Consider the following 142221-nt stretch of genomic DNA (forward strand, 5'->3'; position numbering starts at 1 on the left):
CAAGAATTCAGGATGGAAGATGGGAATTTCGCTGCAGAGACGCCAGTACTTACTTCCTCCTTTCTAAAGTCTCAGCAGTGTCTTCGCCTTTTACGGAATCCTAGCAAAAGAGCAGCCAAGATGCCCACCCCAGAGAACTTTCTGTTCTGAGAAATGCATTCTGGAATCACCCAATCACCACCTCCGACCTCTCTGACACTCCCACCTCCGCCCAACATGCACACACACGCACACACTCACGCACAGGGTATAGTGGTCAGGGTAGGCCTAACTCCTGTAACAAACATTCCCAACATCCCAGTGGATTGACATGCTGAAGGCTTGCATCTCACACGTAATGCCTGATGCTCTTATCAGAGATTGCCTTGATCATAAGTTTTTTCTAATTAAATCTCTTGCCTTCTAGGTCATAATTCCTTGAGGGAGTATGACTTATACATTTTTATGTAACTGAGATGCCCCTCTTTATCGTTTGCAGTAAAAATAGCATACCTCGACCGCATCCCATAGTTGGTAGTAGCTCCAGATCCAGTTTATGTTATCCAAAGCCCCAGCAGCTTTGCCTTCGTCTACCCAAAAATATCCGAGTTCTTATTAGTATGTAGGTAGGGCATTGGAGGAGAAATTGCGAAGGAAATGAGAAGTCTTGTGGAGGGATCAAATGGTCTTTAGTCCTCGCTAGCTGTGCCAACAGCAGCGGCGGGCCGAAGGCTGGAGAAGATTCTCACTTGCCTGGGTATGGAGTCGCAATCAGCAGCCCTTCCTAGAAACCACACAACAAAAATCCCTCTGGACTGTGCCCAGTCAAGAAAACTATACCAGGGATCCCTGGGTGGCGCAGCGGTTTGGCGCCTGCCTTTGGCCCAGGGCGCGATCCTGGAGACCCGGGATCGAATCCCACGTCGGGTTCCCGGTGCATGGAGCCTGCTTCTCCTTCTGCCTATGTCTCTGCCTCTCTCTCTCTCTCTCTGTGTGTGTGACTATCATAAATAATAAATAAAAAATTAAAAAAAAAAAAAGAAAACTATACCAGTGGGGAGGGGAGTGGGAGGAAGGTGGTCAAAAGATACAAAACTCCAGCTATCAGATACATAAGTACCATGGATATGACGCAGGACGTGATGACCACAGCTAACCCTACTGTGTGACGTATCAGAACAGTAGATGCTCAGAGTTCTCATTGCGAAGAGAACTTCGGTGGATATTGGCCGAAGCTCTCGTGGTCAGCATTTCACAAATGTAAACCAAACCATCACTCTGTACACCTTAAACTTCTACGGTGTCAATTATTTCTCAATAAAACTGAAAAAAAAAAAAAAAAGGAAAGCTATATTGAAGGTCTGAGGCCGCCCCACCACTACCACTACCACCACCAAAGTTTCCTTCAGCTGCTTCCTCAGGTGAGACAGCCCCAGGAGAACTGGATCAGGATGGGCTCCAGCAGAACCACTACCCCCTTCTCTCCCACATCAGTCAGATGGATATATCAATCCATCTATCTGTCTATCTGTCTATCATCATCATCATCATCTACCTATCTTGAACTCCCTGGTAACTTCTGTCTGGGGGGATTCTGTTTGGCAGTTCCTTTTGCTGAAGAAGAAAAAAAATCATAACCTTTCAAAACACCATGCGACCACCTATATTTCCCCCACAGCAGCTTGTAGCAGTGGACACCAGTGAGTGTTTGTCACGTGAAGGCAACTGGAACAATTCTAAAAGGAACTAGTAGCATCGTGAGTATAGTTCGAAAACCTAAGGGATGGATGGGAACACCTAGAATTTGTTTCAGCTAAATCTATACACATGCTATGTCTCTGTTTTAGCTAACCACACACACACACACACACACACACACACACACACACACACTCACATGCATATACTCTAGAAGCAAAGGGTGTAACTGGCTATTTTCAATCTGAGAAATACAAAGACCCCAGGCTGGACGAAGTCCAACAAAAATACAGTCTCCTCTCTCTGGCCTCCCCGGGCAAGGCACCTGCATCTAGAATGGAGAGCATGCAGTCGCGTGGGCTGTAGAGAAGCCAGGCAGCCCAACTGACTGCATTTCAGATGTTGTGGGGACGTGGACACCCGGCTCCAGAGGCTTTGCCCATGTAGCCTGAGCTTAAGGGTGTTTCCACCAGATGGGAGATCTGACCCATTTTGTTCAACTGGCCCATCAGTTCGTGACCTCACATTCACTCCCCCAAATAATTGCTCCGGCTGGCAGAGCTGGTAACAACTGGATGTGGAGGCCTTACATTGACACACGAGCTCAATTACCCTAATGTTCCTTTTACTCCAAGCACAGTGGACCTCTGCGTGGCAGGAGGGTGTCCCGGCCTGGCCCGGCACAAGTGTGCACGTACTACTGAGTCATTTATGTTGGCACCTCTTAAGGGCTGGAGATTTTTCTGCGTTACAGGCTGGCGCTTCATAATCACAGCTGTGTTTCTGTTGTCATACCCAATTACCTCACTTACAGCCTTCAAATAGAACCCAGCCTAAAGGTGCTGGCTGTACAGACAAGGAGGGAGGCTTCCCCGGACTCAGAACCTGGGTGCTGAGCCGGGGAGGGTGGGGGGCAGGGCTTGAAGCCAGACACAAAAGCCCTAACCATGAATACCTATGTCACCTCTCCTTTGTCCCCATGATGGAAACAGAGCAGTGCCGTGAAATTGTCTGTTCCCAAACTAGAATCGAGAATCATCTTGGAGTCCTAACTCTGTCGTGCTCCCATTCATCTACTTACTTACTAGATATGAACTACTCCCCTTGCCTTCCGCGTCACTCTCTTCCCTGTTGGTCACTCGGCCTTGTACCTCAGAGACTGACATGCACCCTTTCCTACAGACCACATCACCCTGCTCCCTTGCCCTCTGGCTGCCAGCTGGGCTAGACTAATGGGAGCAGAAGATGGAAATTTGAAAGTGGGAGAGGAGAGAAGTCAAGGCATCCGCTCCCCTGTTCCGCGCTAGGCCGTGGTCTACAGCAGTTGCATCCTTCTACCTGGCCCACAGCTCCTGGCAGGTGGCCTCTCTCACAGTTCATTGCAAACAGTGTATTTCCTCCCCTTGTCCCTGAAGCCTCTGAGGGATGTATCAGTGTCCCAGAGCTGCTGTAACAAAACGTCCCAAATTGGACAGTTGGACAAGTGTATCGTCTCCCAGTTCTGGAGGCTAGAAGTCTGAAATCAAGGTGTTAGCAAGGCCGCGCTCCCTCTGGAACATGTCAGGGAGGCCAGGTAGGGCTTCCGAGGGAGAGGGACACTGAGCCAGAATGCAAAGGATGTAATATGGAGTCAACAGCAGCACAGTAGAGAGGGTACAGCAGGAAGTGAGCGCCTAGAAACTAAGGAACACAGGCCCAGAAGGCAGGCTCAGCACTTCCACACTGAAATCACAGTGTCCCGGAAGCCAGCACCACCTCCTTCTGTGCTCAGAGTCTCAGCTGGGGACACCCCAGAACTTCTTATCTGCCTCCTCTCTCCCTCTCTCAGCTCTTGCTCTGAGGAATCACTGTGTGTTCCCGATTTTACCTCTTCAGTCTTTCTCAAATCATGCCCTTCTCTCCTTCACCACTAGCCCCTGCCCTGATTCAGGTCCTTAGCATCTTTCCCTTGAACTTTGCATCTGCTCCTTCCTCGACTGGTCTCTACCCTATCAAATCCACCCTCAGCAGCCTAGCCACCTCACTCCTTGGTGGTGGCCTCCAGGACTCCCTGTTCCTGGCAGAGTACCATCCAGGTGTGACGCAAAAGGTTCTCCGAGATTGGGCCCTGCCTCCCTACCAGCCTGCCTCCTGCTGCTGCCTGGTTCACCCTTGGTCTTTCAACAAGACCACCACTTTTAGTTCCACATTCACATCAAGTTGTTTCTCCCCTCTGTGCCATTTTTCAGGTTGCCCCACTCCCCACTGTCGCTTCTCCCACAACCTAAGTAAATCAAACCCATACTATTTCAGGTGTCAGCTCCTCCAAGAAGCCTTCCCAGATAACCCTCCCCTCTCATTTACTACCATAGGATCGTCCCTCATTAACTCTAACATCGCATGTTCTAAATACCTATGGGGTGTCTATTTCCCTGATTAGAATAAAGATCCTTGATGCCAGGGACCATGTCTCCTTTGGTTTGGTATGCCTACTGCCTGGCATGGAGTTGATGTTCAAAGACTACACAAATGGGACAGCTGGGTGGCTCAGTGGTTGGGCATCTGCTTTTGGCTCAGGGTGTGATCCTTCCACGTCAGGTTCCCCTCAGGGAGCCTGCTTCTCCTTCTGCCCGTGTCTCTGCCTCTCTCTGTGTGTCTCTCATGAACAAATAAATAAAATCTTTAAAAAAAAAAAAAAGACTACACAGACTACACAGATGAAGGAGTGAACAACAAAACAAATGGGTGTTGACCGTGTCGCTTCTGTGCTGGAGCCCTCAAAATGAACAGAATCCTCCCCACCCATTACTCCATATTACCTGGGCCCAGCCCAGCAGTCCCTCGGCCACAACATGCTTCCAACGTGTAGAAGCTGCTTTACTGGTGCCATGTTTTTATCTCAGCCCCTGCTAGGTAGGCTATGGGAGTACTCACCACTTCATAGTTGTGTGACCCTAGCTCTTTATCTTTTCTAGATTTCTATTTGTCATATGTAAAATGGGTTCTATTTTAATAATAGTCTCCACTGAACAGAATTGCTATAAAAGCTGAATGAAATAAAATGTGTGATCAGAATTCAGTAAATGGTCAGGGTAACTAAGCTGTAAAGCATCTGGTGCTGACAAGAGGTACACAGGTTACATGCACCGGGAGTTCAGAGGCAAGAATGTCCTTGAAAACTGTTACCTTAAGTAGCACATCCTCCCCAACCCCTAAGTGTTCTTTACATAAGCAGTAACTCCGTGAAGCTCCATTGTTGTGGGTTTACTGTATTGTCACATAAGGCAATGTTTCCATTTGCTTGCCAGTCCTACCTGGCATGTGCAGAATTGCAGCATGAACAAGAAAAATCAGGAGAGCGGGGGAGGGGGGGAATCAGTGCATTAGGCCAGGGTTTTCCTGGCCAGGCTTCAATGAGGCTCCCAAAGAAATGAAGCATTTCCCTCCTGCTGCCAAGTTGTAGCAGTGGGAGAGAAGGCCTAGTTCATCATCGTATGAACTGAAATTAGTTACAAATACATTCATTCCCAACCCAAATCCAAAAGCCAATCCTCAATCCAGTTTAGGAATTAGTAGGTAACAGTTTGGTGATTTGAGCCTACAAATGAAAAAGTCTAGGACCAGAAGCCAAGAGTATCATTTCTGGCCCTGGTTTCCATGTGGCCAGGCAGTCATGTCCATCTTCCCTCCCCAGTACTGTCTCACTCGTGGAAGTGTTGGCAAGAGAACAGGGGGAGCTGGAGCTTTCTCTGTTTCCTCATCAGTCAACAAATATTCCATGGGAAGCTAGAGTGCCCAGTCCCGTGCTAGGTCCTTTGGGCTATCTTTGTAGATTTAAAAAGGAAGTACATTGAATAGCAAAGGAAACCAAAGCAAAATTAAAAGACAACCTACAGAATGGGAGAAATTACTTGCCAATCATATATCTGATAAGGGATTAGTATCCAATACATATAAAGAACTCATACCCCCCAAAAAAAGAACTCATACAACCCAACAGCAAAAAAACAAACAATCTGATTTAAAAAACAGGCAGAGGAACTGAACATTTTTCTGAAGAAGACATACCAACACGTATACGAAAAGGCCCTCAACTACACTCATTACTTTCTCTGAAATTATAGATTTCAGAGAAGGTGAAGAAGTGATACGAGACAAAAACCACGGTGTCTGTCTATGGCAGTACTTTAAAAATGATCAAGGACATCCAGTGTTCTCGTCACAAGAAAGAAACGACAATCATGTGACATGATAGAGGTGTTAGCTAACGCTACAGTGGTCATCATATTGCAGTATGTAAGTGCGCCAAATCGAATCACCACATTGTACACAATGTTACATGTCACCACCAAATCAAAACCACAATAAGACATCACCTCACCTGTTAGGCTGGCTATCAGCAAAATGACGAGCAGTTACAAGTGCGGGTGAGGATGTGGGGAAAAGGGAACCCTTGAGCGCTGTGGGTGAGAATGTAAACTGGTGCAGCCACTGTAGGAAATAGTATAGGGGGTTCTCAAAAAATTTATAATAGAATTATCATATGACCCAATGATGCCATTTCTGGGTGTATATAGGAAATGAAATCCCTATCTAAAGCTGACATCTGCATCCCATGTGCATTGCAGCATTATTTACAATAGTCAAGACATGGAAACAACCTAGTGTCCACCGCAGATGAATGGAAAAGAAGATGTGGTTTGTGTATACACAAACACAAACACACACACACACACACACACCGGAATATTTTCAGCCATAGGAAAGAAGGAAATCACACCATTTGCAACAATATGGATGGAACTTGAGGGCACTATGCCAAATGAAATAAGCCAGATAGAGAAAGACAAATACCATATGGTCTCATTTATATGTGGAATCTAAAAAAAAAACAAACTTAAAGAAACGGAGAGCAGACTGGTGGTTGCCAGAGGTAGAAGAAATGGGTGGAGGTGAGTCAAAGGTACAAACTTCCAGTTATAAGATAAATGTGTCCTGGGGATGTGATGTACATCACGGTTAGTACGACTAATAGAACTTGATTGTACATGTGACAGTTCTAAGACAATAAATCTTTTATGAGGTAATAAATGCTAATTAAATTTATTGTGTTGATCTGGCTCCAGAACCTGCCCTCTTGCCTTCTAGCTTTGCTCTGACCAGTAGCCGCTGGTCACATGTGGCTGTTGACTACTTAAAATGTGGCTGGTCTGAACCAACATGTGCTGTGGGGAATACACATTGGATTTCAAAGACTTGGTTTGAAAGAAAATATCCTGTTGATATTTATATTGATGACATATATGAGCTTATATTTTAGATATATTGGGTCAAATAAAATGTATTGTTATGATGGTTGCAATACTGTTTCTTTTTCCTTTTTTTAACCGGCCTACCAGAAAATGTTAAATTACATTTGGGACTCACATTATATGTCTACAGGACAGGAGTGCAGTCCTGTATTGTCCTCATAGCTTGCTGCCAGCATTAAATCAATCAAGATAAGGAGAGGACCTAGCACAGTGCCTGAAACAAATTAAGCACCAAAGGCTATTGTTAATATTAGTAAGATCAGGGGTTTTCACATCTTATAGCCAAGTTTGTTTTTCAGGCAACTTTTTATAACAAATTTTAAAAAGGAGCTCTGCGGGTGCCTGGGTGGTTCAGTTGGTTGAGAGTCTGCCTTTGGCTCAGTCATGATCCTAGGGTCCTGGGATCAAGCCCCATATGGGGTTCCCTGCTCGGAGGGGAGTTTGCTTCTTCCTCCACACTGCTCGTGCTCTTTCTCTGTTTCTCAAATAAATAAAATCTTAAAACATAAATGATGTTCTGATCAAAGCAGAGAGACCTTGAGGTCTCCCCCAAGGACCCATTCACACCGGACACCTCCTCCCCAGGTTGGAAACCCACATGGCCAAGTCATCCAGAAATGTCCTTGAAGCTCTAGCATTACACATCTAGAATTTCAGAGAAGGTGAAGAAGTGGCATGAGACAAAAAACCACGATGTCTGTCTGTCTATGGCAGTACTTTAAAAATGACCATGGAGCTCCAATATTCTCGCCACAAAAAAGAAATAATAATCAGGTGACACGAGAGAGGCGTTAGCTAACACTACAGTGGTCATCATATTGCAATATGTAAGTGCGCCAAATTGAACACCGTACACAGTGTTACATGTCAATTATACCTCAATAAAAGTTAATTAATTAAGTACCCCCCCCAAAAAAAAAAGATCATGGAAAAACTCTACCATTTTGCTTGGGGGAATCAAAGGGGTTGGTCCTGGACCCAGCTAGACACAGTCCAAAAATCGGGCTGTCATGGATGTGTCATGGATCACTGTAGGTCCCTGGGTCATTGGCTGCATACACCATACCTGGGCGCCACAGCCCTGCTCTGCTTCTACTCCTCACCACTGCTGACTCCCCATCCAGCCACCAGCTGGGTGGGGAAGGCTCCCGGAGCTGACCCGAGGCACCAACTCCACGGAAGAGCCACAAGTGACGCTCAGCCCAGACACCACAATGACTCTGCTGTCCTGAAGGCAACTCTGGCCCGGCAGCCCCAGTGTCTGTCAACCAAGCCTCCCAGCTCTTCCTGCAGCCCTCGCCCCTGGCTCTGCTGTGTGTGTGTGTGTGTGTGTGTGTGTGTGTGTGTGTGGACGGGGACAGCAGCCAGCTCTCTGCCGGGCTCTCTAACAAGTTCCACGAGTCTGTTTGTTAAAGAAAAATTCCAGTGGGTCCATCCAACACATGGAACTCAAGTACAGAAATTATATTTATCCACCCCACTGCCAAGGAGATCACATGCCCCGTGAGTCACTCCAGATGTGCTCAAAAACAGCGTCTCTCTGTGGAAGCCCAGTCCCCAATCCCGGAGAGAGTCGAATTAGCAGAGGTCCCAATTCCTGTCCCAACCCCCCGACCCCCCCTTGTTTGATGTTCATTATTCTCCCACCCTTCTGGGGCAGGAGAGGGCATCTGTGCACCTCTGCAGAGGGAAGGGGGTAAGAACTGTATCCTCACACTGGGAGGACCAGTAGGGGCATACCTGTAGCTCCGGAAGTCCCATTGGGTTTGCGGACAGTTTTTCACCTTTTTGGACGAAAAGATGTGTTGGAAGACGTTGCTGCTTCTGCTGTTGTGTTACGATGCCCAGGCCACTGTGTCCCACAGGTGGAGCAGGGGTAAGTGGCTTTGTGTTTGTTTGTTTGTTTGATGTTCATTATTCTTTTCTTAAATACAATTGGGAATTTGAGGGGGAAAGAGTAAGTTGGCAAAAGGAAATTAGAAGCCCTGCACTCCTCCTCCCTTTTATCCCCCCTCTGCCAATTGCTTTATGCTTCCTGATGTGTTAGAAGGTGCTAGAAGCTGATGAGGATGGATGGGACACTGCAAAATATCAAAGCCACTGAGGGCACCTGGTCGAGGTGAAGAAAGCAGAGGGCATCCCCTTCTGACCTCTTTGCCTCAAAGAAGATTGAGCAGACTCCCTCGAGCCCCCGCGCCCCTCACCCAGCAGCTGCAGCCAGGCAGGGCATATCAAGGGCAGGTACCTGATGCTGGCATCGAGGGACTCTGGGTGCTGCAGTGCAAAAGGCCTGCTACCCGGGGGACCCCAACAAGGGACGCTGGGCATTGGCTGTCCACATGGAGGTCTCCATGCTGCTTCCGAGCTGGGGTGGACGACACCCTTCCAGCTGGGGAGAGCTGGCCCAGGGGCAGGAGAGGAAGAGTAACCCTTTGGCGTTGACGTGCATACCGGACTGCTACTGCCACCCACCGGCCCCTGGGTCCACCTGGAAAGGAGGGAGCCCGGCGAGGCTGTTCCCTCATGGACAACTTCCTTTCCCTTGGGACCATGTGGCATCTTTTTCCTATGCCCCGGACTGGCTCCAGTTGGAATACAGGCTCCAGTTAGCACGTCCAGCCAATTAGACTTGATCACTGCTGGGGACTGAGGGAGCAGGAGTGTGGACCTCTCTGTGCAGAGCTCACCAACCCTCCCCACTGCCTAAAGTCAACTGAGGTCTCTCTCCTCAAAAGCACCCGAAAAAGAAGTCAGGCTCCTAGGTGTTTCTAGAAATCCAAAACAGGATGAGGACTGGCCTGGCGGGAGGGGTGGGGGTGGGGGGCTGAGGCTCCACGTTCTCCAGGAGAGTGTTGGGGAAGGAAGGAGCAGCCAGTGCGGAACTGGAACCGAGCAGCACAGAGCAAACGGATCTGACACGGGTGGGGAGCAAACGGCGCTGCATTGATTCGGATTCTATTCCCTCATTTTTAGGCTTGAGATCAGGGACTTGCCAATTCTCTTAGCTGAGCTGTGAAATGATTGCTACTTAGAGGCAAATCATTAATGGAGCATTTTCCTTTTTTTCTGGTCATATCACCCACACATCCCTTCTCTGCTCCTGATGTGCACAGACTTTAGAGGCAACACTTGGGAAAGCAACGAGACCTTGGCATTACCTTAGGCCACTTACCCTGTGTGCTACTGGGGCCCTTTCCTATTCTGTCTATTAGAAAAAGAGGATAATATCCCCCCCGCCCCCCAATGCAGAGGCCGTTAGAAAGCCAAATGAGATAATTCGCTTTATAACAAGGCTTGCAAATACCAAAGCCACGTCATGGGCAATCCTGCAAGGAACTCAGATTTAAGCCCTGCCTCTAATTAGCTGTGTGATGTCTGGCAAGTCTCTTAACCTCTCTGAGCTTTGATTCACTAACAGGTCACATATTAACCTATCAAAGCTTATCTTCGCTGCGCATGGTGAAGGTCATATCCAAAATGTGAATAACACGCTTTGCAAGTGGTGAAGCAGCTGATAAATGTGAGTGATCACCTACCACATAAACCAATGGCAAGTTTTCCTTGAAGAAAGTTTGAGGCTCTCCTTCAACAGAAGGTTCTATCAGCAACGTCCTGGGAGCCAGTGCTGTACCCGCCCCCCTCCCCGGGGAAGGTCTGCTCCTAAATAATAATATCAAATCTATCTAGAGACAGGAAGCCTGCACAGCTGGACCAGAGGCCATGAGGGGGCAGCTTTGTTAAGCGCTGGATTAGCGGTTCCCGCAGGGCTTGGAGTCAACAAGTGATAGAGTCCCTCCAACCATCATCAGAAGTCTTCCACGTAGTTGACTTTTTTTTTCATTTTTGACATTTTTTCCTAATTATAAAAGGAATACCCAACTGCCGTTTTTGAAAGATGGAATGGGAGTCACACCCAAGTAAAAAAACAACTTTTCCAAATGTACTTAACTGTTCCTTTCGCCTTCATCCTTACCCCCACCCCCACCCCAGCGCCAGGCCTAATTTAGCGGAATTCCCTGTCCATACAGCCTGAGGACGACCTCTCCCTGCGAGGTCCTCCTCCTCTTCCTACAACACCTCCCCCTCTCCCCCCGCCCTGGACCCCTCTCCGGCACCACCACCACCACCCACCCCATCCCTGCACCAGCAATCAGGCCTCCACCCTCTCCCACCCCCTGCCCCAAGTGGAAATGTAGAAATAACCCCAAAAGGAACACACCCTGCTGTCAGGACAGCCTCTCCCTACAAGTGCTCTCTAGGATTCCGCCCTGGGAGGCAGCTTTCCATGCCAGCCCCACCAGCTGGACCGAGACCCAGATGACTCACCTGTGGTTAGTGAGGCCAGCCCGGAAGCTGGACACATCTGGCCCAAGCCCCCAGGTCCTGCCAGCGTGCCCTTTGGGGGGCTGATGGGAACTAACCAGTCTGAAAGAAAGAAAGAATGAAAGAAAGAAAGAAAGAAAGAAAGAAAGAAAGAAAGAAAGAAAGAAAGAAGGAAAGAGAAAGAAAAAAGAAAGATATGTATTAAATACTATAAATAAGCGTTTTTATTAAACACATGTAAATTGTTCTTTTTAAAAGCAGGTTCATAGGGAAGAATGGCCCTTCAGTTAGCAGGTGGATTGTCTTTGTCAGGAGTCCCTTTTAGTGCTGTGTGTGTTTCCAGTCATGAACACTCCACGAGGGGCAGGGCCTGTGATTGGTGGATCTGTATTCAACAGGTATTGACTGACTAACAGGACGTAGCTGAGCGCACCCCCGCCCCCCTCCACGGCCGCGGTGCCTCCATGGGGCAGGCGCTCCTCTGAGCATCCGCAGGTAGGAAGGTAGAGGATGGGCAAGCAATCCATGAGCCCAGATCACTCAACTCGAAGGCGACAGATGGATTTTTGGCAGCCAACCCATGTCTGGGGCATCAGGGTCTGGCTGCCCTCCCTCACCACCCTGGAGAGGGTGGGCATCCCCACCCAAGATCTTTCATAAAGGAAGTTTTTCCTTTCCACGCCCATTGCCATTTCCATTGAGTCGCTTCAAGGGATTCGTTGAAAATATCATTGGGTTTGGGCTGATACGGTGTGCAGCCTGAATCCCTTCCAGCAAGCTCTTTGGTACAAATGCTGTGTACAGTTACGTGGGAGCCATGGTTAGGCTTAATGCCATTCTGTTCTATTAGACATATTTGGAGGATTTGGGGGAGGAAGATTTTTATCCCCAGATTACAGAAAGTCGACAAGAAGGTCAGGCTGCAAAGCAAAGATAGGCCCTTCCACTTAGGGAGACTTTTGTCCATATGTCTGGGCAAGAAGACTTGGATGGCTAAAGTGTAGGGGAGACAGCTGCCGGCCTTTGATTGAGATCATTAAAAGTAGCTTCTCGGGGTACCTGGGTGGCTCAGCAGTTGAGCGTCTGCCTTTGGCCCAGGGGTGTGGGATCGAGTCCCACATGGGGCTCCCTGCATGGAGCCTGCCTCTCCCTCTGCCTGTGTCTCTGCCTCTTTCCCTGTGTCTCTCATGAATAAATAGATAAATAAAATCTTCTAAAAAAAAAAAAAAAAGTAGTTTCTCCTAGGGAGGAATACAGGCTCCTGGGAGATAAAGGGAGGGGATGGCAGAGACAGACCTTATCTATATTTTGATAATTAGCCAGCACTTGGAACTGCAAATAAGTTCTAGAATCAACTTGTTAGATAGAGAAGAATTGAGGGGCGTCTGGGTGGCCCAGTCAGTTAAGCCCCCAACTCTTGATCTCAGCTCAGGTCTTGATCTCAGGGTTGCGAATTCAAGCCCCATATAGGGCTCCACACCCAGCTTTTAAAAAAAGGGAGGGAGCCCCCCCCCCCACCCCGGAGAGAAGGATTTAGTAAAGCACTCTGTTTGAAAAGGGTGGAGTTTAGTGACAAGGGTAGTTAATGTGTTTCTATGGGATCATCTAATCCTTCAATAGTCATGGGCAGGATGCTATGTGCCGGGAATACAGTATCGAGCAAAACAGACAGGATCCTGGGATCCCTGGGTGGCTCACCGGTTTGGCTCCTGCCTTCGGCCCGGGGTTTGATCCTGGGTCCCAGGGTCGAGTCCTGCGTCAGGCTCCATGCGTGGAGCCTGCTTCTTCCTCTGCCTGTGTCTCTGTGTGTCTCTCATGAATAAATAAATAAAATCTTTAAGAAAAAAACAAAAAAACAGACAGGATCCCATGACCTCAGGGAGCTGACATCCTAGTAAGGGAAACTGACATAAACACGTATATAAGTAAGACCTCTGGTGTGCTGGATGACACTATATGAGAGACAGAGTATGCAGGATTATATTTTCAAATAGAGAAGTCAGGGAGGGTGTCCCTGAGGGCGTGACTGATGGCCTGGAGGAGACATGGAGTAAGCGACTGCTGGAGAAAGTAGTCCAGGCAGGAGAAACAGAGGTGCAAAGGCCCTGCAGCAGAAGCATGCCTGGTAATGCTCAAGGAAGCGGCCTGTGGCTAGGGTGGCAGGAGCCGGTGGGGAATAACAGGCTCGGAGAGGTAGTAAGAAGTCAAGTCACATAGCACCTGGTAGCCATTTGAAGATCTTTGGCTTTCACACTGAGTGAGATGGAAAGCCATTGAAGGTTCTGGACAATGAGTGAAGCATCTGACCTATGTTTTCACAGAATCACTTTAGTTGTATTAAGAATAGGATGATTGGGGATCCCCAGGTGGCCCTGTGGTTAAGTGTCTGCCTTCGGTCCAGGGCATGATTCCGGAGTCCCGGGATCGAGTCCCATGTCGGGCTCCCTGCATGGAGCCTGCTTCTCCCTCTGCCTGTGTCTCTGCCTCTGTGTTTGTGTGTGTGTGTGTGTGTGTGTGTGTCTCATGAATACATAAATAAAATATTAAAAAAAAAAGAATAGAATGATGGGGCGCCTGGGTGGCTCAGTTGGTTAAGCATTCGACTCTTGATTGCAGCTCAGGTCGAGATCTCAGGGTCGTGAGGTCGAGCCCTGCATTGGGCTCCATGCTCAGCAGGGAGTCTGCTTGAGGACTGCCCCTGCCCCTGCCCTGCCCCTCCCTGCGCTCACACACACTCTTTCACTCAAAAAAAAAAAAATCACATGTGATTCATTTCAGAATATGTTTTATACCAAATGCCTTCATCCATAATGAACTACATTATCTTCCCTGAGCCCAGTCTTCAGGCGCCACACCTGCGGGAAGATAGCATTGTCCTCCGTCCCTATCAGGGAGATAGGCTTTGGGAGCCTACAGGTCTCGATTTAATCTCAGAGCTACAGCAAACAAATCGGGTGGCCTAGGGCCAGTTTCTTAACCTCCACGTTTCTTCATCTATGAAAAGGCACGTTAGTACCCACCTGACAGCACGCTGTGCAGCTAGGAGTGGGCTCACGAGCTGCCATGGCAGCTGAGCTTCCCATTGTGACCACTTCGGCCTGCGGTCCGAATGCATGTCCCAGCAGAAGAGCTGGACACGACCTGCCATAACAGAGGACCCTGCAATCTCTGGATCCGGTTCCCGGACTATCTCAGTGCATGTGCATGACTTTTAGCAAGTGGGTCCCTCTCCAGCCTCTGGCCTCGCACACTGCGCCCCACTACCCCCCTTCTCTCAGAGAAGCTGCGTGGCTAATGGCCATCCGTGGGGAGCACTCAAGACTCCCTGCCATCAGCCTGCTGAAGATCATGCTGCCCGGAGCAGGTCACTGATCGCCCACAGTGCACAGGCAGCAGGACTTGCAGGGACCCCCGCAGAGAGCAGGCCAGGGGAAAGCTCAGCAAAGCCTGAAGGGTCTCCGTGGCTGGTTTGGCTTTCTTTAGGCTTTTTAGAAGTCCCTGGCTTTGAAATCCTTTAAAACCACCCCCACCCATACACTGAGCCTTCCCTTGGAGCCCAGCCTCGTGCAGACTTCGAGGTCAAGGAGGGGAAGCATAGACGTCCCCCCTTGCTCCCAGGAGCGGGCCACCCCAAGGAACGTTTTCGGGGGGCCAGATGGCAAGATGTGAAATGGGGGGCCTGGCCGCAGAGGGCAGAGGGGGCCGCAGCGGCGGCGGGGTTGCAGGGAAGGGCCCCCCGGGGGAGCGGGGCTGGTTCCAGTCTGCACGGCTCTGCTCCCGGGAGCTGCTCAGCTCCCGCCTGGGCCGTTCGCATGTCTGGGAGTCCAGCCTCCGCTGTCGGAGACGAGAACATCTGGAGGGACTGTGTATTTAACCTCTCACCCACATGTTTCACTGTGGCCCGGACATGCCTTGTGTCCACCCCTGCCTCCAGCATCTCCGCAAAGGGGAACTTACACTCTCCGGGCCTCCCCCTGTTCACAGAAAGTCAGACCCGGGCCTCTCCGACGTTGGGCCCAGGGCCGGCTGCACTTGCACACCCAGCGCCGTCCGAAAGCATCTGCCTGCCCCACTGTCCCAGCAGCCCCAGCATGGGGACGAGTTCCGGCAGAAGGTGGTGGAAGCAGGTGGAGCCGGAGAACCAGGAGGGAGGGATCCATCCGTCAGCTTTCTGTGCTTCCCTGCACACACTTTCTGGGGCAACGATCTGCCTCCTGGTCTAGAGGCTGACACCTACGATCGTCCCCAAACTGTGTTACCAGTTTTCAAAGAATCAGAATAAGGGCGCTTGGGAACAACAGCATTTTCATTATCCAGCTGAGCTTTGAATCCACATCCATTTTCCTCCCCATTCTTTGAGGAGTCAGGGTCCACTTGGTGGCGGGGAGGCGGGGTGTTAAAGGAGTGTTGGTGTTCACAGGGAGACAATTTCACCATGAAGAACTTCCCAGAAGGCGGCCATCCCAGAAAGGGCTCCATGCACAGGCCATTCATCCCCTCCTAGCCTCTTCACCTGCTGGGGTGTGGATTTTTTTTTTTTTTAAAGGAACAATACTTGTAATTTCACAGTAAGAATGGAATCCCAGGAGAAGAATTAAAGAAGTAAAGTTGCTCTCAGATCCTATCCCGAGAATGAGATTTCATCCACCCTCTCATGGTAAGAAGAAAAGAAGGGCATGCAGAAAGAAGCAGGCCACGTGTTGGTCTAGGACCAGGTCTGGTCCTGGTGTCCTCTCCCACCAAGGAGAAAGTGGAGTCAAAGTACCTACCTTATTTGTGCCTCTATTCATTTGTCTCCAAGAACATGATGGCCCTGGTCTCCTTAGATGACCCCTGCAGATGGGTGTGGGGTGTGCCTCGTGGCATGACCCTGGATCTGGATAACCCAGTGGCTGCCCACTGCAAGGACCTGGGAGCTGTAAAAAGTCCTGCTGCCTACACCCACCCCAGAGATGCCCATGCATTGGTCTGGGAGCTGGCCTTCGGCCTTCAGGATTCTCCAAGCTCCCGGGTCAATATTGAGAACCGCTGGGTTAACTTCCAAGCGGCATCCGGCCAGGGCAGCTCCTTCTGCACGACGTCAGGTCAAGCACCCTCCGATTCTCAACCCTGGCTGCCCCTAGAAGCCACCGTTAGAAGTCTAGGAAACTTCAAAAAAAAAAATCTTCCAGTCGCATTTGCACTCTGGTTCCATTAAACCCAAACCTCTGCGGCTGGGACCCAGGCTTCATCCCTTTGGGTGATTCTAATGTGCGATCTAGGTTGCAAATCAGGGAGCAGGAGAGGCCTCCTTCCTCCACCTGCCACCATAGGGAGAGGCAATGAGCGAACAGAAACGAAGGCCTTCTCAAGCCCTAAAATCGATGGTTCTATGGGAAGTTGGCACTTTTCTGGCAAAGAAAACAAATTTTGCTAAACTGCTGGGCTAGGAAATATTGCTCTGCGATTCATTGGCTCCTTGCCCCGAAGGGCTCTGGGGGAGCAGAGCTGGTTACCCCACCGCTCCCTGGCTGTTGGTCGCCAACACCTGCACACTACCCCGGAAGCCTGCGGGGCTCTGCTGGGGGTGCAGAAACACGAAACCATCTGTATCCTCGCCCATGAGGAGCCCGCGGTGTAGATAATAAATGACTTACACAGTAAACAGTATTACAGCAGTACGACGCCTTGCTGACCAGTTTTTTCCAGGAGGTGGGAGATGCCTACCAGTGAGCTTTTCAGGAAATGCCCTTTACATCGAAGATGTTGCATTTTTATCACTTGCAATAGAAAACCCCAAATACTTGAGCAGTGCCCTGCCTTCTTTAACTGCAGTATGCTGGACCACACTGGACTCTTTCTAGATGGTTCCAAGGGCACCATCATCGAGAAGGAGAACTGTCACATAGGATTGCACAGCTTGTGCTTCACACACCTTTGGGGGGCGCTACTTACCTCCAGGTCTCTCGTGGATTTTTACAGCTAGCTGTCCAGGCTTCTGGTAGATCCCAATCAAGTGTCTTGAAGAAGATCCACGTTTTTTTGTTTTGTTTTTGTTTTTTTTTAAATCAGCTGGCAGCAAGATCACCAGTCACTTCTGCGCAGTGCCCTGGTACGAGGTGGGGCCATGGGGTACATGGGGTTGTAGGCTCCCACCCAACACGATCCTAGAGGACTGCCATTTCTCATGATCATTCCCATACTCTGTAACAGTTTGTCTTCTCCTTCACCTGTCCCGCGTCACCCGCACCCCCTGGCCCCGGCCTCCAGGGGCTCATCCATCTTCCTCCAGCTACAACTTCTAAATGCAGTCACCAAGGAATAACACTGGCAAGTCCTTGACTTCATAGCAAGTGCATCTCTAAGTCCGCCGGCCCTTGGGGGAAGCCCTGAGTTTAGCTCCACACACCCCGAGGGCCAAGTGTCAGGGTCTGGTGGCCGCTCTCTTCCTGAACGTTGTCACCTGTATTCAGATTCCTGGCAGCTCTTGCAGATGCCTGGGGAAGAGCCGCAAGTCTGCTCCTCTGATTAAAAGGGTTGTCCATAAACACGAACCGGCCCTTCACACTGATCAGCGGGACCGTATTAGAGAACTCCTTTGTTAAATTAGGGAGGGCAAGGGGTTGTCGGTTTGCTCACTTCTGTTTTAGTTTGCTTTACATAAATGCCTTAGGGGATACATATCCTATTTTTCAAGGCTTTCTGGGACGCTTCTGATGAGGAGCCAGGTTTGAAGTCACTGGTCTGAGCTAGTAACATCTGACACGCCTGGGAGCCCTCAGGGACACACCAGAGCTGTCACCTCTCCCCGCTTCACAGCCGCCACCACCTGGAGTCAGTCGCTCCCCAGGCCGGCTGGGAGCAAGGAAGCCGTGTGCACGCAGTGGCCCCCCAGAGCTGACTCTTGTTTCTTGCAGCCGTGCTCTTCCCTGCCGCCCACCGGCCAAAGAGATCCTCATCGATGCCGTTGAACCCCGTCCTGCAGAGCTCCCTGGACGACGTAGAACTGCTCTACGAGGTAGGCAGATGGGACAGTGGTCAAGTCCCGCCAAAGGCATTGCACCCTCTCTGTGGTCTCTTGGAGAAGGAGCCTAAGTGTGAGAGGATGAGCAGCCTCTTGCCATAGGGCCTGGTCTAAATGAATTGGTAAAAAAATTAAAAAATTAAAAAAAAAATAAACGATTTGGTGGGCTCATCCCATCCTGTCCATCCCAGAATGAGGTCGTCCTCACACCTCCTTCCCATGACAGGGTCACTCATGGTGGCATCAGGAGTTCAGTGGAGGCAAAATTAGAGATTTCCATGTGGCCCAGAGGTGCCACTACAGGCACCCAAGGAACAGAGCAGGGCAACATTCCCAAGCACAGGCCTTGAGGCAGGACCCGTCGGGGGGGCGGGGGTCAGGAGATGCCACACCACCATCTGAGGAGAGCCGTGTCCCTGTCCCCAATAACTGCATGCAAAGACCCCACCCCGCCTGCAGACCACGGGGGAGCTCCCCAGAGCTGCTCGGACTGGTTCACGATAAGGCTTCAGGTTCAGGATCCGAGCTGTAGCCCTGGCCCCCATCGGCTGTGTGACCTTGCGTAAGCTACCATCGCTCTCTGGGCCTGAATCTCCTCAACTGTTAACTGGGGAGCTATGGCCATCTCCGAAATTCCCCTCTGGCCTCTCACATCCCCCACGGACCAGGACTGTCTGGCTCAGAAAGAGACAGCCTACTGCGGCCGAGCGGTGAGCTAGGGGGAGGAGGGGAGATTTCAGATCCTGCCATGGGGAACCAACTTTGTCAAGTCTTGAACTTGGGAGTCACATGAACAGAGCTGTTCTAGAAAGATAACAGACAGTAGCATGGAGGATGGATTAGTGCCAGGAGGAGTCAGAGACAGGGAGGAAAGTTAGAACTCGGAATCCAAGAGGCATTTATTAAGTTCCTGGTATGAGTCTGGTACAGAGTGGGGGACCCATGTGGCAGGCTCTGTGCTGCTCTTCAAGAACAGGTGAAAAATGTGGCCAGATCTCTGAATCCCACTTCATTCCTAGCACCATTCTCTGCATCCTTCGAATTCAACTTCTGATCTTGGATTACCCAAAATAGTCAGTTCATGCTTTAGGAGATCTTTGGTGGATGTGAGGGAGGGAGGCAGGGAAGCAGGGGCTGGCGCGGTGGTCCAGACCACTGGTGACAATGAGCAGTCACTGAAACAGTGGCTTTGTGCCTGGCACGGTACTAGACGTCGTCCGTACTTGTCTTACTTCTCTCAATATCCCAGGGAAGTATGGTCACTAATCATTTCACAGAGGAGGAAAATGAGGCTCAGAGAAGTTGAGTAACTCGTCCGGGGGGTGACACAGCCAGTGGAAAGGTCAGAACTGGAACCTTTTAGGCAGCAGCCGCCCTAAATGAACATCTGTGATAACGATCGCAGTGATGCCCTCGACGATGCCCGAATGCTTCATGTCTTTCTCCGTCCCGTGTCTCTCTCTCCAGTTCCTGCTAGCTGAACTTGACATCAGCCCTGACCTGAAGATCGCCATCAAGGACGAGGAGCTGGCCTCCTTGAGGAAGGCCGCTGACTTCCATATCATCTGCAATGACGTGATCCCCAAGCACATCCCGGATATCCGCCGGCTGAGCGCCAGCCTCTCCAGCCACCCTGGCATCCTCAAGAAGGAGGACTTTGAAAGGACAGCGCTGACCCTGGCCTACACGGCCTACCGCACAGCCCTGTCCCAAGGGCATCAGAAGGACATCTGGGCCCAGTCCCTCCTTAGCCTCTTCCAGGCCTTGCGGCATGACTTGATGCGGTCCTCGGGCCCCAGAGGGTCTCCCTGAGAGACCGGCCCACACCCGACCACGGGACAGGGACCAGCACACACAGTAATCCAAATACTCTTCCTTCTCTACTCCGTTTACAGAGCCCAGCAACAAAGCACATGCCACCAACTCAGAGTAGCGGAGGTAAAACAAGTGGCGCCACGTTCTTTGCCCTTTGTAGATCCCTGACAAGCACGTTTACCCATGTCACCATGTGACCTGCACTGGAAGAAAGGGCAAGGGTGGGAATTCGAGATTCCTCCAAAGGCCAAATGATTTGCTGAGTGTCATGTGGAAGTCTAGGATATGCCTCAACACTGACTGCCGCAAATACCCTAGGGCAAGGCCAGAGCTAGAGGATCCAGCACAGAGGTTTGGGCACAGCGGGAAGATGGAGGACAGACCTCTGGGGTGTGAGTTGATTAAACATCTTTCCAAAGATTCTATGGTAAAATATTAAAAAAAAAAAAAAAAAAGCCAACCTAGAACTATAGCCAGATAAATACGTTGTTGGTCAAAGATAGGCTTCTCAACTTTTCCAAAAGTCACCAAGAAGAATCAGTTAGAAAAGCAGTAATTTAATGACCTATATGTCTTGATTCTTCTTCTCTGAAAGCTGAGCTAACACAGAGGAGAAACAGGAAGGGGGCTGCCTTCCTGGGGAGAAGCAGAAAGCCAACAGTCATGCCCTGGCTCTTGTCTTCTCAACAGAGAAAGCAAGCTAGTGCACAGAGGGTCCCCCTAATGAGGAGGTGGCACCAACGGCCATGCCTAGCCAAACGCTTGAAATTATTTAGCACCATCAGAAAATGAGATGCTCCAAATAAAGATATTTCGGATGATGGAATTTCCCCTCTCAAATGCCAAAACTTTCCTTCTAGCAATATTGACCTGGTACCTTTTTAAACTACACATACGAAACACCTTAAGCTTTTATTTAGTTATCTTGAAGAATCCTGATGGAGTTGGATAAAACACCTCTAAGAGGGCTCTGCTTCTGAAATGTCCATGATCACTGAGGGAACCGTGAGCTATTACAGAGAGGAAAGCAGGACCGAGGGGTCTGTTGGACTGTCCCAACCAGCCCTGGAAGGCCCCAGGCTTTGCTAACTCTGCGTGTATGGGAGCTCCTCTGTCACCTTCTTCACTGTGAGACTGTAAGAGTGCACTTTTTCTTTCTTGCCTACATAGCCTGCCCTTTGCAATTTGTTCTTTTGTAGAAGAACAGGATGGCTAGGCTTGTTACAACCCGATGTCAAATAAGTGTTAGTAGATGAAGGTCTCTGCTCGCAGTGAAGCACTGGGCTCTCATACAGATTCCTCACCAGCTCAGAGATCTTTCTGGCTCCCCTAGGTTGATGGCTGGGTTTGGGAGGCTAACACCGAAAGAGGTCTAACCTTTGAATGAATGAGACCTTATCAGGCTAAATTTGATTCCGAAATGGGTATTTAACAACTGTCACTTGGTGATGCCTAAAGCTGCTCTGGACTTCTTAAAAACTTCGACTACATGATTGCCAAGCAGCCCAAGCTGCATGATCGCTTTGGAGAAATAACATCCTGATGTTCTTGGGCTCAGTATATTAATAACTTCAAATTTAGTCTCTGATACATGCTTTCTGTTCAATTTCTCTCTAATAGTATGTGTTCTCTTTGACACACGGTCACTAAGCTGGTCTCTTTTTGTTTTACTTGATGTCTCTTCTGCTCTTTCTTGGGGCCCATTGCTGATTATCTTTGGATCCACCTCTTCGAGGCATCTCCCAGTCTCTGTTGGTTGACTTTTGCTCACTCGAACTCTGCCTGCCTGCACTCTGACACCCATTGTCTTTCCACCCCCTTTAGGTATCACTGTGTAACTCAAACAAAGGTCAATGTACAGGGTCAGGATTTCCCAAGAGGCAGATTAGCCTCATGGCCTGCCTTCACTATTTGCACTTTCCCTAGATGTGGGATGGGGAGGAGGTAGGTGAGCAGAGGCCACAACCCTTCGACATTGTGCAATAACCTGACATCAGAGCCTTGTATCCCACCCCAGGGCCCCACCCCCATCAGGATAGATCTGAGCGCTTTCTTCCAGTCACTGGGTGGGAAGACCACCCTGTAGTCCCTGGCTACCATGTTATGATATACATGGCTGCTTTGACAGGTAGGAGATCCATGAATGGGAGGATGGTCCCTAGGACCAGTGATCAAATGGTAGTTCATTCACCCAGCAGCAAAAAATTAAAGGCACTTGTGTAGTCATAAATTGGGGCCCATATTTACGTGGCAGTCAATGATTGAAAAAAAAAAAAGAAACAAGAAGGGCATGACCTTTTGAAAGGCAAATGAAAATTTCATTTTCAGTAACTGGATGACACTATTAATTACTATTTTAGGCTGATCACAAAGTGATCGTTTACCCACAAGAAATTTTATAACAATAACTTTATTTGAGTGCAAAATCAAATATATCGCTCGCCACGACCACCCCACGACCCGACCTTTTGCTCAAGGAACAGTGAAGTAATAGACCAGACAGAAACGGACTGTCCCATTTTTGCCTCATTAATACCACACTGTAAACACCATGATCACAACCAGGTCACGTTTTGCCCTATGTACTCATAGACCGAATAATTGGGGGTGTGGTGTCTGTGGCGGGCATTGCCATTTCTATACCACCGGGGACTTTTAGGATCTAAAAATTCTGAAACTTCTTCCAGGGTTGGAATCCTCATGGCCACCTCTGGTGTCACTCAAGAGACATTGAAAAACATCAATGTTTTTCTGAAACTTCCATTGCTCTGTCATCTATCATCTTGAGTCTAAAAGAGAATCACTTCAGTGATAAATCAGCCAGAATATGTTTCTACAGGTGAACTGGTCTCAAATGAAATGCTTGTCAAATGTCTACATGGCGTCCCTTAGTCTCCTAACCCCTTTTTAATGTCTTACGTGTTTTTAGTTGTGGTCACCAACACAACGCGCGATTTTCCATCCGAATGTCTACGTGTGAGGTATGGAAACACTCGGACAGATCTCTAGAACTTTTCATCTTGCAAAAAAAAAAAAGAAAAATAATACTTCTGGAACCATCCCCCCTTCCCCTCTGCCCCGCAGTGCCTGGCAACTGCCTTTCTCCTTTCTGTTTCTAAGAGTTTGACTACTTTAGATACCTCATCTAAGTGGAACCTGCCTTGTATTTCTCAAGCACAGTATTCTGGAAAATGTTTTCTTCATCTGAAAAATGGATAAAGTCCTGAGGGAGAACTACTGGTCTTAACTGTGTTGCTCACCTTACCTAATTTTATTTAACAATTAATCACTTTTGGTGTAATAAAAATGTCATGATTGACTTTACTAGGCTCAGTGGAATCTTTGTCATGTCAGATTATCTCACCAAGGAATTTGAAGTGGTCTGGGGGTTTAGTGGTGGATGTTGATTTCCTCCGCTGTTTATTATTTTTCAACCTCTTTACTATTTGCCACCCAGACATCACACAGTGTGGTCTGGTTCATTCTGAGTTTCAAAATCATCACGAGAATGAGGCCCGAATGGAGCGGGTCTCCACTGGGGCGGGTCTTTAAGACGTGTTTAGAGAGATGGGTCGCTGTCGCCCATCCTACAATGGCAAGATAACCTCAAGGGAACCTGGACTGTCCATAATTGCACCTGCCTTGGGAGTCAAGAAGAACTGGTTTTCTGGAGTCACTTCTCCAGTCACTTTGCTTTTAGCCTGGGGATCATTTCTGACTGGTATAGCTGCACACCTGGGGGTGCCATTCTAGCATTTTGCGAATTCAAGAAAACAAAGGTAACCTCAGCCATGTGTCCCTTCTGGGGAAAAAAAAAAAAAAAAAAAAAAGAGGCTAACAGCTTCTCCTGATCTCGAAGCAGCAGAAATTCCAGAGTGCAACAGCTGCTAGGGCCCTGACCCTGAACTCTTCAGCTTCTTCTCTGCCCTCCCACGTCCTTCCTCCTTGCATACCAGCAAAAGGAAGCTTTCTGCTTCTTTTTTTGTAAAGAGCCTCAGAGGGGAGCACTTGAGCCCCTACCCCAGTCAAGAAAGACCACTGATGTCTGGGCTCCAGGGGTCTTGAGTTGAGACTGGCATCTAGACTTTTCGAGAGAGGTAGCTATCCTTCCCAATGTCCCTAAAAAAGGTCTGTGGTCTTTTCTTACAGGCTAACACTCTCTGCTGACCCAGATGCTTTGTATTTACTCAGACACTGAAGCAAACGGTCTTTGTCATCAGCGAAGTCTGAAGGGCTTAATACTGTACACACCGGGGGGGCAAATTTCTCCAGAATTATGATTTCATTTTCTCCCTGCCACCAAACACATGGTCCTAAGGACTGCATTAGGAAGTGGCTCTCCCAGGGAAAGCTCTGCGTGAGTGGGATTATGCTTACGGTGATGATCATCACTCCAGCCCCTAGGATGTTTGAGAAACAAAAATAAGCTCTGCAAGTTGCCTGGGTTCTGCAGACTCAGCAAGCCCCTGCTGGGACCAACCAAGGAGTGCAGTTGGAAGAGATACGGCCCGGATCTTTCCAACCTACCGATTGGCTCTGAGGCCTGGGCGGGGCTGCTGCTCCCTCCGGCTTCCCATAGGTGAAGGAAAGTTAAGGTGGACCTCCCGCAAGATTTTGTCCCTTTGTCCCGTGACAGCAAGGAAAGTCTTGGGGATTTTTTTTTTTTTTTTCTGCTTTGGAGGCCCAGGCTCCAGGCAAATTATAAGTGGGAAACCAGTTTGAAGGAAAGAAATTGGAACCGAGTGCAGGTGCCAGATCCTGGGGAGAGAAGACCAGCCCTGTTTGAGGCTGCACCTGCCGCCACCAAACTTAGGGGCCCGTGTTAAGGGAAGGGGGTGCAGCAAGCAGAGGTAGAGGAGAAATTGGTACTGCCCCAAACGGGCCATCAGACAGAGGAAAACTGATGGAGGGTACTTATCACATGTGCTCGGTAGTCTTCAGTTTCTAAAGCCTGTCGGTGATTTCTTCAAGGCTCAACAGCAGCAGCAGAGGTGCGACTTTGATTGGTTAGGGGGGCTTTTGCCTGAGCCCTAGGATGAAGTTTCTGTACTGCTAACCGAGCCAAGGGGGACCCCACTATGCCTCCATCCATCACCCTCCCCCGGTGCCTTTCTGCTGGGCCGAGAACGATGCTCAGCAACCCCACCTAAACCCGAGGCCCGGCGTCCAGGCTTCCGTGCACAAGAGAGGAGCTGTCACTGTCCTCCCCTTCTGCCCCCAAGACAGGAGAGGACGCTTGGAAGCCCAGAGGGGTTGAAGAAGTCTTTCTGGACTGAGCCGAGGTGGTGAGTGGCGGAGGGAGGGCGCGCAGGGTCACCATGGGCCTGCTCAGGGGCCTCCTCGGCGCCAGGAACCTGTTGCTCGTCATCTTCGTGCCGCTGTTGCTGCTGCCACTGCCCGTGCTCCACCCCAGCAGCGTGAGTACCGCCGGGCCGCGCAGGGAGGGCAGGTGCCGGTGCAGGTGCAGGGCCGGGGGGAGCCCTGGATGGGGTCTTTCGCGGGGGAGGCCTGGGTGCTTCCCTCCCCCCATTCCCAGGGCCCGGACCGCTTGTCCCAGCCAGGGGTGAGGGGTGGCGGGTGGCTGAACCGGCTCATGGGTGCTATGCCGTCATGGGGCCACCTGCACAGTGTGGGGGGGCCACACACTGTGCCCCAGGACTGGCCCGTGGCCAGGTCACTCTGTGACCGTGGCTCTGTGAGGGAGCAAGGAGGCCTCCCAGTAAGGGGGGGGTACCGGGGAAGGGGTCACCCTGCAGGACTGGAGGGTCGTGGGGGCGTTGCCCGGAGGCCCCTCTGCACCCAGCGGGCTCCGGGGGCAGGCCATGCTGGGTGCTGAGAGCTACACTTTAAAATGCAATGGCCTAGGACGCTTGGGTGGCTCAGCAGTTGAACATCTGACTTTGGTTAAAGGAGTGATCCTTGAGTCCCAGGATCAAGTCCTGTGTCGGGCTCCCTGCATGGAGCCTGCTTCTCCCTCTGCCTGTGTCTGTGCCTCTCTCCCTCTCTCTCTCTCTCTCTCTCTGTGTGTGTGTGTGTGCGCGCGCGTGTGCATGTATCTCTCATGAATAAATAAATAAAATCTTAAAAAAAAAAAATAAAATGCAATGGCCCAAGTCACCCTGAACCTTACATTGGGAGCAGAGCCTGGCATCGTGCCCCAGTCCCATGCACATGTCCCCTCTGATCCTTTGTAGCCTCTGTGGTTTCTCCTCTGTGCTCTTGAAGGAGAGACATGCAATGACACAATAAAAAAAGAAATAAGAGCCCCCAACTCTAGACCACGGCCTAATTTTTGACTGGGTCCTTGTGAGCAGAGATGCCAAAGCTTTGGCTCTGCCTTGCGCTTGCTTCTCAGACCACCCTTCTCCTCCCCCTTCCCTTCCTGTCTCCCTCCTCCTCCTCCCCCTCCTCCCCCTTCCTCCCCCTCCTCCTCCTCCTCATCCCTCTCCTCTCCTCTTCCCCCTCCTCCTCCTCTTCCCTTCTCCCCCTCTCCTCCCCCTCCTCCCCCCTCTCCTCCCCCTCCTCCTCCCTTCTTCAGGGGCTTTACCCCTAGTCCCGCTGGCACTACCCTTGAGACTTCAGGAAAAACAAGCTGAGAGAAGTTAATCATGTTTGTGAGCGGAGAAGAGATTTTCCAGGCAGCTCCCTGAGTAACTTGGTAACCAGCACTGAGTTATAAAGTTAAATAGAGGGGATTAGAATGGCTCGTCTTGAAAACAAACTGGCTTAAATCTTTACTAGAATAAATACCCCGGAGTGCCAGGGAGATGCTGATTAACAGCAGGCTGGGATTAGCAGACAGTGTTTGCTGCTGACAGTTTTCCTGGCCTCACGCTAGTCAATTCTCTGCTTTAGCTGAATGGGCTGATTTCCTCTTTTTCTTTCTTCCTTGTTTCATGGTGTGTTGTTGTTGTTGTTACTCAGTGCCTGACGCATTTAAGAGAATGTTCTCCAGACACGTGGGCCTCTTCTGCACAGTGGGATCAGGAACCTCTGTGTCCCCCGAAGCCAGCCCCATCTCTGGGGACCATGACTCTAGGCTATGGTGTTGTCTACCTTTCACCCTGGGGCCCTGGCTTTGAGCTTCTCGGGTCACCAGTGACCGAAGTATCCACAAGAAGAAAAAAAGTAAAGTCACAAGTTATTGAAGTAGGCAAAATTATCTATAAATTCGATGGAAGACAGGTGTTATAAAAAAAAAAAAAAAGAGGAGAAAAAAAATCTTAAAACAAGAGGAGAGAAAAGTGGTGAGTCTCTGCTCTGTTTGGATCTATCGATGACCCTTGAACAGATTTTGTCGGCTGGGCTTACTGAGACCAAGAGCCTACGTCCTCTCTTGGCCTAACTTTCTCTGTCAGGCTCAGCTTCAACCTTCAAACGTGGTGTTTCAACAGCCACAGCAGTGGCATTCGGGGCCACATAACTCTTTGTTGTGGGGAGGGCTGTCCTTTGCCTTGTAGGATGTTTGCAGCATCCCTGGTCTTCACCCATTAGATGCCAGTAGCACACAGTGTCCCCCCGCCCCCAACTAGGACCGTCAAAATGCTTCCAGAGATTACCAAATGTCCCCTGGGCCGGCAAAGGGACGGCAAAGGGGGGTGCAGAATCACCCCTGCTAAGAACAAGTGCCCTTTTAGGAAAATCGACATAACACTATGCCAGAGCTTCCCAGCTGGTGCGCATGGGTGGGTATCTGGACGCCCATAGCCCTGGGGGCAGCTAGATGGAGCCTGGGGTGGCCAGTGCCTTCAGAGCTGGATGCAGCTAGCTTGCCACTTACCTGGTGTGCCCTGCAAAGATGATTCCTCTGCGTGCCACAGTGCCAGCAAGAGTTCTGCTCACCCTGTACGGTGCCATACAATCACCTTGCGGTCACCAGCACCCACAGTAAGCGCAAACCAACACGTAGAACATCTCTTGCCCATTCTTACTCCCGGGCCTGGGACTTTTCGAGTCTGATATTTAATCCCCAAGATTCCTAAATGGACCTGTTTGCTCTGGGCTGGCACTGAGAGATGTGACCTGGACAGACGTGACTCCCAGGCTGCTGTTCCGATGGGTTCTTCAATAAGATAGTCCATAGCGACATTTTAGGAAGGATTAGAATGACCTTTCCCCTTTTCCTGCCCAACTCTCTAAAACCAGGGGCCCAGACTTGGTTTAGCATGTTAAAGAAGAGGAGGGTACAAGAGGGCGGCCTCCATAATTGAGCCCTGCTTTGGTATCTCTGGTGGGATAAAAGTTCTACCCACAGCCCCAAGCTAAATTTCGGAAAGGCCTCACATTCACTTATGACAGCAAATAAACAGACCCTCAAGCCCTTTCCAGTGAACTTTGAATGGAACATAATGGAGGTGACCAGACAGCACGGGAAAGAACAGACACAAACATCAGTAGGTAGCGGGGTCAGGAAACATCCCATATGGAGGGAGGCCCCCTTTGAGCTCCCTCTTTTATTTGTAAACAGAAACAAAAAGAGAAGTGACAAGAAGTGACAATCCTTTAAAGGCACTGCCTGAACCCTCATCAACCCCTAGGCACCTGCTGACTAGTGGCGGTGGTAAAGGGTCTAGGGCTCCCAGAATATTCTCTCCAATAGATGCATAAGGGAAACCTGATAGCCAGCCGAGGAACCCAGTCCAGTTCCATCATCATTCACCCACCAGACACTGGCCAGACATGGGGCCGCAGGACGCCTGCACTCAAACCTCACCAAGGTTTTGGGGGGTTATCTAGATATAAGCTTACCTATTGAATTTTGAGAAGGTTCAGAAGGAACAAAAAGATGTGTACATAAATTCCATGGGTGGACTGGGGGGGAACTATGCAAAGGCCCTTGGAGGGGGTCTCTTGGCCATTCTTCTGCTCTAAGGAAAGTCCAGATAAACACGATGGTGGTAGTTTGTCCTATTCTTAATGATGCTGGATGAAAGTGGCTTGCTGACTTCTTCCAAGCCAACCTATTCTAATTCATAACAATAATTACAGTCAGAAGGTGTGCCTTGGCTTACCCAGATCCTCCTCGTTCCCACTAAGATGGTACCTGGTAGAAAGTTGGTTCTCTCTCTCTCTCTCTCTCTCTCAGTCTGTCTCCCCTTCCATTCTCTCTTAATTCGTGGCCCTGTAATGACAAGAAAGGCTAAAGGTTCTCAGGAAGGAATAAAGGCTCCCAGTGAGGGCCAGATATCCTGGCCCCTTTGTCTCCAGCTGGAGTTAAGACCCGCATTCTGTTTCCCAGGGAAGAGATAGGAATAAGTGGGCTGAAGGTGGCCAAGGCCTTTGAACTTCTTTAAGTAGTTTTATTTCTGCAACAAAGGGGGCATGTCTCTAAATTGCATTATTTTCCAATGGAGCCTTTGTTCCCCCCACCCCCATCCCCCACCCCTGACTGACTCTGTTATCTTATCAGCAACCTCCAAAAGTTTTAACTTCTTTCTCATCTTTGGGCCCCAGAGGAAATCTCAGTGGGAGCTACAGTCAACAACTGTTGGGCCCCGTTCCCATTTCTCAAACCCCAAGGCGGTGATCCATGCATATCAGGAGGGAGCAAGGGCCCATCCAGCCAAGCTGGGTTAATCACTCCTGACGCCCCTCACTGGTCCTGGCGACCTTTTGTAACTTTCCTGCAAGAGTTTGAGGACGCTTGTTCTGAACCCAAGGGAGAGATAAACAGAACAAGATTGGTCAGGTTCCTTGATCACCAGCCAGCCTCGGGGCAGGTCAGACCTGAGCCCAGATGGCTTAGAACGATGTATAAATTGAGGGACCCATAGCCAGCTCGGGCCTTCTATACAGTGGCTCTCCAAGTCCACTGTGAAGGCCCTTGGACAGTGACCCTCACTGACAGCAAGCCAGTGACCTTTCTCAGCACCGTTAATCAGCATGACTCCCAGCAATCAGCATTGCTAGGGACTGAGGTTAGGGAGGGCTGGCTGTTGATAACAGGGTTGTGCTCTTTCACTGTGTACACACCAAGGTTGCACAGCCAGCACAGTGAGGGTGTTGGGGGGAACTCTGGTAAATCTCCAGGCCTTTCCTTGCAGGTGGATAGCACTCTTTACTTCCTTCATCAGAAGGGCGCGTCTAGGTGCCTGGGTGGCTGGCTCAGGGGTCGAGTGTATGCCTTTGGCTCAGTTCCTGATCCCGGGACCTGCTTCTTCCTCTGCCTGTGTCTCTGCCTCTCTCTCTCTCTCTCTCTTTCATGATTAAATAAATAAAATCTTAAATAATAAAAAAAAAAAGATGTTTTCATGTGCATCAGGCCAGTGAAATGGAGTCCCAGAGCAGTGAGAACCAGATGCTGATAAGGGCATGGGTTCTCAACCAGGGACAAATTCTCCCCCACCCAGGGACATTTAGCAATGCCTAAAGACATTCGTGATGGTCACAATTGGGAGGTGCTACTGACATCTAGTGGGTAGAGGCCGGGGATGCTGCTAAACATCTTGCACAGGACAGCCTCCCACAGGTGGAATGACCCAGCCCCCAAATGGGCCAACCTCACCCGTGAATGAGTTGCATGAACTAATCCCAGCTTCCAACCACCCCAAGAACAACTAGTGGCCAATCAACTCAACACCAAAACATTCTGCTGCACGCTGAAGCTGGGAATTCCATCTTTGGAGACCATGATCTGGAGTCTGGACCCTGAGCTGATTTCAGTCCCCATCCTGCGCAGTTTCAAGCGCCAGCAGAGCGGCGCTATCCTAAGTCTGGTGGCGAGGCCCGGCTGCAGACCACATGCCAGGCACGGCCCACGCGAGGAGCAGCCATCACTTCGCACACCCAAGTATAGGCCCCTCCAAGTAGCCACCACATTCCCCTGCCAAGGCCAGCCTTGCACCTCCCGGGGCCGGCCGTGCCTTGGTGCCCACATTCGAGTGTGGGTGCCTGCTGCCTCCACCCTGGGTCTCGCGCGGGTTCTCAGTGGCAGTGGCTGCCCTGTAGCTAACGGCCCCCCTTCCCCCCCTTCCAGGAGGCTGCATGCGCTTACGTGCTGATCGTGACCGCCGTGTACTGGGTGTCCGAGGCCGTGCCTCTCGGAGCGGCAGCCCTGGTGCCCGCCTTCCTCTACCCGTTCTTCGGAGTCCTCCGATCCAGCGAGGTGAGACCACGTGTGGCCCAGGCCCCCGCTCGGGTCACTGCTGGGCCAGTGAAAGAGGGCTTGAGCTGAAGGGAGAGTCACCAAGCACTTGAGGAGGGGGCTCTCTTCACCCTCTGGAACAGCCTCTTAGCACTAAGCCTTTGCACCTGCTGTTCCAGACCCTGAGTTCCTCTCCCATGACCCTCATCTCCCTCAAACTGCCTCTTTCAGGAAGCTTATTTGACTGGTCACAGCCAGTCTCTCCTTCAGTCTGAAACCCTCTAGGAACGGTGTGATTGGCACATACAGGCAATGGCTGTTGACCTTTCTTAGCCATTTATATGTCCACTTAAACTACAAGGCAGGAATCTGAGGCAGGAATCGGGTTTCCCAGGTCTTTGGAATCTCATTATAAACCTGAGCCCGTATACAGTAAGTAGGTGCTGTGTGTAGGATCAGTGTGACTCTGGGACCATGGCTTTTGTCCCTCACGTTAACGCATTGGGCATTCGGAAAAGCATCTTCTGAGTTCTGTCTCTACCATGTGCCATGTGGGATGTTCCAGGTACCCTGAGGGTGACAAAAATGAAACACACAATCTCTGCCCTCTGGAGTCTCACAGCTGATGCTCTGGAGTCGCCCACTGCCAGCTTGGACGTATGCGTACAAATGGTTAATGTTTGTGGTGTGGCGATGACGCGACGGTCAGCAGGTGTTAAGAGTTTGTTGCATGCAGAGCTTAGACTTCCTTCTCTGTGTCTTGCTGCAAAGAGATACAAAATGATAGAAATGCCTCCTGACCTTGAGAAGCTTCTATTCCAAAAGAGAGAAGGCACAAACCAAATGGGAAAACACAGAAGACCCATGTGGTAATGCCTCGTTTTCTGCCACTGCAGAGGATTCACACAATTCCCCTAGAGGGAATGTTCTAGATAAATGAAACTTACCCCACCAAGCATCCAAACTTTGCGTTGATTGCGTTTTGATCGACGCCTTTCTAGAAGGCTTTATAATTTCCCTAGCCTTTTTAAACAGAAGTTGTTGAATACAAATTAACTTTTTCTTTGGAGCCTTCAAAATTTCCAGAGGGGAAAAAAATTCTCAATCAAAGGAGCCAGTGTGGGCTGGATGATAGTGCAGCTGAGCAACTTGAGTGCTGGCTGAGCAGCTGAACCTAAAGAATCTTGAGTAACATATTGACAGTAGACTAGAGAGAGAGCCCAAATGAAAATATAAAATGGCACGTTATCAGATCTGCAGATGACTCCAAGCTGGATGGACCAACTAATGTCTGATGACGGAATCAATGCTGACAGGATGAGACAATGGCCTGGAACTGACAAAATGAAGTTTAATAGGGATGAATGTTAACAGTTTGTGTGACCAAGACCCTTGGCTTTTAATTGAGTACGGATTCTAGTATGAATCATCCATCAGCCCAATGTGGCTGCCAAAATCTGGAGCATTTACCATATGCCAGGCACCCTGGGAGGTCCTCTACATGATCTTCATCACTTAATCCTCTGGAAAGTAGTTATTCTATCTTTACAGAGGAGTTCAGAAATTCAAGTCCAGAGAGGTTAAGGAACTTACTAAGGGGTGGAGCTTGGACTTGAACCCAGGAGTGTGTGATTCCAGAACTTGTGCCCTTAACCACTGGCCAATATGTACCGAAGTCTACTGAGTTAATAAATGTATGTGTCCAGAGCCTCAAACTCTAGGTAAGGAGCTCATGCAGTGGTGGGTGGCCAAGATGTCAAAAATCAAGAATGTGAGTCACATGGGGAATGAAGGGAAAACTCAGAGGGACGTGATTTCTGGCTTCTGTAGCTCAACACATGAGGCTCAGAGGGTCAAACCAGAACCAGAGTCCAAGCGCCATAAGAGACACCCTCTCTATGTGAGGGAAGATGCTGGAATGGGCTGCCGTGCTAGAAGGGGCTGCCATGGGGGGTCTGGGTATTCTTCTCCCTGGGAATGCAAGCCAGGTGACCATGTCAGGGACATTAGAGGTAGATTTTGTGCCCTGAGAGAGGGGATGGATTCAAGGGGCCCTTTGACTTTGATATTCTATGATCTCCTTGTTAGCATCCTGCCACTACTTTCCCTCCACTGGTATCCAGAGCTCAGGCCTGGATGTTAGGTTTGTTCTTTATTTGGTCTCCAGCATGACGCTCATTGCTATCATTATATCTGCCTCAGAAGCCCTCTATGCCCTTCTAAGGTGCTGCCGAGCCAGGGACAGTACCGGTGTCCATGAAGTTAGCTCAGATTTACTGTTTCTAGGAGGGCCGGAGCGAGAGTGCTGTCCGGGGCAATAAAAGGCATGGTTTGAAGGATAGGGCTTGGGAATAGTCTCTGGGGTGTCCAAAGTCAGGAACCACTTCCAGCAGAGATGACACCTGCTTCTATGTCTCCCCTTCCCAACACACACTCACACGCACACACTCCCCCTCTGCTGTCTCCATGACCCTGCACTGCAGGCCCCTGGCAAGTCTCCTTCACATTCTAGCCCCTGCCAGGGCAGGAAAGACAGCAAGACAGCTCCAGCTGGGGTAACAAAACGGCCTCTGCAGCCGCAGGACACATGAATCTGCCTCCCTGTTGGTACCGATCTTTCTGACCTGCCAGATTCCTGACCATCACCTAGACCCTGACTTTCTCTGTTTCTTTAAACCTGGGAGCATTTTGTATACCACTCACTGCTCTGCCTTTCTGGCCTCTGCTCCCCACAGAGGCTGACCCCCCTGCGTACAGGCCTGTGGGGAGGTAGGCTGAGCAGCAGGACACGGCCACCTGCCTGAACCCACCCAGATGCAGCCCAGAGCCGAGCTTCACAGCCTTTTGAGGGAGGAACCTACAGATGTTGTAGCCTTTTGAGGCCAAGTTAACATTTCTGGGGTAAGAGCTTCTCCCTGCATAGGAGCCAGCCCCTTTGCCTCTGGACTCAGAGCCCAGCCCCCTGCTTTAGTTTCCTCCACTGGGGGCAGTTCGTAAGGTCCCAGAGAAGAAACGGGGGTTGCTTTATGGGTCAGCATCCCCAGGAGCTAAGTCGACTTCTGGGCCAGGTCAGCACTCATCTGAGTCTCTCTGCTTTAGACCTCTCTAGGGTACGGTTGGCAAAGAATGCTGTTGCAGCAACAAAACCTTTTCTTTAAACCACATCGATACATAAAAAAGATGGAAGAGGAAGTCCTACTCAAACTGGGCATGGAAGCACAGTGCCCCCACTGCCTGGGCCCTCCCCACAGGCCTCCTGAAATTTCTGAGGCAGTGAGGGTGGTTCACAAACCTCTGGCCTTGGGGAGTGCAGTTAGGTGATTAGGAGGGTGTTGGAGCCTGCACAGATTTATCTAGCAGGAACAGCATTCCTCTCCCCAGGGAAAGGCCTAGAGTCAGCCACACTGGATTTGGCTGCCTTGCTGGGGCACCGGCTGGAATGAAGTAGTGTGAGCTCCAGTTCTGGCTGGGGGCTTAGCTTCAGGCTGAGGGGGATCCAATCCAGGTGTCCCCTCCTGGGGTCTAGAGGACCTCACTGCAAAATTGTCAGATGTCCAAAACCGCCTCAAAATGTCCAAAATGGCCAGAGGCGCCCACTGGTATCCTGAGGGGCCACCACATTCCCACCACTTGTAGGGGCTCCCACAGCTGACCTGCAGAGTGCTGACTGCCTACCTTTCTGGGGCACCCACCCAGGGCCGCCAGATGTCCGCAGCAGGACACCGCCCGATCCACCACACATCATGGGGTCTCTGGCTGCTGCCACCATGAGCCAGTAAACTGGCAGCGTGGAAAGGGTCAGGACCCAAGCTGGGAGTAGGGTAGAACTGAGTTTGGATCCAGTTTTGTCACTAACTAGTTTTGAGCAAGTTGTATAATCTCTGCAAACTGCCATTTACTCATCTGAAAAGTGAGGACGTAGAAATAGCAACCTCCCAGGGGGCTGTGAAGCTTTTCCGTTCTGGTGAGCATGTGGCGGCAGGCAGGACCGGTCGGTCCAGGAGCCTCCTCCACCGGGATGCCCCCAGGGAGGCTGACTTACACTCCTCCTGAGAAGAGCACCGAGCTGAGCCTGCTTCCAGCGCCTAGAAAGAGAGCCACAACCTTAATAAAAGCTGTTTTAAATATTTAAAACCTAACGAATCTTGAGATCAATAAATAATTCCACCTTCAGAGAAAGTAATGTCTTAAAAGCTCATCAACTAATGGAGGTCGCCTGCAGTTCACTAACTGCGAACCCTCTGTCCTCAGGCCTCTCTATCCAGCCTGGAGCACTACGCTCTTCCCGTGTGCTCACACTTGGCCAAGAAACCTTGGAGGAACCTCTGGTTTTTAGGTCCGCCTTGCTCCTCCTTATTTCATTTCTTTCTCTTATTCCCTCCTTGGGTCATGCTGATCTACCTGGCATCACTCTCAATCTCATCGTGAAGCTTTTTATTTTTTTTTAAACTTCTTTAATAACATGGACACTTATTGAGCACTTCCTGTATGCCAGGCACCATTGTAAGACCCCGCCTGCCTAGCTTGCCAAGAGCCTCCAGCCCACCTACAGGGAAGCAACGACCCTTCACTCCCAGCTAGTCCTAGGCCCAGGACCCATGCGATTGCCCTTCTGGGCCCCCCCTTTCCAAGCAGCCTCCTTGAATGCATCTCTTCTAGAACACAGTCCAGGAACCCCTCCGCTCTCTAGGCTCAGGGGTCTGGCAATGGAGAAAAGCTGCAGAGCAGAAAAGCCACCACCCCAAAACCACCACCACCAACAGGGCAGAAAGTGAGGACTCTCCCCAGGGGAGGAGCCCTTCTGTGGGGACCCTACTTCTCCTTGCCAGTAATTCCAACAAGTGTCGTTGCCTGGGTTCCTAACTCAGAGAATATTAGTCTGAGAAATGAGGGAGTGGGGAAAGGAGGGCCCCCAACAAGCAGGAGCAAGCAACGCATTTTAGAAAACAATGAATGAAAATAAACCTCAAGAATCCTGGAAGCCTGGTGTTCCCTGGGAGGTTCTGAATAATCGAGGTTTTCTTGTAAAACAACAACAACAACAGTGGGCTGGATAACTAACAAGCACCGCCATTGGATAGAATTTTAATGTATAAATGTGGCAGGGCGGCTTTGTGCCGGGACGGCTCTGGGTACGAAAGGCCTCAGCAGGTCAGCCTTCGTGCGGAGCGCAGAGTGACAGGGGGAGCTGCCCACAGTCCCGGCTGCCGAGCTGGCGGGCCCTGCTAGCTGATTTGCCTCCGTCGCTTGCTCTCCGACAACAGCTTTACAAAAGGTGGGAACTCACATAATCTTTTTTTTTTCTTCTTCTTCCTTAAATTTTAGATGTATAAATGAAGCCCAGAGAGGTTGAATAGCTTGCCTGGGATCACACAGCTGAGTCCTGGCTGACTCTGGAGGCCTTGCTCTGCCCCGCTTGGCTGTGCTGCCTCCCAATCACAACCTCCACCCAGGCTGGCTGGCCCAAGCCCCTGGCACGGCTTCCCAGGGGGCAGGGAGGACACCCCAATAGACCTAGGCCCACCAGACACCAAGTATGAAAACAGCCCAGAGCCAGTACCCCTGGAAAGCTGGGCCTCGGGCTTACAGTGGCCCAGGCCCGCCTCTGCAGGACCAGTGTCAGGACTGTGACCATGAATGGAGACAGATGTGTGTCAGGGAGACCTAGAAGACCCCTCCCCACCCCGCCAGAGCTGCATTAGCTGCATGGTTTCCCAGGGGCCCACCCTGAGGATGTGTGGTGCAGCAGCTTCGGATTCAGATGCTCCACCCCGCACCCTCAGACCTTGAGGACTTCCTGAACCCCTCTGGGTCCTTCCTCACCTGCAAGGTGAGGTGCTAACATTCCCTGACTCCTAGACTGTTGGGGCGCTCCAACGAGAAAGTGAATGTGAGATGCAAAACTCCTGGCACAGAGAAGGCACCCTGCAGGTGGGTTCCTTTCTCCTTCCCCTTGAGAGGAATCCCGAGAATGTGGCCCCACTGTCCTGTAGGCTCTGGGCTCCTCAAATGCCACCACCACCCGGCATTCTATTCTGCTACATGCTAAAGAGGCAGAAAATGAAAATGTTGCCAGCCAGTCCCCTGGGAAAGTAACCCCGAGACTTTGTAAAGGCTTTTTGCAGTTGGGGTGGGGGGCCCTTGGGTGGCTCAGCAGTTGAGCATCTGCCTTTGGCTCAGGTCATGATCTCAGGGTCCTGCGACCGAGTCCCACATCGGGCTCCCCAAAGGGAGCCTATTTCTCCCTCTGCCTGTGTCTCTGCTTCTCTCTGTGTCTCTCTCTTTTTTTATATGTGTATTTTTTTACTGGAGTTCGATTTGCCAACATATAGTATAATACCCAGTGTATCTCTCATTTAAAAAAAAAAAAAAGGCTTTGCAGGGGTCTGGAGTCATGGGAGTCATGGGGCCAGTAAAGGGACCACTCCCTCTACTCATGTCTCCCATAGGTTTCCTTCCTCAGTAGATAGAGGAAAAGAAAACACCGAGTCCGCCCCAGAGCTGCCCACCCCAGACTTCCAGGAAAGTTCGGGTGCAGTAAGACAGGTCTCGGATGCCCTGAGGCATCCCCGCAGTGCCCCCCCTCCCACCAGGGCACCGTCTTCCCTGATGCTCCCGCAGCCCAGAGGCCTCCCGGCCGCTCCCAGAGGGGACTGTGCCCTAGAGTCACCAGCCCTCAGAGCCAGGGAGTCTTCCCTGCCCGGCAGGAAGCACCAGTGACAGTGCCAGCTGACGACTGGGTTGGGGGACAAGAACTAGATTAAGCAGAAGCAGAGGGCTCTTCCAGGAAATGGTCACGGGGAGGGCAGGTGACCCTTCTTGTCCTACATAGAGCTCATCCAGGAAACACAAGGACCTCTCCATGGGACATGAAGGGGACGGGAGGGAGAAACGGAGCGTGCTGCTTTGTCGTGGCTTCTAGGCTGTCAAAGGGTCAGCCGTGTTTAAAAAATCAAATAATACTGAACCACAACGCAAAACCAGCAGCTGCCTTCCCCACCCCTCGCCCTCTGCACCCCCACCGAGCCCCCCACCCCCACCCAGGGCCACTAATTTTCTTCTTCGTTAACTGATTCTTCTGGAATTAAACACCATATAGATTTTCTTTCTTTTTTTTTTTAAGATTTTATTTTTAATAATCTCTATACCCATGTGGGGCTGGGACTCACCACCCAGAGATCAAGAGTGGCGTGCTCTACCTACTGAGCCAGCCGGGCTCCCCTCTTACTTGATATTCTTATATTAATTCTTGGGTTATCACTTGTAGACACTCTCAGTTGACTTGTGAGGACAGCAGACGAGGATTTTGTCCTCTTACATCCCCCGCTTCTCCTCCTGGTAAAGGTACACCATGGTTTCTGTGAATTCAATAATCAAAGTTTACCAGTAGGATTATGTCGCTTTTGCTTATTTCCAACACCACATAGTTTACTATATTTACGTTTCCTCCAATTTTCAGCTTTCCTGCAATGAGAAATGTTCTTGTTTTCCCCCTTTACAGAGGGTCTCTACATTAGAAGTTCAACGCCTCTGTATCTTTTCCTGTCCGTTTCTGTCATGGTTCCCTCGTTGGGAACAACTCCGGGTGTGAGAAATATTTATTGAGCATCTACTTTTGCATCTTGGACTCCTAGAGGTTAAGAGATACTCAAAGAAGCATGGCCCTTGGCCTGTTGGCAGCCTAAAATTAAGTTGAGAGAGACGAGAGAGGTACACATAAAAAAAAAAAACAAAAACAAAAACAGTGTAAGCATGAAGCAACATAGTCAAGCATCGCCCTGGCTGCTCTGTGAGGGGTGGAATTATGGTGCCCACAGGAAATGTTCTAGAGTCAGAGGCCAGAGTCATAGGAGTTTTCTTCTTTCACGAGGAAGGCCTCAACTGGGATTTGAAATCTGATTATAAAACAGAGAAGAGGGCAGCCCTGGTGGCTCAGTGGTTTAGCGCCGCCTCTGGCCCAGGGTGTGATCCTGGAGCCCCAGGATTGAGTCCCACATCCGGTTCCTTGCATGGAGCCTGCTTCTCCCTCTGCCTGTGTCTCTGCCTCTCTCTCTCTGTGTCTCTCATGAAGAAATAAATAAAATCTTTTAAAAAAAATAAAAATAAAACAGAGAAGAGAATGTTCCAAGTGGAGAAATCAATGCAGGGTTGATCTGCAGACCTCAAACACAGAAGCATCTAAACAGCCCCAGCTTTAACTTCCTTGTCGTTAAGGGGCAGGAAGGAGTTAATTACTGGTGCTTGGTTGTGGAAGAGAAAATTATTGTTCGTAGAAAACAGTCACTGAAGTGTTTTCGGGAAAAAAATTATTGTTCATAGAAAACAGTCACTGAAGTGTTTTCGGGAAAAAGCTAAAACATACATAACTTACCCTCAAACAGTTCAGGGGAAAAAAAAATATAGACAGTGTATGGGCATTCCTTATACTGTTATCACTTTGGAACTCTGCAACTTGGGAATTATTTGGAGTTATTTATTTATTTTTAAGATTTTATTTATTGGAGAGAGAGAGCACGTGGGCATAAGCAGGGGCAGGGAGCATCAGAGGCAGAGGGAGAAGCTGACTCCCCCCTGAGCAGGGAGCCTGATGTGCGGGACTCGATCCCAGGACCCTGAGATCATGACCTGAGCCGAAGGCAGACACCTAACTGACTGAGCCACCCAGGTGCCCTTATTTGCAGTTATTTAAATTTTTAAGAGGTTTTAAGGATTTAAAGCAAGCTACAAAGATACCCTCAAGGAAATAATCACATTTATATAAAGTTGATGATTTAAACAGATTCTTTGTTCCATTTGTAGTCTTAAAAAAAGGAATCAGCCTAAACATTCAATGAAAGGAAAATGAGCCAAATTCTGTGATATGTTATGCCTCTATTAACATGAATTTTTCCAAAACAGTGAAGTCAAATAAGAAAATGATCAGGGTCTGATGTTAAGGTGGGAGGAGCAGAATATAAAACTACATACTGTATAAATCTGATTATGTGCCCATGTAGACATAAAGTAGAAATATACCAAAGTAAGGACAGTGGTAGGATTAAGGGTAGTTTCACCTTTAAACTTTTCTATGAAGTTTTCCATAATGAGCATGTATTAATTTTCTAATAAAAAAAATGAACATAACTTTCTAAAAAGCTAAAGGAAAAGATGAGATTTGGGGATGAACCCAGAGTTATTTTACGCTTTAAATTTTTAGTGGGGGGATGCCTGGGTGGCTCAGTGGTTGGGCATCTGCCTTCGGCCCAGGGCGTGATCCAGGATCCAGGATCCAGGATGGAGTCCCCCATCGGGCTCTCTGCGTGTGTCTCAGGAATAAGTAGGTGAGATCTTGAGAGAGAGAGAGGATGGGCTGTGTTGGGCTGGGCTGCGCCCCGGCCGGCGGGAGGGCTGAGCCGCCGTGTCCCCGCAGGTGGCCGCTGAGTACTTCAAGAACACCACGCTGCTGCTGGTGGGCGTCATCTGCGTGGCGGCTGCCGTGGAGAAGTGGAACCTGCACAAGCGCATCGCTCTGCGCATGGTCCTGATGGCCGGAGCCAAGCCGGGCATGTGAGTAGCTCCCGGGGTGCCCAGCGCAGCGCCTCCGCAGCTCCCCGGGGCCACCTGGCCAGGCTCCCAGGCCACAGGGTGACATCCCGGTTGTTTCCCTACTAACGGGGATGGAATGACATCAGGGCTGCTGGGCTCCTGCCTGTCCCCTCCACCAGAGGCCCCCGATCTGAGACTTGAGTGTGTGACTCTGGTGTCATTTATGATCATACTCTAAATACCTTATCTGAGCAACCTAGACTTCACGGGCAGCAAGTCACAAAACCCGGGGTAGGTCACAACCTACCTCGTTGGGTAAAACGAGGCAGATGACCACAAACTGTTTCTCAACCTTTGCGGGTGTAACAGGGACCCGGCCAGACAAGGAAGTGGGTGTCTTCTCCTCTGTCGCTTAAGGAGCCGTGGAGGAGTCCTCCCCTCCACCCTGAGCTCTCGCTGTCCCCGCCCAGACATGTGGCCACTGATCGGGCGTCGGAGATGCGCTGCAGCGCGCGCTGGGCCCTGGCCTCTTGTCTGTCGGCGGCCAGGAGCGCCAGTGGAGACATTCCCAACCTCGGGGAACGTGTGGGCAAGTCAGGATTGAGGCTTCTGTGTTAACCTCACCTCTACTGCAATCGAACAACACTGCTCCTCTCTTCCCTTTGGAACACAGGTCTTACCTCCTGCTGTTTACGGCTTCCCTGCGACATTTTATATAAGCTGCCCTGACTCCTTTGGGAGTCCAATAGAGTATAAATAAATGATACGGTACCAGTTTTCAACAGTAGTCACTTTGATGGACACAGGTCCATGCCTCAAAGGAGATTCCTATCTCCCATTTAACTACAGCTTAATTTGGTGTTAACTTGTCCCCTTGCTCAGTAATAAACGTGCACCCCACACTCCACCTACTAGGCACACAGTGGCATCTACACATGGCGTTGGGACTCCACAGCTCTTTGAAACCTCTGTGTACTCAAGCTCAGAGTCCAACTCAAGAATGCTTACCCCATTGCATCCCCACTCTTTCTCATTTAACCATCCCCCAGCATGTTTCCACCACACACACCCCACACACCGCGGTGCTCTCTGTCTGCTGTTGGGGGGCCAGGCCAGGCAAGCTCAGGTCACCGTCAACCTAAACAGAAACATCACCAGGACGTGGGCCTGCCTAACATAATCCACACGATAGATGCGCTGTCCCCACATTGCGTGAAGCCAGCGACCCCATCCCAAGTCATAAATGTGGATAAGTCTTTACGTTGGCTTGTCTTATAGATGTGAGAATCATGTCTGCTCCGACACATTGTATGTCCTCAAAGGCAAAGCAAAATAACCTGAAAGTTATTTTTGTTAGTGTTTTCCTCCAAGTGTTGACTCCTCAAGATCTGCTGGAAAAGTGCACACAGTGATATGGGACACTTGTGTGGCTTGGTGGGGGCTGTGCTTTCAGCAAGCTGGCAGTGGGGCAGGGGGTGGGCGAAACTGTGAACTCCATACGTTAGTCTCTATTTGGTCACTAGTAACTCCGGCCACGTGGCTGCGAAGCAAGGACTGTAATTGTGCCTGAAGAATGGCTGGCTGCAGGGCAAAAGAAGAATTCCATTATACATAAAACACACATCTTTACCAAGTTAAAGTCTGCAGAGTCGAGCAATCAGTAGGTCTCTGCCCTGTGCACCCACGAGCAAAGCTAGTCTTCGCTTAAGGAAGGGCTTTCTCTAGCTGAGGCCATGAGCCCGTGAAGTGTGATTTATCCATTCAACAAACATTAATTTAATGTTTACTCTGTGCCAAGTCCTGGGAGTACAAAGCTGAATGCACCACATAAGACCCCGATCTTCTGGATACACACCTGCACCCCACCCTTCTCTAGGCCGGCTCCATCGGGTTTGTTAGGAGGCCCCAAAGTAGCCCTGTGAAGTGAGCGGGGTGGCCCCTGGGAGATGGCCATGCCGTGGAACCATGCCCCAGCGCCGCTGCCTTGCAGGCTGCTGCTCTGCTTCATGTGCTGCACCACAATGCTCTCCATGTGGCTCTCCAACACGTCCACCACCGCCATGGTGATGCCCATCGTGGAGGCCGTGCTGCAGGAGCTGGTCAGTGCCGAGGAGGAGCAGCTCGTGGCTGGCAACTCCAGCGCCGAAGAGGCCGAGCCCATCAGTACAGTTTGCTGGAGTTCACCTCCCCTTTGCCCCTGGCCCCTCCTCTTGTGACACTGCCCAGCTCAGACCCCTCACCTATGCCCCTCTCCTCCCCTCCGTTCCAGACCAGCCCTTGAACCTCAAGCTCCCTTGTAACCCTGCATTCCTGGCCTTTCCTTTCTCCCCTCTCACAGCAGCCACCACTGCTCCTTTCCATGCACCCCTCACCCCAACACTCAAGGGTTCTGACAACACCCTGGGCTGCCTGTGTGTCTGCAAGCCCTGCCATGCTTTCAGAGCAGAGGGAAGGGGAGTTGCCATGCATGCCTCCAGCAAGATATGCCCTCCCCATTCAGCCCCAGCCCTGAGCCCAGGCCTTACACAGTTTGCTCCGCCTCCACGTCTCACGTCTGCTTTCCTTTGCTACTGCAGGTCTTGATGTAAACAACAGCCAACCCTCTCTGGAACTCATCTTTGTCAATGAAGAGTGAGTATGACTGCCCTCCTCTCAGACAGAATCTCGCCAGGCCTATCCCAGAGGTCAGGAAAGCTGGTACCTGAGCTCCTAGAGAGCTCTTTCATTTTTTTTTTTTTTAAGATTTCATTTATTTATTCATGAGAGACACACAGAGAGAGGCAGAGACACGCTGCGGGACTCAATCCCGGGACTCCAGGATCATGCCCTGGGCCGAAGGCAGACGCCCCACCATTGAGCCCCCCAGGCGTCCTTAGAGAGCTCTTTTAGGTGTAAGGGCCAAGCTCACATCTTGCAACACCATCACTTTCCTCTGCCTCAATTTCCTCTCTGTACCTGGGAACCACCTGCCAAGATCCAGAGGGCAACTCCTCAACCACAGGGTGTTGCAGTCATGCGGGAAGAGACAGGCGGGCTCAATCTGATTGTCCGCACATCTGCCAAGTAGAATCTCATCAGAACTGCATCCTTAGGAAAATCATACATTTAATTAATGGAAAAAGCATAATAAATGTCACCGGAGACGCTCGGAGAATCACAAAGTATCTTTTAGATACTAGATGTGGTCTTATTAGATTGGGCCTTGCCAGATACGACAGGGAAAGATGAGGTGACAGGCAGTGGAGCTGAGGACAGTTGATGAAAGAGCTGTGTGGGGGCCGAGAGAAGCTAAAACAGGAGAAACACACCCCCAAACATTCGTGGGAACCAGATCCATTAACAGCTCACTTCTTCCAGAAATTGTATATCAACATGTGGCCTTCAAGGGGTACTGTGAGGAATAGTGCCTGGAAAAGCTGGGTGTGCAGCAGAGCTGAGTTCTGCAGTCTGGTGTCTTCATGGGCAACGAGAGCTGCCCCGAGCGGAACTGGGAGAGCCCCAAGGGTGGGGACGAGCTCGGCTCCTCCCCCGCACCGCTGCCTTCCGTCACGGCCACCCCGTCCCAGTCCACGGCCCTGATGAAATCTCAGGCAAACCTCGCTTCTCTCTGGTTCCTTTCGGTGTTGGAACACAATGAGCTCCTTCGCAGATAGTCCACAGTCTGGTCCCCACTCATCAAAACTTTGGCCTCTCGGCTGCAGCACCTGCTGCCTATCCCCCAGGCCTGCAGGGTCAGAGGTCAGAGTGCATGGGGACAGACTCCTCTCTCAGCTTCCCTCCTCCCAACCTCTGGGCCCTGCTCTCCCTCTGCTGCTTCTGACCTCTGCGGGCATCCTCCCCTCTCTGAGACCCCCTGGCCCTCTCACTTGCAGGGGCCCCCCTTCAGCGTCCCTGGAGCATCCTCCGGGTGAGCTTCTGCATGGCGCCGGGCTGATGGCGGTGGTGAGGCCCTCCCGGATCTGCCACCACACCCCCCCCGAGCCTCTTCTTTCTGGGGTTGCCTCTGCCTCTGGGGTAGGGACTCTTCATGCAGCTCTGGCTCTGCCACCGTCCTTGTGCGCCACCTGAGATGACACCCAGCGTCATGCCCTGCTTTCGTTCTTCTGCGGACCTAAACATGTGTCCCCAGACTCCAAAGCTAAAGCTCAAGTAGCCCCTCGAAATCCCTAGCGGGGTGCTGGTGGGAGCCAGGCTGTGAGCCGGGTGAGGACACCAGGGTCCCCGGGGGGCCAGCCCCCAGGTTGTCTGAGGGGCTCCGGGCTGGCCTTCTCCCCCGCTTCGGGAAGGAGGGACAGGAAACATCGGCCCACTCTACGCCTTCCAGGCTACCAACCCTCTTCAAAGAACGCCTCCCCCCAAACCCCATCAGCTCCTGACCCTCCCCAAAGGTAGCCCTGACGCTGACGGCCCTGCACACCCGGCCACCGCCTGTCCTCACGGCACCACTGTCCCCGAGCCAAGACAAACTGAAGCGTGCACCTAGCACCAAGCAGCGTTGCAGTCCAGGGCCACCCCCCTGTCTGGGGTGGGGGGACCCGTGGGGCGGGCGCAGGAGCGGAGGCCACCAGTCGTGCGGTGCAGCAGCGATCGGACGCTATCCCAGCCCCTTGCTCTCATCTGTCCCTCTCCACACACAGCCCAGGCCCCCCCGCCCCTCCAGCCTCAGATAAGCATTCTGGGGATCCCTGGGTGGCGCAGCGGTTTGGCACCTGCCTTTGGCCCAGGGCGCGATCCTGGAGACCCGGGATCGAATCCCACGTCGGGCTCCCGGTGCATGGAGCCTGCTTCTCCCTCTGCCTGTGTCTCTGCCTCTCTCTCTCTCACTGTGTGCCTATCATAAATAAATAAAAATTAAAAAAAAAAAGATAAGCATTCTGCAGGTGTCCCTTAGAGTCAGTGACCTTTGCCGAGTCAGCTGTGAGAACGTGCTCAGGGGCCCCGGGGCTCCAGGCAGACAGACAGACAGACAGCAGCTCCTCTCTGGGCCCACTGTCTACGTGGGAAACACATGTAGTTATGGGGGCGCCTGGGTGATTCAGATGGTTAAGCACCTGCCTTCAGCTCAAATCCTGATCCCAGGGTCCTGAGATTGAGGCCCATGTCGGGGAGTCTGCTTCTTCCTCTCCTTCTGTCTCCCCCACCTCTTCATGCTCTCCTCTCTCTGAAATGAATAAAATCTTTTTTTAATAAATATTTTATTTATTTATTCATGAGAGAGACACAGAGAGAGAGGTAGAGACCCAGGCAGAGGGAAAAACAGGCTTCCTGTAGGAGCCCGATGTGAGGTCATGCCCCAGGCCGAAGGTGGTGCTAAACCACTCAGCCACCGGGCTGCACTGAAATGAATAAAATCTTAAAAAAAAAAAAAATGCAGGCAATGGTACCTGTGCCATCCGTCTGTTATGAGGATAGCACTGTCGTGAGAACTAAAGTCCATATGTAAGTGGACTTGGCCCCTAAAAAGCACTCCATCTTAGTTACTAGGAGGGTCAGCGCTGCTTCCGAGGAAATGCTGACAGCATCTCTGTAAGGCCAGGAAGACCCATGTGAGATTAGTCTTCTGGGTAGCCAAGGAAACCAGACCCTACAGAGGTCACTTACACCAAACACCACTGTTGGCTGAGGGACAGCATTCCTATCTCGTGAACTCTGGTCCTATGTCGTTGTCCCATTTTCTTTGCTTTCTTCCAGCCCGTCGACTGCAGACTTCGCCTCTCTGATGCAGAACAAGGTAAGGCTTTGGGTTTCTTCGGTGCTTTAAGATCACTTGGAGGCCCCTCAAGATAACTCAGGGACAGAGGTGGCCGGCAGCTGGTCCTGGGGCTCAGCGGCAGCCACTGGTGTGGGAGCAGAGAGGTGCTCCCAAGAGCCTGGACAGGAGAAGGGCTGGATGGGCTCTGGGTGAGGGGTTGCCTGCCTCCGAATCCCGGCCCTGAGAGGGCTTAGGTTATAAGCCCTCTCATAAAGTGCAGGTTAGACATTTGCATGGAAACCCAATACTCAATTCTATATGTTGGCAAATTGAACACCAATAAAAAATAAATTTATTTTAAAAAAAGAAAAAGAAAAGAAACCCAATACTCAGCCATCCAGATTTCCAAGAGTCACAGGTTCACCCTTGGGATTCCTTGTGGTGGGGATGCCATACAAAAACTGTAGTATAAAAAGGGCCATATTTAAAGATGTATTTATTTTAGAGAAAGAGAACACACATGTGCTGGGCTCCTGCTGAGCATGGAGCCTGATGCAAGGATCATGGATCATGAGATCATGACCTGAGCTGAACCCTACAGTCGGATGCTTAACCGATTGAGCCACTCAGCTGCCCCCCAAAGGGTTGTATTTATAGAGGAAAACACAGTCTATGGCCTCGCCCCTTCCCCCAGAACTGGTTCTACCTCTTCTGACATCAGCCCAAATTCTGATCACCAAACTCTGGACTTTGTTATGGTGAGATTTTTTTTCTTCATTTTCTTCGTGTTAAAGAAAAATGAAGGATTCTTCATTAGCTAATGAAGTTCCAGAAAGTCAAGCTCTTCTACAAGGACAGAGCCATGTTCTACCAAGTTTTGAAAGCCTCTGCAAGTGGGCAGCTTGGCACCACCTGGATGGGAATCTGTGTCTCGGAGGCACAGTGGGGTGGCTCCCCACTGCATGCTCTCCCTGGCTTCTGGTCTCCAATGGCCACAGTGCTGAGGCATGGGATGCCGTGGGGTGATTATGTGACACCTCTGGAGGCCCAGCACATCCCCTTCCTGACAGAGGGATGGTCTTTGTCCTCACAGAACCTGAATGGTGTGCCCACAGTCACCAACCCAGTCAAAACAGCAAATCCCCAGGGCAAGAAGCAGCACCGATCCCAGGTAATGGAACTCACCCCCTGACCCTGTTTCCTACATGGAATTCCTCTCGAGCTTCCCAAGGGGCACTGACCTTGAGGTTATGAGGGTGGCAGGCTAGTGTGCTGTCACCAGGCACTCCATCCGCATACATGTCTGGCCTGCGTGCGCCATGGAGATAAAACACCTAACTCACCGTTGATTTTGGCAAGTCATTGTACCATCTAAGGCCCTATTTTTTCCTTCAACTATAAAAGCTGGGGGTTGGACTAGATCATAGGTATTCACATTTTTTTCCCAAGGGTGCTTCGGGGACAATGCAAATTATATTTGAGTATTCTAAGATTGCAAGAAAACTACCTTTTTTGTGTGAATGAGTATTTTCCTGCTACTTACTATCCCACTGAAACAACATACAGAAACAAAATGGATATTGAAGCTGGCATGAACTTGCGGTTATCACTGACAATCCTTGATTTCAAATTTTTGTGTCCATCCAAATAATCTCAATTCTTTTTTTTTTAAATCTCAATTCTTTAACATCCACCATCAACATCAGTAACTGCCACCATTTATGAAACACCGATTATGTACCAAGTGCAGTGTGCTGAGCGTTTTCTCCCTAGTTTTGGCTGGGGGAGGTAGCAAGTCTTGAACTCCATTTCTGCAGATGAAATGGAAGGAGGTGACATCGCGTGTCCAAGACCTCAGAGTCAGTAATTTGAGGAATATCTCGATTCAAATCCACGTCTCCCTCACCACACGTGTCTACTTTCAGTTATAAAACAGATGTATGCTTAGTAAATGCTACATTATGCTTTATATATTGGAGGTCCATGAAAATTTTCATGGAAAATTTAGAAAACCACCAGACCAGAGAATCTGAATTCTCTTACAGCTCGAATAATGAATCTATCGGGAAGGCTTGCAAGGTCCAGACCAACTCAGGCCCTCCTGGGAGGTGGGGCACTAGTTAAAGGCTTTGAGAAAGGAGGCAAGGCGGCCTCTTTCCCAGGGCTTTCCCAGGATTTGGCCTCCTGATGTTTGCATCAGGCGGCTCTGGGTCTTACGAAGACTCAGTTGGCAGGACACCAGGCCTGGAGGGGCAGAGGGTACTTGCTGCTGCTTCTTTTCTTTTTCTTTCTTTTTTTAAGATTTATTTATTTATTATTTGAGAGAAAGAGAGTGCACTGAGGAGAAGCAAAGGGAGAGGGAGAGAGAGTCATAAGCTGGCTCCATGCCAAGCATGGAGTCCAATGCGCGGCTCCATCCATCCCAGGATGCTGAGACCACGACCTAATCTGAAACAAGAGTTAGACACTTAACTGACTGAGCCAGCCAAGTGCCCCACTTGCTTCTTTATCTACACTTAAGGCCAGAGGTCAGCAACCTCTGACCCTGAAAGGCCACACCATCAGGCTAAGCAGGGCCTTGTAGGAGCACAGAAGGCCAGCCTCATATGCAAGGGAAGGGAGAGAGTGGGGATTCAAAACCAAGAGGCTAGAAGGAGAAAAGGGTGAGGAGAGAATCACACATTGGACTCCCTCCGCCTCCCAAGGCGTATTTCTCAGTCCTCTCCCAGGCAGGACTTTTACTCCAAATCCAGAGAGAGAACCACCAGCTCCCATGTGTCACTGACACACAAAGCGGAGAGCGACCAGGTCTGCTGGAGTTCAGGTGAAAATAGAACATGCTGTTACTAACAACAAAAGTAATTATCGCTTACCATTTGTTAAATGCCAGGAAGTATTCTCAGTGCTTTCCATATATTACCTCAATTACTCTTCACAACAATCTGGTGGAGAAAATAGGCTTTTCTTCATTTTGCAGAAGAATAGGTGACTCAGAGGAGCTGCCCAAATTGGTAAATGATAGAGCTAGGATGGGGATTTATCCTTCTGACCCCCAAGCATCAAACCTTCCAGGGCACCGTGGTGCCCCTGCTTTCATGCTTTGTGTGCTGGACAGCCCACACTGGGTTGGAAAGATTCACTAATTTTTCTCTGATAGGAAAAGCCACTAGTCCTGATCCCCGGCCCCAGGAACCAGGAGCTCAACAGAAAGTACAAGTCCCAGCATGACCAGATGATCTGCAAGTGCCTGTCTCTGAGCATATCTTATGCTGCTACCATTGGGGGCCTGACCACCATCATTGGCACGTCTACCAGCCTCATTTTCTTGGAACACTTCAACAAGTAAGGAACTCACCAGATCCACAAATATCTACCAACCACCCAGTACATGTCGGGAGCAGAATGAGATGATAAGGATAGGGCAGAAAATGGAACTGGAACCGTTTCCATACCCAGAGGGAAAAGAGACTATGGAGCATGATAGCTCGGTGTGACTGGAGGGGGGGTGGTTCTTCTGGGAGAGCCCACGGGGGCCGCCCAGTCTACAGGGAGGACACAGCTCCCCAAGGACACAGCTACAGAAACAATACTGGAAGCACAGTGGGCATACCCTGGAGAAAAGGAGGTTTTCCAGACCAACACAACAGTGAGTGGAAGGACTCAGTGGCCAGTGAGCAGAGCACATAGGAGAGAACGGTAGAGGGTAAAGGGAGGCCAGAGGTAGACACAGAGATCGCAAAGGGCCTCCTGTGGCCCACTCAGGAACTTGGACTTCATCTGGAAGGCTGTGAGTAGCCTTTGAGGAATTATAGGCAGGGAGCAAGGTGATCAGATTTATAGTTTTGAAAACTGATTCAGGATTGAAAACATGGAAGAGAGAAAGTAGGCAGCAGGTGGACAACTTTGGACACCACTGCAGATGCCCAGGAGAGAGCTGGTGGTGGCCTGCAAACCCAGGCAGCAGTGAGGAGAAGTGGTCAGATTTGAGAGAAAGGCAGAGGTAGGCTTGACCAGCCTCAATAGGATTAGAAAGAGCCTGAGGGAGGGAAGGGCCAAGTCTGATTGTCAGACTCATGGTCTCCGCAGCTGGGAGAACAGAGTTGCCCTTGACCTAAAGGAGCAGAAAAATAAGGAGATGTTGATGTAGAGGTTGAGATGGCCAGAGGGATACACAGCTCTGAATCTCCTAAACATTTTTAAGTGAAAGGCATAGATTTAAAGTCAGCGGCCTGCAGAGCTGTCTTCCTGAGCACATGACCTGTACGGTCCCACTGGACCACGATGCTGAGAAGGACCCCACACTTAGCTTGATGGTCCACTGTCACCATCTGGGAATTCTTAATCATTTTTGAACAAGCAGCCCCACATTTGCATTTTGTACTGGGGCCCACTAATTAGATGGTAGTGGGTCCTGGTGGGAGGCATGTGGCAAGTGAAGCCAAGAAAGTGAAGGAGATCCATCACTCTGGGAGAATATATGGAGTAAGTAGAGCAGGGGCCATAAATATTAAGCTCAAATTTTTAAAGTAGACTATAAATGAGAGGACAATAGGGTATCACACAGGGAAGAGGAAAATCTGGTGTCATTCTATCCAAGGGAAGAAAGCGTTCAAGGAGGAAGGCATGAGCCATACTGTCTAAAGTGGCTGAATGACTAAGCAAAAGGACAAAAAGATTCAATTCCATGACATGAAGGTCACTGGTGACCTAGGCAAGAGCAATTCGGTCAAGTGACTGAAAAGTGAAGCCAAATTTCCATGAGTTGAGGAGTAAGCTGGGGGTGAGTGGACAAAGTTGTCTGTGATGAGAAGGAGAGGTATGGGATAATGATAACGGAAGAGTCAAGTGGGGTCAAGAGGGACTTTTAAGATGGAGGACATTTGAATGTAGATAGGGACATCCAGGTGAGAGGAAGATGAAAGATTTGGGAGAGAGGGGACGACTGATAGCCTGATGTCCCTGAGAACGCAGGAAGGGTTCTAGAGCAGACAGGAGAGAAAGAGATCAGACAAGAGCAGAAGCACTCCTTTCACTTTGGCAGGAAAAGGAAGGAAGGAAGCAAGGAAGGAGAGGGAGGGGGGAAGAGACGGGAGGAGGAAGGGCCAATGAAATGTTAAGACCCAAGTCCCCAGGATCTGAGCTGTGAGAATCCTCACATCATATTACTCTGTCCAGACTCTGAGTCTCTGCTCTTTAATTCCTGATTCACCCTGTGGTCGGGCCAATTCATATTCTCTTAGCCTCCTTCCTGGGCTGTCATGGTACCTTTAGTCACAACCGTGGCTTACGTGGACGATAGGGATCCTGTGAAAGGACGGTGGGCTCTCTGGATCTCCACTGTCTGAAAGTGCCGCCACACTGTTTCTCTTGGCGTTGGTGAACAGACCACCCCCTGGGTTCAGCCTGGCCGTGTTGCAAAAATCTACAAGTTAGTTGCTACACTTTCTAAAGTGCCGTAAATGGTAGTAGGCCCTCATATTCACCCACAAAAGTTTATTTAATCTATTCTAAAAGCCCATTCCTTTTTCCTGAGTCCAGGAGCAGGGCCTAGATTTCTATGTACAGAGAAGATGACGCAACAGACCTTAGGCCGGTTAGCCTGCGCAGGCCAGAGTGAGTCACCCAGTGATTTACGCCCTCTGGTATCCTTCTAGCTCCAAAAGTCCTTCTTCCCGCCACCCGCTATCAGTGAGCCACTCTGGCCCTTAGGGGAGGCACAAGCTGTCACAATTTCCCAAGAAGCAGGTGGATGGTAAAGGTAAGTCCCTGACCAGACCACGGTGCAAAAAAGTGGATGTCCCTGGGATGACGTTGCATTCTCCATTGCATTCTCTCTTGGGGGGAGAGGAGAATCTGCTCTTGGTCTCTTTTTCCACGCAGTGCCTAGTGTGAAAAGAGGGGCAATCTCCTCCCACCTTAGAGGTAGCAATCCCAGAGGAAAGGAACACAGACGTTGTTTTGGCTAAAGTCATGGCTCACCTGTGGCCCATCCCAGCTCCCCAGGAAAACAACATCAGGGCTGGAGGCCACAGCCCTTCCTGAGGAATGAAGAGTCCTCTGGGTAACCTCCCTGAGCCCCTAGGATAGCAGTGGATGTTGATCAAATATTTGGGGATTCCAAGCCACGGTTCCCTATGGGCACAGTTAATACCTGGAACCTTCGTGATGCTCTAGAGTCCAACTTCTCCAGAATCAGTGCCTTGCATCCCCTAATCAAAGCTCACATTCCTTTGGTTTCCTTATAAACAAAGTATACCAGACTGCTCTTTCCATTCTCTGTTGACCTAAAAACCAGATGAGTAACTTTCCAGGATCTTTCCATAAATGAAGAGCAAACAGATCCTGAGTGGTTCTCCTGAGTGCAAAATATATACACTTCAGTGATTTATCAAGTTTGGTTGCTTAGGTGTCCTTTTTGGCTTACTTCATCATTCTTGGCTGGGTCCTGTACAGTTACAACTGTCAAATACGTGAGTTCTAGATAATGTTTCACTGTATCATTACCGTCCTCTCTACCATTAGCTGTGATGTATGTGTTCTTAAGGAGCGTTTAGCTTATCACCCCCCAGAAACCACGTGAGAATCCATTTCCAGTCGCTGACTTGGTTCTTTCCCCTCCAGCCAGTATCCAGCTGCAGAGGTGGTCAACTTTGGCACCTGGTTCCTCTTCAGCTTTCCCATCTCCCTCATCATGCTGGTGGTCAGCTGGTTCTGGATGCACTGGCTGTTCCTGGGCTGCAAGTGAGTCCCAGGGCCCTGCCAGTGAGGTAGCGAGGCTCTCCCATCCCTCCAGAGTCATGGCGGGAGCCCTGGGGAGCACTATCCAAGGGGGAGCTGCCAAGTGACCACGGAGGATGTGCGAGGAGAAGGCGCTGGACTAGACGGGGAGTCAGGCATCACCGGTTCTAGGAACTAAATATACATGGCCTTGGCACTTCACTATAAGCTCTACAATGGAATGTTCTTAACACCAGCTAACTGGTAACCCCCACTCCAAACCCCCCCCCCCCCCACCAACTACCTGGTTAAAGGAAGTATCAGATTTATAAAAAGTCTGAATGGGACTGTGGTCAATGTAGTTTCATCTCTTTCAAAGCAGACAGAGTAATTTGAACTAACTTCTAAAGAAATGTGACTCCAAGTAGAAGAATTCCTTAGGCTTCGATAGATTCCTATCGAATCTTCTAGACATGAGTGATTCATGCATAGTAGTTACATGAAATATTCACATATCTCTCCAAATCACAAGTTAGATATTCCTCTTGCAATATTATTTCTGATATTAATCTGCTTAGCAAGCTTTTCTTCATAACCATATTTTGATGATCCTCAAACACATAAAGGGAAGATAAATAGGATGTCTTGGTTCACGGGATCCAAGACTCCCATTGGATTTTTTTTTTTTTCAAGAACTCAGAGGCAACTATCAAATATCAGTGACAGCTGTATACTTCTGTATGTAAAAACTACCCCCCATCCATACACTCACACAAGTCTGTCAAACATGATCCTTCACATCGATACACCAGAGATACACCCAGATGGATAGTCCTGGAAGCCAAGGGGAGAGTTTGAGGGGGGGCTGAGTCGTAGGACAGCCGGGGTTGGAGGGGCAGAGTGTGGAAGAGGGGGTGAGTGATTACAGCCAGCCAGCAGTTTAGTATTTGCTTACTCCTTGACTCCTCTAGGCCTCAGAAGCACGCTTTCTTTATCCTTCTGCTCTTCTTCTTTCTCAGCTTTAGAGAGACCTGCTCTCTAAGCAAGAAGAAGAAGACCAAAAGGGAAGAGCTGTCAGAGAAGAGAATCCAAGAGGAATATGAAAAGCTGGGAGCCATTAGGTAAAAATCAGCCCTTCATCCTCTCTCCTCCTCCAGGAGAGAAAGCATGGCAGGTAAAGTGAGCACACAAGCAGCCTTGTTCTTGGCAGTCCCTTGCGCTGGGGGGCTTTCCACAGCTACGAATCCTGGCACTTAGAGATGCTGCTGAATGCCCAAGGCCAGCTGGCCCAGATTGCAGGAGGCCGCCCTCCCCCTTTGTCGTGTTCCAAGTCCAAGGTATAGCCATGGTGTGGGGTGGATGGCGCAGATGGGGGGCCGGGGAAGGAAGTGTGAGACAACACAGCACCCTCTTGGGACAGACCCAATGTCCTGTGAAGTCAGCGCCCCACACTGCTCTGAACGGACCACTGCCAGTCCCAGGGCCACTCCTAGGAAGCTGGGGGGCATCGAGCATCATCAAATGCAGACTTAAAGCCAGAGGGCCCAAGGAATCACCACCCCCTCAGCCATCATCGGCTTTCTCCAGTGACCACAGATCCTACTTGGTGGGGTTTTTCTCCTTTCATGGTGTAGGCAGATGGCTTTAGGCAAAAGGATCCTGGTATAAGCAGTATTTTTAAATGGTTTGATTTATAAAAGGAGTGCATGTTCATTGTAGAGCATTCAGAAAATACGGAAAATAGAAAGAGAGAACTAAAACGGACTTTCCTTTTATTCAGTGTTAACTGTTCCCAACTGTTACCGTAATTACTCTTCCTTCTGTTTTTTTGTGCAAAATTATATGCATTTTTGCTAAAACTCAGTCCAAACTGAACATGGTCTTTTTTCACTCAGCGCTAGACTGTCCTCTTATTCCCAGGCCATTAGCTCTGCAGTGCAAACATAATGATCAGATGCATCACATTTGAACCTACAGTTAGACCAAAATGTATCTGATGTCACGGGATATCACTGAATATGTAGGTTGTTTCCACTTTCAGTGTTTAATCTTTAAGTAGGTAACATATCACTGTGCATCTCTGGTTATTCCCTTACACGAAAGGAAGGACCAAATTTAAGGCTCCTGGTAGCATCGTCAAATTCCCTCCGAAGGGTTGTGGCCGCTCCAGGCCCACTAGCCGAGTGTGGGGGCCTGTGTCACTGTGTCCTCGTAGGAGGCCCTGCTCTCTATTGTTGCCTCAATGTCTGCGGCTGTGCCCCCTCCTCCCTTCCTACCTCAGCTGCTCCCGGAGACACGGGCGACATCCTGTTTTCTGGCATCTTCTTGGCCCTCTTCCCACTTCAGTCGGGCTGCTCAGAGCAGCGGGGCAGTGGCTGTTCTGTCTCCAGGATGGGGGCTCTGGACACAGCAGCAGCCCCCCCCCCCCCCCCCCCCCCCCCCCCCGCCGGGAGGAGTGAAGAAGCCAGCAGAGACCTCCCAGATCCCGGAGCAGCTCTTCCTGTTGTATTTCATAGCTACCCTGAAATGGTAACTGGATTTTTCTTCATCCTGATGACCGTGCTGTGGTTTACCCGGGAGCCTGGCTTTGTTCCTGGCTGGGATTCTTTCTTTGAGAAGTAAGTGGTCTTGTCTCCTCCTTTAAGAATCATCCCCTGATGCAGATCCTTCAGGCAGGGTGTCCCTCCTTGGCTCGCAGGGGCAGCCATGAGCCCAGGAAGCACAACATCCCCTTGCAAGTGGCCTCTCTTGAGGGAAGCCAAAGTGTGGAGGCAGGAAGAAAACAGAGCATGTGGCATCTGAGTCTGGGGTTGGGATTTCATGCTGCCCCCTGACCAGCCATGTGACCTTGGTTTTGTTTCCTAAGCTCTTGAAACCTCAGTTGTCTTGCAGGTGGCTCTGAGGCTTAAGGTCAAAGGCCAGCTGTGAGAGAGTGTGGCCGGAGGTGGCCGAGGCCTTGGCAGGCTGAGGCAGGCAGTGGCAGGCAGAGGCCCCAGGGCCACCCCCACAGGACCCCCGAGGACCAGGGCCACAGCTCTCTCTGTTCAGCTTCTCAACTGAGCAAAGACACACACAGAAGTGTGACCCTTGTAGGAAAGAGAAGTTATCCTTCCATAGTCTCCTCTATCGAAATAACCCCTGATCTCTCCTTCTAATGGGCCCATGATCCACACCGAGACGTCTACACTAGTGGGGCCCGGCCTCCGGCCTCCAACCCTTGCCCATTAAATCAGTATGGCAGCTGATGCAGGAAGGCAGGCGGAGGACCCTCTAGATTGGGCCCTAAAGAGAGGCACTGTGTTCCCACAGACCGTCCTGAGACCTGGTGTTCCCCTCCCTCCTGGCCCTCTGCCCCCAGCCCTGCTCATTTCTTTGCTAGGAAGGGCTACCGCACCGATGCCACGGTCTCTGTTTTCCTCGGCTTCCTCCTCTTCCTGATTCCAGCAAAGAAGCCTTGCTTTGGGAAGAAGAGTGATGGTGAGAGAGGTTCAAGGGAAGAAGTCAGGGCTGGCTCTGGTCAACCATACCCAAGTCAGAATTTTCAGAAGAGCCTCACCAAGGCTGTTCTGAGGCTCCCCTTCTGCCCCCCAATAGCAGAGCAGCCTCCCCAGCCATCAGTTCACCAATTAGGTCCTTGTCTCCACAAACCCTCATCCTGCTCTTCCTCTACCTGTGATCCAGGGCAGAGCCAGGAGCCCTCCCTGGGGACAGAGCCCATCATTACATGGAAGGACTTCCAGAAGACCATGCCCTGGGAGATTGTCATTCTGGTGGGAGGAGGCTATGCTCTGGCCTCTGGCAGCAAGGTAACTCTTGATTTCTATTCTTATTGGGCCAACAGTTTGTTTTAAGCAGCTTTACCTAATGAGTCATTTCTATTCTGGGAGGAAGACTCCAAGGTGCTGAGGGAGACATGAACATTCACCCAGGGGAAGAGTATGGCCAGGCGTGGGTATCCTGTCCTGCCCTGAACCTCTAGGCTAGCACTACTGAGGATGGGGAGTTAGAGACCAGCCGTGCTGGGGAGTCAGGGCATGTGGGCACTCCCACCTCACTCACCAGCCCACAATGCCACTGGCAAAAGGTTGGTTTCTATAGCCATCTCCTTCTGGGCATTTGACAGTGGTAGTAAGAGGCTGTAGGGGTCCAGAGACACCCCAAATTGACACACAGCAAACTCCTTCAATCCTCCCACATGCATACATTGAGCCCCTTTGGAGAATGCATGCTAACGCTGATGTAAATGCTACACAGGTGCCTCGCTTTCCTGATTGGGAGGAATTGGGATAAGATCTTATAGAAGGGGCTGGTGGGAAATAGTTGAATTTCCTAAAATGTTAGCCCTTCCTGAAATAGAAAAGGACTCCCCCAAATTAATCAGGTTCACACAGTTTTTCCCTCGACCTTTGCTATATTAACCTGGCTTGCTTTTTGGCTGCCCATTCACTGACGGCCGATGCTATCTGCATCTAAGATCACAGAATCCCCCAGGTGGAAGGAACCCTGAAGGACACTGCGTCCCGTCTCCTACCCAGTGAGAGAATTCCCTGCAGGACACCCCTGGGCTCGAACACCACCAGTGGCAGGGCACTCCCTGAGCAGGGAACAGAGAGGTGGTCTTTACTTTTAGCTCTGGTCTTCCGTATGTCTTCCACTGTTTGGCTCTGTTCTCTCGAACCCTAACCTAGGTAATAATGATTAAAGTAATAAAGTTATTAGATCCCCTTAGATCACCCCCCCCAAACTAAAACTCCCTAGTTCCTCCACCATTCTTCAAGAAGTAGTGACCCCTTACTGTGCTGGTTGCTCCTTAGGACTCACTACACTCTGCCCTTGGCCTTATTCCAACATGGTCCAGAGGTGGCCAGTCTCCTACAGAATAAAAGTCGTATTACTGGAGCCCCATCTCTCACCTCCGATCCAAGCACCAATCTGTATTTTTATGAAAGCTTTTATAAGGCTTCCTTGACATTCATATCAACATCTTTATTGAAACTAAAATCCTCATTCTTTTCATTGCTAGCCACTACTACGTGTCCCATCTTTCAAGCAATCCTGTATATGTGCTATTGGTATTTCCAAGTTCAGAATATCATACTTTTCTTTATTGATAGTTTGGGCCACTGCATCTAGCCCGGAAAGATTTTAACTACAAATGTGTCTGTGCTACAGATAGCATAGTTGATATTTCTGTAAAATCTACTGAGTCTACTAATTTTAATATGTCAAGTATGACATAGGTGATTCCTATCAAGTTTGAGATAATTTCAGTCTTGACACGAGGTTAAATCCAATGTAAAATTTTTTTGTACCAAGGTTTAAAAGAGTAAATAAATAAGACGTCCTTTGTTGTGCTTTTCTCTAAATTGGCAATCTAATTTGTGGATTTCTTTCAAATTACAGTATAAAAAAGCTTCTGGAAAAAAATTGCTATTTTTACTTTAGCTCTGAGTACTATCTGTATAATGTGATAAATGGAGCTCTGTTTCTTTATAAGAAGTACTATTCCCACTCAGCTAAATGTTCTTCCTCCTGTTTATCCAGTGGGTAAGGCTTAATATGCTAGAAGAGGTACCAGTCATGAATTGCTGTAGTCCCATGTTGGATTTGCAGCCCATAGGCAGTAGAGCAAAAAGAAAAATGTGCTCCCAGGTAAAATGGCCACAGCAGAGAGAATTCTGAAGGCCTTTTACCACCAGCTATCTACGAGCTTGCCTTGAGGTGGTCAGGGTGCTGTAGAGATCAAATAGCCTTTGAGGAATTTGGAAAGGGGAGATAAAGCAGCCTGCTGACAATGCGGTGAGGCTGTCTTTAATATGAGTAGGAGTCATAGCTTGAGGAATCATAAAATCTCACCTTGCTTTGGGCTCTACTCTCCTTTCTTCAGTGCATTTGCAGTCTCTAGGGTAGGTACAAAAAGTTAGAGCACACCAACCATAGAAGAGAGAGGAGGAGGGAGCGAGGGCAGGAGAATGCATATGGTAACCTAGGGTTTTAGTATAAACCTCAACAGCGTCCTTTATTTTTTAAGGGAGGGAGGGAATCTTCACCACTGGCAAATGAACAACTTCTAACCAAATATGTTATTCCAAGTGGGAGATACTCATTTATTGGAGTAGATCTATATAAATTTTGCTAATGGAAAAGGGTTTGAGAGTGGCAACATGCCTTCGTATCTTGTGTCGTGAAAAAGCACTGGTGGATTGTAGATCCTGATGTCAGCCATGATGAGATTGAACCTGAAACAGGCCGGGGCTGCATGACAAGATTTGTGGCCTAGGGGGGTGGCATCTTCCCACTAAGCTCAGATAGACAGGTAATCCCTCTATGTAAAGCTTCCAGGGTTTAGGCCTGCCCCCCGACTCTGCACAAACCGCAAGGAAGGGGACTATCCAAAGATATTGATAATCTTCCCCCTTCCACAGGTGATAAGAGAGCTAGATTTCTTAAGATTTTATTTGAGAAAGTGCATGCGATAGAGAGAGAGAGAGAGAGAGAGAGAACTCGAGCATGCGCGCACATGAGCAAGGGGGAGCAGCAGAGGGAGAGGGAGAAGCAGACTCGCCGCTGAGCAGGGAACTCCATGGGTGACTTGATCCCAGAGCCCTGAAGGACTCGATCCCAGGAGCCTGGGATCATGACCTGAGCTGAAGGCAGATGCTTAACTGACTGAGCCACCCAGGCACCTGAGAGAGCCACACTTCAAAAACAGAATTAAGGATTACACTGGCGGGGGTGGTCTGTGTAAAAAGCACCATTGGCTGGATGACAGAGTGAAAATGTCACAGGCTGGAGAGAGTAAGGAGATTGAAGTTGAGGGGCCCATTGCCCCGAAGATCTTCAGCCCCTGCCAAACCATCAGCAAAATCGTAAGAAGAATCACAGCAATTAGGATGGGTTGCTCTCTATACCCTGTGATGAATGCCTAGGAAATCCCAAAATTGAATGTGATAGAACCATAAAGAATTTTCCGGGCTGTAAAAATGATCCCATCATCAAATCAGCAATGCCTCTGGGTCCAGTCTGCTTGAAAATAGGAAGGCAAATTAGATGACTCCTAGTGGTTCCTTCCAGCCCCCCAACATCCCTGACCTTCTGGAGTCCAAAACTTCCATGGGGAATGTGCTTTTTCTCCTTTCTTCTTACTCTATCACCCATCTTCCTGCAGAGCTCTGGCCTCTCCACATGGATTGGACACCAGATGTTGTCTCTGAGTGGCCTCCCACCGTGGGCTGTCACCCTGTTGGCATGCATCCTGGTGTCCATTGTCACAGAGTTTGTGAGCAACCCAGCCACCATCACCATCTTCCTGCCCATCCTATGCAGCCTGGTGAGTAGGGAAGGGCTCCCACGTGTCAGGACGGGCTGCCTTGGGCCCGAGGAGCAGGTCCACGGCTGTACTCTCTCGTCTGGTTATTGCCACAGCCTCCACTGATTGGTGCTCCAGCCATAGTTTGGAAATGAAGTGTTTCAAATATGATAAGTGAATAAATAACCCTAGGATTCCAATTCCTCACAATCATCATTTCTATCTCTCCTAAGACCTAATAGTAGGGCCAGAGGAAGAACTATGGAAAATGGGGACAAAATGCTCCCAGAAGTACACTCAGCTGTCAAGCCCAAGACCACAACTCTGTCATCACCACCTCCCCCGAGTTTCACTGTCGGGGGTGGGGGTAGGGGTAGGGGAGGTCCTGAGAATTGAGGCAATCAATGCCACCCTCATCCCATGGTCTCAGAACAATCTTTTATTCATGAATGAGGGGAGGGGAGCCACCACCGGATCTCAGCCTGGCTAAGCAGCCCCCAAGGTACTGCGCTACACACAATGCTGCGTCTGTCCCATTAGCAAGGTGGAACCTATAAAATGAAGCCACCTCCTCCTCATCCCCAACAAAATGATATACTTCTGCTCTTTTTAACCCCAAACTACCCCCAGCCACTGTCTTTGCTCTTTGCTCAGATGTCTCCTTCCAACTGCTCCCTCCATCGTCTGTGTGAGCACCGGGATACACTTGGTTAAGACTCTGCAACACTGAGGGCAAGACCATGGGTTCAAATCCCATACAATGCAAGCATCTTACCTAGAGGGACCCCTCACCTCAACCAAAGTAACTTATCCAAGAGACTTGAGTTTGAAGAATGAATCTCCTGACTAAAGAATAAAATTAGACCAGCACCAGGAAATGACACATCCCTTCTAGGAAGGAATCCCAAACCCATGTTTCCACAGGGAGTGAGTGAGCAGTAGGAGCCCACCTGGGTTGCCCAGCACCGTGTGCCCTTAAGGGTAGTGATTTAACTACTTGTAGCACATGGCATCCAGCAGAAATTAGCCAACGCCGAGCTGCCATTTTGAGCATGTTTGCGATGTTAAGCCCAAGAAATGCAAGCCTAATGTCAATGCTCATGTTTCTGTGAATTCTCTCTTCTCCTAGTCTGAAACGCTGCACATTAATCCACTCTACACTCTGATCCCAGTCACCATGTGCATCTCCTTTGCAGTGATGCTGCCTGTGGGCAATCCCCCCAACGCCATCGTCTTCAGCTATGGGCATTGCCAGATCAAAGATATGGTAAGTCGTGGATGCCCTCTTCCTGCCATGAGGACAGGGACCAGTGGTCCCCAGCCTCCTCCTGAAGTTTATTATTTTATAGCAGGCTCTATAGTCTGTCAGCACTCAGTCTAGTGTGGTAGAAAGAATGGTGCTGGCAAAAAGGCTGTTGGGGGGAAAGGAGAAAAAAAAGTGAGAAATATCAGAAAGGGAGACAGAACATGGAAGACTCCTAACTCTGGGAAACAAACTAGGGGTGGTGGAAGGGGAGGTGGGGGGGGGGGGTGGGGGTGACTGGGTGGCAGGCACTGAGGTGGGCACTTGACGGGATGAGCACTGGGTGTTATTCTGTATGTTGGCAAATTGAACACCAATAAAAAATAATTATTAAAAAAAATAATAAAAAGGCTGTTGGTTGGTCCATGAGGCCCAATAACGTGCTCTCCCAGCCTTATCTGGGAGAAAGGGGGTACACAGAGAAAGCTGGAATAGTCACGAGATGCAGCCCAGGGTGAGAGGCACGAGGGTTTCCCTCAGTTTCTTCACTGGACCAGTGGGGATGTTCATTGCAAAAGGTGCTGTTTACTTAGAGACGTGAAGCAGGAGAAACTGTAGGAACCTAGGGTGGAAGGTATGATGGGACAGGCCCCTCCCATTGAGCTCTCCCCAACACAGGCAGCCCTTGAAGCAGCAATGGCCAAGCGAAGCACCCACAGCTCATTGCTCGGTTCTCAGCTGGACTCCCACAAGATGGAGGCAGATGGTCAGACTGTAGTGTTGGGCATATTTACCCTCGACCCCTCAGCCTATACCCCCTGCTGTGCTCCTGGGTATCCAGGCTCCTGGGGGGCTGGGGAAAAGATAAAAACAACTCATAATTACTGGGGCTGGGTGGTCTGAAATAGGGACCAGTCCCCCTTGCTGAGGGTCTCACACGTTCTTGTTCACGGACGTCCAGACGCATTCTCAGCAGCCCTGTAAATGCCAAATGGAGGAAAGGGAGAGCTTCGGGCTGGTAGCAGATATTCAGGCCCTTTCTACCATTCGAACTGCTCATCTAAGTCACCTGTAATACTTCAGGGAAGGGAGGTCACAGCCATCCCCCTCGCCCTCATCTCTTACTGCACAACCCTGTCTGCTCAAGAGAGTTGGGCTCGGTTCCAACTCTCCTGTCCCCCCTAGTTCCTCTTCTGGGTGCCCCCACCACTCATCCCCCACCCCCACAGTCTTTTCTGGACCCAAAAAAGTGATCAGAGACAGTGCCTTTCAGAGATACCGGGTGACAAGAAGTGAGCCAATCGCGGGTCTATTCTCAGCCCAGGCACTGACCTGAGACCTGCATTTCCTCATCTGCTAAAGATGGAGGGTCCGACCAGATGCTCCGTGCGGTTCCTTTCAGCCCCTTTAGAACCTGCCTCCTCTGCTAGGCGACATGGGCAGTTCTCCGCACCCAAAGCCCAGGGAGCAAGAACGACTAATAAGCCCAGGGCTCTGGCCAGAAAGCAGAGAACACCACATCTAGTCACTTGCTTGGGAACGATTTCCTAGCATTCATCTTCCCTCACAGCTTTCCCAACTCAATGGCAGCTAGTGGCGGCCACACACGGTGTGCTTGGTCCCTCCCTGGTGGGGTGCCAGCTATCCTTACTGTACATTTTTCCATCTGGCCCTGGCCCTGCCATCCATCAACCCTCACACCCCTCTCAGCCTGTGTCAATTCCATGGCAGACGTGGGAGGGCTTAGAGCTGTTGACGGGACATTCCCTCGGCAGAAGGCAGCAAAGCTAGCACATCTGTCACCCGTCACCCGCCCCCAAGAAGGGCTGAGCAGAGGCAGCTGACCTGGTTCTCCAGGGGAACCCAAGGTACACCACCTTCTTCCATAAGCTGTTCCTTTGGGAAGGAACAAATACTGAACAGTGGCAAAGTCTTTGTGGAATATGGCCTCTCCTATCGGTCCCCACATGGGTCAGGACATTAAAGGCTCCAAGAAGCGCCTGCCTTAAAGCAGTCCCCTATCATGTAGCTACAGAATCCTTGCGTAGTCTAACCCTGGACATTCTAAGACCTGTGCTTCAAGCACCCACCTTCCAGGCTTCCACTCGGGAGTGAGAACACAAGTGGAGATGGTTCTCATAGCCTCTCTCCTCCTGCCGCAGTCCTGAGTCACCCCTGGAGGCCCCACTACAGATCCCATACAGTGGCTGGAGCAGACCAGGACCAGGGCTTGGGTGGGGAGGCACAGAGGAGGGATCTGTGCTGTTAACTGTTAGTGACTAGGGTGCACTGGTTTGTGTCCTACAGGTGAAAGCTGGCCTAGGGGTCAATGTCATTGGCCTAGTAATCGTGATGGTGGCCATCAACACATGGGGAGTTAGCCTCTTCCACTTGGACACTTTTCCAGCCTGGGTGAGGGTCAGTAATATCACTGACCAGGCCTAACACAAGTGGGCAAACGGCCCGAGCGAAGGAGCTGCCAAGCACCTAACAGAGGCTGACCAACAGGCCGAGAGCCGCCAGGACGAGCGACCAACTGACACCAGAAGATCCTGGAAGATCCTGCTGTCCGTCGCCTCAAGTGCAGCAAGCCTCCGACAACCTGAACACATGCTTGGATGTTAGTGCCCTCTTCCCTGCCCTCCGTCCTTAGCACCACCCACGTTAGTACCTGTTTTTGCCAACGGAAAGAAATCTCAGGAGGATCTCCAGGTTTCTGAGAAAAGTCTGCATAGCATTCAGCGCTGATTTTGCAGCGAGCTGGTAGAAGAGCAGTGCACAGCCTGAGTGCCAGCGTGGTGCCACCACGCCCCCTCCTGGGAAGCCACACCCAGCATCCCAGAGGCAACCTACCAGAGCCATCAACTCTGCCTGGGAGCGGTGCTTTGTTGATTTTGTGCAGGGTTAGCGAGATGTGCCCCAAGGTATTAGAGAAGCCAGAGAGAGGTTCCTCTTTGGGTCTGGGAATGCTCTTTGCTCAATGCCATTTCAGCTTACGGAAGGTTTCATAGGAATGCTCTACCTTTGCGTAGCTGGGGCGGGGGGGGGGGGGGGGGGGGGGACACCTGTCTCTCTCATCACCTACCACTCATCATCGATACCACTGCATTGGTTCTGTCCGGAGGGAGAAAAGAACTGTCGTACCTGTCTTACTCATGAGGCCAAAGCTAGGATTCGGACCACAGTACTATTCATGGTGTCCGACTAGCTTTCTTCCGGATGTAATGAGGAGTTCATGCCTGAGAAGACAAGTACAGAAGGTTCCAAACACATCAGTCGCTTTCTACAAGTCAGTAACCCCTTGAGGGGAGAGAAGATGTCTTCTGTTCCTTAAAGTTTCCAGCAACTTATACAATAAACTAACTAAATGTTGCCCGTGAGAAAAATCACTCTGGAAATTAAGGCCTCCTGAAAACCCTGCATTTTCTCCACAGCAGGTGTCCTCGCTATATGACTGGATGTAGCTCCCAACAACCCTGGCTTGTAAGCAATACATATTTCTGATTTCCACCACCAGTTCCTTGCTAAATAGGTCTTATTGGAAAAGGAATACCCCACAGTTACTACATTCTTGTAATTGATTTTAAGTTACTATTGATAGCATGGGCAGTCTTCCCACAACTTATCAATAAAGTCATTCCCTTAGTTTATCAAGTACCTGTGAATTATAAAATTTCTTTTGTGCCACCCAACATCTGCATGCTCTGATCACAGCACAATGACCAGATTTAACCATAGATAGTACTGCTGCCGCCCTATCAGTTGGGTTAAGCCGCATTATTGGACTACTTATAAAAATAAAGAACGACTGAGCCCAAATAAAATACTAGTGTTATATACACTATAGCTCATTGGATCGAGTCAGCATCTCTATAGTTATTTTACTATAAAATGTTCAGATCATGATCATCTTGTCACAGCTGCCGAGCTGTCAAATGTCTGACCCATTATGGAACTAGACACCAAGCCTCTAGTCACATGAAGACAAAGATGCACATAATAAGGCTCTGGGGGATCCCTGGGTGGCGCAGCGGTTTGGCGCCTGCCTTTGGCCCAGGGCGCGATCCTGGAGACCCGGCATCAAATCCCATTTCGGGCTCCCGGTGCATGGAGCCTGCTTCTCCTTCTACCTGTGTCTCTGCCCCCCCCCCCCCCCTCTCTCTGTGACTATCATAAATTAAAAAAAAAAAAAAAAAAAAGGAAAGAAACTGGGACATAGAAGTCTATAAAAAAAATAATAATAAGGCTCTGGGAGTATAAATAAGTAAAAAAAAGAAAAGGTGATATAACTTAGAATTATGGGCCATTGTTCAGCATTTGAGAACCTCATTCACTGCTAAAGGGAAAGCCTAAAACTCCCCTCAGCAGTTGCTTGCCAGATGCCCCAAGGAGCTAGTGTATTCAACCGGCCAATTTAGAAGGAGCATTTATTTCAGTATGGTCTACTGGCTGCCCTAAAGAGCAGCTGTATTCTTTCCCAAAGCCAGAGTTTAAGCTAACTAAGACTGCTCATTCCGGGGACAGGAAATGTCAGATATGACTAACAATTCCTTGTCATCTAAAATACTCCACTCCATGGGTGGACAAGAACTAATGGCTCTTCTTAGTAGTCTCAGATTCCTGGCAAATATTATTTGATTTTTATCTTCTAATAGCACAACACTATATGGATGGAAAGCAGTAAGGATCATCTTATACCACCTCATTTTATAGATGACTGAGAAACGACATTAAGTATAGTTGCACCTTATTTTCAAGTCAATTATGCACCAAAGTTGCTTAATTGCCTTTGAAATTCCTTTAAGTCACCCATGAAGTACATGGTATATAATCTTTTATATTAGCATTTACATGGCAAAGATTCATGAACCATCTTTTGTTAAATAAACTATAGCTAGTGTTCCCTCCAATGTCAGAATAAATCTGTTTCTTCAGCTGAATACCAAATAACTTAGTTGGCTTCACGCTTAGAGAGGTCTGAAAAAGCCCATCTAAACCTAAGCGGCATCCTCAGTATAGCAACATGTTCAAACTATCAGCACCCAAGTACGCAGGTAACCCACTCTGCGGCTGCCCTCACTAACTGAATTCTGAGCATAACTGCCTGGCTACTTACCTGGTGACTCTTTCTTGTCCTGATCCTGTACAACTGTACATACAGAAATAATGCAGCCACACTGCACCTTTCATAAGACCTTGCCACAGGGGCAATGATCCAAACACACCCACGAATCAGGTTTTGCAATGCCCCACCCTGCTCACTTTCCATAAAACTCCACTGTTCTGTGGTTTCCCAGTGCCTTGCAAAAAAATGTATTTTACTAAATATGCTGCATGGAGATTTAGGAAAGGTAAAAACTAAACATGAAAATCTGTGTCACAAGCTCCCCGATTAAGACCAGGCAAGATCTCAAAGTATGTTCCCTTCACCACCCTGTTGCCTTCCACAGAGCCTTAAGAGTCACTAGGGAAAAAAGAACTCATTCATGAGTAAGAAATGGAAATACTATGTGCAAAGTCCAAGATGGGAAGTTTAAGAAAAGTCTCATTTGTTCCAGTACAGTCCATGGTGTTCCTTCCGGGGGAATAACAGAAAAAGCATTAAAAAGGCAAGAGACCTCAGCAGAAAAACAAACACCAGCATAGTATCTAGGGAGTGAACTGCTTAGTGGAAATGAAATATGCATGTGTACATATGTTCTATGAACCCATATGCACAATTACAAAAAAAAATACACTGTCACTTTCTCTAAACTCATACAAATGAAAATTGAGTAAATGGGTTAGAAAAAATGAAATTGTTCCTCTAAATCAGAAAAGGTCATTGCCTAATAGCATTAAACACCAAATCAGGGCAGCCCGGGTGGCTCAGTGGTTTAGCGCCGCCTTCGGCCTGGGGCATGATCCTGGAGACTCAGGATCAAGTTCCATGTCGGGCTCCCTGCATGGAGCCTGCTTCTCCCTCTGCCTGTGTCTCTGCCTCTCTCTCTCTCTCTCTATGTGTCTCTCATGAATAAATAAATAAAATCTTAAACAGAAAGCAAAAAAACACCAAATCAGAAGAAATGTCTAATGGCATCACCTGGTAACTTCAAGTCCTAAAATATAGCCCCTTCTGATGATTTTAAATAAGGTTGTTTGGGTTTTTCTCTTTTTTTGGGTGGATTACAGGTTAAGGACAAACTTTTCAAGTTCATAGTGTTTATGAAGTTCCTAGCTAGCATCAATCCTAAAGTCTTTTGCACCTGTGGGTAATCTTCCTTTTATGATCAGGTTTGGAAAAAAGTTTCCTTAAATTACATTGACAGGGGTTTTCAAACAATTTTAAAAGAAGAGGAGTATGTGCTGCGGTGATTCTTGCCATCCCCCCGATGGTTTGTGAGACAAAAGTCCCAACAAAACACCAGGGGGATGTAATTCTAGTGCCACAACCACAATCGCTGCAACCCTCACCCACATTACAAAGTTTCAACTAACCCTAAAATTTGTGATGGTGCTGAGCTCCTCCTACATCTTAGTGAGGATAATCTCGCCTGAGAACTGAGCCCCCTTTCACTGCTGCAAGAACTTAACATTAGAAGAGGGTATCTGAACAGTGACCATTAAAGCAGCCTGTGTTCACTGTGTCATAGGTCACATGAAGGTGAATGCAAGAACAGGATTTGCTGGATGGCTCCTACTGGTAGAAAGGAGCCCATTAGCAAGGGCAAGAGTCACTCCTGAGGGAAGCCCTACATCCAAATGAGCTTTGTTTATGAAGTATAATATAGAGATTCCTAATCGAACATCTAAGTTGTCTTCATCCCTAAAAAGGCCACTCTGGGAGACGACACACAAACAATCCTGCTACCCTGTGATAAGGAATCCCTCTAAGCTTGTAGCATTTTTAAATATATCCTCAAAGGTAATAAAACTTTATCCTTCAAGGCTGTATGTAGTTCGTTCTGCTAACAATTCAGTCATTCAAGATCAAATCTTGTGAGCCAGGAGGTATAATCAAGGTAGATACTCTAGATTTTCATCAGCAACCAAGACAGTGACCACCGAGTGACACATTTTGTATGGTTCATAAACTGGTTCCAAAAGCGACTGCAGAAAAATAAAGTATTCTGACCAAAAGCAGCATGTTCGGACCAATATCTATTATTTATTGGCAATTTGCAAAGCACTGTGCAACACATCACATGGATTACCTCAACCGTTTCTCAGGGGAGCTGTATGAGGTAGATACTGCATCCACACCTTAGAAAATACAACAGCATCAGAAAAAGAAGACCCTTGCCAGTGATCTCACTTCTAGGGTGAAGGCAAACCACAATATGCTGCTAATCTGTATCACACACCAGCATAAGCTGCCAGGGATAAAACCTATACCCATGTAGGAGAGATCCTTGTTTCCAAAGAGAAACAGAACCCCTTTGTTTTAGAATCACATAGTACCAATGTCATCACTGTCTGAAAAAAGCATCTCTAAATTACTCTTCCAGTTCACCGATTCTAAAATGTTTTCAGAAATGGCATTATCAAAGACCTGCCTAAGTCCCCTAACACAAAATACACAAATGGGATTTTATCTAGTTAGTGCAAATTTCACTTTTAGGATTTAGCTTATAGCTATACCCTGCACAGATATGTATAACTTTAGGCTCAAGGCTATCACTGTAACAGCAAAAGACAGGAAACCTAACATTCATCAGTAACAGATTAAATAAGTTATGGTATATCCATTCAACAGAATCTCATGTAGCCAAGAAAGAGAAAGAGGTTTCTTGTTCCTTACATACTGATATGGAATGACCTCCATTAAAAAAAAAAAAAAGGGGCCAGGCATAAACTGAGTAGTTTATGATCTGTGTGAACACCCCCTTTACACACATGTATTTGGTCAGGCACAGAATCCTTCTCAATGTATACAGGGGACTGTTGTTGACAGTGCATGCGTCCAGGAAGAAGAACTAGCTGCTCAGGGACAGAGTATGAGGGGCCCTTTATTCTGATCACTTTTATATCCTGACCCATGGAAAAAGTGATGTATACAAACATTTTTTTAACTTAAAAAAATGGACTAATTATACACTTGACAAATTACAATGGTGATTCTTGCCTTTTTTTTTTTTTTTTTTTTTTTTAAAGCTTTAGTAGAAGTTTACTGAATACACTGAAAGGAAGCAGTGGGCACCACAACAAAGGAAGGACTGTCTGCCAAGAGGCAATGGTGAGGGGCTATATTTACAGGACGAAATAAGAGACTATGGGGCCGGATGGAATTCTCCCTTTTTTGGCAATCTTAGGAACAGTAACTGGTTTTAAGTGGCCCATTGGTCAGTTAGGGCCTATGGCTTAATGACACTGCATCAGCTCAGTGGTCACTGTGGGCCCTTTTGCCTTGCTCAGGTCTCTATTGCTCAAGCCTGTTGCCTAAAAGTGGCCTCTATGTTCCATCCTGATTTATCGACAATGACAAATCTTTGGCATTTGAGTGGAGGTCTCATCTTCAGTAGCTTCTTCCTAAATGAGGGATGTAGAGATATCCCTATGTATGGGTCAACATACATAGGGTCAACATACATGGTGATTTCTGAATACAGGAAACAAAACAAAACCCCTCAAAGTTTCTTATGAGAATTGCTATAAAGTTACAATGTAAATACATTTTTTAATGTGAAGAGGCATAAAATTTCCTTTACAACGTATCGTTTATCCATCATGTAATGTCAAATGCACCTGTAATCCCTTAAGGTGAGTATGATTCTTTGGAGGGAGAAGAGCCAAATCAAAGACATGATTCAGGGAAAGATATGCATACTAGACTGAATTCTTCAGAGGATAAAGGCCATTATTTTACATATTTTTAAACTCCCTAGTTCCTGACAGGTCCCTCAGAATATAGTTCCCCAGTTAATGAATAGTAAATCAATTTACTGATTAAATTAGCAACTATGGAGCTGCCTGATAACAGCATAAAATAAATGGGATAATTCCAGAGTAACTGGTTTCTGGGCTTTAATTTTAAGGACTTTACAATTGGAGAAGGACAAACATTATGTGGTCTCATTCATTTGGGGAATATAAAAAATAGTGAAAGGGAATAAAGGGAAAAGGAGAAAAAATGAGTGGGAAGTATCAGAAAGGGAGACAGAACATGAAAGACTCCTAACTCTGGGACACGAACTAGGGGTGGTGGAAGGGGAGGTGGGCGGGGGTTGGGGTGACTGGGTGACGGGCATTGAGGTGGACACTTGACGGGATGAGCACTGGGTGTTGTTCTATATTTTGGCAAATTGAACACCAATCAAAAATAAATTTAAATAAAAAAAAATTTTAAGGACTTTAAAACAATCTAATTTCTGGGTGTTATACTGTATGTTGGCAAACTGAATTCAAATACAATTTTAAAAAGTTAACTCCCTCCCCCCCCAAAAAAAACAACATAATTTAGTACCAAATGTTTAAACAGCCATTATAATTGCTAAACTGTGAAATTAGCATTATTTATGTCTGATCGGCTATACAAAACTCATCAATTTTTCTTTAGAAAAGAGTAGAAATTCCAAAGAATAAAGAAGAGACTACTAATTAAAGGTCACGTTTACTAATCTAGCACCATAATTCCAGTCAGGCCTTCTCAAGTGGCTGGGAGGAAGAAGGGATGAGGTGAGGAAGATGGAAAGGGTGGTTCTTAACTTCTGGCCCCATCTGTGCTCTCAGGCAAGGCAGGATCTAGCAGAGAGGAAAATGGTTGAGGCTGGAATTTAAAACAAAAGCTTCTGGTTCAGATGATAAGGAAGCCCTCAAGAACAGCAGAATCAATGTATCCAAAAGGCAGTGCTGGAATTCGCCTCATGAACTAGGGGGTTTCTTCTTGGCATCCAAGTCCTTTTTAATTTCTTCTAGTTTTTTAGCCACGTTTGGTATCTTTAAAGAGAAAAAAAATTATTGTAATTTTACATCTACCTCATCAATAGTCTTTCACTTATAAAGGGTTGTGGTACAAGTCTTTATTTTCCTCTGAAAGGGACCTACTAAATAGAATTTCTTAGGCTCCTAACCACAGAAGAAGGATCTCAGCAGTTGTAAATTGACATACGCTCCCTTCCTGGAAGCCAAGGAAGCCCGATTCTGACTTCTACTTTTACCTACTCACTCAGCACCTCAATCTAGTGCTAAGTAGAAGCTGTACTTATAAATCATAAAGGTGATATAAATTAATAAAGCTCCTGCCTAGAAAACCACATAACTCAAGTGAAGGTTGGTAAAGAATTTCTTTTGTCACACTAAAACCTTCACCACAAACAAATCAAAAGTTAGTATCTTGTTTCCCTTCTTTCCCTCTTTCCTCCCTTCCTTCCTTTCCCTCTCTTTACAACAACCTTCAGGAATCCCCATTCATGGGTGGTTTTGTCATGGGGTTTTCAACTCCCCATCTATAAAATGAGGCTACTATAACTCAACACTCGCAAAACTCTGTCCTTAACTGAGCTGCGTGATAAAGATCCATCACTAAAATTCTCAGTCATTACTACTGGGTAGCGGGGGCTGAAAATCAGATTATCTAATTAGTCTTTACATTCCCACTTACACATAATTTTCCATAGAACTGTAAGAAGACTAACTTAGTAATTCCTTTAGGCTAACAAGCACCAGCTCAGGATCACAAGACCATCTAAACTGATGGGATTTTGCCCTCTTGTGGTGACAGGGAGGACAGATGCTTCTATGAGGTGTATTTTTGAACAATGGAAAATCTTTCTACAACATTCAGGACATTTTCCTCAGATCTATGGACGTCATTTATGCTGGACACATAACTGACTTTAACAAAGACAAGTCACTACAAATTAGTGACACGGAATCAGGGAGGACATGGATATGGTCACTTACGTCATAGTTCTGAGCCAGATACATTCCAACCACGTTGCCAAAAGTAAATCCAAGCTGAAAGAGTAGAACAGAAGAGTTATACTAGATACCAAGTTCTGTGCCATCCGATACCAAACTATACAGACAACAGTCTAAGGTGTTCAGGACAGTTCAAGACCCCAGGGTCCAGTCTAGGGCTAGGCAGCATGAGATTCAGTTTTCTTCTGTAAAATAAACAGAAATACTCTCCCAAAAGGTTGAAGGGCATACAAAAGTGAGAATACATGAACGGCAGCACTCAACAAATCTACCCTAGATTCTCCTTGTCCCCACAACCTCCATAAATACTTAACTGTCAGTTCTAGAAACCCAAGCCAGAGTGATGATTTTGTTGTTAAAAGCAACTTGGTTTTGGTCTTTCTTTCTTTTTTAGTTTTTAAGTATTGTTTACTTCTTGCTACATCAAGTAAAAGACATCCGACTAAAAAATGTACTTCTCTATACTGTATTATCTTGGAAAATGAAGAGATTTTTCACAGTTTAATCTCTTCAGACCTGAGGCCCACAGTAATGAGGTGACTTTTTCAGGGTCATTCACAACAAAGGAACACAGAACAACCTCAATTAGATTCACACTCAAAAACGAAGATGTGTCACGACGGAAAAGCATAGGAACCTCTGACACATCTGAGATGGCATACGGTTCAGCGCTCAGGCAGGGGTGGAACCTAAGGAGCAGAACACTTGAGACCCGTGGGTCTCACAGATTCCCCAACCAGCACTTACTCAGTGAGGACAGACAGGCATAAATTTTTCTTGAAAGATTTTTATTTATCTGAGAGAGCAAGCAGGCACACAGGCAAGAGGAGCGACAAGCAGAGGCAGAGGGAGAAGCAGGCTCCCCGCTGAGCAGGGAGCCTGATGTGGGGCTGGATCCCAGGACCCCGGGGTCACGACCTGAGCCGAAGGCGGACCCTTAACACACTGAGCCACTCAGGGATGATTTTTAGAGAACTATAAATGCTTATCCCATTGGGTGACTATTTTCCTGAACAAAAACGGTTTCATGGAAATTTAAAGCTCTCCACTCAAAATAAAAGAACCAAAGCTCATTAAACTTTGAGTTCTAATGATGACCTGTGATTCCCTGGAGTTTTTTCCTCCAATAATTAAGAATCTCCAATGGGATGCCTAATTTCTAATTTCATAAATTCAAACTTGCATCTGTTCCTTTTTTTAAAAAATCAGAAGAGTTATAGTAGGTGTATAGAGTATACTGCGTGTAAGTTTTTTTCTCTAATCAGCACTGTTCTTATTGAATACACAGCAGATGTTACCAAAAAAGGGTGGCACTTAACACCATCAATTCTACGTGATGTGGTCTGTCTCTTCAGGTCAGAGATACATGGAGAAACAAAACGCAGCCTTCCTGAGCCTTAAACACCGGGGATCCCTGGGTGGCGCAGCGGTTTGGCGCCTGCCTTTGGCCCAGGGCGCGATCCTGGAGACCCGGGATCGAATCCCACATCGGGCTCCCGGTGCATGGAGCCTGCTTCTCCCTCTGCCTGTGTCTCTGCCTCTCTCTCTCTCTCTGTAACTATCATAAATAAATTTTAAAAAAAAATTAAAAAAAAAAAAAAAAAAAACACCAAAAGCACAATTTAAATTGGTTGTTAGGGGCAGCGGGTGGCTCAGCGGTTTGGCGCCGCCTTCAGCCTGGGGTCGGATCCTGGAGACCAGGGATCGGAGTCCCAAAAGTCAGGCTCCCTGCATGGAGCCTGCTTCTCCCTCTGCCTGTGTCCCTACCTCTCTCTGTGTCTCTCATGAATGAATAAATAAATGAAACAATTAAAAAAAATAAATTGGTTGTTAAAGAGCATAAAAGAGTCTCTACTCAGAGTCCATTTTCTAATCATTTGATTAATCAGGCACATTTTGTGAAATAACAGTTTTACCAATGTGGCACCAAGAAGCAAAAGGATTTTTTTTCACTCCAGTCAGTTGAAACTAGGTAGACAGAGGTTTTCCAAATCCAGAAAGAGTATTAAATTTACTTGTAAGAAGAGGGGGGAAAAAAACCCTGAGAATTTGAGCTCTAACACTAAGCACAGAAAACATAAGGGTGAAAATTTTCAAGAAAAAGAGATTTCGGATTCTACCGCTCACCATCTAGCTATGTAGCGGTAGCTGATTTGAGTTTCCTGATCTATAAAACATACAATGTTCCTTCCTGCTCCAACAATCTAAGATTCCTTGTTCTTACCACGTGTGTCTCAACATAAATATGGAGTATCTCATGTGGCTTCACTTTGGCAATTTCACCAGCACATGAAAAAAACAGTCGTTATTTTAAAATACAAAACAGTTATTTTAAAAAACAAACAAACAAACAAACAAACAAAGGCACCTGGGTGGCTCAGGGGTTGAGCATCTGCCTTCCACTCAGGTCATTATCCTGGAGTCCCAGCTCGAGTCCCACATCGGGCTCCCTGCACGGCCTGCTTCTCCCTCTGCCTGTGTCTCTGCCTCTCTCTCTCTGTGTGTGTCTCTCATGAATAAATAAAATCTTTTTTAAAAACTCCCCACAGGGGATCCCTGGGTGGCTCAGCAGTTTAGCACCTGCCTTCAGCCCAGGATGTGATCCTGGAGTTCTGGGATCGAGTCCCACATCAGGCTCCCTGCATGGAGCCGCTTCTCCCTCTGCCTGTGTCTCTGCCTCTCTCTCTCATGAATAAACAAATAAAATCTTTAAAAAAAAAAAAAAACCACAAAAACCACAAAACTACAGGCCTCTAGACAAGTCATATCCAATTCTAGTTTCAGAACACTTCCAGGTCTACCACTGGGATTTTGTAAAATTAAATATACAACATAAGAGAAATGTCACATATTAAGTGAAATATTGAAGAGAATGCATGAGGCCAGAAAAGCATTTATGGGTTATTCATGGGATGCTCACTAGGCAAGTTTACACAGAAAAAAACCTATAAAATCTAAATCTGAGGAATGGTGACTCATTAGTCTGACAAGTTAGACTGGAGCCAGATTATAGGTCTTGAATGACTCTGCACCTCTCTGCAGGCCAAGACTGTTTCATTTTTTTTTTCAGGCCAAGACCTGACGAGGAGTCCATCCAGATGGCTGTATGCCACCTTCACAGTGCCCCGTCGACATCACTGATTCCCCCATAGGATTCCCTGCAGAGGAGGTAGTGCAGAAAAAAGAAAAATGACTGCTTCGCAAGCTCAACACTAAATAAATTACTATCACATTCTTTCTGCAGTCATTTTGAGACTTTAGGAATATGCAGCTGCTTCTCACAAGCAAAGGGGGGACAATCAACAGTAAAACACCAGGAATGTGGGGACTGAGGAGTGATATGAGCAAAGTGGTTAGAGGACAAATGGGTGGGAGGAGGAGGCTGCAGCTACAAGCCATGGGAGGAAAGTCTGAACTGGCCCAGGGCAGCGCACAGAAGAGATAGCATTTTCCAGCTCTACAGTCACACCATACACTTAGAATCAGTGAAGCTCCTCCATCCATTATCTACAATTCTGAAACCCAAAACTCTATTCAAACTGTTTCGCTATAATTTAATTGGCAGCACAATCACACCTGACTTGAACTGATATGCTATTTATATTCTATCACATTTCAGCATGAATACTCACTTTTTGTTATAGAAAAAGCAATCTTTATTTTTTAAAAACAATCTTTATTTTTTTAAAAGATTTGATTTATTGGGCAGCCCGGGTGGCTCAGTGGTTTAGCGCCTGCCTTCAGCCCAGGGCATGATCCTGGAGACTCAGGATTGAGTCCCGCATCAGGCTCCCTGCATGGAGCCTGCTTCTCCCTCTGCCTGTGTCTCTGCCTCTCTTTCTCTCTCTCTCTCTCTCTCTCTGTCTCTCATGAATACATAAATAAATAATCTTAAAAAAAAAAGATTTAAGATTTGATTTAGTTATTCATGAGAGACACACACAGAGAGAGAGAAGCAGAGACACAGGCAGAGGGAAAAGCAGGCCCCACACAGGGAGCCTGATATGGGACTCGATCCCAGGTCTCCAGGACCACGCCCTGGGCCAAAGGCAGGCACTAAACTGCTGAGCCATCCAGGGATCCCCAGAAAAAGCAATCTTTAAAAATAGGATCCTACCCTATTGGAGAGTACATGCAACAAATATTTTAATGTATGTCATTACAGAGTGCTATCCCAGAGTGCTACTGGGTTAAATAACAGGTATATGCAGCTGAGATCTTTCTAAAATCTTAAAAAAAAAAAAAAACTAACAAAAAAACAAACAAAAAAAACCCTCAAATACCTCTGGGCCCCAAAGGCTTTGATTAAAAGACTGAAGACCCTTCCTTATATACTAAAAATAAATTCATATTCAGCCCTGTGAAAGGATTATAGAACAGCGTCTACACATCTTAAGTTTATACAATGTATAGGAAGAAAGCTACATATAAATAAAATAGTTATTTAACAAATGAAGGCAGCAGCCAGTACAGGACCCTGAATGTAACAGATGTGGGAAAAATCAGAAAAGGGTCATGCATTATGTTTCCAAATGGACAAAACAGAAGTGATTTCTTCTAAGAAACCATATCTGAAAGAGAGCAGTGTACCTCAGTATGTTATTAAAGCCTCTATGCCAAGGAAGAGTTTAAATTTAAACTGAGAAGGGAACTGAACGTGGAGAAGAATCAAGGCATAAGGTATGAAAGCAGAGGGGATGAGTTGACTAAAACTGGACTGATCAGAAGAGGATGTGAATTTTGAAATGGAGAGAATGAAGTCTGGCGCCCTGGGCAGGGCTGGCTGAGGGACCTCAGGAAGCAGGCAAAGGAGTTTAGTTCACATGCAATCTTGGTAGGGAGCCAATGGCTACTCTTTACCACCACCAACAGGATGAAAGCACTGCTCTGGAAGTATTCACCTAGCAGCTCTACTCAAAAAAAGGCTGAATAATGAGTAAGTACCCATCAGGCAACACCCAGAATCAAGCAAACATGACTGACTCACTTTTCTTCCTTTTTTTTTTTTTTTTTATTTATTTATGATAGTCACAGAGAGAGAGAGAGGCAGAGACACAGGCAGAGGGAGAAGCAGGCTCCATGCACCGGGAGCCCGATGTGGGATTCGATCCCCGGTCTCCAGGACCACGCCCTGAGCCAAAGGCAGGCGCCAAACCGCTGCGCCACCCAGGGATCCCTCATTTCTCTTCTTAAAAGTCAATGATGATTCCTAAATAGGCTCTAATCTATAGAGAACTGATGGTTATCAGAGAGGAGGTGGGTAGGGGAATGGGGAAAATTGGTGAAGGAGAGGAAGAGTATACTGATCTCTGGTGGGCACTGAGTAATATACAGAAGTGCTGAATCATTATACTGTACACCTGAAACTAATGTAACACTATGTTAACTACATTAGAATTAAAAACTTTAAAAATAAAATAAAAATCAATGATGATCAATGAAATACAGATGAAATGAAATGAAGGTGGACTAAGCGAGGGAGAATCCGAAGCAGACTCCCCACCACCAAGCTCAGAGCCCGATATGGGGCTCGATCTCATGAACTGGAGATTCATGACCTGAGCCTAAACCAAGAGTCTGTCAATTAACCAACTGAGCCACCCAGGTGCCCCTGGTCAAGTGATTTTTAACAAGGGTGCTAATACAGTCAACGGAAAAAGAATAGTCTTTTCAAGAAACGATGCTAGGACAACTGGATATCCTCATGCCAAAGAGTGAATATGGACCCTTATCTCACATCATAAACAAGTAATTCAAAATGGATCAAGACCTAAATGCAAAAGCTAGAACTAGAAAACTTGAATGACTCTTGTAAGGGCGCAGCGGTTTGGCGCCTGCCTTTGGCCCAGGGCGCGATCCTGGAAATCCGGGATCGAATCCCACGTCGGGCTCCCGGTGCATGGAGCCTGCTTCTGTCTCTGCCTGTGTCTCTGCCTCTCTCTCTCTGTGTGTGACTATTATTTATAAATAAATAAATAAATAAATAAATAAATAAATAAATAAATAAATAAAATGAAAGTGTTTAAAAAAAAAAAAAAAGGAAAATTCTTGTAAGAACACAAAGGAGTAGGGATGCCTGGGTGGCTCAGTAGCTGAGTGGCTGCCTTTGGCTCAGGCTAGATCCTGGGGTCCATGGATAAGTCCTGCACTGGGCTCCCCACAGGGAGCCTGCTCATGTCTCTGCCTCTCTGTCTCTCTCATGAATAAATAATTTTTTTTTTTTAAAAAAGAACACAAAGGAATGAATCTTCACAACTTTGCATTAGGCAACAGTTTTCTTAAATATGACATCAAAAGCACAAATGATCTCCCCCCATAAAAGAAAAACTGGTGTTCATCAAAATTAAAAATGTTTGTGTTTCAAAGAATACCATTAAGAATACCACCCTGCACTGAGTTCCCTGCTTGGTGGGGAACCTGCTTCTCCTTCTTCCACTCCTGCCCAACACCACCCGCCCCCGCTGTGCTCTTACACTGTCAAATAAATAATAAATCTTTTTTAAAAATTAAATAAATAAAAATGAGCAAAGGATTTGATAGACATTTCTCCAAATAAGTTATACATGGCCTATGAGCACATGAAAAGATGCTCAATATCACTAGTGAAAGGAAATGCAAAAAAAAAAACCACAATAAGGTGCCATATCACACCTACTAGGAAGGACTTTAAAAAGATAGACAAGTGTTGAAAAGGATGTGGAGAAAGTAAAACCCATTGCTGATGGGATGTAAAATGATACTGCCACTCTGAAAAATGGTCTGGCAATCCCTCAAAAAGTTGAGCACAGAAATGTGATGCAGCATATGATGCAGCAATTTTACTTTAGGGCATACACTGAAGAGAACTGAAACATACATCCACACAAAAACTTGTTCACATATGTTCACAGCAAGATTATTCATAATAGCCAAAAAGTGCAAACAACCCAAATGCCTATAAACTGGTGAATGGATTAACAAAATGTGGAATATCCATACAATGTAATATTATTCAGCCATAAAAGTACTGATTCATGCTATAGCATGAATGAACCTTGAGAATATTGTTCTGAGTGAAAAGCAGTCAGAAAAGACCAATATTATAGGATTCCACTTAAAGGAAATGTCCAGATCAATCCATAAAGACACAAAATAAATTAGTGGTTGTCCAGAATTTGGGAAGAGAGGAATGAGAAATGAATGCTAGTGGATATGGATTTTCTTTTGGGGACAATGAAATATTGGATATAAAATTATAGTGGTGATGGTTGCATAACTCTGTGAACATACAAAAAAACCATGGAATTCTACATTGCAAATGGTTGAATTGTATGATATAAATTATCTTAAAATATTTTTAAAAATCAGTCAGATTTGGGAAAATATTAGTAGCTATATGGGCTAAAACTAGAAATCAAAGACAACTTCATGATTTCCAGATTGGACAGATGTTTAAAAAGAATGGAAATGTTAGAGTGAAAAACAAAATGATGACCACTGAGATAAATAGCTGGCTTTATGTATAAACACCACAGAAAATCAACTCTATGTAAGGATACATGAGCAGGTTAATTACAACACTGTATCAACATACACAAGCACCAAGTCTTAAGAAAGTCAACTCCAAAACAATCTGACTCTTCTCATTTGCTGTTTAACCCCTTCCTCGTTCAAAAAGTTATGTCTGTCAATAAAGCTACAATTTTTACCTGGGGATGGCTCCTGGCAATAACCCCGACTAAATGCTACTTAACTAGTCTGAAATAGGACTCATCAAATTACATTTTCAAAGAGTACACACTCAAACCCAAGTTCTGACACAGAATCTGAACCATCTCATATTTACTGACAAGGGATTTTAGAAATCTAAAAATAATCTCCTTAAAAATAAATAATAAAAATAATCTCATTTTACTTAGCCAATATTGCTATGACTAGCATTCAGAAGGATACCTAAAAATGTTTTGTGGTCTTAGGTGAGAAAACTACACACTGACAAGAAAATCAGAAGTATACATTATCTAACATTAATAAAAGATAAACTGCTGATTTTGTCTGTCTCCACTTAAATCTAGAGACCTATAGAAGCTGGCTGAAGACTGCTCCATTCCAAGGAGGTAAGAAAAAAATTCACTTTTAGTCTTTAAACATTTAAGACTTGTTGTGAAGGCACCTGGGTGGCTCAGTCGGTTAGGTGTCTGCCTCCGGGCTCAGGTCATCATCGTGGGGTCCTGGGACCGACCCCCCCCCCCATCAGGCTCCTCACTCAGCAGGGAGTCTGCTTCTCCCTCTCTTTCTGCCCCTTCCCTGCTCGGGCTCTTTCTCTCTCTCAAATAAATTAAAAAAAAAAAAAAAAAAAAAGACTTGTGGAGAAATCATCAACTGTGTTACACGTCTGCTTTGAGGGGCACCTGGGTGGCTCAGGGGTTGAGCATCTGCCTTTGGCTCAGGTCGTGATCCTGGGGTCCTGGGATTGAGTCCATGCAGGGAGCCTGCTTCTCCCTCTCTGCCTCTCATGAATAAATAAAAATTTTAAACAAAAACATCTGTTTCGAGTAATAACAAAACCCACATCTTATTCAATAAAACAAAAATCTGCTGAGAATATAGCCTAAATCTGTTCTACTACCACCAAAGAGATGTGCATTTTTTAAATATAAGCTAGGTTTTGTATCCTATCATTTTCCTTAGACAATGAAGTGGGGAGAGGGGGAGCTGTTAATTCTTCAACTGAGCCAGTCAATTAAATAGGGACATTCATGAAAGATAGCTGTCACACTTCGGAAAGAGGTCCATCAGGTAGAACCAGTCTGGTCTCAAAGAACCTGATTCAAATATTCTATCTTAGGAGTATCGGAGAGTAGTAATCAGGCAAAAGAGTAGTATCTAATTAAATACATGAAATAAATCACATAGTATTGACTAAATGTCATGTGCTTAGGGAAGTTATGTTGCTTCTTCTGGAATTTATGATCTATTCTAGAAAGACAAGACTATTAGAATAAGTGAAGGTGCAGTGAATACAACAGTGAGAGTGCATCTCCAAATGATGGTGTGAGTGGGCCACACAGGTCAAGTGCTTCGTGTTAGAAATCTAATGGAATCTGTATGAACATATTAAAGGAGAAAAAGGGGATCCCTGGGTGGCTCAGTGGTTTAGTGCCTGCCTTTGGCCGAGGGCGTGATCCTGGAGTCCCGGGATCGAGTCCCACGTCGGGCTCACTGCATGGAATCTGCTTCTCCCTCTGCCTCTCTCTCTCTGCCTCTCATGAATAAATAAAATCTTAAAAAAAAATTTTTTTTTTAAAGGAGAAAAAGCACTTCTTCACCAGATGGGGAAATAGTATAATAAAATCCAATTGCCAATCTCAATGAAAACTCTTAAACTAGCAATAGAATTTCTTAATCTGTTTAGAAAATCAGAAACACAAACATTATACTAAAATCTGAGAAGCATTTCCACTAAAGCAGAAGAAAAAACTAGGATATCCACTCTCACTATCATTGGAAGTCCGAACTCAAGACACAGAGACAGAACTTGGAAAAGAACACAAAACTGTCACTTTTGCCTTCACTGGAGATTATGACCGCTTTCACAGTATTGCATTCATTTATTTACTACCTTTTTAAATTTTTTTAAAAAGTTTTTTACTTAAGTAATCTCTATACTCCATGTGGGACTCAAACTCATGACCCCAAGATCAAGAGCCACACAACGTCTCTGACTGAGCAGATGCCCCACTTTTATTAAAAAAAAAAAAAAAAAAAAAAAGCTCTACACCCAACATAGGGCTCAAATTCACAACCCCGAGATTAAGAGTCGCATGCTCTACCAACTGAGCCAGCCAGGTGCCCTATCATTGATTCACTTCCAAGTGAATCTACAAACTATGGGAGCTAAAAGATAGCCAAGACGTTAGATTAAAAAAAAAAAAAAATCAATAGACCAAAATCAGCATTTCTATACATCAGCAATGAATTTGAAAATGTAATTTTAAAAAGGATGCCACTCACAACAACTAAAAAGTACCTGGAAATATAAATATGAAAAACAAGGTGAAAGACTATTACTGAGAAAATAATAAAACATTGATGAAAGACACTTAAGACATAAATTAACAGAAAGATGGATCCTAACAGTACGAAGATTTTAGGAGTGTAGGGTCACAAAGAAACCTCATAGGGAAAGACAGTAGTTGAGCCATTAAGAGTAGTTGGGAAGGCAAAAAAGAGGAAAACCACATGGGAAGGTCTGCAGGAAGCAAGGTCCACAGGTGGTCCAGGTCGGTAAGCTAGCTTAATCATTCTAAAACAGAGATACGTTGAAGGGCAGCAGGAAGGGAAAGTGGAGTCAGATGAGCAAATCTTCAAAAACCAAGTTGCAAATGGTTACTAGGTGATGTGCAGGGTCATAAAGACCACTGACAGTTTCTGAGCACAGGAGTGAAATAATGCCTCTGGTAGTTCAAGAGAGGACAGACCACCAAGGGCTCAAGAGAAACAGAGAACTGGAGACAACAGCCTTACTGATCAGACTGGATCGGGAGTGCCATGTTTCAAAAAGGGGGGGAAAAAGAATAGAAAAACTAGAATATTCAGAGACGGCTAACCAGCATGAACTTGAAGCCATAAACAATGGATGGAAGAATGAGAGATGCTTAGTCTAAAGAAAAGACTGGTGGGGTCAAGGGGATAGAGAGAGGTACAAAGGTAATGCTTCTCAAAAATGTAAAGGGTTGTCATGTGGATTAGAACTGCTCTTTAACACCAAGAATTCGTCAGGGAGACACTGATCAAAAATGATAGACATCATCCATGATGGAGATGAGCCTATTTTTAAGGGAAGGGACAAAAAATAAACCAGATGCCCCCCTCCCCAAGTAGTGGAAACTGATGTGTCAGCATGTTAGCTGGACTGCAGAACCTCATACAACTCTTCCAACTCAAAACCCACATTCCTACACCAGCTAGGTTGGTGTAGCAAGGGCAAGGATGGAGTAAAAGAGACTATGAACCTGGCAGTGGGAACATAAAGATGGAACTTTCCTAAAGTAATGAAGACCCGATGGCTTAAAACGATAGCTAACATTTACGGAGTACTGTGTGCAAAGTCGCGTTCTAACTCTTTCAAGAATTAACTCAGGGTCTTCACAGTCTCATAAGCAGGTATTGTTATTGCCCAGTTTATGTTGGGGAAACTGAGGCACAGAGCAGTTAAGTAAGTTGCCCAAGAGTACAGAGGGAAATCTATGTGTTGGGCATAGCAGCTAAATGCTATGGAGAACGAAAGGGAGAAATAAATCAGAGATCATGTCAGTATTTCAAATTTGAGAAAGCCGGGGCTAGAGAAGACAGAAAGAAGTTAATTGTGAGGCGTGTGCTACAGGGTGGGGAATAGGGGAGGTAATGGGTCCAGATGTGTTGGATCTGGAACAGAGGGGGTGACAAGAGATGTTCAGCAAACAGCTGATGACAGCAAACTGGAACTCAGAGACACGGATGCAAGGTGGTCTTGGCAGCAGCAAAGAGAAGGTGACAGCATGACAAGGAACACACTCCCAGAGGGCAGTTTTGAAGAGAAGATCATAGTCAAGGACTAGGCCTTGAGAAACATCTAGAAACCCAATGAAGGAAAAAGGCAGCCAGCACGGGCAGGCGAGATTAGATAGGGCCATCTCCCAGCTGCTGCACCAAGATACTGACCCACTCAGCTCCTGAGGGGCCAGCACTCCTAGCCCGTCACCTTCACTCCGCAGGTTCTTCCATGAAAGTAAAGCCGTGCGTATCATAATGTTAAAGAATGTCAGAAGATACTGAGACGAGAAGGATCCAAAAGCTGAGGGAGGGGGGAACTGAGGCAGAGGTGATTAGGAGTACCAAGCGCTGCCACTTCAGGTCACAAGAGCAATACTTAGCCCTCGCGACACTACAACAGGCAGTGGACACGCAGCTCCCAGCGGCGCCGGTCCTCCCTGTCAGGTTTCCCTCAAAAACTTCCCAAATTTCCTTACGACAACTGTAGCCAAACTTTAAGGAAGTTACTGCAGCAAAAGGAAAGGGCAACAGGACCACGGGAACAAGGTTTTGAGACTGGAATGATGGGCGAGTATTTGAATCCACGGAGGAAGGAAGGATGGAAGGCAGAGAGAAGTCCCCTACTCGGGTGCAGTGGTTTTCCAACAGTGTTCCAGGAAGTGACAAGTGTAGGAAGCGTCCTGGAGGGTTCCAAAATGTGGGTGGAGAGGGCACAGGTTTACCTAGTAACCATTTTCGTCATTTTCCAAACTTGTCCCACCACCTACCTTTCTGAGGATAAATGAATCCCCATTTTAGAGAAAAAACCATATCAGAGTTCAGCTGCTGTCTCGTAAGAGAGACACTGAGCAACGTCTGAGTCCTTACTAGGTGTCACTGTTCTCTAAGTACCTTCACGTAATAACTCATTTTCAATCCTCCCAACTCCGAGGCCTGTAGGTTCCCATTTTCCTATGTGGAAACTGAAGCACACAGAATTTAAGTGGCCTACTCAAGTTCCCAGTGCTTAAAAACAAGGGAGCTGGGGTTGGAACCCAGACAGCTGACCTCTTCAGCACTAGGACAGGATGGCTGGTCCCAGGTCAAAAGCTCGAGGGCAACATAGGGACCACCTTCAACTCATTGTTTTATTAATCAAAAGGCTAAAACGAAGAGAAAGGGTTAGCCCAACATCCGACAGAGGGGGAATCGAGGTGGAAAAGAATACCATTCACATCTTTTCAACAGATGCAGTGAGGAGATGGGGGCGACAAGAGAACACTCATGTTCCATTGATTAATTAATTAATTAAAACATTAATTTTTCCCTGTCTCTCATGAATAAATAAAATCTTTAAAAAAAAAAAAAAAAAGGAGAGAGGATTGTTAAGAGTGCCCCCTCTGTCTTTTTTTTTTTTTCTAAGGTGGTAATTGATTTTTTTTTTTAAGATTTTATTTATTCATGAAAGACACGGGAGAGAGAGAGAGAGAGAGAGAGACAGAGGCAGAGACACAGGCAGACGAAGAAGCAGGCTCCACGCAGGGAGCCCGATGTGGGACTCCAGGATCACATCCTGGGCTGAAGGCAGGTGCTCCACCGCTGAGCCCCGCCCGGGCGACCCCACAATCCTGTTTGATAAAGAATCTAACATTTGGGAAGGCATTTCGTCCCCGGAGCGCTCCGTGTGGCCACCTGGAAGCGAAGCGGCACGCCTGCGTCCTGGCCGGAATCAGAGGTAGGAAGGGAAGGCAGCGTCGCGTTCCGAAGGCACAGCAACGTGCAAGACAAGACTGACTTGGGGATGACGTCCGGCGAGCCCTCCGCAAACCGCCAGCGGGCAATCCCTGAAACACACTCAGCCGTGCCAGAAAGCCGGGTTTTGACCGAAATAAAGAGCCATGCGATCGAATTTGTTTCCTCACGGTTAACACCCGCCCCCCTCGCCCCCCACCCACCCCCAGCACCCTGGAGGACTCAGGTGCACGCCCAAGTCCGGGAGCCGCTCCCCCAGGCCCCCAGGCCCCCAGGCCTGACCGAGCCACCCGCCGGCCCGGCCCGCCCGCGCACCTCAGGAAACCCGCCGCCGGGCTCTAAGGCCGGCACGGGGAGTGGGGGCGGGGCCGAGCCCCCCCAAGGCTGCGACGCGAGGGCGGGGCGGCACACGAGGGGCCCCGCAAAGGCCGGCACGGCCCCCGGGCGACCCGACGACTGCACACGGCGGCACCACCGGCCCGGGCGCAGCCCCCGCCCCCCCCCACGGGCGACGGCGGACGCGGGCCCCACGCACGCCCGCCCCCGGAGCCCCGAGTCCCCGCTCACCAGGAACTGGAGCATGGCGTCGGCGCGGAGGGCGGCGCAGCTCGGCGGGCGGGTCGGACCCTGCCGCTCCGAGCGAGGGGCGGAACCCGCCGTGCGCTTCCGGGTCACGCCCCGCCCCGCGCCCGCCACGCCCCGCCACGCCCCGCCCCGCCACGCCCCGCCCCACCCCGCGCCACGTCACGCCCCGCGCCCCGCCCCGCCCCACCCCGCGCTGCGTCACGCCCCTCGCGGTGCGCCCCGCCCCGCCCCGCGCCGCTCGCGGCGACCTGGCGCCCCCTGCAGGAGCGCCCCGGGATTACCGCCCGAGCTGGGCGCCTCGAGGAGAAGCGCGAAAAGCAAGCCTGACCTGCACATTCCAGGCCCGCGGTCCCCAAGCCCAGCTTCTGCAGACCTGCGTCGGCCTCCGGGATCCAGAGGACCACCAGCACCCCCAGCGATTCCGATGCACAGACGGGGTTAGGGCTCCTTGGCCTGGAAGGGCTGCAAAGCGGACTCCTCCGGGGCGCTTCTGCAACATCAACTACCCCGGGCCCCCATGCAGAATCTACGGGGAGGAGGGCTGTACGGCTCAAAAGTGCCCCAGGTGTGCTGTGTAAACTGCAGTGAACACTTTTGGATAGGGGACAGGTGCCTAAGTAGGTAGGCTAGAGGCCTTAGGAGTCAGGCGCAGTCTCCTCCAGTTCCTGGCTGCCTTTGCTTCCTGGTGACTTAACCTCTCTCAAGTTTGTTCTCCTTGTCTGTAAATGAGACTGATTCCAGCTCCCTGTTGAACTGTTGTGGGAATCAAAGGAGACAACGTGAGGGGTCAGGGGTGGACAGTGAGCTCTAGAAGACCTCTCTCCATCCCGTCTCCACACAGAGGGACCACCACCTGCTCCTGGTCTTCACCCTCAACAGCCTCCACTGACACCCTTAGAAAGCAAGAACACCTTTTCTCCTTGCTCTCAGACTTCGGAATTCACCCTTACTCGTTACACTAAGTAGAAACTCTGGTTCCAGGCTGCAACAGCCAAATCATATTAACCTAAGCCATATGGGAGTCTATTATAAAGGTACAACGGGCAACGATGGGGAATAAGGAGGCTACCTGGAATTAAGCAGCATTTTCTTCCCCCCCCCCCCCCAGATCTGCTTCATTGTTCTCATTTTGCCTAATCCCCCCCCACCCCCACCCCCCGCTTCCAGAATATGATCATTGTAACTTTCTGGAGTTTACTCATTAAATGATCCAACAATAGAAAAACCAGATCACTCTTTCCCTACCACTTTCAAATACCTGGGAAAGCAATGCTGATTGGCCAAGTTAGTGTCAGGTGCTCTCTGATCATTGTAACTAGAGGAGTAGGATCTCTTTGAATTAAAGTGACTGCCAAGATGTAAGAGGTACTGGTAGGAGGCTCTAACACACTTCATTTTCCAACATCTCTAGATTAAAATGTGACTTGGTTAAATCTTGACCAGTGCTTCTCAAACTTTTTTTTTTTTTAAGATTTTATTTATTCATTAGAATATACAGAGAGGAGAGAGAGAGGCAGAGACACAGGCAGAGGGAGAAGCAGGCTTCAGCAGGGAGCCTGAGGATCACGCCCGGGACTGAAGGCAGCGCTAAACTGCTAAGCCATCCAGGCCGCCCCTTCTCAAACTTTTTTTTTTTTTTAAAGATTTTATTTATTTATTCATGATAGACATGGGGGGGGTGGTGGGCAGAGACAGAAGCAGGCTCCATGCCAGGAGCCTGATGCGGGACTCAATCCTGAGACTCCAGGATCGTGCCCTGGGCCAAAGGCAGGCACCAAACCGCTGAGCCACCCAGGGATCCCCCCCCTTCTCAAACATTAATGTGCATTCAAGTCACCTGGAAATCTTGTTAAACTGTAGATTCTGACTCAGTTGCCTGAGTTGGGGCCTGACATTATGCATTTCTACATTGCTCCCAGGTGATGCTAGCAGCGGCCTGTGAAACATTTTGTGTTGCAAGACACCATACTGTGAGCTACGTAAGGATGAGGACTTCCATTCCACTCATGACTCCATCCTCAGTGTCCAGCAAGGACTTGGTGCAGCCTCTGAACCTAATATTTATTGAAGTTCTTGCATAAAACCTTAACCCCTTCTCACAGATAAAGCCTGAAAGGAAGCCTTTTCTTCTAAGGTCTTTCCTAAGGTTCTTTCTCTTATACCCCCAAATAACTACAAGGAGAAGGGGGGCAAAGGGCAGAATTCTTTTTGCTACTTTTGAGATTATTACTTAAATGTCCTCAGATGAAAACACTTCAAGATTCATGCCTTCCCCTTATCCCTTCATACCTTCATCTATTGACTTCCCAAATGGTCCCCTCATTTACTAAAGGCTTTGGCATCTAACAGCCTTCCTTTCAGCCTTGCCAAGCTATCACAATCATGGGTGACTCCCAAGGCCACATAACACTTGTATTTTCCAGAATCCTTACCTCCAGTGACCTTCATCCTCACACCACTTCAGCAATCCACCGCCATGTTCATACTCACATTTCGTCATTTACTGGACCTGCTCCACCTCTGAAGTATCATATTCCCAAATCTTATCCCCGGTTTTACCAATTCTTTTTTTTTTTTTTCACGTTTTAAAACTTTATTTGCATATTAAAAAATTTGTGCATTCCAATAATTAAAATCATTTGAACAAAAAAATGGCACTCTGATTAAACTGCATTTTAACAGCCTGCAAGATACCTTGGGCCAGCGTGGTTTTTTACTCTAGATCTCACTGTCCTCCCACCCAGCTTCTTCCTTCACCAACATGCAAGTTCTTTTCCTTCCCTGCCAGCCAGCCAGACAGGCAGATGGGAAAGGCAGGCGCCTTCGTTGTCAGTAGTTCTCCATTCTTTGATGTGAAAAGGGGCAGCACAGTCATTTAAACTTGATCCAACCGCTTTGCATCTTACAAAGTTAAACAGCTAAAAGAAGTAAAATAAGAAGGCAATGCTTGTGGAATGTACAGTGCATATTGGCGGCGCACGCCTCATTACGATTCGCCTGCTTGCTTCTCCTGTTCAATCGTTTCTTTCGAAGGCAGTGGATTTTTCTCTTGCATTTCTGTTTTCTTCAATTCCGACTTATCGAATTTCTCAATCTCAGCCATATCGGGTTTGTCAGACATGGTTGCAGAGGAAGCGGAGCGCGGTGCACGAGCGAGCTGGAGAGAGGAGAGGGATCCGGTCTGCGCTGCGGTCGCTGCCGAATCCAATTCTTTAACCTTAGCCAGATCTCCAGTCTCTCAGCTATTGCATATTCTTACAAGCTGTGAGCTCCCCTCTGGCTTCACTCCCTTTCTAGCTAGCTGGTCTAAACTCCACGAGATCTGAACTTCAATCAGTGGAAACAACCAGATGCCCTTCAGTAGGTAAGTGGATTAAACAAACTGTGGTACATCCAGATAATGGAATATAATTCGGTGCTTAAAAAAAAAGGGCTATCAAGCCATGAAAACTTGGAAGCTTAAATGCATATTACTAAGTGAAAGAACCTTATCTGAAAAGCCTGCATACCATATGATCCCAAGTCCATGAAATTCTGGAAAAGGCAAACATAAGGGGACAATAAAAAAGATAATTGCTTATGAGGGTGGGGATTAAGCGGGAATGGAGAAATGAGCAGCAGAGTGCAGAACGTAAGATTTTTTTTAGGGCAGTGAAAATACTCTATATTATGGTGATGGATATATGTCATACATTTGTCCAAACCCAAAGAATCTGCACCAAGAGTGAACCCTAGGGCAATTATGATGTGTTAATGTAGGATCATCCCTGGTAAAAACGTACCCCTATGTAATCCAGAGACCTTCTTACCCATCATATGTCTCATCCAAGAAGACATGTGTGATAATCATTGCAGCGATGTTTGTAATAGCAAAATACTGGGAATTTAAATGTATGCCAACCCACCAACAACAGAATGCATAAATTAGTGTCTTTGTAAAATACAATAACTACCACTATTTATAATAGAGTACGAGGAATTATTTTTAAAAAACTATGTTGAACCAAAAAAAGCAAACTGCAAACTGTTCCATAGTATGCTATCATACATATAAATATTAACAACCTATAAAACAAGGGATGGGTTAAATAGGTGATGGGGATTAAGGAGTGCAGTTGTGATGAGCATCAAGTGATGTATGGAAGTGCTGAATTACTATATTGTACACCTGAAATTACTATAACATGCTGTTAACTGGAATTACTTGAAAAAACCCTGTAAAACAATTATTTTTTTTAAAGATTTATTTATTTATTCATTCAGAGAGAGCGAAGAGAGAGGCAGAGACACAGGCAGAGGGAGAAGCAGGCTCCATGCAGGGAGCCCGATGTGGGACTTGATCCCGGGTCTCCAGGATTACACCCCGGGCTGCAGGCGGCGCTGAACCACTGTGCTACCGGGGCTGCCCAAAACAATTATTTTTAATGCCTATGAACACACATGTAGTGGAAGCATAAAACATAAATGGTAAATTCAACAATGAATTATTGACAAAGGTTATCTATGGGAGGGCAGTAGGGACATTGGGATTAGGGAGTCACAGGAGCCCAAATGTATCTACTAATAGATTTCCTTTAAAAAATAATTCTGAGCAAATATGGCTAATTTTAAGATTTGATTAATTTATATGGTATGAGGGTAGAGTTGGTATCAGCATGTTTATTATATTGATTATATTATTTGTATGATTGAAGCCATACACAATTTAAAAAATTTGAATACATAGTAAAATCAATGGCTGAAAAGGTTTATGGAAACAAATTCAGTCTCAAAGTATCAATCCACAAATTATTCATTACAAGAGGAAAAAAGACAGCTTTTGCAATGGAGAGGTGTGTCAAGCACTACCTTAATTGAGCAAACTTAAAATAATGGGACAAACTCATATGTACCTCCTAATATGATATACTGAAGGCATATCACCCACAGAATTGTATTCTTGCCAAAAATGTTTAACCTGAATTAGAAAAAACAAAAACCGGGGGACCTTCTCCAAAACAGCTAACATGTCACGTTAAACACCTCTCCCCTGAAAAGGTAGGGGAACCATTTCTGAATCAAGGAAACAAGAGAGAACTAAATGTAATGTGATTCTTGATTTAATTTTGGGTAAAAAAAAAAAAAAGTTCTAGAAGCACATTTTGGGGGCAACTGAAATTTGAATACGGACTGAATATTAGAAAATTTTATGGCACTTTATTAGCAAACATCTTACGTGTGATAATGGTATTATGATTTGGAAGGAAATACTTGCTGAAATATTATGGATAAAGTGTCATGATGTCTACAATCTACTTTCAAACAGTTAAGGGGAAAAAGCCAGTATATATACACATACAAAAAAAATAAAGCAAATGAGCAAAATGTTAACGGTTGGTGAAGCTACAGGTTCACTGTACTTTTCTTTCAACTCTTGTGAAGAGACATTTTTCAAAATAACTTGGGAAAACAAATATTTAGAAAAGGCTCAATTGTGTATGAATAGCTTTTATAGCTCAAGATAAAATTCAGACATTTTTATACAACACTATTTTATGAAAAATACAATAATAAACTCACCTTTTTTTCTTATCCCACCAAACACAGTAACTCAGCGAAGAGGCTGTATTACGATCCCTTGCTTATTTAGTATTTTTTAGGAATAGATGAACCTACGCTTTAAATGCTAAAACTTAAAAACCAAAGTTCTACAGTGTTTTGACCCCCTCTGCTTTGCTGCAGAGCACAAGCTGCACCTAACAGCCCCTTTCTACATCCCAGGTAACCATGCCAGTCAGGCCCTGAGAGCTTCTCCCTCCGGATTTGTTATACAAATAGCATCTCTGGCCAGTCTTCTAGGCAACACACCTGCAGCTGCAATCCTTCAATGCCCTCCCTCCCCACACATTTTCCAGTGTCCAATTTCCGTTCCACTCTGCTGTAGTTTTGAAGAAATGATGGGAAAACAAGAAAACAGTTTAGTGAATTTAAAAATCTTAACCTTCCATTTACCTTCACATTCCCAAGGCTTAAAAAATGCTTTGATTCTGTGCTCCAGGCTCCTTTCTGATTCTTTCTGGGCTCCTGTCTGTGTTCAGATGGTACAGGTCACCATATGCCCAAACAGGGTTATAGTTACTACTCCATGGTGGGCCCACTTATTCATGCATTCACACTCCTCTATGATTTCTGTTTATTAGCAGGATGCTTTCCAGCTAAAGACTAATGTTTATAAATGGTGGGCAGTTAATTCACTTCAAAATATAACAATGGCAGAGCCCTTTTAAAAGTTGTTAAAAGGTCATGGAAATGATAAAAGTTTGTTTTAAAAAACCAACACTGTATAACTACATATAAATTTTCTGCTACTGCCTGAATCAAGACTCTCCCTTTCTGCAACCTCTCCTACATATTGGGCTGAAATACTTATTGGCTAGAAAGGGAGAAAATGGACTTTGAGATGATGTAGTCACTTGAACATAAATACAACTGGGCAAGAGGTAGAGTGATCATTGTATACATTCTTTTGCCCTAACTGTAGCCATCATATTAATTACATGAGAAATATTGGTAGGTGATTAGTTTGGGAAATTTAACAATCATTTCTAAGGAACGAATGCAAATTATTATAGTCATTTACATGCAGAAAAGAAAAAAATTAGGAAAGAGATGGCTTCATTTCTTGGGACATTTCTATAACACATTCACAGTACTGAGTACACTATTCTTTTATTTATTTATTTACTTATTTATTTAAAAATAGTTTATTTATTTGACAGAGAAAGAGAAGCAGGGGGAGTGGCAGGCAGAAAGAGAAGGAGAAGCAGACTCCCCACCGAGCAGGGAGCCCGAAGAAGGGCTTGATCCCAGGACCCGGGGGATCATGACCTATAGCTGAAGCATGCTATAGCAGCATGATAGGATCATGACCTATATGCTTAATGGACTGAGCCACCCAGATGCTCCTTACATACACTCTTCTGTGAAAGAGCACAGCCATAGTTTATTGTCCACTCTACCCCAGGGAGTAACCCTGATTATCACAGAAGTGGAATATAGATAACAAAAAGATAAAAAATTGGAATTTTCAGATTATGCCTTTAATAGAACATTCAGAATTATATCCCTAATGAGAAAACACCACTGTGAAAAGTTTGTTAGGTTCCCGTTAATGTTGATCATTTTCTAGGTCAAATTTCAAAAGACTAACCAGATATTTTGTTTTTTAAAAAGTATTTATTTTTTTACTAGTGAGCTTGGAACCAGGCAAAGAAATTTACAGAAAAGATGTCCATATATAAAGAAAGAAATAGCAAAATATTTTTTGGTCATAATTTAGAAACAAATCTATAAAAAGGGGACAGTTTCCCCCAATTCATCTCTTCCCTAGAAGAGTATAAGCACAGGCCCTCAGTTCCTTGATATCCTCAGCAGGCCTCGGATACGTCTGACTAGAGCTTGTATGAAACTATAGCGAGATCGAACTTTTGAGTACAATCCTTCAATGTCCAGAAGTTTCTTTTGTAGTGATTCTCCAAAAGCGTTGATGGCATCAGCCTGAAGCTAGAGGTAATACAGATGATGTTATTATTAAAATTACAGTCTCAATTATTTCTTTTATTCTATGTCTTCCTATTTAAAATACCTTGGAATTTTTGTAATGTGGTCCTTTCTCCCTCATGTAGCTAATTAAACATTTACATTTCCATGTTAGAATTTATTGGTATGAAATTGTTTCTCCCCCCTTTCCTGTCTTATATAAATGTGTAAAATTTTAAATAGGAACAAATGTGGATGCTGTTGATATATAGTCATATACACAAAAACACTTCCTGAAGGGTGATACAAGAAGCTGTTAGGAGTGGATGCCTTTAGGGAAAGAAACAGGTAAGGTGGAAAGAAGCTCTTACTTTTACTTGATTTTTCAACTAGAAAGAAAAATTGCTTGTGTATATTTTCAAAGAATATAAAGAGAGAAGAGCCTGGTATACACTTTAGAATTCATGTATTTTAGAATGCATAAGTAGTTTCAGATGGATTCTTTTGGCATTATCCTGAAACACTAAAATTGAGTAAAAAATTAGATGAATCTACCTGCCTTCAGTTTTGCAGTAAAATCAAAGCACAGAGGGAGAAAGTTATTTATTAACCCTATAGTTTAACTTTATAATAGAACAGTCTAATGAAACAGAATTAGTCTAGTCATTAATTCAACACATATTTATTAAACATCTTCTGAAAGATCTATTTGGCTAATTCTGCCCATGGCCTCATTGAACATTGACTTCCCTAAACAAACCTAGCCAAAATATGAATTACATTATGAAGTCAACTAAGGGGCAGATAGTAGTCAGGGCTGGGATGAGAGCACGCTATGTATGACGTCTGGGTAGGTATGGTCTGGAGAATACTCTTTCCTGGATAAACTCAACCTTCAGCTTTAAGAAAGGCAGTGACCAAGAGGGACTAGGGAAAAGCACAGGCTTTATCTCATTAGGGCTACGGACACTCAGATGCCTAGCAGCAAATCTAGTTGCAATTCAGTTTATCTAACATGCCTACCCTGCTAACTGCTTTGTTCCTAACATTCCTATTAGATTCATATGAGGTTTTCACTTTGTTTTTGGAATGCTCTTCATCATTCCAACATTATTGGTCAAGAGGTTACTAAGTACATAATATATAGTATTATAGTCTCCTGCAATGGAACTTTTAATGGCTATTCATAATCTCTCCATTAAAATTATTTTCTGAAAAATTAAGTGCTAAGTGACACGTTGTGCCTAAGAAGTCTGCAAAGTCTAGAAACTGGGAGTTTCCAGAACACAATACCTACTAACGACTGAACTCTCATAATGGTCCTTCCAGGCACTACAGCCCTAGGAGCCTCACATATGAAACTTCATTTCATTCTGACAAAAACACTTTGAGGCTGAACTATCCTTCCCTTCAGTGAGGAAATGGAGGCTCAAAAGTAACTTGTTTGAAGTCCCGTAGCTGTTAGGTGGCCAGGCTAGAAATAAAATCAGGTCTTTGTACACAACTCTTGAAAATCATCATCTTACTAACATACTAGGCTTTTCCTTTTTCCTTTCAAAAAAGAAAAAGAGTATGAGAACAGAACCTCACCTGGTCTAAGTCATGTTGGCTCACTCCTGTCAGTCCACTTCTAAAATCTAGGTTGGTTTCTGAAGTGAAGGAATCTGGAGATAAAAGACACAGTCAAACCAGCTTTACAACTATGTATCTACCATACAGTAGAAGAACCTGAAGATAATGAACCAATATCATGAAACACATGGGTCAAGGCTGAGAAATCTATCTCAACTTCCAGTAAGTATAAGCCCTTGGGGAGCATTTCACTGGTCTAGGCCAGGATTCATAAGCTTTTCTTCCATTTCTTTCCCACTAAGGGATCCAATATGTGCTCATGGCTCAAAGAGGCTCAATGTAGCAATAAGAATCACAGCTTAGGCTGACCCACTTCCATTCTTTAGGAAAATTATTTGTGACCAGGGAATTCTGGAGCTGGCCAGCCCTTAACTGCAAGAAGCTGAAGAGCGGTATCTCAGATGTTCTTATGCTCCACCCAATCTTCCATGAATAGACGTAAAATACAAGAAACAGCTCTATCTAATAAGTAAGTAGCTCTCCATTGCCCAACCACTCTCAGTAACTTGGAAACAGAAGAAGTAAATAAAAATGTAACTAGTTCTTCAAGGCACTGAAATCTGTAGGTGTGTATGGTTCACTAATTTTCATAATAAAATTTACCTTGTAGTCTTCTGCTTTTAAATAAGGTTCTGGAGGCAAACAAGGAATCTTGAGAATCTGTGGGCGTGCAGTGTAACAAGTAGTACTCCAGATGGCGCCAAAGAATAAATAGGCAGGTCTCTATGATAACTACAGAGAGCTCTGACTAAAGGAAAACAATCTCATCAAACCAGTTTCTGAGGAGGAAAACAGAGGAGAGCTGGATCTACCTCGTGACATACCCACCACCTTCCACTGAAGGTGTCTCCCCAGAAGGCAGCAAACTGTGGTCAGAGGAAGGAGTCAGGGACCATGGGGTGCTGCACCAGCACAGTCAACAATTGTCCCTGCCTCCCGTCCAGAGTGACTGTAGACATTATCAGGATTATTAGCTACTCTGAACAAAAATTTCAATTTGGAAATAGATCAGGCACTGGCACTTACTGGGGAAAAAAAAATCATGTCCCAATATGTCCCTTTTATACAGTTTTGCTGTGTGAGAATCAGTAAACAGTTCCCGCATTTAAAGATTTTCTTAAAGGTCACCACCACTCAAGTTCCCACTGTGACTTCATTAAGGATACAAGAACAGAGGGAAAGCAGTTTGGCTCGATTATTGATCAACTTCACCAAACGCCGTCTTGCTAGAACATATTTCTGGGCAGTAGAGATTTTCTCAACACCAACAGGCATCACAGACTGACACAACTGAGAATCAGAAACAAACGCAGGATTAGCGATTACATAAACTAACAGAAACTTCATGAAGAGAGGGTCACTTATGACAGGCCCTGCAAAAAAACAAAGAAGTTTAAACATTCCTGCAGATGAGAGTTATCATCTGGTTAGGAAGCTGGTAACTTTATAAAACCGAGAGCCAAAGTAGTGGAATTCACAAATGAAGACTCCTCTGCCGATTTCTGCAAAAGGTCTTATCTCTGTAACAGATGTTTCCAATCTGCTGAGGGGCCGACCAACCCTGAATCTCTTGTCAAACTAAAACAAAATTCAACAGTAGGTTTTTCAGGCCGTGGGTCTAACAACGCCATGGAGATTTTCTGTAACAGCTGTCATGTATCTTCTGAAGAAAATGTAAAAGCCGATTTCTACAGCATTAACTAAAATAGGCTCATCAACCAGAACCTCCTTTCATCACACCTCTGTTTGGCATAAGCACTGCGGTCCGATTCAAAATTCAGCTGCTGGGTTGGACAGAAGGCAAACTGAAGTGGGGCTGGGAGGGCACCGCACACTTGCCAGGAAGGCTGCCGTTTCTCTGGCGAGTGCTGGTGTCACCCGTAAGCTACGCGTGTTGGGGAAGGGCTGCCAGATGTAAAGCCCCCCACTTCAGGGATTACTAGAACCTCATCAGTAACTCCCGCCTCAGGACCTGCTAGCTGTGTGGCTTTGGGTAAATTATTCAAACTTCCAGGGCCTCCACTTCCTCATCTGAGAAAATAGGAGTGGCTACACTATCTGCCTCATGTATTGCAACAGAACTTGTCTGGCACATCAGAAACACCCACCAACTGCTCCCTATGATTGCTGGAAGCAGGCAAGAGGGAGGAGGTTTTGACTACTCTGAAGAGTAATGCGGAGCTTTTCAGGACAGTTGGTGCAAAGGAGGAATGGCAAAATGGCTCCACATCTAGGCTGCCACGGGCCACCAGGGAGCTTCAGCACCGGCCAGGGTATGCCTTGTGTCATTCAGCTGTGCCGGATGGGAGAGAAAGTGGCTACTTAGGATGTAAGCCTAGCGACTCAGTATCTTTAGCTACAATATCGGTGAATGATTCTGGGTCACTGAGGGCAGGCAGTCAAGTCTTATATGCTATCCCATTTGTCTGAAAAATTCTCTAAACAGATACTGAAGATGCTGAAGACACAGAGACCTCTTACTTAAGGGATCACTTCTACTGAATAAGCATCTGCAACAGAAACCCAGGTTTCTCAGCACAGATTTCAGAGTATGAATTACCAAAACTCTACTTCAAAAGCCAGCTGCCGTTCTACTGAAGGGTAGCAGGTGGTGTTCCTGAACAGATGCACTTCACCATCTTCCATTCAAGTGTTGCCCTGATTACCAGGTGTGGTGCTACGGGGAGGACTCTTCTTCAAACCACACAGAGGCATCATTTCAAGCCCTTTTATCACTGCATACATCATCTTTACACACAAGTCGGACACCAATATTTTGGTCATTAGGAAAAGCAAGGATTCTCCAAAATCTCCATGGCTCATTATAAGATTCATACCTCTTTTATCTCATCTGGTGGAAGCTGCTCTACATTCTGTAGCTTGTTGACACTCCGTCGGTGACTGTCATAATAGCTGAAGAAATCATTAGCGCTCTGTTTCAGCAGGTAGACAATAATGCCCAAACCTGGCAGGCGCCAATATGGAATCACTGGAGCTTGGGTATCTAATAGAGTTGATAATAAAAACAGAATGTTCCACTTACAAGAATATTAAATGAATTTCAAATGACCTGTTTTAAAACAAGGGATGCCCAGAACTGAAGGGCATGTAAACTATTATTAAAACCAACCCACAACTACTTTTAAATACTTCTGACAGTTCAGAGGAGTGGTGAAGTGCCATGGTGATCTGGGACTCAAATCTAGGCAGTTCATCATCAGTCTCTGTTCTTAACTGCTAGCTTAAACTGCTTCTCTACAAATGAATATTCCTGAATCTACCACAAACCCACCCCCTCCTGTGTCTACGACTGGCAAAGGTTAAGTTTGCTGATTAAATCTTTAAAGAGTCTAAGGAAGAATAAAGACCAATATATATTAGGCTTCATAAAGTTCATCAAGTATTAAAGATCGGAGAATGGCCTAGTATGTGAAAGACAGGCTCAAAGTGAAAAGAAAGCAAGTGAAATTTTAATTGTTAGTGATGATTATTAATGTTTTTGAAGAATAAATGACAAAACTATAATTTCATTTGAAAATGTTATGATCAGGCTCAACTTAACTTGTTTTAAAATGTTAGATTCGGGGCAGCCCCAGTGGCTCAGCGCTTTAGCGCTGCCTTCAGCCCAGGGCATGATCCTGGAGACCCGGGATCAACTCCCATATCAGGCTCCTGGCATGGAGCCTGCTTCTCCCTCTGCCTGTGTCTCTGCCTCTCTCTCTCTGTCTCTCATGAATAAATAAATAAAATCTTAAAAAAAAAAAAAAAAAGATTCAAGGGGGAAGAACGGAGCCCCTTGGACACTTTATAATGGAGTTGCACAGAGTTGTTAGTTCCTGGCACCATTTACATGAAACAGTGGTTAGATACTGTTAAACTAATATACTTTAATAACACCATCCTACTAAATCTTTTATGTGATTAAGCAATTTTCAGGGAAAATAAGATCTTGAAGATGAAAATGTGACAAAATGATTTGCAGAAAAATCACAGAGCAAGCACCACTAACATCCGAATAGACTGTCTTCTGAGGGTCCCATGGGATAACAGCTTTCATCAACCCACAACCCTCACATTCCAGATCTCACCTACTGGGTCCTTAGGAAATCACAGACTATGTCAGTTTACTTAGCATCCACACTTTACTTTGCTGTGATACAGAAATTTGGAGCTATACTACGAGACCCAATTCAGACACTACCTTCAGCTTAACATGATCTTACGCATAAACCGTCTGTTATGTTTGTACATTTTTCACCCAGCTAGTTTACTTGCCCATCTTAGATACTTTCTTTGGGGTCTCAAATACTATTCAAACCCAAAGCTCTTTGAAATTTATCCTTAGAAAATCTTGAATTTCTCTGTCCTCTTGAGCTCTCTAACCTATCCACAGGACTGACACCAGTACCTCCTTACTGATCTTTCTTAAAGTCATTGACAAATTTTCCCACTAATTACACATAAAGAAAAGAGCTGCATTTCACTGGAGCCATCTAGAGCTTATTTTAATCACAGCAACTTAATCCTCAATTACAGCAAGAAAGAAGTCCACTCACCTTGCCGAGGTCCGTCTCTGTTAATGGTTTCTGACAGGCTCGGGGTGAAGAGACACATGGCATGCTGGAATGTGGGGGAGCTCTGTAACATGAGTGACTGGCAATATTCCATGACATTGGCACAGATCTACAAGGAAAAACAGTAACAAAAATATTAATTCCCCAAATGCCCAAATATCATGGAACTCCAGATTTGAAGGAGAACCAAGTTACTAAATCAATTTCTAAAATTACAACATTATAAATCAATGTGTAAAATCATTCACATCTGGTATCTTTATCATATGCTTCCAAAAATATAAAACCACATGTTCAAGAACGTATATACAATGCCCACCCCTCTCACCTGCTGCATGGCCAGTTCGAGTTCATCTTTCTTGCTCACTCTATCTCCCTCCACGTTTTCATCTTGAAATTTAAACTGGCGCAGTCTGTCAGAGCCTCCAAAGCGGCTTAGTAGTCCTAAACACTGGCGCTAAGAAAGAGAAAGATATTTTGTTCATATTTAATTGGCTAGGTCTAAAATCAGTGACCTCTCTTGGCGAGACATAAAGAAAACCTCATTCGGGAGTGGAATCACCTTTTAAAGGGTCTAATTTCTTACTTCCAACTGAGGCAAATAAAGTTAGCCCTATTAAAATTCACCTATTTGCAAATATTATTTGCTTGACAGTCAACTCATTAAAAGAACATCACTCTTTTTTTCTTTTAAGCAGTTAATCCCCATTACATTGTAAGCATTAGCCAAGAACATTCTGTTTCACACCAAATAATTCCTGGGTAGATACCCATTAAATAAACACAAGTTGATAAACACTGAGAAGCAAAATGAGATGGCAAACAGAAGACACTTTGTAACAAGCACATCCATAATTTTGTCTATGAAGGCTCAACTTTAAAGGCTGTTTCACTGAGGGCCGCTTCTGGGACTTCAGAAAGGGGGTGGGAACACACAGGGAGCCTTGGCAGATAAAATGAAAATGTCATCTGCTTGAAATGTTGGTACTTTTCCCCTGACAATACAGTTCTTCCTAAGGTTCTTGGAGGGAAAGAATAAGCTTTGCACAATATATCTAAATGGTTGAAATCAGAGACATGGGTTCCAACAGGAGGTACCTGACCTCTTGTTATGAGACCTGAAACAGGTTACTTAACCTCCACAAGTCTCAACGCTCACATTCCTAGGATACAAATAGTGATTACTACCTTATCAGATTGTGGTCAAGATTATCTGAGACAATGAATGAATCATATTTATATTAGTAATACAGTGCTCTGCACATAGAAAGTGGACCATAAAAACGTACTTTAAAACTAGCATGGCACACACACACACACCTACATACACATACAGACACAAACAGATATAATATAAAACAGCTTATGTAAACTGATGTTAGTTTACATAATAAGATTGGTAAGCCAAAACATATTAAGAAGACAATATATGGGACGCCTGGGTGGCTCAGCAGTTGAGCGTCTGCCTTTGGCCCAGGGCATGATCCCAGAGTCCCAGGATCGAGTCCTACATCGGGCTTCCTACATGGAGCCTGTTTCTCCCTCTGCCTGTCTCTGCTTCTCTCTCTGTGTCTCTCATGAATAAATAAAATCTTAAAAAAAAAATAAGACAATATAAATGTATTTTGCCAAAATAGTTGTATCTATTTTTAAAATATTACCTGCTGTTTGCTACCCTTACAGATAATACAAGATGCACTAACACATTTCTAGAGGTCACCTTGTGAAATAGCCTCAAAAATATCTTTTTCTCCCTACCAAACAAGAAAAATTAGAAGAAAAAAAAAAGAAGAAAAAAATAAAAGAGTATCTGAGTTCGGCTGGTAACAGTGCAACTCTTTCTGGAGTGCTGTTTGATAATGACTCACCATGTACTCTGTATGTATATTTGGGCCTAGTGAGACCAGTTATGTTTTCTAACCTATAGCTCAAAAATGTGTACACAAAATTGATGACAGCAGTTTTATTTTGGAAACTTGAAAAAACAGTTCACGAAGAGAACTGGTTAAGAAAACTACTGTATTGGGGCCTCTGGGTGGCTCAGTCAGTTAAGCATCTGCCTTCAGCTCAGGGTCCTGGGGTGGAGCCACACTTTGGGCTCCCTGCTCAGTGGGGAACCTGTTTCTCCCTCTCCCTTTGTTACTCCCCCACTTGTGCTCTCTCTCTCTCAAATAAATAAAATCTTTTAAAAAAGAGAAAACTACTATATCAAAAACAATAAAATATAAATTCTAATATATAAATTAATATTGTGCAGCTAAACAAAAGTGAAGCTGCTCAGATCAAAGCAGGCCACGAGGCTCCCAGAAAGAATGTGATAAATATCTAGTTGACAAGTTATCTAGTATGTCTGAATATATTAAAAGGAGATTACACAACTGCGAGAGAGCTTGGGAATAAATTAGAAATAAGCACATAAAAACCAAGCAAATAAAGAAACAATTACTCACTCTAGGGAAAATACAAGGTTGCATATAAAAGTAACGTATCACATGGAATGACATAATGGAGCTGCACAAACTTAATCATAAATAACAATACTGATCTAATCAAAACTATGATATAATTATATTGAGTTTAGGGGAGGCATGAGAAATGTCCATATAATATGGCAGAAGAAAAGGAGAAAAAAAGATCTAAGTTCTCATCCTCCTTGATGGAAAATCAACAGATGATTCCTAAAATTCAAAAACAAGCGTATTTTTTCGAAATACCAAAAAAATCAATTAAAAACCATCAAGAGGGTTTTGTCCAAATCTAGGAAGCAGAACAAGAGCATGGGTGAGTGGACTGTTGTATTTTGCTGTTAAGTCTTAGAACAGCTACTCTGTAAAGAAATAAGAATCAATTACCTGGAATCTTCCAATATGTCCCTGTAGTTCCATTAGAGATCCTTCATTTACATCAACATCAAGTTCACTTAATATACCTATAAAATTTGGAATGCTTTTAAATATAGTTTTATAATCAACAAAATAAAAACATTAAAAAAATTAGAAGAGTAATGCTAGCATTTTATACTCTACTAAAACTGGACACAGACTTAGGAGTCTGTGGGAAAGAGTTTTGGGAAATACAACTTTGCAAAGATTATAAACGTACCATTACATGTTCATTTATAAGCAATCTAAATCTAGATTGAATTAATAACTTTAAAAGGTATTTCTTAAAGTTTTTGAGATGGGGGCAACTGGGTAGCTCAGTGGTTGAGCATCTGCCTTTGGCTCAGGTTGTCATCCCTGGGTCCTGGGATTGAGCCCCACACTGGGCTCCCCGCAGGGAGCCTGCTTCTCCCCCTGCCTACATCTCTCTGCCTCTGTGTCTCTCATGAATAAATACATTTAAAAATTTTTTAATTTTTTAAATGAAGTTTTTGAGATAAATCCTTTTATTTATAAGCATAAAAGTTAAAATTTTCTAAACTCGACAATAAATAACTTTCTCATGAAAGAGTTCAGGATATTAAACCCTTATAACGAAATACATTTCTTTTCTCATTTAACTCTCTATACTATACCATTTGATTTTTTTTTTCTTTTCCCTTAAGCAAAGTACAGTTTGCACATACACAGAAAAGCTCCCATTCAACTTCTGTTTAGATTTATTACAAAATTCTGAAACTGATCAATTTCTTATAATACCAGAAAAAAACCCCACCCTTTATTTCTATGGAGCCCTCCAAGCAAATCCACAGGGCATCCTTCCTTTGTTCTGAGGTTATAGTCATGCTGAGGATCCACCTGCACCTGTCTTAGTACCCTAACTTTGTTTTTGCAATCCATTTAATTCCTTATTTCTAAGCATACGCTCCAGAGCATGTACTGGAACCTTACTTATCCTTTGCTCCTCATAATGACAAGACCTCCTCTTTGTAGGTTTCTCAGCCCATGACCTCACACAAACCTACAGAAGATACTCCTACCATTTGGCACATACTGGCTTGCTATAACTCACCTGTGCCTCATTACTCCATCCCTTCCCACCTCCACCTCCTTTGGGAGTCTGTACCCAGAATCACCTTCTATTCCATTTTACCAAAATCTACCTTGCCAGAGAGGATTTTTCCTCATCATTTGAAAATATGTTCAGTTCTCCCTTATACTCCCAAAACCAAACAAACAAAAACCTAGTTAATATCAAATTCTTGAAATATTTTTTTCTACACTTGCTGCTTGTAATTTTAAGCCCTTCTTTCCCAACCTACCCCTTGAAAGCTGGATCATGTACCTAACACTATCATGGAATTCAGACCTTTTCCTCTTTGTCCTCAAACTTCCTGATCTCTGCAACATGCGTTGCTATTCCCCAGTTCTTTTTTATCCCCACCTGCTGCCTCTTCTTAAAAAGACTAGTTGGAGCACCTGGCTGGCTCAGTCAGTGGAGCACGCAAACTCTTGATTTTGAGGTTGTGAGACGGAGCCCCACACTGGGTATAGAGATTACTTAAAAATAAAATCTTAAAAAAAATATATACCAATTCTCAGTTTCTGTAAGACCCTTCTGTTAAGTGTCAACTGAGTCCTCTGTGTACCACTCAGATCGCTCTCAACTCCAAAACACTTTCCAGAATATTTGTGGGTCACAGAAAAAAATTAACCTGCTGTTTCAGTATTTGAAGAGGTAAAACATAACCAGTATAAGGCTAGGCAATATGGGGGACACAGTTAAAAACGGGCTTGTAGTTTAATGGGAGCATTTAAGATAAAAAATATACAGTAAAATTATGGGAGAATACAAAACAATATGTCATCAAGGGCTGAACTGCACAGAGTAGGGTTGACAGGAGTCAAAACTGTTAAAAGTTTAAAAAATTTGGGAGGGTACTTGGCATTATCTTTTAAAAAAATTTAAGTATATGTTTTCTGACCAAAAACTGTCAGGAATTTACCAAGCCTACCAGCTCAAACCTATAAAAACACATATGTATATAAACACACACACTGTTACTAAATGCCATACTATTGGAAATTTTAAAAAAGACTGGAAACAGTCAACATGTTACAGGGGTCTGGGTAAACAACAAAGATCTGGTTAACTCTTCACAAGTGGAAAATTATGTAGCCAATTTAAAAGAATGAGGTAGGAGCTCTATGTGATAATGAGAAAAGATCTGGAAAAAAGTCACAAAGCAGTGTGTATGGTATGATTTCATTTGTGTAGGGAGGGGACAACTTTACACCACATGCATAGAGATTTCTAGAAAAATAAACTGATAACTGATTCCTTTTAGAGAGCAGGAACTGCTGGTCATGGTACTTTTACTCTGTTCCTTTGTTTGAATTTATCATGATCATGTAAAAATAAACTGCTTTTCTAAATACAATCTTAATATGCGGATTACTCTGTTTATTTTGTTTGAATTTATCATGAGCATGTTCAACTGTGCTCTTCTACAAACAATCTTAATATGCTGAATACAATCTTAATATGCTGGTCAAATGATGCTATTAGCAAAATACAAAAATTTTAGGCATTTAAAAAAATTAATGACAGGAGACTTCATGAATAAAACCACCTTACCAGAGGTTTTGATAAAAGGCAAATTCTCTTTATACCTATTCTCAGCACTTTTGGGTGAAGATGGCAGAATGAAGTAGCATCATACAATGTCCCTCCTGTCATCAACCTACAAAATGAATGACATTCACCAAAAGAGGTGGGAGGATTTATGCCATAAATACTAAAAAATGGTGATGGCAAAGGAAAAAAAAAAACAAAGAAAATCCTGGTGAAGTAAACAGCATGTTTCAGCTCATGGCCCTTATTCCACTCTTAGACGCAGTGTGAAGGAAAGAAGATAAACCAAAACTCTTGCAAATATACGAGATAAACCAAAGACTCTTCAATTTGCAGAGAAGCCTTTTAGAGTAACTGGGTAAGGCCTCAAGAAATCAAGGGAAAACTGAGAAAAGGAGAGCCACTACAAAGCATCATGGGACCTTAAGGAGAGGTAAGAAGGAGGGCCTGACTGGTATCATCTAAAAACACTGGAATGAGTTGAGGAAATGAGCAGAGCTAAGCCTACAGGACTGAGATACACCACGACTGGATGGAGTAGAGGCTGTGCTCTCCTCCGTAGCAGCATGGGATCCAAGTGTTTCAAGAGGCACTGCACTCAGCCCTGCCAAACACTCCCAATATGAAGGACTCAAGCACTGACAGCCCTGGAGAGGAAAACATATTGGGGTTGGTGGGGTGGAATCATGGGCTGGCCTTAGATTTCTCTGTAGCAACATAAAAATGGAGGTAGTATAGCCTACAAGTTAACTGCACAGGCTCAGAAGCCATACTGGCTGGGAAACTACACTACCAGTATTATCTATGTGACTTTGGACAAGGCAACCTCTCTGTGCTTCAGTTCCCTCATCTGTAGGAGGAAAATTATAGTTCTACCTCATAAGACTGTTGTGAGAATTAAATAAATATGTTAAGTGTTTAAAATAAGTACTTGGTACACTATGCTTAATAAATATGAGCTATTATCATGAGCTACAAGTTCTGAGGGAAATCGTAATCAGCTATGCCATTGTTTAAGACTAGAAGCAACCTTTAAACGTTCATAAACATCAGGGAACTCAGGGACTACAATATACTTTTTCTTAGGGGACAGGACCACAGTATAAATCAAAAATAGCAAGAAATGGGGACACCTGTGGCTCGGTTGGTTAAGTGTTCAACTCAGGGTCCTAAGGCCTAGCCTGGCACCGGGCTCTGTGCTCAGCACAGAGTCTACTTGTACCTTCTCTCCCTCCCTCTGCCCCTCCCGCTGCTCACAAGGGTGCATGCGTGCTCTCTCTCCTTTCAAATAAATTTAAAAATCTTAAAAAATAAAATAAAATAATAAAACCAAGAGATAAATCAAAAGGAAGAACTAGGACTGGTGAAGCCATGGGAGAAAAAAGGTACTGCTGTTTTTCAATGAATGCATGTAAAAATATACAAGTAGGGATCCCTAGGTGGCGCAGCGGTTTGGCGCCTGCCTTCGGCCTAGGGCGCGATCCTGGGGACCCGGGATCGAATCCCACATCGGGCTCCCAGTGCATGGAGCCTGCTTCTCCCTCTGCCTGTGTCTCTGCCTCTCTCTCTCTCTCTGTGACTATCATAAATAAATGAAAATTAAAAAAAAAAATAAAAAAAAAAAATAAAAGCAATCTACTTTAAAAAAAATATATATATACAAGTAAAACTAAATAACTGAGGGTTTCATGGATGCAGGACTGAATGCAAATAAAACTTGACAAAGTAAAAATAACATAAGCAAAATTAATCTAAAAGTGGAAGAAAAAGTATAAAAGAACACGACTTCACCTCTCACATCAGGAGTTGATTCTGTCTAAAATATACATGTACTAAAGAAATCAAAATGCAAAAAAGTAACCAAAATATGTTAATAATGATTCATGATCTTTTTTTCCCTTCTTAATCACAGCGATCATTTAAGAACTAATAATTCTTATGCTCTGGCAGCGAAGAAACATATGTCTGGAATTCAGCAAGCTCTCTGATTTCTCTTCCATTAATTTTTTAATCTGTTAAGTTCATGTAAAATTAAGTAGTTTTCTAAAACTGCACGTAAAAGGTAATCTCGTTCTCATAATTCACCTCAGTATGTCTCCAACTCTCCTGTGTGTGCATATACAGAAAACAACATCTGAAAAGCTACTCACCAAATGTTAACTTGTGGTGATTTCATGCTTGCTTTGGCAGCACAAACACTAAAAAAAGCACTGGGTAATTTCTAGGTAGTGAGGTTTTGAGTATTATTTTCTTGAACTCATTGAATTTTTTTGTATGTCATACGTATATATACTTACTAATTAAAAAAAAAAGCAGTTAAACTTGTTAATTTCAAGTAAGTCATATGTACTGCAAAGCTGTAAAAGCCTCATTCTATTAAGTGTACGTCAATCTGTAAAGAATTATTCAAAGTCCATTCAACATAATCAACTCACCAGGAAGTGCTGCTTTACTTATAATTCCCGTCAGCAGAGCCAGTTCCTGCAAAGACCCAGCACTCACATCCTGACAGCGCAGGATTGCTTGTATGGTATCAGAATGTGAAATGAGAAACTGCAACACCTGAGCCGATGAAAAGGAGGGAAAACGGAAAAAAAAAGAGGTCAAGAGTAGCAAATTGTATTCTACATCTGAAACTTACCTTGTCAATAATAATGAAGCACAAAATTTGATGTAATGAATCACACTGAACGTAGTATAAGCAACTGTCTTTTGCATTTATATAGTTTATTTCTTCAAGAAGCAAACATTTACCTAAAATTCCTAAGAAAGCTAAAGATGATTTCAAATTTTAGAAATTACTATATTTAGAGGCTAGGGTAGAAAGGTATAATATACCTTAAAACTACTGTATGAAAACCATTATGAAAACCATTGACCCTCCTTTTATTTTATTTTTGTCCAAATGAAACTAGAACAGGAGTTTAAAATGAGTGGGCATAAAAATGACTTACTGAATTTAAGTTGTTCTAGGAAAATCTGGCTAGCCTAACATGGGGACAATCACATAAAAGCTTTTGCTAAATTCTCCTTTTGATATGATAAATACCAACGAGATAAAAATCCTGACCTCCAAACTCTGCCCTTCCACCCTGACATTTTCTAGCGTACTTTCATGGAGAAATACAATTATTACACATGTGATGTCTCCTCACCAAATCACAAATGCCTTGAAGGTTGAGACTTTGCCAAAACAAGCCGAACATTGGAATTACTCAGAAACTGTGTCCCCTTTTATTTTTAATTCAGATTCCTGGCCTTCAGCCCATAATTGTCAGATGTGGAACTCTGAGCATGGAGCCCAATGCAGGGACTGAACTCATGACTCTGAGATCCAAACCTGAGCTGAGATCAGGAGTCAGATGCTTAACCAACTGAGCCACCCAGACGCCCCTAAGTAATCTATATTTTTAAAACAAGCTCCTTGGAGGAATTCTGCTATAGGCAGTACAAGAGTGGCATTAGAACTGACTCAAAGTCCACATATGAAAGTGTTAGGATGTACTAACGCAGTATAAAACAAGGTGCCATGTTAGAAACAACAGCATTCTATCTTGGTGTCATATGCCTGAAGACTGATGGCAGGAAGAGCACCTAAAATCACTGTAACGTATTAGGACACAGTTCCTGAAGCTGTCACAATAACAGAGTAATACAATAAAAAACTGTGGAGTCATAGTGATATCTAAAGAGTGAAGGTTTTTTGAAGGTTTCATTGAAAGGGGATGAAAATAAAATTTCTGGTGCTCAATGAAAACACTTATTTCCTTCTTTTAGAAAATTCACTTATTTCAATTACTTCATGCTCTAAACATCACAACCCAATGGGCCATTATCACCTTTCATAGGTTCTGCAGGGCCTAACATAGTGTATGGCCTCTCAATAAAGCCCTGGTTAAATTACATCTTGGAAGCCAGTTTATTCCTATCATGATAACTGCTTCCTTTTGCAGAAGAACAGATTTAGAGATCTTGCTTTCCATCTCACTATTCTATCTGTTCTTTGCTATAGGGTTTCATTCAAGTAAAAGTAAAGAATGGGCCAATGAAGCTCACAGCAAAGTACAAGGGGCTGGCTTTTGATGCCCAGGTTTGCCACAAACAGTACAGCTAAGGTAAAATCACAGATGTGGTCTAAGCCTTGGGCTTCTACAAGGGAAAATGAGGACTCTGCACTAGGACTCTTCCACACTATGGACTCTTCCACACTATGGACTCTTCTTACCTGCCCTGCTGCCTGTAAGTGCTGGGCAGTGCTGGATGTGAGGATGACCTGGCACAAGCGGAGAGCCGGGAGCAGAATCTGCCGGTAGCGGTCCACAGGGGCAGGGATGAACACTGGCGGGTCTCTCATGCCGAACATGCTTCATTCATTCCCACCCAACAAAGAGAGAGCGACAGTCCAAGAGTTAATGGACACCAACCATCCCCATGGCAAATAGTCACAGGTGCCTGATTAAGATATGAAGCTACTAAGGAGGGACGCCTGGGTGGCTCAGCAGTTGAGCATCTGCCTTTGGCTTAGGGCCTGATCCCAGGATCAGGGATTGGGTCCCACATTGGGCTCCTTGAATGGAGCCTGCTTCTCCTTCTGCCTATGTCTCTGCCTCTCTCTGTGTCTCTCATGAATAAATAAAATCTTAAAAAAAAAAAAAAAAAAAAAAGCTACTAAGGAAAATTCTGTGTCCCAAATCAACAAAAACAGTTATTTCAATTCTGAAAAATCTTAGTAAAGAAAATCTGCATAATTTGAAGACAATGCTTAGAATTTATTCAATATATTTATTCTACTCTAAATGCTTCTGTGGGCCATAAAAACTATAAAAAAGAAACAGGTAAAAACAAAAGTTATTTTCTCTAAATTTCCCTCTCCTATATGCAAAGCCAGAAAGGAGTCAACATTGCCTGTTATATTAAAGAAAAAAATTAAGATTTAAAAAAATTAAAGATAAGGTATTAATAAACTATCATTTACTGTAAATGTTTATATTTAAATTTTTAGACAAAAGAAAATGATTGCCTGTCAAGAAGGGAATGGATACAAAATATGGAGATACATAAGAGAAAGGCTTTGCACAAAGTGATTATACACCAAGGGCTGAGGAATGTAATTAACTCAATCCTCTCTTTACCTAAGGGAAAATAATAACTCTCATGTTTAAAATTTTAGAGAGTAATATTTAAAAAAATATTTTTCTGAAGGTAAAATTAATCCTGTTAATCAGTTAATCCTGAAACACTCAAATATTCACTTTGGCAATGGATCTTTTGAAGAAACTTAGTGAAACTGACCTAAGTGTTATTTACTGCTAAGAAGGTAGGTTAACAATGTTGCAACCAGGTAGACAAGAAAAAAAAAAAAAAAACAACCACCCAAATTTGAACCCAACCAAGGAATCTGTTAAAAAGCTTGAAACTTAAAATAATTTGACTAAAAGATTTCAAATATGCAAGTATTTGGTAAGACTCCACACTGAGCTCAGAGCCCAACAAGGGGTTTGATTTTATGACCCTGAGATCATGACCCCAACCAAAATCAAAAGCCGGACACTCAACCGACTAAGCCACTCAGGCGCCCCTAAAAATATATATTCTCTTGAACAGAACACTAAAGTTGGGAAGAAAAACATTTACTAACAAAATGTTCTATTTCCTTCTTACATTACTGCTCTAAAATGGAAAGCATTAGGTCTTTCCTACTTTTACCCTGACTAGCAACTTCCATTCATTAGTAAATGGCAGGAATGTAGGACCCAAAAAGAGTCATCAAGAGGAAAGAGAGTATTGCTCAAACAGCATGATAAACCAATGGCAAAATTATGTTTGGAACTTCTTTTTTTCCTCACTGATCCTTTACAGTGAGGAACTAGTAAGGAAGCAACACCAGTGTATATGGACACTTACCCCTGTGGGTCCATCTCTGGGCGCATGTCATAGACCTGACATTGTGCCAGTCTCACTATCACCCCAGACCTCAGCAGCTCTAGTGCACCCTGCTGTATCTTAGCCACTCTTGTAAGAAATGCCTAAGAAATTACAAAAGGAAAATCGTCAGTACAGAAATCATATCCCAGGGCCTCAGATAAAAATGAGACTCTCTCACAGTACATTTCTGATCTTTAATCATACTGAAGAGAGGGGATCCCTGGGTGGCTCAGCGGTTGAGTGCCTGCCTTCAGCCCAGGGCATAATCCTGGAGTCCTGGGATCGAGTCCCACATTGGGCTCCCTGCGTGGGACCTGCTTCTCCCTCGGCCTGTGTCTCTGCCTCTCTCTCTCTCTCTCTCTCTCTCTCTCACTCTGTGTGTGTGTGTCTCTCATGAATAAATTTTAAAAAAAAAATCTTAAAAAAAAAATCATACTGAAGAGAAATTCTGAGCTAGCTATGCAGGGGCACATTATACTCTGTTTCTCATATACACTGAAGATTGGCACCGCATATCTGAAGTGCTGCACACAATGCCTTCCATGAAATAAGTATTCAACTCAACTGTAGTTTCTCTTATCATCATGTGGGCATATGGAGGGCAGGGAAGATTGTTTTGCCTACACCTTGCCTCTAGTACCTAGCGCCATGCCTGGCATATAATAGGTATTTAATAAATACTTACTGAATAAACAAAGGAGGGAAAAGAAGTTAGTAAGAAATCTAAGATTTCAAGGTTCCAATTATTGTGACAATGTAGTATTTTCAACCAAGGGGTAACAGAGAAAACACATTTGGAGGAAAGGAAATGATAGATTATATATTATATTGAAAAATTCTGTGTTAACAAGCAACTAATACAGTCTGAATTTCTTGTGAAGAGACAATTTTGTCCACTGCTGTCCTCAGAAGACTGAATGTCCTATCATTTGCATTTGCCACCATTAGCAACCTGAGTAAGTAGCAGTTCCGTTAACTTACCAACCCTCTCAGGATCACTTCAACTCAACTTTGGTATGCTTAGAAGACACGTTTCTAACACATGTTCCAAATTTAAAATTCCCAAAGATGATTACAGCTTACACGATAGAAATATCCAAAATGCTGGCCACATTAATATTCTTTAACATATCTATAGCTCTAAGAGGAACTGAGCTGCTGCTCTAACTTGTAATGAATGCAAAGCCTTACCATTTTGGATTCGTACGTATAAAGAGCTTTTAAAAGGGGAGGTTGTGGAGTTAGTAAGCTCTGCAAAGTATGGTCATCTTCTACCAAGCTGTCCACAAGCACCTTCAAATAGCCACTGTTAGAAAGATACAAAAGCCACTGCTGCTGCTTATCTACGGAGACAATCCGATCAAGTAGAGCCAGTGCCAGCATCTGAAGGAAGAACAAAACCAAAGTTCAAAACATAGAGACAGCTACCAAAATCATTGACAGAAACTGCCTTTATATGAAAATACTTAGGATTTTTCTGACAAGGGGAATGGTGGCTTGCAATAACATTTTCTTATTTTGTTTTTCTGAGAAACTAAGAACTATGTATACAGAATCTCGATTTATTAGTAAAAGGAGGAAAGGGACTTCTTTAAAATAGTTTTTCCTTTTCTTTTCCTAACTGTGAAGTTTTACATGCTCATTACAGGAAACCTAGAAAAGCATACAGAAAATATGTGGTCTGACAACACTGTTAATCCATTTTGGTCTCTCTCCTCCCAGTATTTTTTCAATGCATAAAAACACTTAAACTTTTTTTAACATAACTGAGAACTTACTACACAGTTTATATTTTATCCTATTTCTTAAACTCCTGTTTCCCATGGTCTTCAAATACAGCTGACCTTTGAACAACATGGGGGTAAGGAAAATCCACATATAACTTTACAGTCCCCACAATCTTAATTATTAACAGCGTACTGTTGACCAGAAAAGGCTTCTGGTAACAAAGAGTAGAGTAATACAGATTTTCTGTTATACGTACTATATACTGTATTCTTCCAATAAAGTAATCTAGAGAAAAGAAAATGTTACTAAGAAAATCATAAGAAGAGAAAATACATTTACAGTGCTGTACTCTGTCAAAACAAATCTGCATATAAGTGGACCCACACAGTTCAAACCCATGTTGTTCAAGGATCAGCTGTGTATGATTCAAATGCTATGAAATATTCCAGTAGCAGGAAGTTATCTTCTCACTGCATTATCACCAGTCTGACACAGTATTTTAAAGATATATAAATGTAAATTCCCCTCCAGAAAACAGAGAAAGACATATTCAGTATAAAAGCTATGTATCCAGCATTCTCTTAACCAAAGATCTTCATTAAGCAGCATTTCTACCACTGTAAGGCCAACCTCACCATCAGCAGAAAAATTATTCTGAGGGAAATTCTGAACTGAGATTCTAAATAGAATTAAACAAAACATGAATAAATATAATAGAAGTTCCAAATCATAGCAAATAAGGAACTACACTTATATTACAGAAAGTAATTCTCAATACGCAACATGAATTTGAAAAGCTAATTCAGTTTATACCTTAAAAGCCAAAATTTTAATTCAATTATTATACTAATTGGAGTTACTATACCCTTCCAATCTCGTGACCATCACAAGCATCTCGACAGACCACTTCCATGAGGGCAGCGCCATAGCTCTCAATGATGGCTATGTTTTCTCGCTGTAATTTACTAAATACATCTTCAGGGGCTGTCAGCCTTTCCCACATGGTTTTCTTGGCTAAAAGGATTATAAAAGAAAATATTTAAAACACTCCAATAAAAAAGTTTGGTAACTGAGTAATTACACCTCATACATACAAGAAAAAAAATCCCTCCATTCCCGTTTATACCCAAAGGCCCACCAACCAATGGGGTCCAGGCCAGTGAACTTAAGGACCCAATGCACACATTCTATGTATGTATACTAAGATAACAATGGTAATAGAAAAAGGACAAATTAGCTATTCTTAAAGAAATCAAGATGAATTATAAGACTATAAGAGAACCAATATCCTATATTTATTCTGCTAATAAATCGTTTTCATCCTTTATTGAGATATAAGAGAAATCTGGCTTAAAAAAAAAATCAGGGGCAGCCTGGGTGGCTCAGCAGTTTAGCGCTACCTTCGGTCCAGGGCATAATCCTGGACACCCAGGATGGAGTCCCAAGTTGGGCTCCCTGTATGGAGCCTACTTCTCCTTCTGCCTTGTCTCTGCCTCTCATGAGTAAATAAATAAAATCTTAAAAAAAAAAAAAAAAATCAGGTACAAAGTCGATAAATATCCGCTTACAAAAAAAAATCAATCTTATTTATATTTTTAATTGAATTACTTATTAAAAGAAAAAGTATATCCTGTATGATGATAATTAAATATACAAAGATAATTAAAGTGGAAGGGGAGTGGGTGGGGGAATGGGGTGACTGGGTGATGGGCACTTAGGGGAGCACTTGATGGGCTGAGCACTGGGTGTTATATGTTGACAAATCGAACTCCAATAAAAAAAAAAAAAAAGACATTCCACAGCTCTAAGTCATCACCAAAAAAACAAAAAAGAAAAAAAGAAAAAACTAATCCTTTCCTTGCATGGAAAGATAAATTTTTCTTGTTTTTTTTTTAAGAGTATGACTAATAAATCTTCCCTAGAGGAAAACAAAACAAAACAAACAAAAAAAACAAAGATAATTAAAGATATAATCATGTAAATCTTCTAGGAAAGTTTAAAAAATGTATTACATAAAGCTATAACCTGTATTGAAACCAATCTCATGACTTTTTTTTCCCCAACTACTACATAGCAGCTGTTTTAAAATCAGGGAAAAGTTCTCGAGATGAAGTGATCAGAATGGAAAGTAAATACGATACAGGCTTAATTATGAAAAACAAAAGTTAATCCACATTGTGACCGACATTCCATTATAAAGTTTGCAGCAGGCAAACTTCCAGAGTTTTAATATTTTTCCCCTAAAATATTTTTATTACTATAATTTTATTTCAGTTATACTTATTTTTAATTTCAAATAGTGTCAAAGGAAGGTCTGGTTTTCCTTTTCTCAATATGTCACTCCCTTAGGCCATCTGGTCCCATCTACTTCTCAGCCTCATCTTCCACTCTTCACCTCTCCCACTAGCTGCCACCACATGAGCCTTTCCCTGAAACTTACCACTTTGGTCTCAGGATCTTTGTTTGCACTTTGATTTTTTCATGGTTTTCCTCAGGTCTTAGCATGGCTGCCTCCTCTTCATCATTCCAGCTTCTAATATCATTTTTCTCAACACATCCAACACTCCCTATACATCACATCCCAGTACTATCATATTTTCTGCATAGTAGTTACCAGTACCTCAGGTTATGTTACAGTCAGATTATCTTTTGTCTACCACTAGTCTCCAAGAATCTAGCAAAGTAGCACCAATATTATTGACAGACTGACAACTTCAAGAAAGCTCAGAAACTTGCCCCAGGGATGCCATCACATGTCCTCTGGATGGGTTTTCAAAAAAAAGTGTGAGGAGCTATGGCATCTTTTCTATTTTACACCTAGGATTGCCACAAAATTCTGTTCAAATAAAGGTTCTGAGTGAAAGTCTGAAAGCCATCACTTCATAGTTTGCATTAGCCACAAATTCCCTATTTCAAACATGGTTGAAATGAGGGCAGAGGGCAGCTAGAAAAATCACTCCAGACTCAATACCCCTGAGATACCCCTCAAGAATCCCTAAGGTCTCACAGTGAAAAATGAAAGCAGTGGTTTGCAGACAACCAGGCTAGGTATCAAAGAAATAGCTGGATTTTTGTTTTCAAACTGTGAACAGATCAAGTCCACACACTATTTATTAACAGTACCACCTAGAAATAAGAAAATTCTAAGTCTGAAATTTAATTAGAACTTTAAATCTTCATTTTTGAAGGGTAAATTGGTTCATTAGAAACCACCTAGTTTCTTAAAAACACCAAACTGTCCCTTCTTCCAACATACCTTATAAATCACTGCCATACAAACTTTTCTAAATATCAACATCTTCAGATCACTTTTCTCAGTAACTTAAAATGGTTACTGATTGCTTAATCCAACCACCTCTAACACTGCAATTTCATTTTCAAGGTCATTAACAATATGGTCTACTCTCTCTACTTGACTATATTTGCCATCAGCCTCCTCCCTTGCTTATATCCAGGACATTGTCCTTATTCTTTACCCCCTCCTAGTGTGGGCCTTGCCTGAAAAGCCCTCCTCTACTTATTTCTACCTAAATACATCTTTATCTGCAAAGTCCAGTGAAAGTCTTGATCCCCCTTTTTCTCTTACCTCTTATGATTTATACTTGGGATGTGAAAACGGAGGCAAAATCTGACCTGTTTTTATAAAGCTTTAATGCGACATACCAATGGCCATTCACTTGGAGTCTCTGGCTGCTTTTGTACTATAATGGCAGGAATGAATAGTTGCATCAGAGAGGATCTGGCTTGCAAAGCCTGAAATACTTACTATCTGACCCTTTACAGAAAAAGTGAGTTGACATCTGGTCTGTATCATCCAATTTAACATTTCCTGTTTTATAAATACATATGTTGTCATTTCTATTAGAATATAACCCTTATGAAAACAAGAATCCAATTAATACTTTCTGCTTTTTAGAATAAGTGAAAATAATCAACCACCAAAGGATTACTGATTTTTATTTGTATTATGAAAAACTGGAATCTAAATTTCCAAAAACGGGTAGGCTAACTAAATTATGGTGTTCCAAAAGTGACAAAATGTATAGAGCTATTAAAAATATTATTTAATGAAGAAAAAAAGCTCATAAAATACTGAGTGGAGGGAAAAAGGAGATTATAAATCAATATAAAATGATGGCTGGCTATAACCAAAATGTTGTGATAGTTCTTAGTAGGGTAAAATGTCTAAATTCCTCCCTTTGTTTATTAGTATGTTCTAAATCTCCTACAATCAGTATGTATTTTGAAATAAAAAAAAATAAAAGCTAAATATATTTTTTAAATAACTCATTATTAACTTTACTCAGGTTCTCAGGGGGTTTTTTTTTTTTTGAGAGAGAAAGAGAGAGAGAGAGAGAGACAGAAAGTGCATATGTATGTGTGTGAGTTGTCGGGGGAGGCAGAGGGAAGAGAGAATCTTAAGATTCCATGCCCAGCTTGGGGCACAATACAGGGCCTTCATTTCATGACCCTCAGATCATGACCTGAACCAAATTGAGTGAGTTGCTTAACCAGTTGAGTCACCCAGGAGCCCCAGGTTCTCAGGTGATAAGAAGTGATAAGAAATGTACATCTAAATTCATATCGAGCAAAAAGCCTACACTTAATTACATACACACACACATAACTATAACTAGTGTTTTTAAGTCACTTATTGGAATCAGACTCAAAAGAAGAGTAAACAACAGGCAAGATGCTCTGTGAAGTCCTTTTAGTCCCACTACTTTATGCCTTATAAGTGTATTTATAATGCCAGATCACACTAATGCCTAGACCTCACACTAATGCCTAGACCATAAAAACTGAAAATCTCATAACAGGATTCTCAAAATTTAATAATGGCAATAGATTGTCTTTTCTAACCTCCTTCTTAAAAAAGATGAATGGATATTATGGTTTCACAAAGAACAAGAATATTTTTGCTCAAAGGTCACAAGAACCCAAAAGAACTATGAGCAGAGAAAAACATTCCTTGTTAGGACAATTTTTAATGTTTACTTATAAATAAAGTATAAAACTATCATTAACTTGCCAAATTTAAGAGAAAAGAAAAGCCAATTTAAAAGAATTAGAACATGGAGCACCTGAGTGGTTCGGTTGGTTGAGCATCAGACTCTTGCTTTCAGATCAGGTTATGATCTCATGGGTCCTGAGATCAAACCCTGTGTTGGGCTCTGCACTCAGCAGGGAGTCTGCTTAAAGATTCCCTCCCTCTGCCCTTCCTCCAACTTATGCATGGGCACACACATGTGAGCTTTTTTTTTTTTTAAGATTTTATTTATTTATGAGAGGCAGAGAGAGACAGAGAGAGACAGAGAGAGACAGACAGGCAGAGGGAGAAGCAGGCTCCACGCAGGGAGCCTGACATGGGACTCGATCCCGGGTCTCCAGGATCAGGCCCTGGGCTGAAGGCGGCACTAAACCGCTGAGCCCCCCGGGCTGCCCTCTCTCAAATCCTAATAAAGATTTAGAACATATGAGAAAACTTTGTATAATAGTGCTTAAAATCCCAAGAATTTAAACAATTTTAAAATTAAGTATTTTAACAATACCTTCTATATAGCTATATCAGGTATAAATTAAATAAGCTTCTAGAAAATGAAAAGATATTAATGAAACTTTTAAAAGCAATATAATCCATTTAACTGAGATTATAATAGAACATTCAAACAAAGCTAATCTCATAGAAATAAAAGGAAAAGGAACTACACCCCTCTGCTCCAAAGTGTTAGAGTAACTTTATAAATTAGCTTTATAAATAAACTTCTAGGGATCCCTGGGTGGCGCAGTGGTTTGGCGCCTGCCTTTGGCCCAGGGCGCAATCCTGGAGACCTGGGATCGAGTCCCACGTCGGGCTCCCGGTGCATGGAGCCTGCTTCTCCCTCTGCCTATGTCTCTGCCTCTCTCTGTGTGTGACTATCATAAATAAATAAAAAATTTAAAAAAATAAAAAATAAAAAATAAATAAAATAAAATAAACTTCTATTGAAAACACTTACCTGATAAAAAATATGCTGAAAATGTATATATTTGTAAGTATCAATTTGTCTTTAAATGTGAAGCATTTTTATAATACTAGAGTTTAAGAAGCCAAAAAAGAAATTAAGAATATATGGATGCCTAGGTGGCTCAATGGTTTAGTGCCTGCCTTCAGCCCAGGACATGATCCTGGAGTCCAGGAATCGAGTCCCACATTGGGCTCCCTGCATGGAGCCTGCTTCTCCCTCTGCTATCTCTGTATCTCTCTCTGTGTTTCATGAATAAATAAATAAAGTCTTTAAAAAAAAAAAAAAGAATACTGGTGCTTCATATTAAACATTTATAGGTTCTGGTCAAATTATCCATATTTTCTCTTAGTGATCACTGGTAGAAAAGGTGAAAAGAATATAGACAAAGAGATATTCACAGTGTCAACGCTTGTCAACTAACCCCTAGGGATTACATATGCAAAGCAATGTCAGATTTTAACTATACTGGTCTTAACTGGAAAGACATTTAAGAATCTTCGAAGAATTTTACTCAAAGAACATATGCTTTTGTTCCTCCCCAGATCTGCATTGCCACTTGGAGGCAATGGAATCTACCTATAGCGATTTCCAGAAAGCTAACTATATGCTTAAGAGTCATTTGAATTTCCCTAAACTGTTTGCTCATATCCTTTGCCCATTTTTTTTACTGGGTTATTGATTTGTAGGTGCTCTTTACATACTAGAAAATAGTCCTTTATCACATGAGCTACAAATATATTGCTGGTAGGTATTATCTATCAAATTAAAAGGAAAAAACTACAAATTGCAAAAGAAAACAACAAAATAGATGAAGATGTGAGGTGCTCTGGTCAGGAAAAGCAACATTCTATTACAAATTGAAAAAACTGAATTCTTTTTTTAAATTTTATTTATTTATTCATGAGAGACACAGAGACAGGCAGACATAGGCAGAGGGAGAAACGGGCTCCCTGCAGAGAGCCCGATGCAAGACTTGATCCCAGGACCCCAGGATCATGCCCTGAGCCAAAGGCAGATGCTCAACCACTGAGCCACCCAGGTGTCCTGAGAAAACTGAATTCTAAATTCTGATCTGTCACAGACAAGCAAGTCATTTCATCTCTGTAAGTCAGATTCTTTTTATACAAAACAAGGAAAATGGCTGCCCACTATCCAGTATATATAGTTATGTTAAAAATAAAGTAAGGGTGTGTGAGTGGCTCAGTTGGTTAGGCATCCAACTTTTGGTTTTCTGCTCAGGTCATGATCCCAGGGTCCTGGGATTGAGCCCCACATCAGACTCTGTGGTCAGTGGGGAATCTGCTTGATATTCTCTCTCTCCCTGTGCCCCTCCCGCTTATGTGTACTCTCTCTCTCTCTCCCCCAAATAAACTCTTTTTTAAAAGATTTGAGAGAGAGAGAGAGAGAGAGAGAGAGAGAGAGAGCATGAACTGGGGGGAGAGGCAGAGGAAGAAGCAGACTCCTCACTGAGTAGGGAGCTTGATGTGGGGCTCAATCCCAGGACCCTGGGATCATGATCTGAGCTAAAGGCAGATGCTTAACCAACTGAGCCACCCAGGCACCCCCAAATAAACTCTTTAAAAAATAAAGGAAAAATGGTATGGAAAAATAAGCACATAAACATTAAAAATTCAGTTTCTGTTTTAAAACAAAATAGTAGGTACAGTGTCAAAATATACACATACACATATAAAAGTAGGTCCTCGATAAGTATCTATTGAATTTAATATTTTTTTCTTTCTTTTTTTTTTTTAAATTTTTATTTATTTATTTATGATAGTCACAGAGAGAGAGAGAGAGAGGCAGAGACACAGGCAGAGGGAGAAGCAGGCTCCATGCACTGGGAGCCTGATGTGGGATTCGATCCCAGGTCTCCAGGATCGCGCCCTGGGCCAAAGGCAGGCGCCAAACCGCTGCGCCACCCAGGGATCCCTTTTTCTTTCTTTTTTAAAGTAGGTCCTCGATAAGTATCTATTGAATTTAATATTTCTTTTTCTTTTTTTTTTTTTTTAATGTATTTCTTTTTAAAGTATGCTCCATGCTCAGCGTGGAGCTTGAAATGAAGATAGAGAGTCAATGCTGAACCAATGGAGCCATTCAGGCCCCCTGGAATTTAATACTTCTAATTTGAAACTTAAAAACACTAGCATCTAGGGAATAAAGTACTTTGCTATTTAAAATGAGTCAAAACAACCAGCAATTGGGGCACCTGGGTGGCTCAGTGGTTGAGTAGCTGCCTTTGGCTCAGGTCCTGCTCCCGGGGTCCTGGGATTGAGTCCCACATCAGGCTCCCACAGGGAGCCTGCTTCTCCCTCTGCATGTATCTCTGCCTCTCTCTGTGTCCCTCGTGAATAAATAAATAAAATCTTAAAGGGCAGCCCCAGTGACCCAGCGGTTTAGCACAGCCTTCAGCCTGGGGTGTGATTCTGGGGGCCGGGATCAAGTCCCACGTCGGGCTCCCTGCATGGAGCCTGCTTCTCCCTCTGCCTGTGTCTCTGCCTCTCTCTCTGTGTGTCTCTCATGAATAAATAAATAAAATCTTTAAAAAAAATTTTTTTTAAATAAAATCTTTAAAAAAAGGCAATTAAGTGATTAAAAAAACTAATTAAGGGAGGAAATAACTAAAAACAGATCACTTGAAAATTTTAAAAAAAGGATAATTTTCATTTGTGGTCACGCTACACTAATCACATCTTGATAATGCCTTATAAAAAGCATGTTGTAGAGTGTCACCTAGTGGCTGAGTGGTGATTGTGCCATAGTTCTAGCAAATAGAATGTTACCAAATTTTAGCCAAGAGAAAAATAAGGGGGGAGGGGAATGGAATCTCCCATTACCATTAGCCTTATAAAGACTCCTATTTGTTTAAAAAACTTTTCTTAACTATTATTTAATAACTCTAAAAAATATTTTTGTGCATTTAAGTAGGTAGGACATTTCTAAAATTTCTCTGATCATTTGGCTATTACTATCTTCTAAAAAAGATATGTAAAAATATATAGCCAGTAAAGAGTAGTATGAGATAATCTGGGTCTTACACACAGAGTGGTTTTTAAGAATCTGTACAAAATAGCAAATACTTTAAAGGTTCTCAGAAATGTACTAGGAGTCCATTACCAAAAGGGGCTTATGACAAGTTCTTAAATAACAGAGTAACTCTACTGTAGAGTATTATAGACTCATCCACTAAATGGCTAAAAACATTTTTCATATCCAGAGACCAAAGAGTCCAGGTTATTACTCTTAATTAAAAATGCTAATTATATTTTAGTGGAATTTGCCAGTATTTTAAATAGGTATTACCTTGACTGAGAAATTCTACTTGGGATTTATCCAAGAAAAATCTCACATTACTCCAAAAAGACACATGTACACTATTGATGAAACTTTAAACTGGGAGAAAGCCATTTGGTAGAACCTACCAAAATAAAAATGTGCATACTCTTTCAGATGGAAATTTCACCATGAAAGATTTTTCTTGAAAAATACACAGGCATATAAAAGAATATTTGATACAGCACCTTTGTGACAATAAAAAACTGTAAACAATGGAAGTGCCTATGAATAATGCAAGTAGGGAAATAAACACTTCCGTATTATGGAATAAGAGTCATTTGAAAAGATTCAATTAGATACGCTCTGTGCTGTACTCAAAGCGAAGGAAGACATGGACACACTAAGTACAGCATATTGTTCAGTGGGACCAGAGATAATAGAGGCAATTAAAAAATATATATAAGCTAAAGTGGTATCTGAGGGTTTGTTTTTATAGTACTCATGTACTATCTTCTTAATTTTAGAAAATTAAACATTCTTCTTTGACTTGTGAGTAGGTGCTTTTAATGATTCCATAAAGACTCATTTATTACAGCTTTGCTTAGCCAAAAGATGGGAAAAGGGATTTTTTAAAAATTGAAAGTAACCAATCTCTAAAACAGAAAGACTAGAAATCTATCTAGTTCTACCTGCTTCTAGTGTATCTGGTTCATCTGGTCTCTGGGCAATCTGTAAGTAATACAACAGAGAGCCGTACAGGTGTGTCCTCACTCGTTGGAATCCGCCACCTAGGGAGATATATAGCAAAAAGCTTTTTTCAAATTAAAGTTAAAACAAATACAAAATGTGTAATTTGTAAGACACTTAGATGAAAAACCTGTCTTCAAAATGAAGTCCAAGAGCTTCTTCAATATGATGTGAAGCGAAGAATCTCCAATAGAAGCAAAACCCACCATTGGGTTCTCTGCTGGAGGAGGGGAGGTGAAAGAACTATCAAGCATAAAAGCATAATGGGTCTCTCCGGGTCCCAAAACTAATGGTTGCTTCTGTTCTGTGCGAACGGCTTGGCTTAGGTGAGCAGTCAGGGTGAACACAGCACCTGCCACCACCGGCATTAACTCTTGTGCTGCTTCATCATCCAGTATCTTAAAGCAGAAAGACAAATCAGAATGAGGACTCCACTTTCAGCTACAGTCATTAACAGGTTTTATATGCATTTAGCTTTTCAACTACCATAAGAGTGTAAGAATGGAATGGCACTGTTCACTGAAAATAAAAGCTAATATGTAGAAAGAAATTTAAACATGACACTGGTAACACGTGTTCTTAACCAGAAGGAATTCCTATCACAAAATTCCTTAGAGATTTTTAATGTAAATTCACATAAATGGCTCACCACCAGAGTGTCCCATCCAGTATGTCTGGAGTAGGATCTATCCCTATGTATTTTAAAAAAGCTCCTTAGATAATTCTGATACACACTCTGATTGAGAGCCACTACTGTACAGAAGCCCTTCTCAAGAAAAGTCTTAGTAACACTGACAGTGCACAACTCTATTTATTCCTAAAATAAAAGGGAAAAGAAAGGATGGTGGCAAACTGTTTAAATGGTATATAAATATTTGTACAGCAATATAGGAGTAATTAGGAAGTAAGGAAGTTTAGGAAGCAATTTAAGAAGTATGTCACCTTATCATGCACATCTTGTAAAATATCACGAATAATCAGTTGTCGATCCTCTGCCTGAATGAGGTCCTGAGGACAAGCTGTCAGTATAATTTCCACCAGCTGCCTCCATGACTCTAGCACATGCCGTTTTGCATGAAGACACTGCAGCAATTTGTTTCTTCCTACCACATACTGAAGTATGGTGCTAATTTCCTAAAGCCACAGAAATTAAATCACAAGGTTAAGACATGGGCAAATAATATTTTTTTATCAACAGAGTCCTATTTTTTTTAAGTTTATTGGGGTACCTGGATGGCTCAGTTGGCTAAACGTCTTGACTTTGGCTCAGGTCATGATCTTGGGGTCCTGGGATCAGGCCCTACATCAGTCTCCCTGCTCAGAGGGGAGGTCTGCTTCTTCCCTCTCCCTCTGCCACTACCAACTCGTGCGTGAGAGTGATCTTTCTCAAATAAATAAACAAAAGCTTCAAAAAATAAATAAAAGTTTATTTTTTTTTTTTCAGTAATCTCTATACCCAACATAGGGCTCAAACTCACAACCCTGAGATCAAGAATAGCACGCTCCTCCAGCTAAGCCAGCCAGGCACCCCAACAGAGTCATATTTTTAACACTCTCTGTTAATCTGAATACATTTATAGTATACTTTGGAAACCTTCCACATGCATGCCAAGAAGCAGAGGTGGTAAGGGTATAAATGAGCTCTTTAACTCCATCTTTTCTTGGTACTGTCTACTTACACTTACTCTAGAGCACTACAGTTACCTAAACCTCAAGGTCAAGGGGATGTCTCCCTGACACATCCTTTATTTCTTTGCCTCTTGCTGTGGCCTAGCCAGCTGTTTCCATGTATGTGGTTCTTCCCACCTGACTTCTTACCCATTACTCCCCACCTGTGATGACAAATGACTGTCTTCTCTCGCTGACAGAGAATGAGAGAATACACAACATGAAGAGGTTGCAAATCCTTAACCAGCCAAGCAGAAAAAGAAGTTACTTCTGGCATCTAGACGTTAACTTCAGTTTAGTTTATAAAAGTTTTAAAGTCAAAATGAAAAGATTCCATTAAAGTTTAATTTTAAGTAGTTTACTAATCAATGAACTAACTATAAGTCAATTTTTTGTTTTTGTCTCCTAACTGGCAGTTAAATAGTTAAAAGGTTAAAACTAACATATGCTCAATAGGGCTTACCTCCATTAATAGCGGTCTCTGTCCTATGGCTGCCATACCCTGAAGAGCATTTACTTCAGCTACAAGAACCCTATGAAGAAGCTAAATAATTGAGAAAAGAGAGGAAAAAAATCAGACCATTGCAGACACTGACAGAATAATAAACTCTAGCAATTACTATAAACTGGGAAAAGTTTTGGATGCCTTTATGTATAATCTTCAAGTGGCACTGTCCAGTTTCTAGTCAAAAACTTAAGGTATCCTTCACATCACTAAAGTGGTACCAAAAAGCCTCTGGTACAAGTGGCCTTGGATATCTTCTTCCTATTAGTGAGGCCATTACCATTTACCTGGTAGAGAGTTAAATACCTAAAACCATTCCATAGCTGGGCAGCACGACTGCTCTCAGGAAGGTGATAGGGAAACTTCATAAGAGGTAAAGTTAGTGTGGCCTATTCGGTTTCATTTCCCAGCTATTTGAAAATGAAAACTACAGCTCAATAAAACAGTATCCTTAGCAGAAAACAACTGTATGGTTCTAATTTTTGTTCGATGACTCAAAGTTAGAAGTACCTGATAAAGCACACACTTCAAAACAATCCTTACCTTGACATTGCAGACTGTCTGTCCCCGTAAATTCTTGTGTTCACAGTTAGCAATAACTTGCTCGATCTGGGTCCGATCAAAGAAATCCAACTGCAAAGGCTCAGGGATCTCCTGACTGAAGTCAATCGAGTCCAGAATACTTAGAATTTTTCGGCGTACTAAAAAAAAAAAAAAAGTAGTTCAATCTAACTTGGTACAGTGAAAAGAGCAAATCACTGTACTCAGCCCCCTCCCAAAGGTAATGCTATGTTCAAAAGAGTCCAGCAACAGAAGACTGTATTGAAATATAAATTTGACTTTATTTCTAATATATCCATTTGCAATAACATTTTTTTCCCATTCATTCATCCTAGTTACAAAAAAAAAATTTATGAATGACAAATAATCCTTTCTATAGCTTTTCCATACCAGTTGAGAATTTGCAGATACAGGTATAATAATTACCTCTTGAAATTTTAAACAATTTAATATATACCTATAAAGTCATTATAGGTTCAAAGGGCTTTACCTTTTGTAGTAGTATCAAAGTGAAGGAATCCTGAGACAGACCTGTTTTCATCTTCTATTCCTCCTTCACCATCTGTTAGAGCATCAATAATAACAGATCAGGAAAAGAACACACTTGTCAAAATTATTTGGAAATTACAAACATAAAGTATTTCTTTTTCTAGGTCAACAAACCCTCTGCAAATGGATAACTGAAATGCAAAGATGGTGAGGACTTACCAACAACATTCATCTAATTCTTTCTGTCCTTAGGAGATCCACTTCACAATTGTAAAGAGGATAATCAGAACTCCCAAAGAGGCAGGACCCAATCATACCCATGAGATGATTAGGAAAGCTTATGTATAATACACATTAAAATATCTTGGAAAAATAAATAAATAAATAAATAAAATATCTTGGGTCAGGCAGCCCCAGTGGCCTGGTGGTTTAGCGCTGCCTTCGGCCCAGGGCATGATAATCCTGGAGACCTGGGATCAAGTCCCACGTCTGGCTCCCTCCATGGAGCCTGCTTCTCCCCCTGCCTGTGTCTCTGCCTCTCTCTGTGCGTTTCTCTGAATAAATAAAATCTTTAAAAAATAAAAAATAAAATAAAATATCTTGGGTCATGCTGGCTCAGTGTGACAAACTCCACTGAATTTTTGTGTATATGACTATAGCAGAATGTGGATGCTTCAAACAATAATAAAATGGCAATTATGGGGTGATTTAGACATTTTGTGTTTTAAGGAAAAAATTCTAAAGAGAGAAAGAACCTATTTGGTCTATAATCACATACTAAGCACAAGATTGTTGTGCATGCATTCACACAGACCAGTCAGCAGCACAATAAAACAAACGCCAGCATGCTGACCTGAATATGGTTTCACAGGCATGTCATCCAGTAGGAGGTGTAGGAGCCTCTGGGTATGTGAGCGTTGACGATTCAGAGAAGTTACCCTTAGTTCTATTGAGGCAGTCTTCATTAGCCATGACATCTGGTTCAGCATAGACATTTCATATTCTGCAAGTTAAATACATAAGCTTAGTTTCACAGAGTAATAATACAGAATCATAACAGATGTAAATTCCATAACTCATCAGATATTTTCCCATGTAACACACTCAATAATTTATGAAACTTGTCATCAAAATAATTTATCACTCTGTAAGAAAACTTAAAAATCAAAAACAGATGCTAAGAGAGAAAAAATAAGCAAACATATGTCTATAAAAGATGAGCCAAAGTAAACGAAGAACAAAAGAGAATCAAGTTTCCATTACCAGGATAATTTCATACATATCTACAGAATTCTAAATCTGTCCTATTTTGATATTAACATAGAATTTCATACTTAATAAATTCTCAAATATGTAACTTGTAAAAAAAAAAAAAAAGGAACCTAACATACAGTTTAACTTTTATTTCCTGAAACAAATATACAATGCATAATTTTATATTTTAAGATATCTCTTAAGATAACCAAGGACACTTGACTTAACATATAACTAGGGTTAGTCTTTATACCCCAGAAGCCACTGAAGAGCTACAGCCATGGCCCTCGGCTACCCTACAGCTGTGGATCTCAACAAGGGCCACAGTGACCAAGAACTTGAGAAAGCTGAAGCAGAGCCACCACGGGCTCCTCACGAAGCACACCAGATTCATGTGGGATAAGATCCAAGAGGTATGGCTTCACACCATGTAAACAGTGTGCTGTGCTCAGAGTCTCCAAGGGCAAGGCACTCTCAAGTTCATCAAGAAAAGGGTGGGGAAACACATCAGCACCAAGAAGATAAGAGGAATTTAGCAAAGTCCTGGCAGCCATGAGGAAGGTGGCTGCAGAGAAGGACTGAGCCCCTCCCCACTCTGTGCAGACTAAAACCTTTCCAGAAACAAAACCAAAGCCAAAAATGAAACCTATAATTAGGATTGGGAATCACTTATGTTTTTGAATCCAATATTTTCAGCATGCCTCATCTGAAGTCCAAATTCTAATAGCATAAAACATAAAATACACCAAATACTACCCCCACCACCACCACTGCTAAAAGGCAAAACGAGAGTGACTTTTAAAAGACAGATACAGTAATGGACGAGACGTTAACTTTTCTTTCCAATTAGGTATAAAGGAGGGTTTCTTAAAAACCTTGTTTGATCAACAGAATCTTAGGCCAAAAGTAAGACATGCTTATTATGAAAATGAAGTGAAAAATTTTTTGCCATTAAATAATTCCCAAGGATCTCTCACACCACCACTCTAAAAAGTAGTTTAGAAGCTGATAATTACTAGTAATAAAAACGTATTATGAAATCTGTGTTCTTATATTTCCCAAAACGTAAAAGATGATACTACATAAACTCCAATAAAAAAACTTCATAGACTACAGCTGTCCAGATATAGTATGAATTAAAAAAATTGTCCAAATTGATCAAAAAGAAACTTATATAAAGCAGAATCCTGTAAAACACAGGTAGCCTGGGATTGTATTGATCAGGTCAGCAAACTCAGCTATAATTTCCACTGCACTTAGTTTTCCATTTTTTATTTCAAGATCTGAATAGGTTTCATTACATATACAAGAAATAAAAGTAAAACAAGAGATTTTAATTAAACACCTTCACTCAAAAATCTAAATATCTGTAATTTTCTTACATAAATATTTTCTTATCTCTTCAACACAGTTTGAAAATTTTATTTGGTAGTACAAGGATCAAATTCCATCCTCGATAAGCCATTTTTAAATAATTTTATGTCAGCGGCTAGAACATTAGGCTTCTCAAGAACAAATTACATAAGCAACTCAAAATAACAAAGCAAAGTAACAAAATGAATTTGCAGAATTCTACAAATACTGTAACTGCAATCCCTGAATGCTGTACAAATAAAATCACTCAACATGAACTTCACAAATTATTTTTAATAGTAAGAGAAAATGACATCCTACCTTTGTTAGAAAAAGGTAAATGTTGTAACTGAGAAAATAAGAAATCCTGGCTGGTTCTCAAGTACCTCATAGTAGGACCAGATGTATCTGCGCATGCACACAACTGATATATCACCTAAAGAGTTAAAATGAAATAAGAAAATCCTCAAATCATTTTCTGTGTTATAAATTTTAAGATAAAAGGTAAACTTAGGTTTACTAAATGGAAACTAAGACCTATCAATAACTCAAGCAAAATGGATAAACACACATATTACACAGATGCTCAATTACAAGCTGTTGTTGGCACCCCAACACAAGAAAATGCAATGGAATTTAATTGAGAGTGCTAATGACATTATTATAGAACTAACCTTTAAGTCAGCCTAAGTATACTTATTAATATATGCAGTTAATAAGTTTTACTATTTTGACTATCAGTAATAGCAAATTACTCAGAAGTAACTTCTAAAACCTGTACTTAATTTATCTGAACCTCAGGAAGATGGTAACTTACAAGGACTGAAGTAATAAAAAAAAAAAAAAATACAAAGACGATCCAAAGATTCAACTAAACAAATATAAATTCTAAATTAAATAAAAATATAACAGAAAATAACAGAATTGAAGATAAAAGCTTTTATAACAAATATAAGAAAAAGTGAATACCTATAATATACATAAAGCTCTCCATTAGGTACGAGTATCATAAAGATTCAAACAGATAAACTGGCAAAAAACATTTTACATGAGGAAAAAAATATAGATCATCCAAGAAAAATGTCCATCTTTTTCAGTAATAAAAAAAAAAATTAAGGCAACAATAAGGAAGGTCCCTTATTTTAAACAGCAAAATTTTTAACTGTAGAAAGCAAATCCTAGTATTTGGCAAAGTGGTAGCGAAAAATTTTACTTGTGAATATTCTATAAATATTTATTAGATGCTTTGTAACAGGCATTTTAAATTCATCTGTTATTAGCTCTATTTAATACCTATCATAACTCATGCTTACTTACAAATTAAAATCTCAAGTCATAAAACTATTCATAGTCTTTGACCCAATAGTCTATCATCATCTATAGATTCTGAATTTGTAAATTCATCTACATGCTAAACTTATTTGTAATTTCACAATTAATACAAGCATGCTCTTGTAGTTGCTCATGGAAAGGTAAGGAGCAGCAAAACATTTTGAGTTGCCCACCTTGCATGCTCTCAGCTGAGGCTGAAGAAGGCAAGGCTCTTTGTCCTGGTTTCAGCTCTAATGTTGTAACAGCTATCCTTTCCATATTTCGTATGTGATCCGTTTTTCATACTTCGTGCATTTTGTTAGTGATTTTGCTATTTAAAACGGCCAAGTATAATGCTGAAGTAAGTGCACCTAAGTGCAAGGACATGCCTTACAGAGAAAATACAGGTGTTTGGTAAGCTTCACTCAGGGAGACAAGCTATAGTATAATATATAGTATATAGTGCTACTGGCCATGAGTTCAATGCTAATGAATTAACAGTATATATTAAATAAAGTGTCTTTTAACAGAAACACATAGAAGGTTATTTAATTATCAGTTGAGAAAAATACTGGGAGGCTTAAAAGGTCCTAACACTATGTCTTCCCTAGGAGCAATGGTTCAATATTCGCCAATTCAGTATTCACTATGAATTTTTAAAACCAATAATAACAATCAACTGTTAATCCATGTCAGAGAGGTGAGAGCAAAGGTACAGGCTCAGTGTCAGCTTCCTGACCAGAAGGCCTTATACTGCTGGAAGATGAAGGGTCAATAAGGGTCTAAAGACTTTTTTCTGAAGCAGAGTAAAGTATAAACCTACAGGTGAATGAAGTACCTTTCATTAAAAATGGAGCAGTGCTGCTGACTAAATGCAGATTCTGGAGCAGAGCCTGAGATTCCGCACTAACACGCTCCCAGGAGGGCAGCTGATTAGGCTGGACCCCATTTTTTTTTTTTTTGACCCCATTTTGAATCGAGAAAAGTCACAGAGCATATGTAATATTGCTGGTAGTCTGCTGGGACAGACATGTTTTCTTTGGCCAGTATAGTGTATCACAAATCGGAGAATCTGGTAAACCAGAGTCTGCATTCTGACGCGATTAACAATTAGCAGAGCTGAGGAGAAGTGCATGTGATTTCGGGTCTGTCAAATCCTCCTCCTCTGCCCTCTCCCCACCCTTTTCTCTTAAATCTGGCTCCATTTGCTTACTTCACCTAACTCCTTTAGCCTCCGTGATTAAGATTATCAACTACTTCTACTAAGTATGTTGAATTCTAGAACGCTGCTGAAATGTACATCAGGTTTGTTCCCTCATTAAGGAAGAGTTCATTTTCATTCTAAGGAAGACTTAGCTTACAGGCTTTCCTTAGAGTATTTACAATGAAGGGCTGTTTGGACAGCCAGGGGCCAGAAGGAAATAGTAAAGAATTAAAAAAAGAAAAATAGGAGAATAATAAAGAAAAATCGCCAGGGCACTAGAAGTCAATGATGCCTTTTTTATTATGAAAATATAAATCACAGGTACTACTGAAATTGAGAAATTAGTCACATCCTATAAAAGGCTAGATTTTTGGACATTTACACTTACAAATGAGTAAGACAAAAAAGAATCACAAGTGAACACAGGCAAAACAAAAGTTCTCACTACAGTTTAAACTTCACGCTAATGTGACTTTCCGCCACCTGACATGTAGCTCCAGGACCGCAGGATTCACATGGTTCTTAAAAAGTGCTTTCATCCACAGTCTGACATTCAGTTAAGTCTCACAAAAGCCCACTGCTATTTAATTTAAAAACTCAGGGAAATTTCATGGCATGCTCAAGCTGATTAAGCTCAAGCTGGTTAAGGGGAGGAGATGAAAATCAGAGGTCTTCTACTGTCTTCACCAAAAAGAAACAAACTGAAATAGAACCACTGGAAACTTTCTACACTACCAAGTCAAAATCCATCTCAGAAATCTAATCTCATTTTTCAAGGGAGCAACATATAGCTCTACAGATTTATAGGATCTTGGGGCTTGTGCTCCATGGATTTTATCTATAAATGAAAAACAAGCCAAACTATCAAATGAACTCATTTCAACTCAAGTCTGTTACACTTCCGTATCTGTGATGTGTTCAAGCACCTAGTTAAATTTCTTCTACTAAGTGCTATTAAGTACAGCCTTCTGTATACCTGGTAACATAGTTCAGCGAGTTGAGGAGACTCTCTCACTGCCACCGGGCCTGTTCTCCCTTCGGTTCCTTTCTCCAAGATGTTTAAAATGGCATGAAGGCACGTCCGAGGGCAACCTAACACTCCTATGTGAAACCAAAAAGAAATTTAACTTTTAAAATTTCTGCATTAAAAACCCTAAGATACCTTGAGAAAAGTTAAATTCCAAAAACATATGCTCCACTGTAAACACACTTGTAAATACTGACATGAAAAATTAGTAAGTGCCAATTTTCCAAGGCTTAATTTGTGGACTGGATCCAAGTTCTAAAGAGTTACCTACCATGTGACCTCTCACTTTCAATGAATTATCCCATGAGCCCAGAATTCAATGAATGACCATTTAGCTACATAAATACGAAAGAAAAACAACATCTATGTGTACAATGGCTGTACCTGGATCTTGTAGGTTTGTGGTACTGACAGGTTTCTTCAGTTCAAATCCCAGCAGGTAGAGAGCAAGATTGGGTGGGTTGCGTTCCAGAGAGGTGATGAGAAGATTCAGGATGTGGATTCTTGTTTCATGACGGATTCCAGCTAACTTCTTCTCAAGCTCTGATCCTTAATGTGGAAATCCACAAAACAAAATTACAAAACTAAAAAAGTCAAGATAAGTCAAGTTTAAATATATAAAGCTTATATTCCAAACCATCACGTTCTCTTTAAGTTCACTTCACCAGCCATTACAGTAAGTTCAGATTTGTTTAAGAGGATTCCACAAAGCCTTACATGTTTGTGCTAGCAAATTCTCAAACTTCTGTTTCATCACCAACAATTAAAGTTCTTGTTATATTATTTATATAAAGTAAAAAATAAACATGTTAGTGGAAGACCTACCCTCTTCTAGGCGTACAAATTCTTCTGTATCTTCACTATCCAAACACTCCACAAATCCAGCCATCAGCTTCTGACTTACACTCTGGGTTCACAGATTTTTTAAAAGACAAATTATAAACTTCTTAAATATTAGAGAAACTATACACTTGTCTATAAAGAAAAAAGGCAAATCTCTAAAGTATTTAGGTTTTAGTTTTGCTTTTAATAGGAAACTCAGTTCCTTAAAATGCCATACGCTCTCTTTAGAAATAACTGAAGACGCAAAAAATTTTAAAGTTTATTGATTTCAAAACTTGCTTCTCCAAATTTTCTTTCTCAAAGAATCAAATCAGTTTAAAAAAAATAACATTAAATTGCCATCTCATGACCTCTTCATCATAAACCCAATGCTATGGGATCTTAACTAAAATATAAAATAAAATTCTTATCTTTTCTCTTTAGAAATATATTGCTTATCACCAGTTTTATGTTTCTGGGCTGAGAGATTAGACACTACTTCAATCTCCTCGAGGAATCTAGCAGGATGTTAAAATTGGTAATAATAATTCATACTCAAATGTTTATGAGTGATCTGAGAACTCTCACTTTCCACATCCCCTATCATGTGGTTTTTTGTGGATTTTTTTGTTGTTGTTGTTACAACTGATTAATGGAACTTTAAGTCAATCTGTGGGCGATATATTGCCAGCCCAACAAAGGAAGATTCTGATGTAAAGGAGTACACAACAAAATCCAACTAGCTAAAGCAGTGATTTCTAACATGAATGAAAGAGGGGAAAAAGTAGCAGATTCCCCAAAAGTAGCTCTTCAGCATAGAATAGAGCTGTTCAAAATAGAAAGAGAGTATAAATTGGATTAACAGAACATCTGAAAACTGTCTATAGGGCAATATCAAACATATTGACACAAATGGAAGTCACCAGAAAGCCAACTCAACAATGAGACACATTCAGAATTGCACAGGCTCGAGATACCTGGGTGACTCAGCAGTTGAGCGCCTGCCTTCAGCTCAGGACATGGTCCTGGAGTCCCAGGATCAAGTCCCGCATCAGGCTCCCTGTGAGGAGCCTGCTTCTCCCTCTGCCTATGTCTCTGCTTCTCTCTCTGTCTCTCATGAATAAATATTTAAAGTTAAAAAAAAAATTAAGACCAGAGTCTGAGTGACTGACAGAGTGAGACAAAGGATGTAGGACACAAGCAGAAGCTGCACTGACAAGCCTCATCACCTCATTGTACTCAGAAGAGCAAGAGTCTCACTCTGCTTGCCAGGCACACGCTACAGTGCCTATGGTATCACTGTGGATGGTATTCTTTTCAAACACAAATCACAGCCCAGTACACAGATAGGTTTTCACCATCATATATAAATACACTTACTCTCATACAACTTTTTCATAAACAAAAATAAGATTCCTCCACAGACACTGTGACTTTCATATGTGCTCAGAACGTACCAAATGAAATAACAACAACAAAATCAGTTACCTGGTCATGTGTGAAATCTCCAACCAATTTTATCTGAATATTAGAGTTGCAAGAGATACAGCAGAGGATCTTGGCACTTTCAAAAGCCAATTCTGAATTAGTGTTGCCATGATACAGGTATCTTTAAAACAAGAAAACATTTGAGGAGCGATGTGATGAAACTTTTGGCTTTTTACTCTTCTCAACATCTTGGGTAAATGACAAAGGCTTCCATCCTAACTAGATACAGTCTGTTATTGGTTAAGAATTGCATTCCTCCAAAATTTGATCGTTTATATCTGAACCCACAGTAACCTTGTTTGGAAATAGGGTCTTTGTAGACACAGGCAATCAAGTTAAGATGAAGTCATTACAGACAGCCCTAGTCCAATGACTGCTATCCTTATTCAAAGGAGGGATTTGGGATGGACACACACACACACACACACACACACAGAGAATGCCATGTGAAGCTGAAGTAATCAATCAGGGTGACACCTCTACAAGTTACAAAACACCAAACACTGCTAAGCAAGTTACAGGAAGCTAGGATATATACAATGAAAAGTTTGCTCCTTAGCCCTAACCAACAAACTTCTAGTTTCCTTAATATATATATATTTATACATTTTATTAGTTTCAGAGATAAAATTCAGTGATTCATCTGTTGTATATAATACCCAGTGCCCAATACATCATGTACCCTCCTTAAATGCCCATCACCCAGTTACCCCATCTCCCCACCCACCTCCCCTTCAGCAATCCTCAGTTTATTTCCTAGACTTTGGAATCACTTTTGGTTTTCTTCCCTCTCAATTTTCATTTTATTTTATTTTTCCTTCCCTTCACCTAAGTTTATCTATCTTGTTTCTTAAATTCCACGAGTGAAATCATAAGGTATTTGTCTTTCTCTGACTTCTTTTGCTTAGGATAATACTCTCTAGTTCCAGCCACATCACTGCAAATGGCAAGATTTCATCCTTTTTGATGGCCAAGTAATATTCCTCTCTCTCTCTCTCTCTCTCTGTGTGTGTTTGTGTGTGTCCTTGTCCCAAATCCCTTCTTTATCCATTCAGCTGTAGATGGACATCTGGGTTCCTTCCATATTTTGGCTATTGTGGACATCGCTGCCATAAACATTGGGGTGCAAGGGGCCCTTCTGAATCACTATGTTTGTATCCTTTAGATAAATACCTACTAGGGCAATTGCTGGGTCATAGGGTAATTCTACCTTTAACTTTTATAAGGAACTTCCATACTGTTTTCCAGAGTGGCTGCACCAGTTTGTATTCCCACTAACAGTATAATATTGTCTCCCTTCAGGAGACAAACAATACTAAGACAATGTCGTTTTATACTAAGAAATGCTTAAGATACAAATTCATTAGAAAGAGAAAAAAAATTGTAAAGGTCAGAGTAATTAAAATCAGAAGGACTAAAGAAGGCAAGAACAAAATGAGCCTCCCAACCCCCAAAGTAATGAATGAGGATCTGACCAGATTTAGAAATCAAAGGTGGAAAGCAAGCCCGCATGATTTATTTCGTCATTTTTCTATCTACAAATATAACTTACCTGGCAATATTCACCACATTATCAGCCTTCTTGGTTCTGGGATTGATTCCCTGTAACAACTGTTCTAGAGGAGAAACTATTAGAGCCAGCTGACTCTCTCTTAGAAGGTCCATAAAGAGATTTTCCTTTTGCAGAGTCAGATTGAGAAGTGCAAGGCAATGCTGCACTGCTTTCTCCAAGTGTTTCTTCCCTACAAAAAAACATAAAGTTAGAAAGTTCTACATGAATCTTAAAAATGCACAGTTCTTAGGAAAACAAGCCAAAGGACAAGTTGTGGACTCAAAAAGCCCTCAAATGTCCACTTACAGCAGCAACTTCATAAAACTACTCATCAATGTCAATTCACCATAATTTCTGTAATTTAAGATTACTTGTATGCAATGGCTTCTCATTTTCCCTTATCTCTTCCTTCATTATTTAGAGCAATGGTTTTCAGATTGAGGGTAATTTAGGTCCTGGAGGACACTTGGCAAGGCCTAGAGATACTTTTGGTTGTCACAACTGGGAAAGCACTATAGGCATCTAGTGGGTGGGGGCCTACAATGCACAGAACGGTCTCCACAGCAAAGAATTACATGGCCTGAAATGTCACTGGCTCCAAGACTGAGAAACTGATTTAGAGTAATATATACTCACTGCAGAAAATTTGCAAATAAAGAAATTGAGAATTTGAACAAAGATTATCTATAATCCCACCATTCAAATTTAAAATACATGAACTCTGGAGCCAAATTGTCTACGTTCAAATCACAGAGCCAAAAGTTACCACCAAAAGATATGAAATCTCTTTGTTACATCAATTTCCTTATTTATAAACTGGAAATGATATCTAATAATATAAGGCTTTTATACAGATTAAATGTGTTAAAAGTGCTTTTAAAAGCACCAAATGTATAGTAAGCTCTCAATAAATCATAATTAGCAGTAGTAATGATATTTTTTCTTAAAGATTTTATTTATTTATTAGAGACAGAGAGAGAGAGAGAGAGAGAGAGAGAGAGAGGCAGAGGGAGAAGCAGGCTCCATGTAGGGAGCCCGACGTGGGACTCAATCCCGGGTCTCCAGGATCACGCCGAGCTGAGGGCAGTGCTAAACCGCTAAGCCACTGGGGCTGCCCACAGTAGTAATGATATTAAATAATATCTATTGAACACTATGTAGCAGGCAATATATAGTTAAGTGCCTCTACGAAGACTATAGAGACAAGAAAACAAAAAATACATTAGATTTAAATATAGGCAGGTTAAAGACATTAAAATGAAAGAAAAATAACTATAATTACCCATTAAAAAAACCATGCAATGAGACACAGTTATAGTGAGAGACACTGTACTTTACTCTTTCACTTTTTTTTTTTTTAAAGATTTTATTTATTTATTCATGAGAGACACAGAGAGAGATAAAGAGAGAGAGGCAGTGACACAGGCAGCGGGAGAAGCAAGCTCCACACAGGGAGCCCAATGTGGGACTCGATCCCAGGACTCCAGGATCACGCCCTGGGCCGAAGGCAGGTGCTAAACCACTGAGCCACCCAGGGATCCCTCTTTCACTTTTAATATACTTTCACTGCTTGACTCAATGAAAACTTTACGTAAATATGGAGAACCTCACATGGAAAAGGACTTCAGAAATCATCTATTTTAACCTTCCAGTTATAAAAAATGAAAATATGAGAACTGTTTTCAAGACAGTAAGACATTCGGGCACATACCAGGGAAAGGGGCATAGGTATCCAGCTGCTTAACGCCTTCTTCCAATAAACTAAGAGCAAGCTCCAACATTGGTGACTCATTCAGAAGATGATACATGAGACTAAATCCTGGTGGCTTGTAGGCTATGATTTCTTCTCCTAAATAGAACACAACATAGTCCAAAAGACAGTTAGTACTTTTGTCACACCCTTGGTTTATATGAAATGTATGAGACTTGAAAATTAAATGGCATCTGAATGGGCAAGTTTCAATTTAGAGACAAGGATACAAATTGTATACAGTGGTAATTCCCAAATGGGCTGTTTTGCTCACAGCAGTTAGTTATCTATAACATGTTAACTTGTCAAATAATCTGTAAGGCAGTGTTGTCTTTCACTCCACAAAATTTTACTTTATTTTCTCTTGTTCAGAACAATTAAAATAAATAATGTAATTAAAAAGATTACACTCTAATTTATAAACTTAGAAATAATTTGTATCATATATATATATATATCTAAATTATAAGTAGCTTTATAAATAGCTGACAGCTTATTTGAAAGTGACAGAATTACCTTGGTTTTTTTTTTGTTTTTTTTTTTTTTTTTCAGAATTACCTTGTAATTCCACAAACTGGTCTACAAAATCTTCAAGTTGAGGCTCATAATCTCTGAGCAATTTATAAAACACCTCCAAAACAACCTCAGCAACTTCCCACTATGGAAAGACACAAATGTTACAGTAACAATAAAACAGTCCAATGTGATAGCCATGCTAGGCTTTTCATTCCTCCCACTTTACTCCAGAACATGTCAAAAGTGTCAAATATTTCATATTTTCTCTAAAGATCTCAGCTATAAAGGGTCTAAGAAACCATCTAATCACACTTATTTCAAAGAGAAAGCAAGTGAAGCTCAGAGCATGAATAACTTCCCTAAAACTATAAAGCTTGGTAGCAAAGGTGCTGGAAGGCAAGCCCTGGACTTCTATTCCCAGACCAATATTCTATCTTACACCTCGAGCCAAAGAAGTTAAGACTCCATCACTAGTAGGCTTGCCCCTAATGGCCCCATTAATACCTTTCTGATAAAAAATATTTTTAAAAGCTATGCAACAAGGAAAACTACTTATGCCAAAGGAAAAATATATTTTAAAAAAATTTTTTAAAAAGAAAAATATATATAACAGTATAGATAGGAAAATTAAGACTTTGTTTTAAAATAAATCCATTAAATAGAATTTATTAAGGCTGAGTTTGATAACTTAGATAAGGATTTTTTGTTTTTTCTTTTTAAATTTTAAAATCATTTCCACTGCACGTAATTTTATCAAGACTAGTTTGGGAATTGGGACTATATGGTGATTTTTTTAAATTATTTTAAAATTATCTACTATCTGTACTTCCCAAAAATTTCAAGATCATTGATTTAAATAAAAAAGGCTTATCACCACATAATAATGAATTTTAGGACTGACAAATATATACACTGGCTCTAATAGTCTATGTTATTTATCTCGATCTAAAGCACTGTTTTAGTACTCTAAAATATAACGACAGAAGTTAAACCTGAGGAAGACTTTCAAGTGCAAAAACTTCATGAAATTGAGGGAAAAAAGTCAGAGGGTATATATGTTAGGGTGGAACTCCAATCAATGGTAGCAAGGGAAATAGCAGCACTGCAAGTATCCAGATGCATGAACAAAAAACAATAATCTGGAAAGAATGTGGCTAACTGAAGCTCTAAACACTTAGATCATAATGACCTTTTAACAAAAAGGCAAATAAGCTACCTAAGAGAAGTGCAAAAACATATCAGAGCATTTGTTGAAGAGATCACAATTCTCAGCATCCATTATTCGGCATTCACAAGGACTTTTAACAAGTCATATGGTCGCCATTAATTCTTTTCATCAAGGAGACAGATGTTAATGAGGTAATTTTAGGACTTAAATGTACACCCAGTGTTTATTTTTACTCTGTGAGAAGCAAAAATCATAAGACAAGTGACCAAAAATGAATTTCAGTTACTTGGGATGAAATATTAGAAATAAACTGTGTCCAATGAAAGGGAAATGAGTACATACACCATGCTAAAAACAAGTAAAGATCACACATTAAAGATTAAAGAGACTGTTTTCAAAGGATCTTTGATGGCATAAAAAAGTGCTCATGATAACAAATTTAGTAGTCAAAAAACAGATGCAAACTAATTTAACTAATTATCTCAAAGTATATATATATAGGAAAAAGACTAAATTATCCCTCCTAGGGGATTATGGATAATATCATTTCTTCTTATATTTTTCTATATTTTCCTAACTGTCCCAAATTAGCATAAAAATTATTTTTATAATCACTAATACAACAACGAATAAAACCAATAGGTTCAAAAATAGCAAACTATAAAAATAAAGCAGAAATGTCCCTACAAGACACATCCAAGCGGATCTGGGAGGCAATAAACAGTATTATAGACTAAGTGAATTATGTCAGAACCTGGAAGGGTCTCTTACATAGCTTAGAGGTTATGAGCTTGAATCTGGAATCAGAGTCCTAGGTTCAAATCCTGGTCCTAGACCTTAGGCAAGTTCCTTAACCTTGCTAAGCCTCCGTCTGTAAAATGGGAATATTAATAGTACCTGCCTCACGGTAAGATTGGAATTACATAAGATGATATATGCGATAAGTTGTGTTCAGTTGTGTGTTGTAACCAGAGCAAATACGTATATAAATGTCAGTGCTCCTTCCAATTCCATCCGTGGCAAACATACCTGATGGACCATAATATGTCTTCCCACTAAGCTAAGACTCTACAACTCAAAAGTGCTACTAGATCAATAGAAGTTGGTGTGCAAGTCTAAACTTACTTCAATCCCTAAACAAAATCATCCCCAAAAAGGACAATGTGTTTCCACCTGACAAAGGTGTGATATTTTTGGTTCAATTTTGGTCCAAATTTGTTCAACTAAAGATATGAATGACTATAAATTCATATCAATTAAATTACTGATCACTAAAAAAGCCAGTGCTTTAGTTTTAATGCACAGATTGATTTTAAAGCATATAAACTAATCAGATCATGGGCATCTCAGCATTAAGACTATGAATTGTATTGATTGTCAAAGGCTAAAATGAATTTATAGCATCTTATACCTTTAATAAAAGAAAAAGCATCAATAAATGAATAAGGATAAAAAAGGTTTCTCTGAACATTACCTTTTCAGCTGCTCTCCGGTAAGCTCTCGTGCGGAATCGGAGAAACACAGAATCTCTGAGGAACTGCAAATAAGGGTCAAAGCCAGGGGGCCGCAGGCCAGCACCCAAATTAGAAGGAAATGAACTCTCCACCAAGGTACTAATAAGCTGGCAAAAAGCTCGAGTCAATGGGTATTCTTCACACCGGGATTCTATTTCATTTAGTTCAACCTTTCAAAGAAAAATAAAGACATTTAGCAATATAAAACAATCAGCTATAAAGTACATTTTGCAGACATTGACTCATTAATGTTGAGCTTATCATCATGACACCAAAAAGAAATGTAACAAATATTACCATTGTTCATTTAAAGGAAAAGACACAAAAGTAGTATATAAATCTAGATCAGATGGAAGAATTTCAAATTCCCACATATTATTCCCATCTGTGAATTAAAAATAGAAATCTTATGCTTCTTCATGAAAAAGAAAAGGAGAGCATAGAGTGAGAAAAAAAGAAACTAAAACAAGTAAAATCTCACTTTGGTTGACCCAAGTAACTGAATTAAACTAGATTCAAAGCAAACTTTCAGCTCGGATGGCTGCTTTGTAACATCTTTTCCCAAAACTGAAACCTAAAGCTTTTGGTCCCTCTCATGAAAAGTTTCATCTCCATTTCAACACTGCCCTGACTACACTTCAAATGAAATATACTAAATTTGAAAATTATAAGAAACCAACAGAGTAAGAACAACTTTTGTTAATTTT

The 142221-nt window shown here is 44.1% G+C and overlaps 5 protein-coding genes and 1 pseudogene across 10 annotated transcripts in view; 3 read left to right on the forward strand and 3 right to left on the reverse strand.

Annotated features, from left to right (window-relative positions):
- Nucleotides 1–8478: 8478 nt before the first annotated feature.
- Nucleotides 8479–23433, forward strand: FAM180A (family with sequence similarity 180 member A). Its single transcript, XM_038559448.1, has 3 exons — nt 8479–8844; nt 18188–18288; nt 19762–23433. Exons 1-3 carry the CDS (start codon nt 8769–8771, stop codon nt 20104–20106), a joined length of 522 nt encoding a protein of 173 aa, XP_038415376.1. The 5' UTR covers nt 8479–8768; the 3' UTR covers nt 20107–23433.
- A 1227-nt stretch (nt 23434–24660) lies between these two features.
- SLC13A4 (solute carrier family 13 member 4) lies at nt 24661–65335 on the forward strand. 5 transcript variants are annotated; one of them, XM_038559449.1, is made up of 17 exons: nt 24663–25526; nt 31085–31213; nt 40602–40738; nt 42708–42880; nt 43294–43348; nt 46409–46448; nt 47503–47580; nt 49567–49751; nt 53031–53150; nt 54146–54247; nt 55643–55744; nt 56506–56603; nt 56808–56932; nt 60295–60456; nt 61565–61702; nt 62357–62444; nt 63986–64200. In XM_038559449.1, the coding sequence occupies exons 1-17, from the start codon at nt 25428–25430 to the stop codon at nt 64057–64059; spliced, it is 1905 nt and encodes a 634-aa protein (XP_038415377.1). In that variant the 5' UTR covers nt 24663–25427; the 3' UTR covers nt 64060–64200. The 5 variants fall into 5 exon arrangements, 4 of the variants coding, with proteins under 4 accessions (XP_038415379.1, XP_038415377.1, XP_038415378.1 ...); XR_005371268.1 differs by lacking the exon at nt 62357–62444 and having other exon boundaries at nt 24662–25526; nt 61632–61702; nt 63986–64052; XM_038559450.1 differs by lacking the exon at nt 62357–62444 and having other exon boundaries at nt 25428–25526; nt 63986–65335.
- Nucleotides 65336–71124: 5789 nt separating this feature from the next.
- STMP1 (short transmembrane mitochondrial protein 1) lies at nt 71125–86404 on the reverse strand. Its single transcript, XM_038560569.1, has 4 exons — nt 86105–86404; nt 85763–86035; nt 72560–72613; nt 71125–71593 (listed from the first exon to the last, which is right to left on the reverse strand). The coding sequence occupies exons 1-4, from the start codon at nt 86402–86404 to the stop codon at nt 71519–71521; spliced, it is 702 nt and encodes a 233-aa protein (XP_038416497.1). The 3' UTR covers nt 71125–71518.
- A 2722-nt stretch (nt 86405–89126) lies between these two features.
- On the reverse strand, nt 89127–89607 carry LOC102156243 (thymosin beta-4-like). The gene has a single exon (XM_038559455.1). It carries the CDS (start codon nt 89526–89528, stop codon nt 89394–89396), a length of 135 nt encoding a protein of 44 aa, XP_038415383.1. The 5' UTR covers nt 89529–89607; the 3' UTR covers nt 89127–89393.
- A 3995-nt stretch (nt 89608–93602) lies between these two features.
- Nucleotides 93603–142221, reverse strand: part of NUP205 (nucleoporin 205) — a 79489-nt gene continuing 30870 nt past the window's right edge. The window contains exons 15-44 of one of the 2 annotated variants that reach the window (XM_038559453.1): nt 141475–141684; nt 138875–138974; nt 138278–138415; nt 136567–136756; nt 135015–135135; nt 133530–133611; nt 133089–133253; nt 132654–132778; nt 129484–129598; nt 127409–127558; nt 126557–126628; nt 126049–126206; nt 125464–125544; nt 124275–124466; nt 123463–123730; nt 123275–123373; nt 117068–117130; nt 114167–114315; nt 112765–112956; nt 111553–111674; nt 109874–110012; nt 108084–108210; nt 102984–103060; nt 100460–100588; nt 100114–100240; nt 98395–98561; nt 96724–96847; nt 96161–96289; nt 95516–95589; nt 93603–93949 (exon numbers count right to left, since the gene is read on the reverse strand). In XM_038559453.1, the coding sequence (XP_038415381.1) occupies nt 93797–93949; nt 95516–95589; nt 96161–96289; nt 96724–96847; nt 98395–98561; nt 100114–100240; nt 100460–100588; nt 102984–103060; nt 108084–108210; nt 109874–110012; nt 111553–111674; nt 112765–112956; nt 114167–114315; nt 117068–117130; nt 123275–123373; nt 123463–123730; nt 124275–124466; nt 125464–125544; nt 126049–126206; nt 126557–126628; nt 127409–127558; nt 129484–129598; nt 132654–132778; nt 133089–133253; nt 133530–133611; nt 135015–135135; nt 136567–136756; nt 138278–138415; nt 138875–138974; nt 141475–141684 (4038 nt within the window). In that variant the 3' untranslated portion in view covers nt 93603–93796. The remainder of the gene's footprint in view (nt 93950–95515; nt 95590–96160; nt 96290–96723; nt 96848–98394; nt 98562–100113; nt 100241–100459; nt 100589–102983; nt 103061–108083; nt 108211–109873; nt 110013–111552; nt 111675–112764; nt 112957–114166; nt 114316–117067; nt 117131–123274; nt 123374–123462; nt 123731–124274; nt 124467–125463; nt 125545–126048; nt 126207–126556; nt 126629–127408; nt 127559–129483; nt 129599–132653; nt 132779–133088; nt 133254–133529; nt 133612–135014; nt 135136–136566; nt 136757–138277; nt 138416–138874; nt 138975–141474; nt 141685–142221) is intronic. The other variant, XM_038559454.1, reaches the window with a different exon arrangement.
- LOC119869533 lies at nt 128090–128391 on the forward strand (annotated as a pseudogene).

Source organism: Canis lupus, chromosome 16, assembly GCF_011100685.1.
Source record: "Canis lupus familiaris isolate Mischka breed German Shepherd chromosome 16, alternate assembly UU_Cfam_GSD_1.0, whole genome shotgun sequence".
NCBI classification, from domain to species: domain Eukaryota; kingdom Metazoa; phylum Chordata; class Mammalia; order Carnivora; family Canidae; genus Canis; species Canis lupus.

Excerpts from the sequence above, each read along its gene's own strand:
- FAM180A (XM_038559448.1), top strand. The coding sequence starts at position 8,769 with ATGTGTTGGAAGACGTTGCTGCTTCTGCTGTTGTGTTACGATGCCCAG. Across the intron at positions 8,845-18,187 it reads GTCCCACAGGTGGAGCAGGG|CCGTGCTCTTCCCTGCCGCC; the intron begins GTAAGTGGCTTT and ends TGTTTCTTGCAG. Across the intron at positions 18,289-19,761 it reads ACGTAGAACTGCTCTACGAG|TTCCTGCTAGCTGAACTTGA; the intron begins GTAGGCAGATGG and ends CTCTCTCTCCAG.
- SLC13A4 (XM_038559449.1), top strand. The coding sequence starts at position 25,428 with ATGGGCCTGCTCAGGGGCCTCCTCGGCGCCAGGAACCTGTTGCTCGTC. Across the intron at positions 47,581-49,566 it reads AGAAGCAGCACCGATCCCAG|GAAAAGCCACTAGTCCTGAT; the intron begins GTAATGGAACTC and ends TTTCTCTGATAG. Across the intron at positions 61,703-62,356 it reads ATTGCCAGATCAAAGATATG|GCAGCCCTTGAAGCAGCAAT; the intron begins GTAAGTCGTGGA and ends TCCCCAACACAG.
- STMP1 (XM_038560569.1), bottom strand. The coding sequence starts at position 86,404 with ATGCTCCAGTTCCTGGTGAGCGGGGACTCGGGGCTCCGGGGGCGGGCG. Across the intron at positions 72,614-85,762 it reads GCGTGCCGCTTCGCTTCCAG|CTTGGATTTACTTTTGGCAA; the intron begins GTGGCCACACGG and ends CTACTCTTTCAG. Across the intron at positions 71,594-72,559 it reads ATCTGGCTCAGAACTATGAC|ATACCAAACGTGGCTAAAAA; the intron begins GTAAGTGACCAT and ends TTCTCTTTAAAG.
- LOC102156243 (XM_038559455.1), bottom strand. The coding sequence starts at position 89,528 with ATGTCTGACAAACCCGATATGGCTGAGATTGAGAAATTCGATAAGTCG.